The sequence below is a fragment of the Limanda limanda genome, chromosome 13 (assembly GCF_963576545.1).
Source record: "Limanda limanda chromosome 13, fLimLim1.1, whole genome shotgun sequence".
Lineage (NCBI taxonomy): Eukaryota > Metazoa > Chordata > Actinopteri > Pleuronectiformes > Pleuronectidae > Limanda > Limanda limanda.
The window spans coordinates 5,346,291-5,465,903 of record NC_083648.1 but is presented as its reverse complement, the minus strand read 5'-3'; the positions used below and the strand labels follow the sequence as shown (position 1 = coordinate 5,465,903).

The following is a 119,613-nucleotide window of genomic DNA, read 5'->3' as shown; positions in this document are numbered from 1 at the left end:
CAGGTCAGAACTCACCGTTTCAGTTGGAGTGAGTGAATTGGCGGTGTTGTTTTTCTTCATCGTGCGGAAGAAGAACGTGGACGAGGAGTTCTGAGCACAGATGAAGAGCATGGTGTTTCCCTGAGGAGAGAGGAGGAGGAGGAGGAGGAGGAAGAGAACACAGTTTATTCCTCTTGGTGAAGACAAAAGTAAATTCCAGTGTCACAAAGCGTCTTCGTTAAGGTTGGAAATGAGTCAATGGTTCAAGTTTCTAACTCTGCTGGTTGGAAACCTGTCTGACAAAGCTCTAAGGCAACAACATAACAATTTAAATAATTAATTAATTTGTAAAAAAAACTGCTTAAAGTTACAAAGTTCAACATGAAAACATTTCAAATGAAATTAATACTTTCCATTAAAAGTTTAGATGAAGTTTTTTTAAAGTAGTCTTTTTGAAAGGGATTTAAAAGTGGCATTTAAAAATGTCTTTCTTCTCGTTGGACAGTAAAGACCTGAACTGAATTGCTGGGTTGTGGACTCACATTCTCATTAAGTACATGTTGTGTTAGTAAATGTCCCAGGGTCATATTTCACTTGTGTGTGTTTTGAATGTTGATCTCCCTATGGGAACACGGATGTGGAACAAGGAAATAACTTGACTCTCTATCATTTACCATCAGGTGTGATAAAACTTAGGGTATTTAATCACAGCCTGGGTGTTGTCTCTATTTGATTTGTGTAAATCTAAAGTGTTGGATTTGAGGAAGAGGATATTTTACAGGATACTGCAAGTGACCTGGCTCCATAAACTGTTTATATGTGAAATGCTGTATGTTAAAAACAAGAATATTATGTAGATCTTCCTCCTAAAGGTAACTTGCTAAATATCTTGTTTGCTTTTTTATAAATGACACTTGGAAGGATGCAGTTTGGGTCTGGAAAGAGCCCATTACAGTTTTGGTGCAGATCCAGATCAGTCGACCTTTTACAATCTGCTGCAGCTTGATTGAATAGGAATGTGCTCTGTTCCGTGCTCTGTGTGTTTTTACCTGAGTTTCATCAGCAGTGAGTCCCAGTGCAATGTAACCCGATGAGTTTCCACTGAGCTGGACGGTGACCTCGGCTCCGTTGGGAGCGACTGGGGCGGCGGCGACCGCAGACCCAAACAGACAGGTGGTGTTTCCTGCAGGATCACAGCCGGCTGGTGTCTCCACACAAAGTTTAGTGGATCCACAGCCGGTACGAGTGATGTTCACCTGGCAGACACACAAACACACACTCACTTTCAGTACAAGTCACTACAATAAGACAGCTTCAGTCGGAGTTAAAGAAGTTTCACTGCTGGGAAATCGTGTGAAAAACTATTTAAAAACATTTGAAGAAATTATAGTAAATACTTTTTGAGAATGTAGTTATTTGCATTTGAGAGTAAAACCTGTTATTTTCCTCACTGCAGAGCAGCAGAGGACAGTGAGGTGAGTCAGGGATTCTAGCTGACGCCACATTTTCATGTTTTGTGATGTGTTATGCAGACATGAGTAAAAATACCATGAATTTCAGTTTACACATAACAAGGACGACATTTGTAAAGTTCAAAAAATAAACATGATACTAAAGCTGGTGAGTATTTTCTTTTACTCTACATGTCCAATCGAATATCCAACTGTAGAACTTGTTGGTCAAACCGTCAATATGGTTGTTAAACAAATATTCTTATAGTGTAAACAGTACAAAGGTCAATACGACATTGATATTGAGTGGAATGAAAACCAACCTGTGTGTTGTTGGCAAATGATAAGTGTGCTGTTCTTAAGTATGCTATTCCTCCTTGGATGCCCGGGGCCATAAAAAGCATCACGGCCGCAAAGCACAGGATGAAACCTCCTTCCATTTCTAACAGGGAGAGAAAAAAGATTTTTTTAAACTTCCAACACAAAAATATCAACATTTCTGAAACACATTTCTTCAGTAGCAGCTTTGAGCCCATTTCCAACTACATAACTTTATCTAATATTGAATAACTTCACATGTAAACGTCACAAAATCATGGTTAATGGCTTGCGACATTTAATATAGAACCACATGTTAGTAAGTATTATTTATATCATAAATAAATAATACTATTGTGGAGAGATAAGAATAAATAGGAATCAAATTGTATCTATCATGCCCTGCAATAATGATAATTAAATTAAGCTTAATCAAAACAACTATTTCAGTTTTTAATCAGCTGGACACAAATATATATTTCAGGATTTGCCCTTCCAAGGAAATGTAAATGTCTCTAATCTGCATCTCTAATACAAAAGTGAAAAACGTCTTCCTTCTTTCTTTAAAATATTCACCATATTAATCCTTAGAATTAACCTACTAAAAAATAATTCTCACAAAAATCAAAGAATTGGGGATATTCCAGAAATAAAGAATAAAATAAAAAGCTTTGGTGGGACTTACCTATGAGCTGTGAAAGTGACCTGTAGAGTGAAAGAGAAGTTTTGAGTTCAGGTGTGTCTGCTGCTCTGCTGGTGGTGATCCTGTGGGAAAGATGTAAATCGGCAGAAGTCAGCGCTGGTGCTGGAGCTGTGGGTGGTGTGGGTGGTGTGGGTGATGTGGTTGCTCATGGGGCAGGAGGCTGGGTATATGCAGCATCCTGGAGAAGGTGCGGCTCTATGAGAATTCACCTGACAACCTGTCCTTCAGGTTTGCGCCCTTGTCGGAAGCTGGCAGCATCATTGTTACTGGAAATTCTTTTTTGTTGATGTCACAAAGAACTTCTGTTGTGAAATCAACGGTGAAACTCAACTTTAAATTCCTCTGTGTATTTATGCTTATTAAAGTCACATTATAAATCAAATCAGACGGGCTTTACAAAAAAAAAAAAAAAAAAAAGAATTGACATACCATGTAACATATAACATATAACGTATAACATATTAAAATGAAGCAGAAAAATATTAAAATGAAGCAGATGTTTACCGGGTGGAGTGGGGAATATTACATTAAAACAAAAAAAAATATGAATATATATGTAGTAAGTACGTAGTAAGTGGGACCTGTGATCTTTTGACCTGGTAGGCAAGGGCTTTACAAAATAAAAATAACATAACATATAACATATAACATATAACATATAACATATAACATATAACATAGACATATAACATATAACATATAACATACAACATATAACATATAACATAGCAAACCAAAAAGAAGCAGCAGTTTACCAATACTAGTTAGAAGAACATATTGTAGATGTTTTTTGCATCCTGTCACCTGATCACGACACTGTGAGCTAAGTATAGGTCAACTGTGTTTCCACATTACTGTCATGGTTGGATTGATTTCTTCCAGTAAAGAAGATTCCATTTGTTTCCTGAAGTTGCAGTTTGAGAATATTTGATTTATCAGTGTTGGAAATCTCTCTGTGTTAAAAAAAAACTAAGACAACAAACTATACAAAAAGTCCTTTGTGAGCTTCGACATTTCCTGAGACGGATCACATTTCCGTTCGGGGTCACGAGAGCTGTTGAACAATCTGTTACCAGGTCAACACCTGAAGAAACTGAAGGATGAATTCACCAGAAGTTCGTCCGTCTCTACACAGAGCTCAGAAGCTACATTTGTGACACTGGGAGAAAATCTCTATTTGAAAACATTTTAGATTTCTACTTGTTTTAATTAATAAATATAGTTTAGGACACTTTTAAACCGAAAAAACTTTGCTAAGCGATCATAAAATATTGTTTTACGATATGAAATTCAATACAAAAAACGTGACACTTTATTGGAGTAACCAAGTTGCAGATTACTAGATGCTGGCTTTTAGACTGAAAATACACAATCAATTTATTCACTATATGATTTTAATGGATAATTTCACTCAATCCAATAAGTATAATGTTGGTTATTATTACATATTAATGTTAAATATCGGCCGGCTCTTGCCTAAAGGCTCAACGGCTCTTGCTTGGCAACTGGGCCGGCAGGTAGGGCAACTTGATTTCCTGATTCCACAGAGGTTTGAACCATCACATCATGGAACCAGGTTTACTCAACCTGTGGTTTCCATCAGATTAGCTCATTTCATGTGGTCTACTGAGGTTTTAAAAGGGGAATTTCCAGCAGTCATTTTTCCCCACACTGGTCACACCTCCTTTCTCCCAGGTGACTTTGTGTTTTCGAACGTCACCTCCTACAAAAGTAATAACTACACACTAGTAATTCATTGAGAGTGATCGTTTCTCAGGTGACAGGAATGGTTCTGGGTTAAAAACTTATTTTAAATGGTTTCTCTGAGCTGAAGCGTTCCATGAGCTCCCGTCACAATAAGGGTCATTTCTTTAAGAACAGGTTTCGGTGATTCCCTAAACAAACAAACTGCAGTGTTGTGCACTTTGGATCGTCTCCACATCCTAGTTGTCGTTGTGTTTGCTCTTCAGGTTTGGACTGTTTGATTAAAATACACAGTTTGAAAAGAGCCGCGCCCCGAGAGGAGTGTGGTCGTGCCAGGAGAGAAAGGCCGAGTCAGCAGGTCTAAGAAGGAGAGACTAAATATACATTACACAATCAATTAGTTAAAGATTTGAAACGTAGAGAGTTGGAACCCTTTCACTATTAAAGAGCAAACAAACAGTTCTCGCAGTTAGCAAGCACTCGGCGCCGAGGGAGAGATAAACGTCGGGAACAGTTGTGTAACGAGTCCGTGACTAATGAACTTCACTAGGATATCGTGTTCCTCAGAGGTTTAATCCCAGTTATTTGAGTGAATTTTTTAAATTTAAATTATCTCCATGAAACTGAACATTTCATGGTTTTGGAGTGAAACGCCTCCACAGCACCTCATCGTGATTTAAGGTTCAAACATTCATGGTCTCACCGGATAGATTGTGATACATCCTGGTAGAAGTTGCCACAGCTGATGAACATCAATAGGTTACTATGCTAACATGCTAAACTAAGATGGTAATCATTAACACGTTAACAGGCCAACATATCACAATAAGATGCTGATCATTATAACTGATAAACATCGACTCGTTAGCATGAACATAAAAAAATTAACAAAAACATGTTAGAATGCTGATATTAGCATGTTTCTTGGGGATCTTAGTAAGTATTAAGTATACAAATGTAAATGTTGTGTAACAAATGTTCAAATATTACATTAAACCCAATAAAAGTTACAGAATAAAGGAATATACTCTTTTTGACTCTTTGTCAATCTGCAGTCGTCAGAACTGATTTCAACACATTATCGCTCAGTGGAAAACTATTTCAGTCGCTCATTTCCTTCTATTCATCTTCTGGGACAAAGGCTGACGTCACAGCTCAGGGTCCATTGACGGAGCAAAAATGCAAAACATCACAAAACCGGTTCAAAGCAAAACAAATAGGATGGAAAATAGATTCAGAATTGACCTAAATAAACTGAAATGACCCAAAAATGACACAGGATAAACAAAAAATTGTTTAAAAGACAAGTTAAGTGATCACAAAGAGACATACATGACCAAAAAAAGACAAATCAAGAGGAGAAATGGACGCAATATGAGCCTTAAGAGACAAATATGAGTTATATAAATGTGTGGATGCCAGAATATAAATTCAGTCTCTTTGGTATTTGATTTGTCTTGTTGTTCTGGAAAGTGTCCTGGTGGTTGTATCCATTTCCTGATCTGAGTTAAGTTAATCAGTGACTGTAATAACCTTTAGTTGCAGCTTAATGAGTCCCATAACAGTCATCAGCTGGTTGAGCTCTCTGCTGCCACCCAGTGGGGATCATGTATCATAACCCATAGCACAAAATAAAAGTCAGTTAGTTTTATGTTCACGTTTGGAACAAAAATAATTTCTTAGAATTATCTGTATTATAATAAAAGGGTTTATAATCAGGAGCAGGTGAATTATTAGTATTAGTTAAAAAATTCAAAGACGAAATAGCATCACGTTTCAATGACTAATAATTTATTTATTCAATAAGAAACCAGCACCGTAATGTTCAGTACCCATATAAAAATACACACAGTGAAAATATTAAAACCTCAGTAGTGTAAACGGACAAAGTGCGACACGGCACCTGGATCCAGACTCGTTGTCCAGATGTTTGAGCTCCTTCCTGCATGAAGCAGCTGGAGTGAAACACTGTCACAGCAGATATGAAATCATAATAACTGTTTTAGGCAAATAAAAAAACACTGGTCCCCAAGACGACACAATACAAATACATTACGAGTGTGGAAAACAGGCAAAAGATGGGCGTTAACAATCAAGTTTGACCCTGAAACACCAGAAACATAGAGAAACATGATGTTTTGTGTATCGGAGACACACGTCAGGTTAGTGTTATTATTGCACAACATCAGAAAATCATATTTATGAGCAGTAAACAGAATACTAGGAGCCTCCACAATGTAAATTTACACCATTTCAAGTCAGATAGTTTTGAAGAAACCTGATTTCTTTAGAGATGTTTTGGCAAAAAGTGTTTTATACAAAGCAACTCGAGGATCAGCAGTAAAAAACAAAAAGAGGAAGACGAAGTTGAACTATTTAAAAAGATTTTTGAAAATGTCTGACTTTAGAATATTTACTAACTATCTAAATATAAACTAAATTCTAAGAGCAGCAGCTTTACAAGGCCACATAGTGATTCCTCCGCAGCTACAGGAGCAAAGTATTAGTGTAAACAGCAGCTTCTCTTTCCACATCAACAACATTCAATAAGAGTTTTTGTGTAGTAGAAAGAAAGTTCCTCCTGTTAAATCTGTTATCAAGGAGGTTGAGTTTTCAATCCAGTTGTTTGGTCTGAACAGATTCACACAAAACTGAACTCATTAACATTTGATCCTGAATTTGTTTTGTCACTTTCTTCAGAATTGGATTTGTTAAAAACCCGGTTTTCTCGTTCAGTGGCTGAGAAGTTAAGTTGAGTTTTTTGTCGTCTTTGTCGTTTAAGTTGTTCACAATAAATAAAGTGTAGATTTTTGTCCTCGTCCATTAAAACTAAATATAGAGTCCGTCGTCCAGCAGAGCTCCGGATCCAGGTCTGGACGCTCGCTCGTCCTCTCTCTGTCTCTCACTTCCCCTCTTCTCTCTCTCCCTCCTCCGACTCCCTCCATCCTCTCTCCTCTTCCTCCCCTCCTCCCCCTCCTGCTGCTGCTCCCCCCCCTCGCCTCCCGCTCTCTCAAACTGCCTCCTGGCGCTCTCCACCCGGCTCCCTCTCTTCTCCTCCTGCTCTCTCCGGTGGTGACTCCTCTGGTGGTCGGACTCGTGGCTTCGCTGCGACTCTCTCTTTCCCGGATCCTCTTGTTTCGTCCCTCTCTCCCTCTTCTCCTCTCGGCTCATCTCGGCCCTCCAGTCTTTCACCCCTCGCTCCTCCTCCGGCCTCCTCGATCTCTCCGTCCGGTCACTTTCCCGTCGGGCCAGTCTCTCCACCTCCTTGCTGCTGCTGCTGCTTCCTCTCTCTTTATCAGTTTCTCTCGTTCTATATTCACTCTGTCTCTCTCCATCTTGCTTGCTTCTGCTGCTGTGCCTCCTCGTGCTCCCACTCTCCTCCTCCTTCGCTCTGCTCGCTGGTTTCCCCTCTTGCCTCATCCCTCTTTCCTCCTCTTTGCTGCTCTTACTTCTCTGACTCTCTCTCTCCGCTCGGACTCTTTCTGAACTCGTCTTCCCGCTCCGGTCGTCTCGTTTTGAATCGTCCGATCTCTTCTCAGCTTCCTCTCGTTCTTTGACATCCACCTTTTTCAGTTTTTCGTCTGTCTTTTTGTTGGCAGCCGTTTCTTCTTTTTTCTTCTCTCGCTTGGTCTCAAAAATCCCTTTCACAGCCGTTATCCGGTTTTCCATTTCTTTGTCTTTCTTTCTTCCTTTCTGAGATTCTTCTTTTAAGACTTCCTCTTTAGCTGCTTTGGCAATTTTCTCATTTTTCTTCTCTTTCTCCTTCTCAGGTTGCTTCACCGCTTTGGACTCGGATTGTTTTTCTCCTTCTTCTTCATCCTTTGCCATCTCACTTTCCTTCTTTCCCTCCTCCTTGGAGTCATCTTCCCCTGTTTCCTCCTCCTTCTCCTTTTGGTCTTTTTTCTCTGGATCCTCTTTTCCCTTCACGCTCTTCTCCTCCTTCTTGCTCTGCAGAGTTTCCTTCTCCAGCTCTTTGCTCTTCTGCACCTCCTCGACCTTCTTGTCCAGTTTCTCCTCCATGAGGTCCAGCTCCTGCTCCAGCTCGGCCAGCTTCTTCGGATCCGACTCATAATCGTCGTCCACCTCCACCTCCACCTCCTCGATCTCCTCGTACTCCTCCAGCTCGATGCCGTCCATGGTCTTCTGCAGCTGCGTCTTGACCTTGTTCAGCTCCAGGAGGCCGCCCTGGAGGTCTTTACAAACATCACGGATCTTGCTGGCGAATTTGGTTTTGGCGCCTTTGTGGAGCTCGCGGGAGTCTTTGGCGAGGAAGAACACATCCAGAGCGAGGAAGAGCGCCGACATGACGCCCGTGGTGACGCTGATGGCCTGGGCGGCTTTGGCGGCGCCGCCTGCCGCGCCCAGGATCTGCACGGTGCTGATGAGTTTGTCGGTGTTGATCATCAAGGCTTTGCCAGCGCGGCCGCCCTCCTTCATCACGTGCTTGATGTTGTGGTTCATGGCCTTTTTGGCAGCACTCTGGGAATATTTCTCAAAGTCCCACTCCTCAAGGGTGTTCATACCTTCCTACGAGGGGCAGAGACGAGAGAGAGGAGGGTCAACAATCACTTCACAACTGTCACATCAATTCTTCCACAGATTTCTCACCACAAAGTGCATGAATTCAAGGATGTTCAGTCACATTTATCAATCAATCAATCAATCAAGTTTTATTTGTATAGCCCACATTCACAAATAACAATTCGTCTCACAGGGCTTTAACATGGTGAGACATCCTCTGTCCTTAACCCTCAACAAGAGTAAGGAAAAACTACTACAAACCCTTTTAACAGGTAAAAATATGTGGAAACCTCAGAGAGACACATGTGAGGATCCGTCTCCCAGGACAGACAGAAGTGCAACAGATGTGTAGAGGAAAACGTCATCAGGATTAAAGATTTTTAGCAGCATCGATGAGGGTAAACACTTTTGAAGGATAACTTCAATACTATATGTCAAGTAGTCCTGCTGCATCATAGTCTCTGGTCAGCAGCAAGATCATGATCCAGCATCAAGATGGGATCCACTATAGTCCACAGTCACTAGAACTTCCTCTCTGACGTGTAACCGATGACACCAGCTGAGAAACAAGTCTGAGTGAGATTCATCTAAATGTCTAAAGCACAAATTCGAGGTTTCTCTCACCTGCACGAACTCCATGCACTCCCTGATGTCCGTGATCTCCTCCTGGTAATCCTTGATCATCTTCTCCAGCTTCTTCCTGTCCGTGTTGGAGTGAACCGCGTCCGTGATGTTGGCCGTGGCCGAGGTGATGCTCCCGGCCGTGGCCACGCCGATCCCCACCGCCGTGACGATGATGGAGGCGCCGAATGTGAAAGGAGCCAGAATGAGCCCCGTGATCGTGGCTATGCTGCCGCAGACGCTGGCCACGCCCCCTCCCACCGCCGCCGACACCGTCTTCCTGTGGAACTCGTCGTTGGCGTCGGCCAGGCTCAGCAGCTCCAGGATGCGCTGCTGCAAGGACGCCCCGCGCTTGTTGAAGAGACGCACGAAGAGACGAGCGGCCATGTAGACACGATCGGCCGCCTGCTCCAGAGCCCTGAGGAGAAGGAGAGAGAGAGAGAGAGAGAGAGAGAGAGAGAGACAGAGAGATAGAGGGAGAGAGAGAGGGAGAGAGGGAGAGAGAGAGAGAGACATGGGAGTCAGAGCTTGAAACTCATGAGATAAAAGGTCTCAAACTAAACAAATAGCAGGTTTTATATTTTACTTTATATTTGAATAGAGGAGTTTTATATTTACTGTGTTTACATGTTTCATTTCAACCTTTTATTGGCCCTTGTGTTTTTGCATCTTTAGAATCAACTCAAAGACCAATTTGAAACAAGCAAATGGTCAAAAGAAAAATGATATGTTTAATAATTGTTTTGGTCATTTTGGATGAAACAGAAGATTTCACATGTTTATCAGCTATTTGTCAGATTTGATAATAAACAGTATTTGATTTAAAGCTGTTTGGCAGATTTAAAAAAAAAAAACAAGACGTTATATTCGGCTCAGACAAGTTTCGGTTGATATTATTTCACTATTTAAAAAAAACCAATTCACAGATGAATGAAGGGTTTAAAAAAAGAAATGACATTTAAAAAAGATGCTCACATTTCTCCGTCTTCCGGCTGGAAGTTAGCGATCTCGCTCCACTCGGCCCAACCTGGAAACCAGCGGAGGAGATTATAGAATTAATATAAAAAATATATATGAAACAGACATAACTAGTTTCAGGTCATTGATGGAAACATGTTGACGGTGAATTCCACTCTGACCTTTCACGGTGTTCCACCACTCTGTCAGTTCATCGACCTCCTGAAAACAAACACACACACACAGACCGTGAAGACACACAACTGAGATCTTGTATTTATTAAACACTGGAACACACACGAGAAACGCACCGGCTCGGGCTGAGGGGCGTCGCCCTCCGTCGGGTACGCTGCCATCACCGCAGGCTGGACCTCCACTGTGCTCTCCTGGGAAAAAACACACAACAGGTACACAACTTTTAACACACAAGTTCAACATTTTCTGATTATGTATATTCTATTTATCTCTGGTTTAATATTCTCATGCAAACCTGCTCCTGGTTCAGATCCTGCATCTCCACGATCTCCCCGATGAGAGGCATCTTCTCTGACGACTGAGCAGGAGAAGAGAGGAAGATATTATTATATTGTTTTAATTAAAAAACAAGAGAGGACAAAGTATTAATGTAGAAACAGCAGGTGTTTATCTGACTCATATAGAATCACTCTTGTTTAACATGTTTTTGCAACTTAGTCTATAGAAACCGTGCAATATAAGGTATTATATGTTAATTTTAAACGTTTTATGAGCCTTTCAATCATTAAGAGAATGTTTATATCCATATCAGTAAACTTAAGTTTCAGATCTCTGACGCAGCAACAGGAGAATCTCCACAAACCTGTGAAATCTTTGGCATTTTAGGAAGAGTTTTCTTGATTCTAAAAGACACAACCTGAGGAAATCAAAAATGAAAAACAAATATTAGAGTTTGAATCTCAAACTAAGCAGAAATTCACGTGGTTAAATACGTCTGTTTAGAGTTTTAGTGACAAGCAACTCACTCGTCTTTTCTTCTTGATCGTCCTCCTGCGTTTCAGCCCCCCCCCCTGAGGAGCCTCCATGTCCAAGCTCTCCTGCAAAACAGGGAACAAACACATCTGTGTAACAGGAACAGTCAGGTGATCCAGGAGTTCATGATGTCTTATGACCTCTGATTTATTATTGTATTTGAATCTTTTTTATGTTCTTTTTGCCCATTCTTGACCGTGTGTGCATCCCAGATGATTCTCCATCACATTAAGAATAACAATAAATAGAGAATCTCAAATGCTCCGTGCTGAGACGATCGTACCTGTGGCTCCAGAATTTTCGGCGTCCTCCTGAACATCCCAGAAAATCCTCCTTTACTCTCCTGTAATGAGATGAAACATGAAGCAGGAGGAACTCACAGAGTCAAACCCGTTCACTCACTGGACCAGACTCACCTTCGTGTTGCCTGAAGCTTCAGTCAGGTTCTCGGTACTGGCAGACGTCTCACGCTGATCCTCCTTTAAAGGAATTCAAGAAAAATATATATAAGGCAATAATAATGTAATGGGAATAATAACACAAAAAAAATAAAAGATCTTAGAAGGAATCTTAGAAAAAGGAAGAATCTGGACATTTAGATCGAATCCTCAGAGATTCACCCTCCTCAAACATCTGTCATGAAACTGTAGAGACAGAAAACTCGGATCCACAATGAAAAAAACATCCTCTTTGGACTTTTGTCTGTTTGTTTTCCTTCCTGCTCCCTAGATTTGTGTAATTATTGTGGTAAACCAGTGAAAAGTATTCACATATACACAGGAAACCAAATATTCTTGTGAAGGATCAGTATTTGAAGAGAAGTTCTCACCAAATCTGTGAGACTGTCCCTGCTGGAGGACAGGCCCTTCGAGTCCCGGAGCGGATCCTGGAACAGTTACAAAGTGTAAATGTGAGATTTCACCGGCGTAAAAACAAACATTCACATCAAGACATGAGAAACCGAAGCTGTTCACCTTCACGGCCACAGAGCGATGAGCCGGTTTGGGGGATTTTTTGAAGATCCCTGCAAGTCCTCCACTTTTCTCCTGACACACGTGAAACATCGACAAATCAATAATCAATGAATAATCAATAAAAGGAGAGAAACAGAATCAGATATTCGTCAGAAAACATTTGTACCTTCGCTGTGTTTGCTTCTAACAGGTTTTCAGTGCTGGCTGATAAATTCTTATCTTCGCCTGAGTTTGAGTCCTGAAGAAGAAGAAATAAGAAACAAGAAACACGTTAATACACAAGTCCGGCGTCACATGATGTCGACTTCACATACAGAGTTGTTACTGCACCTCGTCTGTGGCGCCCTCTGCTGCTTTCGGAGTTTTCTTAAACATCCCACTGAAAATACTTTTCTCCTGAAAACAGACGCATCAGGTTGAAATGATTTTAAAAAACATCAGAACAAACATTCAATGGAGATAAAATATACACAAGTTGTGTTGCAGGCTTCATTGCATTCAGATAACAATACACTTACTTCACATCATATGTGATATGTGTTAATATAAACCATATTGATATTATATATCATTTTATACAATAATATTGTCTTTTGCACACTCTGTCTACATATTCCTACACTCATAGTATATTATATTACTTATTGTATAGTCAAATACTATTTTTATAACTCTACTATATATGTCATATATTATATCATACTCTCTGTATATTCTTTGTATATATAAGTCTATATACACATATTTATACATGTGTACATGTTATAATTATAATTATTATTATTATATTATTACTACTATTATTATTATATATACTGTTGCTGCCATTATTACTATATACTGCTATTATATTGGTATAATTACTATCATATATAAATATATATTATGTTATATTATATACTTTTATATACTGTCTAACAATAACATTACCATCATATCATCAGTACTATTACCATCATCTTGCCACTGCACCTTATCTACCTATTTATCTTTTGTTTCTGTTTTTTATTCTTTCTACCTCAATATTTTTTATTTTATTGTATTGTATTGTATTTTATTGTATTCAAATATACCTGCTGCTATGACAACTTAATTTCCCTACGGGGATGAATAAAGTACTCTAATCTATCTATCTATCTATCTATCTATCTATCTATCTATCTATCTATCTATCTATCTATCTATCTATCTATCTATCTATCTATCTATCTATCTATCTATCTATCTATCTATCTATCTATCTATCTATCTATCTATCTATCTATCTATCTAAACTTGTAGTGTGGTTTCTTTGTGGTGAGCGTTCCTCACCTTGGTGTTTGTGTTTTCGGACAAACTGTCGTTACTCGCCGTCAGCTCCTTCCGCTCGTCTCTGTCCTGCGTGAAGGAAACAACGAGGATCAGTTAACGAGCATCAGTCTTCACAGCAGACGACCACGATGCTCAGGGCGTCACCCCCCCGACTCACCTCCGCTTCCTCTCCAGTCGCTTTGGGTGTCTTCTTGAGGAGGCCGCTGAACAGTCCACCTTTCTCCTGACCGGCACAACATGAAGACACAGGGATTGGATCGGTGAGGAGGTCAGAGGACACGAGAAGAGGCAGAAGTGACGAAAGAGACTCAGAATCTGTGGCTCTTGCGCTTTGCTCGTATTGAGTATTGTCGTATTTTGTAAATCATTGGACAGACGAGTCATTATTGGCTGTGACAGAGGTCGTCTTTATAGGACACACTGATACTGACCTCATCGAACAGGTTGTCGATGCTCGAGGATCTTTTGAATATTCCACCGAGGCCTCCTTTCTTCTCCTGAAACACAAACTCAACTTCTTAGTAAAATAAATTCACAAACATAACGTATCAGTGAAGATGGAGAAGAAAAACAAAGAGGAGGAACTTCATTTCAGTGTGAATCAGACGTAAACAACACAATTGAATTTCTCCTTATTGTTGTGATCAAGATAAAAAGTGGAGAAGTGGATTTGACTTTTGATTATTTTAGAGAGACTCACCTTCTGGACGCTCGTGTCCGTCAGATTCTCACAGCTTCCAGAAAACTGTTCTCCACCTTTTCCCTCCTGCTCCTGAATTCAAAACAATAAAAACAGTCAGAACAGAATCAGCTTTATCCTCCAGAAAAGTTTGAATCATTTTTGATCGGTCCCAGTACCTTCTCTGCTGCAGCGCCCTCTGCTGGTTTCTGCGGCTTCTTAAACATGTTGCTGAAGATATGTTTCTCCTGAAAAGAATTTGGTGAATCAGTGATTTGATCAGAAAAACGATTTTTAGGTAAAAGGTTTCAGCCTCAGTCCCCGCTCACCTTGGTGGAACTCTTCTCCGTCAGGTCCTCGCTGCTGCTCGACAGCTCCTTCTCCTCTCTTTCCTGAAAAACAGAGGAAATCAAATCTGAGTGAAACACGTGGTTTATTGTGACGGTTTGAAATCTCTGAGCAGACTTTTGTATTCACCGGTGACTCGGACTTCTCTCCCGAGGCTTTGGGAGTCTTCTTGAGGAGATGGCTGAACAGACCGGGACCTTTCTCCTGAGGGAAGCAGATAAGAAACAAGCTTTAGGATGAGATAAGCGTCTAAATATGTTTAAATGTTTAGAAACTGAACTGTTTCATTAACCTGCTTGTTCTCAGATAGATTGTCACTGCTGCCTGAGAGCTCTCTGTCAGGAGGTCGGTCCTGTAACAGATTACAAGATGACAACATTAGAAATAAGGAGATGATATTTGATGAAGCTGCAGTTTCCTGGTTATTGTTCCAAGTTTCTTCAAGAATTTATTACTTTGATGGTGAAAAAAGGTTTTGAAACTCAAATGCAGAGTCAATCTTCATCAGATCGGATTTAGTAATAAGATAAAGATCAATATTCTAAGAAATAAAACTGTTACCTCCTCAGACTGAGCAGCTTCTGCAGCTTTGGTCGGCTTTTTGAATATTCCACTAAATAGTCCCATTTTGTCCTGAAACACAAACACATTCACATGTCCGAGGTCCTTAGAAGAATATTAGTTTGAAAAGCTGCTGTTTCAACCCAAGCCTCTCACCTTGGTGTTGTTCTCAGACGGAGCTTCACTGCTGCCGCTCGCCTCAGTTTCCTGCTTCAAAGGAAAAGATGGAATTAAAAAAACCTGCTACAGATTAGAGATGAATTTACTTTCTTCACAAGAAGTGCAAAGTCAGCAGTTAAGTCAAAACTCTGCTTTGACTCGTGCACCTTTCAAAACACCTTTAATAAACTGATGTTAATGAACATTCTTACTTTCTCGGACGCTCCATCTGCAGGTTTGGACGGCTTCTTGAATATTCCTCCGAACGCACCCCCCTTCTCCTGAAATACAGGGTTTAATATTTGTTTTTTTTAATCCAAACAATAATCAATAAATCAATATAGAACATGTGACCGATTTCCCGTCATTTCAGTATTAGACACACGTTTCCAAACCCACCTTTGTGCCGGACGCCTCCGACAGGCTGTCGCTGCTCGCTGACAGATGTTTCTGTGCCGACAGATTCTCCTGAGACAAGAATCACATGCTCACATCAGATCATGTGATCAGTGACGTCATACAGTGTCTGCAAGGTAAACTTCATCCCTCTGACGCTTTTAATTACTATTTATTAAGAACAAATACAAAGAACAAGGCTTGTGTATCACCGTGATCGCCATGACAACAGACCACATACAGTGTTTTCAGATCACTTGTAGTTTGGCATCAAGAGCAACTGGGACTTCTGGGGCAGTTCATTGTTTTGCGTATGTATTTAATGTTTGTTTTGTATAAGGTGTCAATGGTTTTTGATCAGAGGATAGATCTACTGTTTCGTATATAAAGACACAACCATGATGAAGTGTAATGAGACGTATTTTAAATCTGATAATAAATAAAACGAGGTCATATGAGTCAGATGACGAGTGTCTAGTCTCCTGTGAGGAAAGACTTTCACCGGGCGGCTTCTTCAAACCAGCCGAGGACGGTGGATTAACTGTCTCTTTCAGAATAAAGAACCTTTTCAGCCGTGACCATAGGAAACATAATAATGTGCTGGTTGTCATGGGATGAACCGGATTATAATGGAGAGCAAACCACACCCAGACGGCTCAAACCGGCCCGGAGCCAGTTCAGGTTTACAGAGCTCACCCAGTGTCCCCCAGTGTCCCCCAGTGTCCCCCAGTGTCCCCCAGTGTCCCCCAGTGTCCCACAACAGAATGAAACAGCTGCTTCTTTAGATGTAGATTTATATTTGAAGTGTTTATGGTCTGTTCAGAGCATCTCCATGGAAACTACGGGTGTTTGTACCTCTCCGGTTGCTTTGGGAGTTTTCCTGAGGAGTCCACCGAACAAACCACCTTTCTCCTGCACACAGAAAGCAAACACATTGAAATCAAAAGGACGATTTAATCTAAAATCCATCTCAGGAAACTTCATCTTCCAGCTCAGACTTCCTGTGTGTGTGTGTGTGTGACTCATGCAGCAGCGTCACTTCTCTCACCTTGTTCTCCGAGAGGCTGTCGCTGCTGGCGGAGAGTTCACCGTGCAGCGGCTCCGCAGCCTAAAGGAAAGAATGTTACTCGACCTGTGTGAACACGAACGCTCACTACACCTCCACACAGACCTGGAACCAGCTCCACAGAGAGCAGGGACACGGGCGTGCTTGCAGAATGTTGCAATGAACTCGTTACTGCAGAGCCGGAGCAGGTGACTGGTAATTCAGGAATCAGGTGCGTGCATCAGATTGTTACATAAGAGAATTGTAAGAGTACGTTCATAAATCACCTCCTTCAGTCGAGGCCCTTCTGACAGTTTGGGAGATTTCTTGAACATTCCACTGAAAACGTTTCCTTTCTCCTGGTAGACGGAGAAGAAAGAGAACAGTGAGATACAGAAGAACTTGATCAAAACGTCCTTTTCAGTTTGTAGAATACAATCATACCTTAGTGCTGCTGTTCTCAGACAGATTCTCGCTGCTGCCGGTCAGCTCAGGGCGAAGCAACTCTTTCTCCTGAAACACAACAAGTTCAATGTTAGGTTAAAAATAATAAAACAGGTGACAACGATGTAAAAGGATGAGCACAGACATTTCAGTGATTATTTCAAATAAGCAAATCCGCAAAACACGCTAAATACTCAAATCTTCCCCCTGTGATGTTAGGAAACGATAGAATAACAGATAAGAAACGAGCTTTAGGATGAGATGAGCGTTTAAATATATTTAAATGTTTAGAAACTGAACTGTTTCAGTAACCTGCTTGTTCTCAGATAGATTCTCACTGCTGCCTGAGAGCTCTCTGTCAGGAGAGATAACAAGTTGAGAAACATTAGAAATAAGGAGATGATAATTGATGAAGCTGCAGTTTATTTTTCATAGTTTCCACAAGGATTTATTACTTTAATGGTGGAAAATGTTTTGCACCTCAAACGCAGAGTAAATCTTCACCAGATCTGATTTAGTCACATTCAAAAGGTCAGTGCAGCTTTCATCCAGTGATTAATTCCTTTAATAAAGTGATGTAACATTTCTTACTTTCTCTGTGGGAGCTTCTGCAGGTTTGTGCGGCTTCTTGAATAATCCACTGAACGCACCCCCCTTCTCCTGAAACACAGGGTTTTCTTTATTTACATTATTTAATCGTAACAATAATAAATAAATCAATATAGAACATGTGACTGATTTCCCTTCATTTTAGTATTGGACACACGTTTCCAAACCCACCTTTGTGCCGGACGCCTCCGACAGGCTGTCGCTGCTCGCTGACAGATGTTTCTGTGCCGACAGATTCTCCTGAGACAAGAATCACATGAAAAATGTTGGAAATATAGTTTAAAGTTCTTGTGTATGAACGTATCTGCTCTTTAATACAAGCCCAAGTTTGTTTACATCCCCATATATTTGAACAGATTCTTCCACATCGTGTCTGGAGCTCCATGTGATCTCAGACTGACCTGCCCAGATGTTCCCTCGGCAGGAACCTTGTGAGGCTTCCGGAGAATCCCGCTGAAGAACCCTCCTTTATCCTGCTGACGTCAAACCAGAGAGTTCATCAGAGAGTGTTCATCATGATAAATAATGATAAGGTTGCATCTTAGTCACTTCACCTCTGAGCTCACCTTGGAAGCTTCGGACAGATCATCGCTGCTGCCCGACGTGTCCTCACGTTGCTCCTGGAAACACAAAACATAATCAGGATAAACTGATTTAAATCTGTGAAATTATGCAACTGGACATAAACTGACATGTTTTATTTTACATTACCTCGTCGGTCTGAGCTGCTTCTGCTGGTTTCGGACTTTTCTTGAACATCCCGCTGAATATTCGTCCTTTTTCCTGAAGCAGACACAAGTTATCACATCAGTCAAAGTAGATTAATTCTGATGAAGGTCGGGTCATCGCCACACGTTACTGTACGTCTGTGTGTCTGTCTGTAAACTAAAGATAAACTCACCTTGTGGTTTTCAGACAGACTGTCGCTGCTCGCCGACAGCTCGCTGTGAGCGAGAAGATTCTCCTGAAACAGAAACATTCACAAAAACTTTATCAGACGATGATAAAATAAATCCAAAGTCCATATTCTGTCCAAACTCAGCTTCCGACAGAATCAGACAAAATCACACTCAGCTAACTTTACGTCTTCTGGATGCATCTGCACATTTGAAACAAATAAAACTAACTCCCAAAATCTAAAAAACTCACCTGTGACAGAGTCTCATCTGCATTTTTGTCTGTTTTTTTAAAGATCCCAGAGAAGAGGCCTCCCTTCTCCTGTGGTGAAACACATGGAACAACATGATGAAGGAAACATGTGTAAACATCTGTTTCTATCACTGGGTTTCCATTGAAATGAACTTTTTAAACATGTTTGTGGATCTTTTCTCATATTTGTTGCACACAAAAAAGTTGATTACTCACAGAATTTAAACTTTTCAACACTTTTTATCAGCTATTTGACTTTAGACTGATATAAACCTTGTGAATCTCTTTTCTTCTTCATGTAAATCACTCTCGTTTCTGTTTTGTAATATGCAGTTTGTTGAGGCCAGTAAGTCGTGACTGACCTGAGGCTGTTCAGATGATTTCTCCTCCCCTTCCTCCTCTTCACGATCACTGTCTGTTTTTCTGACCTGCTGTTGAACACAACAGAAAGTGAACCGGTTGCAAAACCTCTTAAAACTCTGGGAATTCTGTCTTAAATTAACTTAAACTCACCGACAGGGAAGGATATAATTTCTCTTTGGGTTTTTTGTGGAACATCCCACCGAGCAGACTTCCTTTGTCCTGAGGAACAGAGGAGAAAACAAATGTACAGTTTACCCAAATTATTATATATCATATAAAACCCCTGTACAGCAGAACAGAGATTAATTTATGATTTTCTTTGTTTGGACAGAAACACATTGTTGATCTCTCACCTGTTTGGATTCTGTGTTTTTCTCTTTTTCTGCAGTTTGTTCTTTTCCGTCCTCTGAGCCGGGTCCTGGACTCTGATCTCTGCTCACCTGAGACCAGAATCAACGAGATCCTCAGTGACACTTGACAAGAGGTTATAGGCTCATACATTCACAAGATTCACATCTAAACCCTCTCCAGGATTAATAAAGGATCCTTCTCTAATATTTCACCTGTTCATATTTACAGCTGCTCTGCAAATATAACAGTGTCCATTTGAAAAGATGTGAACATTCAGGGGGGGACAGAAGATAAGATTTAAATTAGAAAATCTTAAAAGTTTAACTTTTTCGATAATCCAGAACTATTTCAAATCATTCTTTATTTTTCTTTGACAATACATTCAAACTAGCAAGATGCAAGAAAAGTGACTGAACCAATAAATAACTTCAATTTGGAAAAATCAAACAGGATATGGGGGAGGATTTCCAGGTTTCACACACTTCTTGAGGAAAATAGTAAGCAGTGTCCCCGGTTGGTTGAGAACCAGAGACGTTAAAAGTCAAAACTCTAAACTTGTTTCCCTCAGACACCAGAAAGTAAACACCCGAAGCAAAGACCAACATTGTAAGACGTGCAAAACAGTAATAACAATAATAAGTTGTATTTTTGAGATATCCCAGAGCAGAATAATGAAGGTTAGCAGATGACTGTTCTTCACAAGCAGCTGTTACCAAACCACAGACACAACATTTCAACATCTTTAAAACCAAATTAAATACAAACAGAAAACTCAGCGACCACTAACACCATGACAACCAGTGTGGAGAGAGAGAGAGAGAGAGAGAGAGAGAGAGAGAGAGAGAGAGAGAGAGAGAGAGAGAGAGAGAGAGAGAGAGAGAGAGAGAGAGAGAGAGAGAGAGAGAGAGAGAGAGAGAGAGAGAGAGAGAGAGAGAGAGAGAGAGAGAGAGAGAGAGAGAGAGAGAGAGAGAGAGAGAGAGAGAGAGAGAAACCCTGGAACCTGCAGCCGCCACCAGCAGACAACACTGAAACACAGCTCGGTTCTTTGTACCTTAGGTGACGACTTGAATTGCAAACCTTTCATTACTCCCTTCAGAACGCTCTGTCAACAATAGTCACATGTCACTGCCCGGCCGACAACAACAACAACAACACACGTACACATGTACACAAAGAGAGACACACACCGGTTTGCTGCCGGGAGCCTGATTGGACGAGATGTTGCCGCTTCTTTCCTCCTCGTCACAGTCGTCCAGCACATAACTCTGAGGAAGAGGAGGAGGAGGAAGAGGAGGAAGAAGAACAAACGCTGACTTGACAAATTCCCATTAGAAAAAAAACTTCTTTATAAATTTACTACTTCAAAAATACTATTTATTACACGGTTTTAATTTAATGTTATTCTTCGGTTTGATTGTTATGAGAATCATGTGATGCCGACAAATTTACATCAGCAGTGAATCATGAACCCACACACACACACACACGCAAACACACACACACACACAACCACACACACATGCACACACACACACAAACACGCAAACACACAACCACAGACACACACATGAAACCTGTTCAGCTTCTTTAACAAACTGACACATGACTTCATTCTTTATAAATGAATTAATACCTTTGTTTGTTTGTCTAACTACCAAGGAAATGTTCTGAGCAGCCAATAGGGATTCAGGATTTGACTCAGCTGTGGAACCGACATCCGTGTGTTGTCAGAATAGATGATGTATTAATACATGTTTAACAATTTATTATGATTTACAGGTAGAAATTAAACATTTTTATCTTAGTTTGAGGAGTTTTTCCACAGAAAGACAATTGTTAACTGGAAACAGTTTCAGAAAGAGTCAAGCTTTGTGTTCTTCTATTTTTCTGCTATTTAAAAATCCACTAATACTGAATGTTGTGCTCTTCATTTATTTATAGTTTAAGAATGGATATTATCAAATGGCAGTTATAATAAGGTGAGTAATGTGAAGCCGAGTGTGCAGAGGAGAGTTTCCGGTGCATTTCTTACAGTGAAATTGGACGTTTTCTCCTTCTGGCTCCGTCGGAACATTCCCGTGAGAACCGGAGGATTGTTCTACAAACAAAGCACAGGTAAAGAAAGAGGAAGACATTGTGTAGAAGCGTCATCAATGTGGTCAGAGGTGGAAACCAGCTCCTCTACCTGTGCTACCTGTTTGAAATCGGCTTCATCTTTAGCAGCAGCTGCTGGTTTGTTATTGTCTCTCTGAGGGGAAGAGGAAGCATGTTTCACGCTGACATTTATTCAAAAAGACACAAAGTAATGTGATGTTTTATTGTTTGTGTACCTGCGCGTCCTCAGTGTGTGTCCTCCTGCCGTGGCTGCTGCTTGTTGTGTCCAGTTCCTGCACAAAAACAAACACAACACGCCCAGAAGGCACAATACCATCAGAACATGATACTGGGAACAGGAAAGAAACAGGAAACCTTCAGGTGCTCAGGGGGATTTTATCTGTAAACTCTTCTCACACTCCAGCGACGCTGACGCACTTTAATCACATTTAAAAAGTTATTATCAGCACAACACAAACATTAATGAGGGAGTGGTGTTAACAGGTCAATTTAAAATGCATCGCTGGTTTCGGGAGCTGAACCTTTTCTCTGCGTCGAGGTGCAGCCACAGGAGATTCAGACGACTTCTCTATTCTGTCTCTTGTTCCATCATCCTGACACAGACGGAAAAAAGACTCAATAATCCTCTCAGGGTATTAAAGTAAACGTATACATAGTATTCATTAAAATCTATATAAAAAAAACACATGTTAAATACTTCATGTTAATGTTTAATCCAAGATGTTAGAGATGTACATTTTGGGCATATGACCTGCAATACACCCGCTAATTAAATCTTCTAAAATAAATAAATAAATATCTGTCATATGTAATATTAAAAGAAAAATGAATACAGTATATAACACGTGCAGTAAATACCTCATTGTTTGTCACCGCTGTCCCTTTTATTCTGAATTGTGTCTGAGACAGTTCCTGGACAGAAAAAAATCTAAATCAAATTATTTTACCCAGTTACCAATTCTCCATATTTCCTTCTCTATAGTTAGTGACTCTTATCAAACTTATTAAAAGTAAACACGTAGGAACAGCCTCTCCACTACAACCCAGACATAAGAGAATCTAATGAAATGGTGCCAGATGTTTAAAGTACGTCAGAAGCACATCTGCTCCGTGGAGACTGAACCCACAAAGAAAAATACTTCAAACCAAAAATAGCTTCATCTCACGACCTCCATCTTCTAAAAGGTTAACAGGCCGACAAACAAACACAAAGACCGAACGTCTTCAAGGTCGTCCGCCGAGCAAATAAACCAGAGACGAACAGTTTGTTCACGTTGGACTCACAGCGTCTGAAGGTCGAGGAGGAACCACAGGAGTCGGTTTCTCTGGGTCACCTCTCTTAACCTGGAAAGGGAATTTCTGATTTCATTATTTACACAAGCGAGTGTGACCTCACTGCCAGAAGTCCCACACCGAATAAAACTACGACAACAAATACAAGTTAGCAAACACACGAGTCAGGGAGCTCGTGGCAGGTTTGATTCCCGTACCTCACTGGGCTTCGGAGGAGGTTTAGGCTGCAAACACAGAGGACAACACTGTGTATTAGTACATATTCTGTGACATCATATCAAGACATAGTATATTTAATATGATACAGAATCAGTGGAAGTGTTTTCTGTTCGGGATGCAAAGGTTCTCACCGGCTTTGGTTTCTTTTTGACCTCTGGCTTCATCATGCACGGCTCCATCGTCCTGTGGAAACAACACAGACAGGAACTGATGAATACGAACAACTACAAGTTAAAGGTCGGCTCACACAGACGTGAAATTTTCATCTCTACAGAACATGTCTGCTTCCTGTATCGTCCCTTTAAATGTCTCTTTATGTGTCCACTCGACCAACAACCAAAAAGTCCAAATTATTCAAACATAAGACAACAAAAAACAACTAAATCTTAAATTTGAGAACCTGGAACCTTCAAATTATTTGGTATTTTTTGTTTTAAAAAGCAGGAAACAGAGACAAATGTCCATTTCATTGACCTGGAGCACAAGTTGATGTATTTACATGTTTTAGCTGCACAACAGCACATAACTCCCATAAATATCCAATTTCACATCACGTGAGACTCAGAGAAAGAATTAAATTTAACCATTAAGAACCTGGAACTTTCAAATATCTGCTAACTTTGCTGAGATAAATTCACAAACCTATGGAACAAGATGTCTCAACATGTCTTGTTTTTTACGAAGCAACAAATCAAATCTCCAACTTCGTTAATTTTACACAACATGGGCATTAAAAAAACTACAAATTCTGACTGGAACCATCAAATATTTGGTATTTTTGCTCGGGACACAGAGCACAAGATGACTTCATCACACAACACCAAACCAAACTCAATAATATTAAATTTATAATAATGACTGAGAGAAATAGCAAAATCTCACATTCGCGAAGCTGGAAACTTCAAATATTTGATAATTTGGCTTTTTAAAAATGACTTTAATGAGTCATCACTCATCACAACAGAAAATAACTTTCTTTCAAGGAGTAAATCAGCAGTTAAAAGTACAACACTCCAGAATCATCAGGAGAACAGAGGTAACGAGACAGTACTTTAATCATATTCAGGAGTAGAATATGTTCAGCTTGTACTTCATCTGGTTTAGAAACTAGACGAATACTTTAATGATCCCGATCCTCCAGTATCTCACACAACAGCCAAACACAAGAGCATCACGACAACAAAAGGTGAAAATGAATTAAGGATAAGTTCACTGCAGTGAGATGAAAGTCACCAGAACTACTGCAAACTGTCCCCGTGAAGAAGTATCTGCTAACAGAGATACTGACAGGACAGATATTCAAAGTAGAAGTGGGGAAGTATAAATACAGATTTAAAGATAAATAACTTGTGCTTTTAAACAACCGGTAAAAATATAGGGCAGCAGATGTGAGAGTCTTTTAAAAAGAACAAGTGAAAACAGTGCAAGGTTAAAACTTAAAATATAAAAGATAAACACAGGCAGCATATTAGCATTATGATGTAACACAATGAGAGGAATGCAGTACAGTGATACACAAAAGTAACTTGGAAAGTGTAGACGTGTTGTACTTTGTGTACTTGAGTATCTTTAAGTTTTCCCACCAGCTGATCCTGAGTCAGTGCAGCAGCAAAACATCAGGAATCAAAACACAATGAGAAAACTTAGAGAAAACCCAACAACCCTCTGGTTTCCTCCATGTGGAGCCTGGACTCACAACCTGCTGAGATCCTCGGAGCTGACGATGGATTTTAACTTTCAAACTAAAAGTTCATACTGTCAGAAACTGAGGCGGCGTGACGTCACACGGACCAGTATCCTCACCCCCCCACTGGACATCAGAGAAAAATCACCAAAAAAACTCACTTTTCTTAATGGATTCGAGGTCAAGCGTTGTGAAGCGGAGGCTGCTTCACTGACATCACATTCCAAGGAGGTTCAACAACTTCTCCACACCCACAACATCTGCACAGCGGGGGCGTTCAAGAGCCGCACAAGAACCCAGGAAATCAGAGCACTCCACTCACACCTCTCTGCTGTGGTTCTGCTAAAGTGCAATAAAGGTTTTATCTCAGTGATATTAAAGTGATAGCTCTACTGACACATGTGTGTTTTTAATTTACTACACATATTTTAGTTAAGCAGCAAAAAAATACTTGATTGCTCTTTTTAAACTTCTAACTTTCAAATATTGAGATTTTTGTTCAATGCGATCTTGACATATTGTTTCTTGTTAGTATTTTTTGGTTTTAACGTTTGAAGTAAATTAACACTGACGATACGGATAGTAAATAAAAGTTTAATTCTGGCTTAAGTACAAAATAAAATAATTTAGGATCAAATCTAATACCAGTATCCATTAATTTAAAAAAACAAACCTGACCCCAGACCAGCTGTGTTATTTTTGTTTTGTTCTGTTCTTCTTGTTTCCTCATTTATATATTTAGTTTCAACATTTGAAGGTAATAAATAATGAGAATGGGGCTGGAAAAAGAAAAGTTTCATTCTGGTTTTAGTACCAAAGGGAAAACATGAAGATTAAATTAACACCAGTTTCGATAAATGGTAAAAAAAAAAATGGATCCACCCTCATGTCAACATCCTCCTTCATTAAAAAATATGTCAAACTACACACAAGTATTTTTTCAAAAATAATTATTTATCACAGATGCTTATATTATCCATTAGCTTTTAGTAATAGAAACATGCAATAATATATATTTAGACACCTTAAATGCAAAACAACAACATGCAGCTTCTACTCTCACATCTCATGTCGCCATGTTTTGTGTGTTTACCTCCATGTCGAGTACTTAAAAAATATTTCCTCACTGCAGCTTTGACAACATCACACAGGTCAAACAAAGCAGCTCAAAACAAACCCACACACGCCCTGAGAGCCTCTGAACCACGAGAAGCTCCCAGAGAAACACCCGAACCCGTCTGTGACGAGACACCGGGACATTCTGAGGACCAGGATCAGGAGAGGAATGTCTCACCTGGGTGTCTTCAGTCTGAGAGGATGCAGGAGCTGGGAGCTTTGTCTCCTTCCTGGTTCCTGTGGTGGCGGTGGACTCACCTGGGAGCATGGGCGGGGCCAGTCTGAGGCCTACCTGTGTCTGTGGGCGTGGACCAGAGACTCTGACTCATGGGTTTGACTCCCGGGTTTCACCACAGGCGTCAACAACAGGCGAAGAGTATACACAACACGAGGGGAGCAGGTTTACAAATAGACAAGAAATAACTCAGTCGTCTAGAGTCGATGTGGAAATTCAACGGAATCGTTTATCAGGTTTATGATTTCACAGCAGAAATGCAGCCTGCATATCAAGATATATTTATTATACATTTTCTATTTTTAATTGTAGCTGCTAAATGAATTATTTTAAAATTTTCAGAGAATTTATTTTGATTTCTAACTATGTTGATTTAGCTGCTTCGGTTACATTTTCTAAAATCAGTATATCTCCACATTTTCCTCACAGTATTGTTGACATCTTCACAGTCCAGAGGAAAAGCACAATTTAATGTTATGTTTTATTGTAATTTAAATGTAGTTTTAGAAAAATATTGATCTGTTTTCATCAGATAAGCGTTAGATGTCAAATTTGATATAAACTATATCTAACATATACCCATAGAACTGTGGGTATATGTCTGAAGGCTAAAGAGCAATTCAACTTTTATTATTGTAAACTTTTCAACTGTGGATTTGACTAAATGTCACTTGTTCTCACTGTTTTCACAACATTTGCTCCTTTTCACATTTGTTATCATCATGAATGTATCAGTTAGATAGAGACGGTCTTCTCACGCTGCTTCAGTGATGGTAACGTTTACTCGTGGGTGTGGTCAGTACACAGTGACATCACAGCTGGGTGTGGTTGAAAGAACAATCGCGTGTTCTCCAAACCTCGACCAGCAGCTTTGTGTCAGTTTGATTCTGCTTCATTTGTTCTGCTCAAGTCAACATGAAGCTATGAATCTAGATTTTCAACAGGGAAATCCTCCTGCGTCCTTTTATCTCAAGTCAGTCTTCATATACAAATAAAAACAACAATTTGTGATTTCCTTCCATCTATAGAGACTGAAACCTTATTAACTTCATAAATACAAACTCGAGAAGTGTCTGTCGGGAGAAGGAAATTGTTCACTTTCATTTCAAGACTATCACAAACTGCACAGATTGTGTTTCTGACTTTTTATTAACAATTTACATCTATGACACATGAAAATCTACAGTTTATTGCACTTAAAAAGGCTTCACCAAACAACCAGATCAACCCAGAGACCGAAGAGAAATAAATATGAAGTTCAAACAGTACAGATGACACAACTCTTAGATTGGTGCATTTCATAAATTGACATTTTAGTTGTACTATGACAATAAGACCAAGTTTGGAGTGAAAAGGTAAATTAGTTGTTGAATTTGACACTGGTTCAAAATAATATAACACAAATCCAAAAACGAGGTTAATAACATTCGACGAAATGAGCAAATAACATGTGCAAGTTCAGTTATTCCCCTAAAATGCCCCTAAAACCTAATGAGATGAAATATCTTTCTCCATGTGCGTAGAAATAAAGTCACAGCTACATTTACAAAGGATTGGCACTGTTGTAAAAATAAATCCCTTTTGCCCAGCAGATTTAAACAAAGCTTAGTATTATTATTATTATATTAAATCAATAATGTTTAAAATGAGTCATTATCATTAAGTCAAACAAACCGTGAACATCCCACATCAGATCTAAAACCTGCAGCACATGATGTAGTGAAGTGGTTTCATTCACCACAACTACACAACTTCATGAAACACACTGATGCTCCACTGCATCACACTGTGTTTCTGATTATTAATAAGACAAGGCACAGCTCCCATTGAGTTTACACGATCTCCTCCACTGGTCGGTGGAAGCTCCAGTGCTACGACATGAACCGACAAACTTTGACTCTTGCGAATCAGAAATATAAAGTCTAGAAAATATTCTGCATTTGTTTCTTTGATCAATCTAAAACAGTTTTATCACAATACACGATTGAATTAACATTTTTAATCCCATTTTCTGAAAAGGCAACGCAGCCGTTTGAGACGTTGGCACAGATATGAGACTTTATCTACTTTAATGACTACAAATTTCACTTCCTCCTTCTAGAGAAAATGCTGATCAGCTGTCGGGCAGCCAGTTCCAGAAGATTAATTTTAGAAAACAGTTTTTCATCAAGAGTGACGTCTCCTCTTTGGACACTTGTAGTTTTGAGCCAGTCCTTGTTCAAACATATTCCCGGTTCTCATAATCCTTTTTGATGGCTTTTTTAATGCGGTCGATTTCATCTTCTTCCTCATCTGAACTATATTTATGTTCTTTTTTCTCGTTGCTTTCCAGATCGGCCTTTTCCTCTTCGGCGACGCCCTCTGGAGTTGTGGCCTGTAGCTCCTCCCGTATGGAGTTGAGCTCCACCAGACCGTCGTGCAGCTGCGTGGCCACTTCCCGGATTTTGGCGGCGAACTCCGACTTGGCCCCTTTCTTGAGTTCTTTGGAGTCTTTGGCCACGAAGTAGATGTCCATACCCACGAAGAGTCCGGTGAGAACGCCGGTGGCCATGCTGGCGATCTGCACCGCCCTGGCTGCCGTGCTGCCCGCCACGTTGGCGATCTGAACCACACGCATGATCTCGTTGGCGTTGATGAGGATGGCCTTTCCTGCCATGGCGCCGTCCTCGTAGAAACTGCTGCTGAGCACGGGGAAGTCCCGGTTGTACGCGTGTTTCTTCATCTTGATCAGGTCGAACTTGCGCAGTTCTTCGATTCCCTGCTTGATGAACTTCAGGCACTTGTTCAGGTCCAACATCTTCTCCTGGTAGTCCTGCACGATCTTCTCCACCTTCTTGCGGTCCATGGAGTTGTTGACCTGGTTGGAGATGCCGGCGCCCGCTGACGTCAGACCGCCGGCCGTGGCCACGCCCAATCCCACCGCCGTCACGATCAGGGAGGTTCCGAAGGTCACCGGGGCCAGGGCGAGGCCGGCGATGGTGGCGATGCCCCCGATGGCGCTGGTGGAGCCGCCGGTGATCTGAGCGATCTTGGTTCTCTTGTTGAATTTGTCCAAGCCGTCGGCGAGCGTGTTGAGGCTGATCACGTGCATCCAGAGACTCTCGGCGCGCTCCGAGAACAGTTTGTTGAACACACGGATTCCTTTCTGCACCTTATCGGCCGTCAAAGCAAACGCCCTGAAAAGAGAAGGTTGACAGGGATCACAGAGAAGTCACTGTATCTAAAAACGACTTTGCTTTCCAGTCGTTGATCCAGCCAGGTGGAGACTGGTGGATTTACTGGGTCCATGAAACACAGTTAAGACGTGGATACCTTGAAACTTTGGCACATAAAACCAAAGGCATCTGGTTAATAACACATATACATGGTGAAGTGAAGAGATGCAGTGACATGCATGTGTGAGCTTTCACTTACTTGGCCTCTTCCTTCTCTGTCATGTCTTCAACCTGAGGCGCGTCCTCCCATTCTGAGGAAGTAATATAAGACAATCATTAGCTTTCCAATCATGTTGGAAACATCACAAGGCCAATATCTGTTCACCAGAATATGACGCCCATTAAATACTGAAATACACTTTTCTACCAGACGGGATATTCTTCCATTAGAGCCCGACACCGATCTAACAGATCTTAGCTTTGTTATACTGATGCGTGAAAGTTTCCTCAAACTCTAAACTTCTGTCTGAACTGTTATGCTGTAAGAATAAAATATTATATTGGCTCAAACCTTTGCTGTCCACATACTTTTGGTCATGTATTATGTTTACAGACGGAAAAAAAAGCCTCCGAACAAATCCAAATAAAAGTAAACGAAAGTTAAAAACATTGAATTCTCTTATTTATGACTTACGCTCCACCGTGTTCCACCACTCCATGAGATCCACATCCTGGAAGAGAACATTAGGGTTTGTATGGGGGTTGCAATTGTATGTTTATTAACATGCATCAGACTTTGTTCACATATACATTTGGTGATTTGTTTATATGTATTTTTGGTTTTAGATATTAACCTGATGGTCTTCAGGCTCTGACGGGTCGACACGGAGATCCTCCAGCCGGTCGAACAGGGACCGGCCTGCACCATCGTTCTGAGACAACAGAAACCATACAGCTTAAACATGCATCTGTAAATTAATATAATACAAATGTAAAAAAATATACAGTCTCTAAAACCCTAAGCTGGCTCTGCAGAGAATAACACATCCTAAGTATCATGTATGTTGTTTCTCTTGCGTGTTTGGATTCAGAGGAACAGACGGTGAAAGCGATTCTGAAAACAATGACTTGTTCCTTCTGTTTTTTTGCAGAAGTAAAAAGAACGAAAACCCTCAATGGACGCGTTGAAAAGGGAAGCGGAGAAACCAGTCTGGCCACATAGCGAACTAATCTCATCTCATCTTCCGTGCACAGACTGTGAGGGAAGGTGTGTGAAGGGGGGGGGGGGGTGGGGGTGGGTTTCATGTCAGCAGGGGAAGAACAACAACTACACAAAGCAGCAGGTCGGCTGTAATCATCTCTGCTGGGAGCTGAGACCGAAGCCCCGGGGACAAACCGGTGAACAACTGCAAGACAGACGTTGTTTTCAGAGGGGGGGGGGGGGGGAGAGTCAGCTGACTGAAACAGAGCTTTTGTAATCCTGAACCACGATGAGTAAGACTCCAACACGTCAGGCAGACACAGAGATAATGAGCTTCTAGAGAAATGCCTCAGTGTGAGAGAGAGAGAGAGAGAGAGACGACTACACAAATACAAGTAAAAGGAGGAGAAGGAAAAGATCAAATACACTATTTGGACTTAATTTTCTTTACCTCTTCAGCATCCGCCTGCCCGGGCCGCTGAATAACCGCGGACTGAAACAGATGAAGACACACACACACACAAACACACACACACAAACACACAAACACACACAAACACACACACACAGTTAAAACACTTCAATATACATTTTTGCTTTTGGGCTGATATTTGCTCAAAAACAACAAGTTACAAAACCCCTTGCAAAATATTTGTTGTGTTTCCACTTTCCGCCATGTTACTGTGACTGTAACCATGACAACATTACAACAGGAGGAATCAGGAAGTCATCAGGAAGAGAGATACAGACGATACTGAACACTGACTAAATGAGCGGAGACAGAAACAGACTCATCTTAACAGCGTTTCGCTTTCTTCTGTCAATCTTTTAGAAACAAATTTAAAGTTATAAAGAGTTTTAACATTTTATTATTTCATCCATTAGATCTCTTCTGCTGCTCTGAGAGAACATTCCTCTCCAGTGATTTGAGCTGCTTCTCTGAAAGCGTTAACACAAACAGGGACTGTTGTCAAGGGAGGAGACAAGTTAGGACAAGTCACATGTTGGAGGTTTACCTTGACCCGTGGCATGAAGGGATTGTGACGCTTAGGCTTCTTGACTTTGGTCTAAAAGAAAAACAAAGCAGCGTTAACTCAAACTCTAGAATGTTCTTTAAAGCTGCAATAACAGTAAAATGATTCCAATGAATATCAAAACTAAACATTCCAGGGAGAAATGAAACAGAAGGAATTCAGCTGACCGCCTCCTTGTTCTCGTTGGGCTCCTCGTCTTTCTTCTCCTCCTCTTTGGATGAAGACTCATCTTCTTCTTTCAGTCCTTCATCATCAGACGCAGCCTAAACAAACCATCAAAGAATAAAACTTCATTTGTACTCAATAAAGTTCACTATAAGCTTTTGTTAAAAACTGTTGAATGAATGAATTAAACATAAAACTTTAAGCCTTTTAGATAAACACTGTCTTGTACCTTTGTTGCAGCACGAGACATAAACGGGTTATGGTGCTTGGGTTTTTTCACTTTGGTCTGTAAAGAAATGGAGTGATTAGAGCACATGAGGAGAAACAACTGGAAGAACTACATTTCATTTCATCAGTCAATTATATTTGACTGAAGACAACTGCATCTGGGCTCAAATCATTGCTATCAGCTCTAATCACTGAAAGATAAACACAATCCACTCGTGGATTCAAACCATAAGAAGATAAAGGACAAACACTTCTTTGACTTGTATTGGATTGTTCAACGTCACAAAACAATACGAAAACAAAACTCTGTCCCACAGTGAAGAGTAAAGAGAGCAACTCACTGTTTTACTCTCTGGAGGATTCACCTCGTCTCCGTCTTTGGCTTCAGCAGATTCATCTGGTTTCAGTCCTTCATCGTCTGAGTGGCTCTGCAGCAAAGTAAACAACTCATTTAATAAATGATTCATATTTTAGCAAAGTCTGTTTGCCTTGAAATGTGTGTGGGCAATATTGTCCTTGTGTGATTAACAGCTCATATTTTACAGATATTTAAACAACAAATTAAACTATTTTAAAACGGCTAGTAACTTTAGCGGGAAACTCCGACTACATTTCTAAAAAGCAAGAAAGTGAGTTTATGTAACTATTACAGCAAAACACGTCATTAAACTGCAGCCGACATGGAACAGATTTATTTTAATACGATCTATAAATGGTTCATAAAGACAGAAAAGTTTGGAACTGTGATCAGAGAATAATCTCCTGTTTATCAGCTATATATTCAGTCTAACTCTTTCACTGTGTGAACACATCCGTACCTGACGGTTGCTGCTCAGCTTTGTTTTCCCTGTTCTCTTCATCTCCTGTAATCAAACCAGAACAGTTTTGTGAAACTTCGATACACACGGAAACAGCTCCGAGCAGACACACACAGCTCCGAGCAGACACACAACAGCTCCGAACAGACACACACAAACAGCCACTCAAGCTTTACTCCACCTCCTCTGACGGTCGCACAGGGACGACAGGAGTCTCTGCAGCCTTGTCCTTCTTCTGCCGGGAGGTCATTTCCTTTTTGTCCTTCGGAGGAGAAAACAATATATTTAACCACTTATGACAGTTTAAAAAAATAGCCTAATGTTTAAATGTTTAAATGTAACAGACAGCCTGCATATCTGCATGTTTTTGTAAATATGGGAAGTGCAAACTGAACCTGATTATCCTCGGCCCCTCCTGGATTCACTTTATCGTGTGTGGATGTCCTTTTCATTTCCTGCAACACACAGAGTCAGAGACAGACAGAGGAGGAGTCAGAGCCGAAGCTTAACATGAAACACATGTGGCTGAGCTGCAGCTGCTGCGTGACGCTGAGTTCAAACCTCTGCAGTTGGTTTGGATCGGACCGCTGGGGATTCACTCTTTTCCTTTGTTTCTCTCTGGATCGCGTTGCTTTTGACCTGACAAGGACACAAACACACACAAACAAAAACACACAAACACAGGCAAAGTAACACAAAGTCACACAGTGTGTTGTGCAAGAGGACGGGGGGGACACAAAGTAAGCATTTAGTTTGGATGGTTTAGGTTAGGGCAAGGGGCTAGAGAATGTAGTGTCCCCACTAAGATAGAAGTACAAACAAGAGTGTGTGTGTGTGTTTGTGTGCGTGTGTGTTTGTGTGTGTGTGTGTGTGTGTTTGTGTGTGTGTGGTCACGATGACTCATTGGTGACACAGTTAGTCGACTGACCGGTTTCGACTTCTCTTCCTCTAGTTTCTCGTTCTCTTTGAGCGTCTCTGTGTCTTCAGCGTCTTTCTGCACAAAAGACATTAGATATGAAAGATGAAAGTATATCAACATAAAGTTAATGAATCACATCCATTTACAAAAGGTAGAAATGTTTTTTAGTTTTTGAGCTCTTAAAAAACATCACAATCCAAACCAGCCTTACTTTGGCTGCAGGTCGAAACGGGTTCAGCTTGGTCATCGCCTCGGAAAATTTATTCTGAATGAGAGAAGAGAATAAAAAAGTCAAAATCAAGATCAAATGCATGAATGATAACAAAGAACCTTGAGTAAATTAAAGCATTTAAAAACCCGTCTGACATGTTTGTGACCGTGCTGGCTCTCCTCGTTCTCCGACGTCTCCTCATCATCAGAGTCAGAGTCCTTCTCCTGTGGATGGAGATAATGATTGAATCAAACTATCACCAGCTTCCTATCTTCTGTGGATTATTACATCACGTGATGAAAGGACATCTCACCCGTTTGTCGGGGTAGAACGTGCTCTTCATCATCGCAGACAAACCGTTCTGATACAGGACAAAGACACTGTTACTCTCCACTTAATGAAATCATATCTCTGATCCTGACTTACTAAAGAACTTATACATTAAGCTTTGGGTAAAAAACTTCTTTACTATCGTTTACAGCTTCAAGTCTCTGACCAAACTGTTGAAGCAGCAGAGAAGATATTCAGTGACTCTGGTACACAACCCACCTGTTTGCCTTTGGGCTTCTCTGTGGAGGAGATATCCTCATTCGAGCCTCCTGAGGGTTCGGTCTTTTCTTTTTCCTGATAGGAAGCAAAACATTTCTTATCAGCATTTCACTAATCAGAAGCATGAACCACTTCCTGGTTGGGAAACGGACCTGAAACGAGGAGGTGAAAGGATTCTTCAGGTTCTTCAGATTCTTGGCTCCGCCCTGACGGAGAAGACAAAGCTCTTTAGGTTTCAAAACCGACGTCTTCAGCTGTTGCTTTAGTGTTAATGTTGAATGTTAATGTTACAACTGAGCCTCATCTGTTACCTTGGAAGACTTCTCTGAGAGACTGTCGCTGCTGCCAGAGAGTTCCCCCTCCAGAGACAAGTTATCCTGCAAACAGTGAAATACTATAACTCTCATAATGGCAAAAAGAAAAAGGAAACACTCATGTTTCTTTTCAAAATTATATAATCAGACCTTAGAATGTATTTGTTTAAAAAATCAGTAGATTGAAATCATAACATTTCTGGGAAAAGATTTTGTTTTAAGTAAATGAAAGCCAATGAGATGAAATACGAGCAGGAAGAACATGAGTAAGTAAGTAATAAGTTTGAAAATGCTGCAGTTTTTAACAAGAAAACAATCAAACTACTTCCAAAAACCGAACACAACAACCAATAAATAAGACTGGAGTGTTTGCAGACCCCTGCATTTTACAAAAGATTATACAAATCAAACTTTTAAATCAGGCCCTGTGCGATGTGTGGATTTTATCAAGACCTTTTTCAATCTTGAGAACACAAAGCAAAGTGCAAACCAGTGTAGCCTTTGACGCCATTAATACTTGTTAACCTATTAAAACCTTCAAACTTCCATCTCACCTGAAACTGAGACTTGGCAACTTTCTTTTTGAACACGCCACTCAGAATTCCTCCTTTCTCCTGAGAAAACAAAACAATCAAACATCAACGATCACGTGATTTACAGTTATGGTTGGAGTCATCAGGTGAGGATGTAGGAAACGACTTTAACAAACCTTGGTGCTGTTCTCAGACAGATTGTCGTTGCTGCCTGAGAGCTCGTCGGGTGCGTCCAGGTCGTCCTGAAGGTGACAAAGAAATGTCAACAAATTAATTTACCATCTCCAAATAATGTCGCACAAGTAAATGTTGCACAAGTGAGACGCACAACTCTCACCTGAGACCCTCTCCTCACTCTCAAAAGCTTTGGAGATTTTTTAAATATTCCACCGAACATCCCAGCAGACTCCTAGAAAAATAAAGATCACATTTAAACAGTTTGACAACATTTTCTCCTGGGTCCTGATGTTAAAGGGACAAGTTAGTTTAGGAACTACCTCTTGAAGTTTGTTCAGATAAAAAACAAGTTCATGGAGTTTACAGGCTTGAAGAATCCTCACCTTAGTGTTTCCAGTCGCTGACAGATTGTCGTTGCTGCCTGAGAGCTCGTCGGGTGCGTCCAAGTCGTCCTGAAGGTGACAAAGAAATGTCAACAAATTAATTTACCATCTTCAAATAATGTCGCACAAGTAAATGTTAGACAAGTGAGACGCACAACTCTCACCTGAGACCCTCTCCTCGCTCTCAAGGCCTTTGGGGATTTTTTAAATATTCCACCGAACATCCCACCGGACTCCTGGAAAAATAAAGATCACATTTAAACAGTTTGACAACATTTTCTCATGGGTCCTGATGTTAAAGGGACATCTTAGTTTATTAAGTTAAAATGGATGTTTTGTTCAGATAAAAAACAAGTTGATGGAGTTTCCAGGCTTGAAGAATCTTCACCTTAGTGTTTCCAGTTGCTGACAGATTGTCGTTACTGCCTGAGATCTCACTCGGTGCAGTCAAATCCTCCTGAAGGACAAAAAGAAGCATCTACTATTATTATCATCGACTATATAATGTAAAAAAAAAAATTTATAAGACGAGTTATACGCTCAAATCTCACCTGAGACTGTGTCCTCGCTCCGAAAGGCTTTGGAGATTTTTTAAATATTCCACCGAACACTCCACCGGACTCCTGGAAAAAAAAAAAAATTAAATTTAAACTACAGTTTAAGACTATTTTCTTCTCGTGGAGGATTTTAGTGAGAAATTCCTTATTTTTTCTGAGGAAATTCACACAGCAGCTGAAGCCTTAAGGTTTATCTTAACCTCCCCAATTTACAAAAAACAAACACAAGAACACAAACTTTAATTTCAACGAGTTCACCTCAGGAAAGTTGTGTTAAACAACAAAAGGAAGCCATAATCCAGTGTTTGAGCAGCAGTGGAATTAAGACCTTCCTTCCAGAATGTCTCAACACTCAGGTTAGAAAATGGATGTTATGCTACAGTTCAGATGTTCCAGATTATAACCTGGTTGTGTTACACTGTACAAGACTAATTCATGGAGTTTACAGACTTGAAGAATCCTCACCTTAGTGTTTCCAGTTGCTGACAGATTGTCGTTGCTCCCTGAGAGATCGCTGGGCGCAGTCAGATCCTCCTGAAGGACAAAAACAACCGTCAACAATCATTATTCTCAACTAATAAAGTAACAAAGAGTTAAAGTGAGACGAGTGAGATAAACAACTCTCACCTGAGATTGTGTCTTTGCCTTTGGGGCTTTTTTAAACATTCCAGTGAACTTCCCACCAGACTCCTGGAAACAAAGAATAGAAATAATATTAAAACTACAGTTGAAGAAGTTTTTCCCTCGGAGCAGAATTCCTCTGGTTTTCATGCAGGTTTCACTCTCTCTACCTGACACAGAAAGACACCCATTGACTAACTTGAGTGTTTGAGCTGCATTAGAATCTCTCGAAATTGTACCAGACAAGTTGATGGAGTTTACAGGCTTGAAGAAACCTCACCTTAGTGTTTCCAGTTACAGACACATTGTCGCTGTCGCCTGCTGCAGTCAAATCCTCCTGACGGACAGAAACAAGCATCCAAGATTATTTCCATCTACTAACGACGTAACCCGTGTTTTAAGACGAGTCAGATCCTCGACTCTCACCTGAGATTGTGTCTTCTTTTTCTTGAACATCCCACTCAACATCCCACCCGACTCCTGAGGAGAGAAAAACGTCACATCATGAGTTACTTTAATATCAGACCTCACATAAACATCTGAATTATAGAGCGGCTGCAGCGATCAGAGGGACGGGGGGGATCTACCCCTGAGCCAGAGCTGTGGGTCAAAGTGCTGATGGATGCAGGTTCAACCTAGCTCACAAAAACAACAACAACACACATCGCACACGTTCCATTCAACATGATGAGCTCTGCACATCAGAGCGACTAACCTGTGTCACTGAGGAATCACACAAGGCTCTTTGGGAGAAATAGATTATATAAATAAATGTTTTTACTCAGGATGTGATGCAAATATAATAAAGTCAAGTTTTCTAAATGGTTTTGGGGACAATTCATGTGATTGTTGTTACAGCGTAGACATTGTTGCCTAATTTGCTTAATTTTAGGCCACATACTACATATGTAAACTGTAAATTTGTATTATTTTATAAGTTTAAATGATTTAATTTCAAAGATTCAGTAAAATCAGGAACTTGAAAAACAAAAAAGAGTCAAGATAGTCAGAAAAATGGAAAATATACAGCCAAATATCTCATTAAGTCTACGTGTCATTACTTTGTTTTTTTGTATTTTTTTAATTTATCCTTGTAACATGTTAATAATCACTATGTTATATCATTTTTTGTTATATTTTGGTATCTGGTGAGACTCACCTTAGTGTTCTCAGACTGGCTGCCATCGCTGAGTTCACTCTCCAAAAGATCCTGAAACACAGAAATGATCCGTCAGCCTCATAACACCACACCAGGGTGAGAGTCATGTGATAACTGTATTTCCCCGGTGAGGATCGAGTTTCACCTGTGACGGCCTCCGGACATGCCCCGGTCTGTGAGTCAGCTTCAGGATCCCACCCAGGACACCGGGTTTGTCCTGGAGAATAAAAACAGGCCAGAGGAAAGTTTAGTTTCAGAGAATAACATGAAGAATATCACAGAGTAGAAACTGAAGCTCACCTTCGATGACTTGTTTTTTTCTTTTAAACTCTCACTACTGGCAGAGAGATCAGGATTGTGTGAAGAGAGGGTGGCCTGGCAACACACAACTAAAGTTTAACTACAGGTCAAAACACATTGCACATACTCAGGTTACAAGTTAATTACAGTATACTATGGGAAAGTTGAATATTATACTATTAAGTATAGAAAACAAGATGAATTAAAGAAAAACACGACAAACCTGTGGTTGAGCCTCTTTGGCAGATTTGGTCGTTTTCGTGAACATTCCTTTCAACCCGCCTCCTTTCTCCTGAACATGAAAAATTAACGTTCAATGATTTATAATTATAATAAGGGTTGAATAGAAAAATTAAACACAAACATTCCCCCACCTTGTTGCTGTTCAGACTCTCGCTGCTGTTTGAAAGTTCACTGTGGGTTGATAAGTTGTCCTGTGATGTCAAAACAGAACATGACATTATGATGACATACATTTAAATCAAAAAACGTTAATTTTTGATAAACCTGCTGAATATTTTATTCATTAACTTTCTTCTTTTTATCAACTCTACAGTGAAGTGGCTCCTTTCTGACTTTAAATCTAATAAAGTAAATATTCAAAGTACAAAGTCACCTGGTCTTGGACAAGTGGAGCTGCAGATTTGGACGATCTCTTGAACATCCCACCGAATAACGCTGCTTTCTCCTGAAGATTATTATTATATTATTATTATTATTATATTTAAACTAATATTCATCTGAACACAGCATGAGGTCAAGTATACAAAATCACGTTATTAAATTATTTGTGGTGATAAAAAAACTACAAACCCTTTTACAACACAAGCAGTAAAGTATTAATACTCATGACATAAACAGAAGTTAAAAGTATGAATATTTAGGACAATAGAGTATTAAAAACTACAAACCCCATCACAACATAAGCAGTAAAGTATTAATATTCATGACATTGGAGTATTAAAGTATTAATATTCATGACATTACAGTATTAAAAACTACAAACCCCATCACAACATTAACAATAGTTTAAGTATTAATATTCATGACCTCACAGTATTCAAAACTACAAACATCACCACAACATCAACAGTAAAGTATTAATATTCATGACATCGGAGTATTCTAAACAACAAACCCCACCACAACACAAGCAGTAAAGTATTAATACTCATGACATTGGAGTATTAAAGTATTAATATTCATGACATTACAGTATTAAAAACTACAAACCCCATCACAACATTAACAATAGTTAAAGTATTAATATTCATGACCTCACAGTATTCAAAACTACAAACATCACCACAACATCAACAGTAAAGTATTAATATTCATGACATCGGAGTATTCTAAACAACAAACCCCACCACAACACAAGCAGTAAAGTATTAATACTCATGACATTGGAGTATTAAAGTATTAATATTCACATGACATTACAGTATTTAAAACTACAAACCCCATCACAACATTAACAATAGTTAAAGTATTAATATTCATGACCTCACAGTATTCAAAACTACAAACATCACCACAACATCAACAGTAAAGTATTAATATTTAGGACAATAGAGTATTAAAAACTACAAACCCCATCACAACATAAGCAGTAAAGTATTAATATTCATGACATTGGAGTATTAAAGTATTAATATTCATGACATTACAGTATTAAAAACTACAAACCCCATCACAACATTAACAATAGTTAAAGTATTAATATTCATGACCTCACAGTATTCAAAACTACAAACATCACCACAACATCAACAGTAAAGTATTAATATTCATGACATCGGAGTATTCTAAACAACAAACCCCACAACAACACAAGCAGTAAAGTATTAATACTCATGACATTGGAGTATTAAAGTATTAATATTCACATGACATTACAGTATTTAAAACTACAAACCCCATCACAACATTAACAATAGTTAAAGTATTAATATTCATGACCTCACAGTATTCAAAACTACAAACATCACCACAACATAAACAGTAAAGTATTAATATTCATGACTTTGGAGTATTCAAAACAACAAACACCACCACAACACAAGCAGTAAAATATTAATACTCATGACATAAACAGAAGTTAAAAGTATTAATATTTAGGACATTAAGAGTATTTAAAACAACAAACCCCATCACAACATAAACAGTAGTTTAAGTTCATGACATTGGAGTATTAAAGTATTAATACTCATGACTTGACGGTATTAAAAACTATAAAACTTATCACAACATAAACAGTAAAGTATTAATATTGACTTGACAGTATTACAGAGTACTCAGTACTCACTGCGACCCCTCCTCCATCGCAGTCCAGATCCAGGTCGTCGTATCGATCCTGTCAGAGAGTAAAGAGGTTTTTAAGAATCACTTGCAGCTCGTTCCGGAGCAGGAGGAGAAGTTTGTCAGTTCACTCACCATCGTTTCCTCTTCTTCCTCCTCTTTTTATTCTTCTTCTTCTTCCTGCAGGTGAAGCGGCGCTAGAGGAGAAGGAACCAGGAGCTTTGTTTCCTCCACATCGTTCACGACTCGACACCGAGACTCGCTTCCAGTCGCTGGGATGAAAAGTTTAAGATCCGCCCCCTCGGTGAGAAATGTAAAAATGGCGGATCTGAGACTTCCCCTTGATCCTGTATAACTGTGTGTGTGTGTTCACCTCAGTGTGTGTTACCTTGGTGTGTGTATACCTGAGTGTTGTCCCCGGTGTGTGTGTGTGTGTATGTTACCTGTGTGTGATAGAATGTGTTTGAATGTGTGTGTCACCTGAGTGTGTGTTTGAACTATAGACTGTATATTTAAGGTTTGAACGTGTGTTACAGGTGTGTGTTGGTATGTGTGTTACCTGTGTGTGTGTGTTTGAATATGTGTTCCCCTGTGTGTGTTTGAATATGTGTTCCCCTGTGTGTGTTTGTGAATGTGTGTTACCTGTGTGTGTGTGTTTGAATATGTGTTCCCCTGTGTGTGTTTGTGAATGTGTGTTACCTGCGTGTTTAAATGTGTGGGTGTTACCTGAGAGTGTGTTCCCTGTGTGTGTTTGTGAATGTGTGTGTTACGTGTTTTCATGAAGAAGTCTCCTCTGTTAACACCATAGGTTAACACCCTTTAGTCTATGGTTAACACCTGTGTGTTGTCCGCCATGACAGTGGGCGTGTCCGTCTCACCTGAGCTGCAGGCCCAGGGAGGAGGCTGATGCTGCGTTCAGGGATAACCAGGAAATAAAAGATGTGTTGGCCAGAGGTGCAATAAGTAAATTACTTAAATATCATTTTGATATTCTAAATGGATGTGAACCTTTTGAGACGAGACAAAATAAATTAAAATAAGATAAAACTAAAATATTTAAGATGAGACAAAATAAAAAAGAGTAAGATACGACTAAGTAAGATAAATAGGTCAAATTAGAAAAACAAAAGCAATAGAATAAATCGTTTCATTGATCCTAGTGACCTGCGTGTGGTTTCATGAGGTCAACTTTATTTTAATGGTTCTAATAAGGTTTGCATCTCTAATACTTTTATGGTTTAATCACAGACATTCAAAGTGAGAAGCCTTATTGTATTCATTTGATCTTTTCACATTATGACCTGTATTGTTTACTTTAGTGTTTTATGATGGTTCATAATCTGACAGATACCAGAGCTGTAAAAGCATTTGATGATAAGCTGTGTTTACACGTTCCCCTCAGTGATTGTTTGGGCATCGTTCTCTCATTCATACGGAATTTGACAAAAATACCACAACTTTAATTTAACTCCAGGTAAAAGACAGATTGGACAATGTATTTTTATGTTTTTAATTCTTAGACCAAAGCAAACAACACAGTGCAAATACTTTATTGTCAAAGAAAATATCGTTCATGGTCGGTAAACCCATTGAACCTTGAATGGTTGATATCCCACATTCTTATATTCCTTCAATTACATTTTCCAAAATAAGCATGCATATATTTAGCTCCCATAAAACAAAAGATAATATTTTTAGAGCTTGATATATTTTAAACTTGTATCTTATATTTTCTTATATCTGAAGTTTTCTTCATATAAATCAAAGGCACATGTAAACATAATATAATTAGAGCTTTACAACTGAAACATAGATGTTCCCTTTCATTGCACGTTACCACCATTGAAACAAACAAAACAAAAAAAGCTGTGTATATGTATTTTCTATAATCTTTGGTTAGTTTAGCGATTAAGTGTTTTTCGTGCATTATTCCTTCCAGGAGAGAAAGTAGAGCTTTCCTTGTCCGTCGGCACAAACCAGCTCAGTGGGTTTGTCTGGATTCACCTCCAAAGCCAGGACAGGACCACCGCACACAAACATGCCCACCTGGAGGAGGAGAGAGACAGAGAGGAGGAGAGAGACGGAGAGGAGGAGAGAGACAGAGAGGAGGAGGGAGACAGAGAGGAGGAGGGAGAGAGAGAGGAGGAGAGAGACAGAGGAGGATGGAGACAGAGAAGAGCACAAAGAGCAGAGGAACAAATGCATTGAAACATATTCTGGATAAACAAATATTCGTCCACTGACTGTTTACAGCAGTGTGTGTGTGGTTTTGGTCTTTTTATTTGGGTCACTGACAAAACTAAAAAACCACAGAACATCACCAGACTGTGTCGTACCTGTTTCTCAGTGGTTCTGTCCCACAGCTTCACCGTCTTGTCGTAGGAGGCAGAGATGATGGTGCTGTCAGTGAGTCTCAGCACACTGATCCTGTCATCGTGAGCCTGACAATTAAACATCATTAAAATCATTAAGAAAACAAAAGATTAAGACAAAAAGTACAGTTTAAAGGGACGCACAATAATTTCAGATTTTGCCTTCATTTCCTTGCAGAGTCAAAATCACTGAGCTTGTCATTTAAATGTTTTAAATGCTGAAATCATTGGTTAATGTACTTGGTGATTTCCCACCACATATGAAAACAAGCACTTCTGAGTGCTGAGTCTCTTACAGGTTTCCTGCTGGTCCATATTGAAACATCTGAAGTCATGTTGAACCACATGTTTCCCGTCATGTCTCCACATACAATGAACTCTGGAAAAAAAAAAAAAAAATCAACATATATAAACGTATGAATACAATGCTGCCACATACAGAGGTGGAATTGTATAATAATAGTTATAATCAGTTGAATATAGTGGTCATATTTGTACCTCTGTCCATTGTTACAGCTGTTACTGGGCTTGCCCTCTTCTTCCTCTCCTCCTCCTCATCCTCCTCCTGCTCAACCCTTAACATCATCGAGTTGAAAGCAGAGCTGAGTTCAATTTTGGGGCCCATGGTAAACTGAGGACAGAGAGGACATAATCACCCATCAACAAAGGAAAGGAAAAGTAAACTGGTCTTTTGGTTTTTATATGGGAAGAAAAGAAAATCTATTTAGCACAATGTCTTTGTTTTCAAAGCTAGTATGATCCTGAAAACCAGAGCAAACTTCTTAATATTGATACTAAGATATGTTTGTATTAAGATTACATATTGTGCGGTCCAATCAATTTAATATGATATTTAATATGATATAATACTTATGATACGTAATATTTTTAGTCTTCTTAAATGATTTATCTTAATTGTTGCTCTTAAGCTCTAGAAAGAGTGAAGACAGTGACAAGTATGCTTCATGTAAAACAATGATATTGAGGATATGAGACTCAGATTCGGTGAAACTCACGATGAAGCCGATGCGAACTTCTCCTTTTTCTTCGCCCACCAGCCACACGCTCATCTCGCTGTTACGGTTTACACCCAGGAACCGGACACGTTTGAACCAGCTGCACGGACACAAACACAAAAGGAGCTTTTAAATGTTATTTTGTCATTTTTAAAACCTTGGAGGTTAAAAAGAAAAGCGTGCGGTGTATAAGTAAGAAATAGAACCTGTGTAAATTAAACCGAACTATGAAATGAATCATAAAACTGTTCACTTAATCTACAGTATTTGTCAGGTTCAGCTAATTTACAATTAGTACATTAACTTTAATATTCTGTCAATTCAACAAGGAAAACGTCATCATCAGCTTCAAGCAACTTGGACAAAGACTCAGTAGAAGCCTGGATGCAGATTTTGGTTGGTGCTGTACAACATGCAGGTCGTTACCTCCATATTCCCTCCCTATCGTTAGTGATGTCAAATATTAAGCCGCTGCTGGACACACCGATCAGGGACGAGCAGAAGAAGAGGCTGACCAGAGGATACTCCACTGTGTACGTGGTCGTCTTCACCAGACTGACATAACAACAGAAAACACAGAATAGAGTTAGTTAGTGTGTAGAATGCATTTATTACACTTATTCACTAGAAGTACACGATTAAGTTAAGTTAGAATTGTTGTCAACTGCACTGCTGATGTTCTGAGGCTCCCCTGGATTTACATTACACTGAAATCAAGCTATTTCTTAAAAAATCTCAAAGACTATAAACTTGTATTATTTACTTTTTTAAGATTTAATAGATAATCCAATAAAAAACACAAATTATCAAATTAATAAAAGCATAGATCATCTGGATAAAAAAAGATATACAACAGAATTGTATGTAGAGTCAGAAACTGGTCTGAATTCCCCAGAAAAAGGAAGAGCAGCATTTTGGTGGTTACATTCTGTAATGTTATATATGTCAGTAAAGGTATTACTATTAATCCATATTAATCCAAAAGCTTGCTGCTACTTTCAAGTATCAAGTATAAATTCAAGGAATGAAAATGTAAATAAATCAATTTTTTCTTACTTTAAGACTCCAGAATTACATTTGCTGGAATCAATACAAGGGAATTTATTGTTTTACTCTATATTTTGCTTTCTTGTGCAGTTTCCCCAGACGTAATTGAGAATTACATATATATTACATATATACATAACGTCTGGTTATTTATAGGTTGAAAATAACGAAATGGAGGATGTCAGGTCCTGTATGGCAGCTTGTAGTGTAACTGTTTTGTCGTCGTTTACCTTCCACTGTTGTGCTGTTGATTCCACACCAGCTTCCACACATCCACATCATTCTTTGAGTTGCCCACAGCAAACTGTCCGTCAGGCAAGGAGCAGATTGCTGTGACGCTGCTGTCTGAAGCCTGACACAAACAGACACACTCCGTCATTACACAAACACAAAGACACATGTACGCGTGATGTACAACTCCCTTTTCCTGTGCTTTTCCTTACTTGCTTGCGGCAAACCACAGCGTTGTGCTGCCACATCTCCAGCAAACCGGATGTATAACCAGCGAGACACAAATCGGCGTTCTGAGAGAAGCACAGAGCTGTGATGGGGTCCGAGTGTCGGAGAAGACTCTCTGAGCAGGAAACAAACAACACACAGGTGAGGACAGTTTCAACAAGCTTCAGGCTCCAAAAAGAAATCAGCAGCAAATAAACTGCACTGTAATAATCCTTCTTGATACAGGCGACCAGGCGTTTCAACCATACTTCAGCTTATAACAGCACAACAGTCTCCTATCTTGATCTCATTATGTAATGTCTTTCTAAATTAGACAGAGGCAGAATACACGGTATTACTTGTCGTCCATGTCCAGCTTCGCAACGAGCAGTCTTCAGACACAGTGAGGAACTCTGGGACTCCTCGCTTGCGGACGACTCCATGAATCGTGCCGCTGTGACCCAGGAAGCTGTTGAAGTGTTGCATCTGTACGTAGAGGAAGAAGAGGAGGAATAGGAGGAAGAGAAGAGGAGAGGAGAGGGAGAAGAAGAGGAGGGAAGAAGAGGACAGGAAAAACGGTAAGATAAATGACAATGTCCTGTGCACTTAGACTAGAACGAAAAATGAGAAAAAATTGATCGTAAACTAGTCTTGCACCAACAATAATGGGAGATTTGAACTTCCAAACAGAGGAGAAAACATGAATGGTTCAAATCGGACATGAAATAAAATGACAGAATTATGATATAAACTTCAGAGCCTTGTATTTTGACTGACAGACCTGTAGTGGTTTCCAGAGCTGCACTGTGCCGTCATCAGATGCAGTGAGAACAGTCATTTCCTCTGGGTTGACTTCTTTGGTCTTGTCTTAAATCAAAGGCAAGAGTTTGGAAAAAGAGTAAGTTTCAATATAAGAAGCAGAAAACACAGAAGAACGTGCACAGATCGACTCACCTGTGTCTGTGAGGAGAGAGCAGTGGTGTATTCGCTGCTTGTGAGCAGAGATGTGGCCGATTTCTATGTTGGTTTCCCAGCTCCACACATGCAGAGCTCCCTCTGCACAGCCGGCGATCACGTACGGTCCCTGCAGACGGAAGGAACACAGACAGTCAACACGGAGAAAGAAAATACGACATTTCTTCACTGTACATTATCAACTTTATTACTATTGTGCAGGGGCGTTTCTAGGATTGAAAGAAAGGGGGGGCTTAGCCCCTAAGGATGCTGAATGTTTGCGCTAATTTTTTTTGGGCTCATTTGGGGCTGCGGATATCCATTGTTTCAGACAGTTCGTAGATTGGTTCAATCAGAAAGAGTGTGATTTTTCTCTGTATCTTTGCTTGCATTCATTCAGTATAAGATAACAGAAGTTATCTGTCACCTCTGCTAAAGAATCTTCTTATATCCATCTGGTCAATGAATTGGATGATATACCGGTACAATAGCGTTATGAGGGACACTATGACATTTATTTTTCACTAGCATTAACTGATTATAAACAACAACATTCTATAGGCACTGATATTATTGTTTTAAAATACTAGAGATAGATACTAATGCAAAGAATAGAGAGCTGTCGATAGTTATTTCTTACATTTCAAATTTGCTCGTTCACACTCTTGCTCACTGGAGACATTTTCTAACAAAATAGCTAGCTAGCTAGCTTAGTGTTAACATAGCTCATTACAATATTCCCTTTCATTTGCCTCAAGTAAACCTAAATTTAAGCAGGTAACAATCGTTAACAACTACAGATAGCCATATTCTGTAACTACCTGTACTTATATTTTTCACCCTGTGCATCATTTACTATGAGCTAAACTCCTTGGCTGTAATCCTGCTGTCTTGATGATAGACGTTACTTGGCAGAGTGAGAAAGCCAGCGAAGCAGCGATACAGACTCCCCAAGGTCCTAGTGCCCTTCTTTTATTGTAAAGTATGATGAGAGGCTGTTGGATTGTAATTTGAAGTGGGAGAAAACATACAAAGCAGAAACGCACTCACATATGTAGCATGTTAGAGTTATAAATAACTTGTCCACGTGTAAAGCAAAAGTTTAATTACAAATTTTTTTTTTTACATTTTTTAAAAAATAAATCCCAAAAATTATTTGGGGGGGCTGAAGAACATTTTAGGGGGGCTTCAGCCCCCCTAAAACAGGCCTAACGACGCCCCTGCTATTTTGATTATTCTTAGGGTAAAAAAGAGAAGATGTGCTTATTTTCTTTGGTAGCCAGTTGTGTGATTTTCTCACCAGACAGCAGACAGAGGTCAGAGCACTCCTCCAGGAGATCTCTCTGAGTTGTTTGCCCGTCTGCAGATCCCACAAACAAAGTCTGCCATCGTTTGACGTGCTGATCTGGAAAGAGACAGGATGAGGACAAGTTTCAGACGCCACTCGTACGAGGTGGAGGACACAGGTTTCGTTTAGTGTCTTCAGGATACGTGCACTCACCACACAGTCTGGAGTCCAAACGCAGCCTGTGATCCAGTCTCTGTGAGAGTGAGGGAGGGACTTAGAGAGAACAGGAGGTGACGGGTTCATGTCCCACACCATCAGAGCCTGAAACAACAGTTACAACACAGCAGGTCAGATGTTTAATTTGGGTTCATATCCAGCATCATTGTCTCATAACAGTATCTTCTCTTTTGATATTTATATTTCAAGCAAATGAAATCAAGACTGAACCCGAGGGATCACGAAGGATCTGTATCATATAACCAGCTTGACATCCTTGCATACAAACAGTTAAAAATACAATCTGGTAAATTTTGTACCGTATCTTTTCCGCCGGAGAGTAGCTGTCCACCGTCGGGACTGAAGGCCAAACAGGTGACTCCTCCTCTGTGGCCCCTCAGCAACACATGAGGCTCCACACAGGAGCCAACGGACAAATCGCTCAACAGCCACAAAGCAATGGTGAAGTTATCTGGTTAAAAGGGAAACAGAGAAGAGTAAACAATGGAACAAATCGGTTGAAAGCACCGTCTACCTGACATACACACATTCATAGCCCTCAGGGATTCTTACCTGAAGCTGTCGCCAGGTAAGTAGAGTTCTGAGCTAGTGCCAGGATGTCACCTGGTTGCACACCCAACGTTCCCACCATTCCCAGGCCCCCGAACGTCCCCTCCTCTCCCTCTTCTCTCCTCCAGACTCTCAGATGTTTGTCGCTCCCTCCGGACACCAGCAGCTCGGGTTTGGTCTGCTCTGCGTCCAGAGCGACCCACAGCAGGCACAGGATGGACACATCGAGGTCCCTGGACGACCAAATCGTCTTACCTACGGTGACATGAAATCCTTTATGGTTTGTGTACGTGTAAAAATACCTCGAAGCCGTCATCCACAGATCTCTACTTGTTCAGGCAGCAATGTGTCTTGCAGGGAGGAGATTTTACAAATATAATTTTCCTGCTGGCGTGACACACACCTGAGTCCAGACTGAAGAGTTTGATGCCTTCACCATGGTAACCCACAGCAGCGTAGTCTCCATTCACAGCCACACACAGCGCTGCTGAATGTGGGTTCACGGTCTTGAGCTTCTTCTGAGGAGGCTCCAGGTCACACTGTGGAATAATTTGAGGGATATGAAGAGAAAGTTCACTATTCAGTATAAAAATACACAGTTTCAGGTTGTGGATATTAGATTATTGTTTATTTACACTATGACATGATAAAATAAACTGAGATTAACTGTGTGACATAAATTTGGAAAGGTTATGCTTTATTATAAAAGAGAAATAGGAGCTTACATTGTCACTTTTTAGTGCAGTGACAGAACGTCCGAGTCCTCCTGACCAGAGCTGCAGCTGCAAAAGACCCAAAGAAAATAGATTCCTCAGGAGATGACCCAGAAAACTTTAAAGAGCAAATCTACCACAGTTTCCTGAAGTCGTAATATTAATCTAATGGAACCAGAAACTATGTGATCACAGAAAGACACAGATAGCGACAGTATAGATCCTTGTATCTCCAGGGATTCAAAATGAGTGAGAATAAAAAAGCAGCACTCGACTGACATTGATTCTCTATTTGATGCAAATTCAGAAAAGAAAACATTTTCAAGTATTTTTTTTACACAGATTTTTCAGGGAGTAATTGATGGATGAAAAAGAAATCGGGCATAATGATCCAGGTTCAGTGTGCAGAGGCAGCGATGTCTCACCATGTGATCGGAGCCGCCGGTGAGCAGCATGGCTCCTTCATCCAGGAAGGTGAGGACCTCTGTGGCCCCGTGGTGAGCCTGGAAACATCCCACACAGGTGGAGGTGGGCACCGACCACACCCTGACCTCTCCGGATATCGAGCCAGAGCAGAGCATGGAGGAGGAGGAGGAGAAGGAGACGCTGCGCACAGAGCGCTGGTGACCACACAGGGACTAGGAACACAAACGGACAGAGAGAGAGAAATAGCAATTACAAAAGGTCCACATAAATCTATATGGGTTTTAATTTTGTTGTATGGTGGAGTGAGCATCAAGATTACTTTAGCTCCTTAAACAGGTAACGTGTGTTTGAGATTTCTCCTCAAGGTGACTCACAGTTTGAGTATCATTCTGAAGCCAGTTCCACACGATCACTTTTCCATCCCAGCAACCAGCAGCCAGCAGGCGATCCTCAGGGTCAAAGGTCACACAGTTCATGGGGCTGGGGCTGGTCAGCACTGCCACCTCATGACATTGAGTGGCGGACCACACCTGATGAGCAGAAAACATGTGGGACAAATGATAAAGCAAAGACAACAATGACTGTTTCAGTGACAAATTAACAAAAAAACTACACAATGAAATGAAAAATGACAACAACAAAGTGGAAGGTGATTTGTTTGAGACCAACTTTCAGCATGAAGTCCAGAGACACAGTTGCCAGGTGCCTATGGTCTGCAGAGATATCACTCGCTGTTATCACATTCGCGTGGCCCTTAATAAGAGCAGTCCTGCAAGAAGAGGAAGCACAAATCAGTTTAAGTCTCATTGACCTGACTGTAGATTCCTAATTCTCCCTCCTCTCACCTGCAGCCGGTCTGGATTTCCCAGATCTCTATTCGTCCGTCAAAGGAGGTTGTAGCAAGATGTCCGTCCTTCAGAAAGACGCAGCTGGAGATGCCGTCACAGCTGCTCACCAGCGACTTCACCTTCTGTTCACAGCCAGGAGAGAAAGTAATCAGTTATTTAGCTCAGACGTTAAAATCCTGACACACTGATTCCCAGAGAATTGGATTGTAAAGCATGTAAACACACTGAATGTCAGAGTTTATGTTTGTTTGGTACCAACGAGCCACTAAACAAGAATCTGACAGGATGAAGAGCATCAGGTGGGAGGCAAACAAGATTAGGATTCTTTGAAAGTTGTGTTCATACCTGTCCCGTCTGTGCGTTGATAAAATGCAGCGTTCCCTGACCGGTACCGACCACCATCAGCTCTCCATCCGGACTCACATCCAAACAGGTGGGATCAGAGGAGAAGCTCGACACCAGCTCACTGCGGTGAAACACACAAGACCACCGGCAACTTTCTGTTAATGTTCATCACAATCTAATCAAACAAAGTTCAACAGATAAGAGACTGACAGGGGATTCGGGGGAACATCTCTCGCACAATGTGTTTACCTGGTGTCTTGATCAATCTGATCTTTGTTGTTCAGACACTCGACTACCCTGATGCCTCCTTTTCCCACCATGCCTTGGGCCCAGATGTGAGCAGAGGTCTGAGGGGGCTCGTTGAAGGCCTGCTGGATGAACAGAGGCGGGCAGGACGAGAGCAGGGAGGCGTGACGCCGCAGGAAACTCCAGCAGTCCTCTAAATGGTCCTGGACGCCGACTGCGAGGATAAAGAGAAACTTGTATGAGGACTAAAACACGTCTGGCAGGAATCTGTCCATTTGCAGGCACTTACAGGAGCAGGCAGACTTCTCCTTCTTATCTGCAGGAAAAGAAAAATTTTACAGGATACAATCATTGGGATTTTTTTGTTAAATTATCATTTAACCTGCCCTGCCAAAGATTTTAAATGCATCTAGTTGCACACAAGAGAACGTGTGAAGGACTTAAAGGAAATGTACACATTTATCATGTGGAATCTACGCACCGTATAAGCTGTAGGTTTCCAGGAGGTGGTGCAGGAGGCCGTGGCGCACACAAGCATACAGGAAGTAGTAGCTGGAGAGCAGGGAACCGAGCGCCTCCAGTTGGCCACTTTGCATCTGACCAGAGACAAATAGAAGAACTACAGAGTTCTAATCTACAGTAAAACATTCTAATCATTTGTACTTTTATTTTTATGAATACTATGATGTGTACAATTTCTCTTAACAGTTTTCCTTAATTTGCTTCACGCACAAGCTTGACTCTGACTTCTCTATGATGTCCAGTGACAAGAGGGGACTCACCAGGTTGGAAGGCAGGTGCATGAGGGAGTTGGCCTCACAGTGGAGGAAGGAGTTGGTTTCCTGGGGGTCGGCCAGTGTCCACAGATGAGCTGGGAACAGGAAACAGAAAATATCAAACCGGCCACAGTGACTTTACACTTAACAAGCAACTTGTGCTTTACTCTACCTGCCAGCACCAGGTGAGCTCTGGTCCTGTCACTTTCTGCTGGGAGGAGAAAGTCCTCAAAGCTCTGCCGCACCTCCGGGTTCGTTAGAGACAGCAAGTCGTCCGTGTTGGGCCAATGAGACGAACCAATCAGACTGTAGGAAGCCAATCCAATAGATTAATCTCCATTTGTCTCCAAATAGACCCAAATGTGCATCATGCCTCTAACACGCCTCTAGAATCTGAAGCACATCACATAACTATTAAACCCTTCGTTCATTATTGAGATATCTTGTTTACAAAAACAGGACGGCAGGAAAAACATACTTCCGTCCACTGGCTGTTTGTTTTTTTCACAAGCAACTTAAATTCCAACACTAATATTCCTTAGTCTGGAAATTACTTTGCTTTGAAACCATATGGGATTCATACCTTCGTAAACTCTGCACTAAACTGGTGAAAGTTGCCATGGGAACGCGTCCTTTGGGCGTCCTGGACAGTTGAAGCACGTCCTGCCACGACACCTGCCTGTCCTGCGAGGACAGGTGATTGCATGTGTTCAGCACAGAGTACAAGTCTCTCTCCCTCAGGCCTGTGGATCAAGACGAGAAAATATTGAGTCAATAATCATGAGGAGACAATAGACGAGAAGCAAAGTTATAAAATAATGCTGAAGATTACGTTAAAAAAGCTCCTGGACTGATCTTACCGGTCGGGCTGACGGTGAGGACGGCCAGGGTCCAACGCAGTCCCAGCATGCCTCTGTGCTGCGAGCAGAGTCTGTCCAGGTTGTGCTGCACCAACTGACTCAGCGACTCAGGCAGGTCCTGCAGGGTCTCCTTCAACTGAGACAAAAGAACACTAACGTCATTATCATCCAGACAATCGGTTGAGCTGCCATGTGCATGAAGCCATATAACTAGCAGTGTGTGTATGTGTGTAGTACATATACAACATATCAGACATTCAGTTAACTGTCATATAAGACAAAAGAAAACTGAAAGGCTGAAAAAAGCATTTTAATTTGAAGGTGCTTAAGGTAATTGATCAGTTTTTCAAATGACTAAAGATTTTACAATCAAGTCTATTGTATATCTATTGAACAGACTCATTGAATAACCAACTTATTCAATCAGACCTGATCGAAGGAGGCAAAGTTCCTCAGGTCTTCACAGGCCAGATGCAGGAACAGAGGACTCATCGCTCCTTTCTTCATTATCAGGTTCTGGAGCTGGACAGACACACAGAGCAGTTTTAGGGAAGAATCTAAATAATCAAAACTGATTAAACAATGTAGGGGGAAATTACAACTATAAAAAGAACCTGGTTGTTGAACGCAGTGTCACTGAGCTTCTTCCCAAAAGCTTCCAGTCCTCTCTGAATGATTTCCCTCCTGTCCAGCATGGTGAGCTGTCCCAGGGTGAACAGGACAGTGCTCCTCCTCTTGACCAGCGTTTTTAAGAGATCCGCTTTAGGTGTGATGCTTACGATCAAACACACACCCTGACAAGAAAGAGGGAATACGTGTTAGACTACAGCAGATTTAAACATACACATATAAAGCAATCTGTGTGGATAGGAGGCTGAAGTCTGAAGCAGTTTACCAGGAGACAAAAGACAAGAGAATGGGTATAGAAACTTTTTATTTAAAGACACCTCCTCTATTTATCCTGTGGGGTTGCCTTAGGTCTTATTTGACTGACCTGTGGAAGCTGCTGTGGTATCCAGTCAGAGTTGAGCTGACCTCCGCCATCTTGGACGCCATCCATCCCATCAACCATCAGCACCAGAGGTTTGTTCCGCTTCACGTCGCTCAACGCGGAGTGAAACTCTGACAGCAAATCTCTGGGAACGGAATAAAGATAGAATCAAACATTTTTAATGCGTTTGCAACATGAGGAACTACGTTAACTAAGTGGAAGACAATTCAAAATCGAATCACTTGTATGAGTGAGGAAGAGGAGATTTCTTCTCGGTGTTTTTCAATTTTCTAAACCACTGAACGAGGCAGCGGAGAAGGTTCTGGACAGAGCGTGCTGATTGGCTGGCAGATGTGGAGTAGGAGACGACATCACAGACCAGGTTGGACTTGGACTTGTCTCTGGTCCTGAGGGCGTCAGCGAGAGCAGCCTGAGAGGAAACAGAGAAACACAGGAGTAACCGTCTATAGAATCTGTGCCGAGATCATTTAAAAACATCTCTCTGAAGCGAATGATCCTCAACATGTTGTCATCAACACACGAATGTCTTCAGGAATTTTACCATGAAGACAGTTTTGCCCTCTCCAGGTCCTCCGTCCACCACCATCACCCCTCCTTTGGTCTGGACCTGCTCCACCTCCTCCACAGCTCTGGACAGCAGCTTCGCTCTGCCGAAGAACTGCCTCTGCAGCGCCCCCTGGTGCACCTCCTGCTCGGTCACGTCTGATGCAGCCTCGGCCTCATCGTCCTCCTGAAAGCATTAGTGATTTATTGACAAATTACTCTGGATAAACTTGTATAGATTGTAATTTTACCAGTAAATCATAGTTTCATCAGTAGTTTTGTCATTTCAATGGTTTCAGGAGTGAAATTTGACTCTAGCTACTGAAGGCAAATAGACCCAAATGTGCATTATGCCTCCAACATGCCCTAGAGAATCTAAAGCAAATCACATCACTATAAACATCACCCTTCGTTCATTATTTAAATATCTTGCTGATATCGAATTACTCTGGATAAACTTCTATAGTTTGTAATTTTACCAGTAAATCATAGTTTCATCAGTAGTTTTGTCGTTTCAATGGTTTCATGAGGGAACGTTTGATTTATTAAGGGTGTGGTGATGAAAGAGACATTATTTAGAGTAACTAACTTCCACAAACTGCTTCACCACAGCCATCCAAAGGTCGTCGAGCACAGCTTTACCAAAGTCCTCCAGGTTTTTCAGATACGGTTTCCCCTCCACAACACCTCCCCACTCACACAGGTAACTAGGAGACACAGACGGACACACAGGCTCAGCTACTGCACCTGAAGTGATATTATTATTAGTATTATGAGTATTTTAATCATTTCATTATCATATAAGTCTGATTTTCAAAAATATATCACTTCACAAAACCCATGTAAGCAAGTCTAAATTAGGCTTCAAAATAAGAGGCTTTTTTAACACTTTCCAACAACACTGTACTTTCTGTCTGCCTTGCAAAGCTTAATAAAAAGACATGAAGGAAAAATAAAAACTGCTCTGCTGTAATGATTCGACTCACTTTTCAGTGACCTTGACGTCGCTGGCTCGGATGCTGCTTTTCAAAGAGGCCATTTTGGACTCAGCGTCTTTCGATTCGGGAGCAAAGTCGGATCTCCAGGCCACCGGAACCGATCTGAGAAACAATGGAGAAAAGTGAGACTATCAAATAATGTGTGAAAGAAGTGGTGATTTTGTGTGAATTTCTTGACTCGTTGACTTCATACTTGGTAATGTTGGGATCTCTGAAGTAGCAGAACATTCTCTGGTTAGCTGAATCAGGGAAAAGAGCCTGAAACTGACGTATCTCCATCTCTGTGATGGACAGACCGGCCGGGGCCGTCGCCAGCTGCACACAGACGGAAAACAAAATAAAAACACAATAATGCTTTTGACTGATACAACTTTTTTTTTCTTGATATAATATTTCATCTGGTCACATCAGGTCTTACCCAGCTGTGCTGTGGCAGGTCGGGGAGGACGGGTTTGGGGGGCACCAGGCCGTACCGCTCCCCCAGGACTCCCACCATCATCTGGCTGCGACACACCTCCGACAGGCACAGCTCGGTGGCTCGGCACGACTCCTCCTCCGTCACGCCCCAGCGCAGCTCCACCTCCTGCAGGTAGAGGCAGTGAGACGCAGCACGGCGCCGGAGCTCCGGGAACACGCTCCGCACCAAGATGTCGCGCTCGGCGTGCATGTCCCTGAAGGTGGAGGAGATGAACACGCGTACTCCTCGCCACCTGACGACAGAGGAAGGAGCTGGTGTTAAGGAAGTGAGGAAAAGGCGTCTTTATTTAAAGTGAGATGTCTTTTAAAATGTTTAAGAGGAAACACCAGATTCAGATGCTGGAAACAAAAACAAACAAAGTACTGGAAAAGCTTGTTTTTTAATTTAATTTAATACTACAGTTCTAAAGACAAGTTTTTAAATTATTAATTTTTACCTTAACTTGGGGCTGACAGGAATTGAGACGACACTGTTTGCACTCTGAGGGTCTTTTGCTCCCTCTGGTGGTGGGACGTTGTACAGTTTGTCCAAATGTTCCACATGGTCCATCAGCCTGGTAGATCCTCGTTCGGCCACAAACCTGGAACCCAAAGACAGAAAGCGTCCATGAAATGCTTATTTACTCTCTTTAGGGTTGTATGACTCTTGAGTGAAGGACATATGGTCACAATCTCTCCTTTTGTTCCTGAGCTACTTTGTTAAAGGAAGTTTACCTGTGACCTCATGGATATAAAAGTGTTTTCCCCAACACATCATGGCTTCCTGACATACCATGTTTCAGAGTTATCCGTCCACCCCTCCCAAGAGGCCTTCAGGGAATTCTACTTTACATCTAAACTAATGTTCTAAATAGGCTCTGGGATGTAAATAAGACCTTTTACCTCAGTATTTGCTCACTGAAGCCCTGCAACACAACATGGTTCCTGTGGGTGGAGGGTCTTGCGTATCTGTAACAAATCAACCCAACAGGACATTAGAAACAGGGAAGGAAACAAAAACCTTACCTTACTTAACTGTGCATTAAAAACAAACGTGTATGCTCATTAATACAAAGGATCACCTGGGCTATATTAAATTCCATATACTGTGAGATGTAGGCACATATACCAGAAGAATGACACATTACCCCGATAAGGCGATTTCCACCACGAGGGGTTTGTTGGTCACGTCCTTCACGTAGTTGTTGATTATGAAATTACACTCGATATTCGAGTGTTCACCCAGTACGATGATGTTGTCAATCTAAGACATAAAAGCATATGAGCACTGTGTTCAACTTTAAGGCCACATGAACTGTTGTCTGCAGAAGCAGTTCTCAAATAACATGTTTCAGGCTTTTCCTCAGAAAAACATAATTTAGCTACAGAGCAGGTCAGGCGAGTTCTTTTGGACGTGCAGTTCCAGACCAAACTGCTAAACTTTAAATCCTAGGTGTGTTGTTGGAACATAGGCTGAGAAGTTGCATTTTGCAGTGGATGTATTTATGGAACCATATTCTGGATCTTGATGAATAAAGTGTGACATATTTAGGGAACTGTGAGTATATTTACGAGTGTGTGCAATTTTATTTGGCCTGATTGAATTCAAGGACTCAAAGGATTCAAAGACTATTGGGCTCTGGCATAGGTATTAATAGCCATTCTGTTCTTTTTTACATCATTTAAAATCAAAGTAATCAACAAATCATCAGTTATGATCAATATTATTGATCCCTGATACTTTGTAATAGAAGAAATTGTAGTTCCATCCTCCACCTGAAGACCCTGTTCTACTTTCATATATATCTGTTGTTCAATAAGTCTATTGAAGAAAATATTGATTATAAATAAAGAGAAATTAAAAATCAACCTGAAACCATAAAAGTTAAGACCTTTACAGAGTGAGTGGACCCTCGTCCCCGGTGGAAATTATGCAGAACCAAAATAAAATACGTTTGTACAAATCCACTAACCTTGTTTGTCTTGGTAAATACTTTGTGGAGGTGGAGGTAGCCTTTGGCCCTTTCCTGGTATGAATCCTTTTGCAATGACTGGAGAAGAGAAGCATTCATTAACACAGACAACAGTGAATGAGCAGGAATCTTATTAAACTTTCTCAAAGCTGGACACTGTAGAAGAAGAAAATCCAAACCTTCACTTGATCCATGCCACTTCTGACATTTTCCAAAAGGACGTCAGACTTGAGCTTTGCTTCTTCGCCGTGATAATAATCCACTAAGTGGAGCTGGCCGTCCTCTGCGCTGCTGCAGATCATCAGCGAGAGCAACATCGCCACCTCCATCATCTTTAAAACCCGGGAGAGGTTAGTTATTAGTTAACTCAATTATTTTAGGATCCGAGTCAAACACTTCCTTCCCTACGTCCTATGTGTTAATGCTAATCTTAAATAAAACATTACGTACAGAAGGACTGAGCTTGTCTTCATTCTCCTCCTTCTTCTTCTTCCTCCTCCTCCTGAGGCTTGAGGAATCTTCTTCTTCCTCCTCCTCCTCCACCTCCTCCTTCACCTCCTCCTCCTCATCCTCCTTGCCGTCCTCGCTGTCCTCACCGTCCTTATCGTCCTCGTCGTCCTTGTCGTCCTTGTCGTCCTCGCTGTCCTCCTCCTCTGCATCCTCCCACTCATCGTCATCGTCGTCCTCCTCCTTGCCTTTTTCCTCAGATGCTGGTGGGAGGCAGAAGTCCTGCTTCTGGTCCCAGTTCCGTCTAGTTGGCAGGTCAGTGAAGAGGAGGACAGCGGTCCGACCTGGGAGCGGTGGCACATTGTAACGGCAGGCGATCTGAACCGCCGTCTCCAGAGCTTCGCGGTAACGCTGCAGCAGATCGACACTGAACTGCCTCTGACTGGATACAGAAGACACAGAAGAAGGTGCATTATATCACTGAGTACACTTCCTTTTATTTCATGCAGTTGTCCTTTTGTGCATTCTGAAACAACTTCAGACTATTTTAACTGCTACCATGAGGCTCAGTCATATAAAACGGAAGATATTTTCATACTTGGCCTTGAGAAGCTGTTCTTTCTTCAGTTTGTACTTCTGATAGACAAACGGCACGCGGAGCGTCATCTTCACCCTTTTCTTCTCAGTCGTCTCCCAGTCCAGAGCCCTGGTACGCTTGCACTTGGGAAACTTCTTCAGGACTCCCTTCAGGATCTCCTGTGCTGAGGGAACCGCTTGCTGTGCCGTGGAGGCTAAAGGACAAAGAGGTAAAGAGGTAAAGAGGAGGTAGAGTGTACAGGATGTTCTTCGATGTATATTTACACGTCTACGCAGGATTAAGCCCCTTTTCCACTGGACAAAAAAAACAACTTATACCCACTAAAGTCTGGCGTTTGTCTTCAATGGGAATGGATCCCATCGGCATTAACACCACCGATCGGATCCTTTAAAACCCTGTTTCTTCTTCAATGATGGATATGTGACACCCAGGTGAACGCGTTAATTTAAAACGAAAAAAAAACTGCGTATGCTCACTAATTTCTGAGTTTTCAGAAGTGTGGCCAGTTATCTAACCTGAGTAAAGGAACCGAGTACTTCACCCACCGCTGCCTTTATTCCTTTTTGTTTCTTTTAAAGCTACCCAGAGAGTTTTAGAGCCACTTGTTGATGTATCTCACCCAAAGCGTGAAGCTCCATGATGACTTTGTAGGCAGCGAGGAATCTGAAAGGAAACTGTCGACTCTGGATGACGGCTTTCTGCAAGTACATGAAAAACACAAAATTACAGAGAACTGAATGAACTCTCAGCCGATAACAGCTGTACTGTTATTTTCTAGCGTAAAGATTTCCTGCAGTCTTTCACTATGGAGCGTCTGTCTCACCTTGTTTGTCAGTCTGCTGAGGATCTTCTGGTGATGAGCCTCGCTGATGCTCTGAGTGATCATGTTCCTCAGGTTCCTCAACATGGCCATGAACGGAAGAGAATTGTTATCTGTACGGGAAAGGACGTCATTCATCATCACGTTGTGTGCATGTGTGTGATTTCTAATACATAAAACACATCTTTGGATCAGTATTTATTGGCTCTGGAGAACTTTGTGCGATGCAGTAATCGTGATGCCAAGCTGGAAGTGAATGTTTTGCGAACCTATGAGTTTCTCCCAGGTGGCGGCCTTGTTGCCCTCTGCACTGACCAGTCGCTCCCAAGTCTCCGGCTCTTTGAGCTTCATGCGCTGCCCGGCCCGCTCCCTCTCCCACACCCCTTCCATTCCACTGCGGTTGAAGGCCTTCAGGTCAGCAGGATACCTGACACACACAGGAGAGCGTCACATTTTGAAATGGCAGGAGATGACCCAAGTAATGAACATAGCTCCTGCTCTGAGATCCAAACCAGACCCTTTTCTCCTGCATTTTCATCTTTAATAATGAATGAGTATAAATAATGAATGAAAAAAATGCTGAATGACACAACTTTCTCAGTTCCCGTAAAGATGTTGCTACATATAGATCATAAATTGGGAGCTTAAATTAAAATGTGTTGAAAAAGTAAAAATCGACACTTTTTCCTTTTATTTGCAGACAGCTTTATTTATTGAAGACTACCAGGAAGTGAAGAGGATTTCAACAAATGAGATAAAAAGTGTTTCAGAAACATTTACCATGTCACAGTATCTCTGGAGGTCATCAGTGTGAAGTGTGTTTGTATGTGTGTGTGTGTGTGTGTGGGGGTGTGTGCGTGTGTCTTACTTTTTTCCCAGAATGGCCATGATGTGTTTGGCCGGTCCTTTGATGTGAAGCCTCTTTATCATCTTCTTCATCGTGAACTCACTCTGCTTTTTATCCACCACCTTCTTGTCCGTCATCAGCTGCACACGCACACAAACACAAACCAGTTCAAACACATTACCGCCTCGGCAGCAGTACACTACCACAATGTGAAGAGTGCATTGACTCACAAACTTCTTCAGAATAGATGGCTCCGATCTGAGCGTGTCTGCCCACATTTTCAGCTGCGCCTCAGTTGGTTTCTGGAAAATCAACAGAACAAACGATGGAGGGATGAAGAGATGATAGTTGGATGTTATTTATGAGAAAAGACGGTTTTACCCAAATAGAAATCACACAATGTTTCGCTCCATTTTCAGGGAGAAAGAACAGATTTCAGTGTTTTTCACTCTTTTAACCACAGTGAAAACTGATTAACTATTTTCTGTCTGTCAATAGCAAGGATGCGATATTAGTTGTATTTTGTTTCAAGTGTCTCCCTTTGAAAACACATGAAAAGTTGAAGGGCTTTCCAGATATGTGACCCACCTAAAGACACATAACTGGAATTATTAGATGGATTATTATATAGAAAGATGGTATCTATGGCGACGTATTGATTATATGACAAATCAATGTATAATATATAAAGAAACAGCCTCCACCACCATGATGAAGGCGAGACAGAGGAAACCATCTGGTGAACTAAGCCTGGTGACATATGTAGACGAATGGAGAACACAGTGAATGTTCCCGTACCTTTCCTTTCCGACTCTTGGGGCTGTGCTTGCAGCGGTGCTTGCGTGTGTTGTACTTTGCCAGTTGATACTCGCTGAACTGCTTGAACTTGTCAGCCATGGCTTTCTTCAGACACATCGGCAGGGAGTGGCTGAAGCACTGGAGACACAGTCGTAGTGTTTAGACAGAACTGTGTGCATCAGGTTTCCACTGAGCTGCGGAGGCTGACTAATACTCACTGTGCTGTAGATCCGGACGATTTCCAGCCAATCAGAGGGCAGCTGCACAGCGGCACAGAAGTACCTGCGGACATGAGGCTTGGTGGACGGCTGATTGGCCGCCAGAGCCAATAGGAAGTTTGCTGTGATGCGAATGTTCAGCTCCTGTCGAGCATAAACTGCCACCTGGAGGAGAGAAGGGAAAATAAGTATAAAGTGGATTTCCACGAAACTTGGTGGAAGGATGGGACATGGGCTACTTTCTTTCTGCGAAATAGGGTGAAATAGGTTAGATATTTTCAAGGAATAATTCATGGATCTTGACTTAATAGACCTGATTTATCTTAGAGGACTGATATCTATCAGGGTTTAGAAAAAATAGAAGTTCAGGAGCTACAGTGCACAAACAAAAAATGCCTTAATATACAGACTCAAACAAACAGACATGTAAAGTGTACACACCTTCAGAAGAAACTCTGGGTCGTGGGCACAAATGTCCTTTGCCAGGTTTGTGATGTTGGTCCAAACACTGTCCTCTGCGTCCCAGGTGTCCTGACCTGGAGGTGTATTCTTAATGACCAGGGAGCAGCACACCGCATTCAGCAGGAGATACTGAGCAACAGACAGAACGACAAAGAAGCGTGTAACTACAGAATAAAAATAAGCACAGATTAATGTGGTTTGATGGCACTGGTGCAGGGAACCGATGAAGAAAAGGAGAATATGTCAAACTGGAATCATAAATAGTTTCTTCTACCTTTTTGTCCTTCAGGTCCTCCTCAAATTTTTCATTTCCTCTATCAAACACAGGAAACTCCTCCTGTGTGATGGCAGCAGGTTGGATTTCCTGGCTGACTGGGTCTGTTTCCAGGGAAGGTAATTCCACAGTGGAGCAAACAAAATCCTCCTCCTCCTCTTCAAAACTACTCTCATATTCTTCAGACTCCTGCTGAAGCAGAAGAATCCCCATTAGAACAGCAATACTAAGAAATTTGATGTATCATGAATGGTGTTTAGCAAGTATTTCAAATAAGATTGTATTAACAGCCAAGGTAAGATGACACAAATCAAAAAACATGAAGAAGATTTCATGTACCGCAATGTTCCAGTCAGAACTGGTCTGCATCTCCTCAGATATTTCCTCTCCGCCAACGTCTCCTCCGACATCGCTCTTCTGTTGCTCCCCCAGACCGGGATGCTGGAATGATGGAGGCTGAGCCAAGCGGGTGAGCAGAGCGCCGCTGGGCAGGGACGTGGGCAGCAGAGAGTCAGCAGGGATGGAGGAGGTCAGGGAAAAGGAGAAACGAGGTGAATCACTAGTGAGGAGCCTGTTCTGGGTGCTGAGGAGGGAAGAGGTGATGGAGGGCAAGAGGGAAGTGCAGGAGAGGAGGGAGGATGACGTGGAGGAGAGACTGGAGGGCTGGAGAGAGGCGCAGGAGGAGGGCTGGGACATCTGCAGGGAGGTCTGAGCTAAGATCTTATTCTCCAGACTCAGAGGAGCATAGTTGGAGCACAAACTCCTCCCACATGTGGCCGGCTGCTCCGCTGGAGCCACGTTCACCGGCTGCAAAGTCAGGGCCCTCATCTCTGCAGAGAAACACACGGAACAGAAGTGATATTATTATATCACTATTACTATTATATATACTGTTGCTGCCATTATTACTATATACTGCTTTTATATTGGCATAATTACTATCATATATAAATATATATTATGTTATATTCTATACTATATACTGTACTATTCTTATATACTGTCTTACAATAACATTACCATCATATCATCAGTACTATTACCATCATCTTGCCACTGCACCTTCTCTACCTATTTTATTTTATCTTGTGCTTCTGTTTTTTTTTATTCTTTCTACCTCAATATTTTTTATTTTATTCTATTGTATTGTATTTTCGTATTTTATTGTATTCAAATGTACCAGCTGCTATGACAACATATAATTTCCCTTCGGGGATGAATAAAGTACCATCCATCCATCCATCCATCCATCCATCCATCCATCCATCCATCCATCCATCCATCCATCCATCCATCCATCCATCCATCCATCCATCCATCCATCCATCCATCCATCCATCCATCCATCCATCCATCCATCCATCCATCCATCAAAGGCCGCAGAGAGATTGAGCCTCTCCTCTCGATCACAGAACCCTCACAATCCCAGACGGGACGAGGTGCTGAGATAAGCAGCTCAGCGGCATTCCTTCCACTGTTTGACTAAGCATTGTCCTACTGTAGCTGAGGGAGTGCTGCTCCGCTGATAGACTCCATAATAAAGAGAGAGCAAAGTCTGGAATCAGTCAGAGCACAAGGCCCGACACTGTTTCATTAGACACCAGCAGAAACATAATGCATGAAGTGTATGGAAAAATGTGTAACACACTATGAAAATCTGTAGAACAGTAGAAAAACAAATCAGCAAAGAATTAAACAACAAGAAAGGACTTGTTTCACACAATAAACTCATCTCGGTGCCAACTCTTTGACTGAGAGAGAATTGATTGTTTTAAATCCTTTTACATGCAAAGTTCAGCTTCACAAATATTAAAGCATTATAAGTTCTTAAGTGCATATGATGATCAGAGGAATAAACCATTTGAAGAGATATTTTTGGAGCTGCTGGAAATTATTCTTTCATTACTCACTTTTCTGTGACATTTTGTAGACAAAATATTTAATCGCATATTTGCTCAAACAAATAGAAGATTATAACAAATAATAAGAATAAATACAGCACTTATAAAAATTAACAGACCGCTCCACATATGTCTTAAATCTGTATCTCTACATGTGATGCAGCTATTTCTGAATTAATTTGCAGCACTTGGAATTTTGGATAAATGTTGTTGGTAGTTTAAAGAAAGGAGAAAAAAAATTATAAAAACTTCTAACTTTGTTTGTTTTATCGCTTTATTTGATTGTTTTTATTATTATATTACTTGTAACCAGGCGTTTGTTCGTTTATTTGCTTCATTTTACACATTGTCTTACAATAATTTCTTCATTCTGTTTGTATGTCTGTGAAGCCCTTTAAAAACTAATTTTAAAAGTGCTTTATAGATAAAGTTTATTATTATTATTGCTAATAAGTTAAATAAAAAATGTTTTTGTATCTATATGTATGTAATAAAGTTTTAAGTTGGTCTGGAGATTAGTTTCCTTCATGTTAGGTCATATTTTCTTATGTAATTAAAGTTTTAAACTGCTCTGGAAAAGATTAGTTTCCTTTATGTTCTTATTATTTTGATCCAAAGTTGGCAATTTGATCTGTAACAAGCATTAAAAACCATATGACACAAGCATAACTCTATAGAATACACAGTAAAAACACATATTAACATTTACAAACATATAATAAAGCCCAGGAAACAGGGAATGACGATGTGAGTCAGAGTGAAGACGCAACATCAGACTGTGAATTAACCTGAGACATTAGTCAGCACTTGTTTGTGTTTTCTGTGTTTCCATGACTTAGGACTTTTGACAGGTGACGCGGGCAAAACCACATCACGCAAAAAGAAAACTTACCGCAAAATGCGTGCGAAGGAAACTCCACAGGCCGCGAACACTCGTCTGTTTCCCGCAGGATTCAGGGCGGTGTTAGCATCGGTCTGGAGCTGATGAAGCTAATGAGGCTAACAATGCTAACGGTGCTTCCGCATTCAGCTGCCCGGCCCCTACGCAGGATGGACGGCGCTGATTGGTCCGTTTGTTGTATACTTTTTTACCGTAGTAACCCGAGAACAGGCAGCAGCCCCTCAACGAGGCTGGCGTTGTTCTTTATTTCACTTATTCAGTTAATATATGCGATAAAAAAAGAGGAAATATCACAATCTCTTCATTTATTTTCAACTTCACTGGTTCCTGGTAAATGTTTGATTCTATGAAACATTCACATTTTCAAAGACAGATTTCCTGAAATGAAATTTGAATCAGGTTATAAATTCAGGAATAAATAGTGTAATTCCTGAGTTGATCTTCTGTCAAACATTTCATTATTTCTATATAGTAAACCAATGGCGAGGCAGCAGTGCAGTGTATGAAATATGAAGATACAAAAGGTTTAGTTACTGTTATCAACATCTCAATCAATCAATCAGTTTATTTGGATTTCATTTCTTACATAAACAATATGACACAAAGTGCCTCGCAGACTGAAAGCAATAAGAACTAGTCAAAATCAAAAGTCAAAATGGTGGGCTTCCATTTTGGGGTAGCATATCTATTTAAGAGACTTATTTGTTTGTCATGAAAAGACACATGTCCCTATAGATTTTTGTAGATGTCTGCCAATCGTAGTGCCGGGGCTGCCCTTCAGGGGGCGCTACTCAGTTATTTTGCCAAGCCCATTCCTTAAAACCATCTGAATGTCTGTAGGGGGGGGGGGGGCTATTGATACACACATGTAGTTTGAGGGAGGTTGAACCTCGAACACCGAAGTTACAGCAATTTCGCCCTGAAAAAGCCCCAAAATGGAAATGCAAATCCTTCGAAGTACCATAGGGCCTCCCACCGCTCTGTGCTTGGGTTCTTTCAAACACATTCATGTCAGTGTAATTATAGATTTCTTTCTTTACAAAGTGAGAAGTAAATATGTGTGATAAAGGAAGGTCACTGTTTGATTGACAGCCGCTCTCTGTGCATAGCAGAAACGTCACTTCGACGAACTTTGATCAACAAACATGGAGACAAAAGAAGTTAAAGATTTAAACACAGAATCTAAATCACTGCTTTTAATGAATCAAGTCTATTTGAGTTTACAGAACTCAGCTGTGTATCCAGAAAAATAAACCCTAACTCCAGCATAGAGAGGCTGAGTGAATGTGGTCTGGACTCTGTGGAGGAGAGTCATGGTGTCAGAGACGCTGTAGAAGGACAGAACACCTGCACTGTGATCCAGGTACACTCCTACTCTGGAGGACACAGGACCTGACACTGGAGTCTTGTTGCTGTTGTAAAAAAAGTTATAATTGTTTCCATAAAAATGTAACATCCAAGATTTATCATTGAATCCAAATCTACATTCATTTGAGTTTCCTGCTCTGCTGATATTCTTGTATGTGACTGCTACAAAAACTCCTCCTCCCACCTCCAACTCCCAGTAACAACGTCCAGTCAGACTCTCTCTACTCAGGACCTGAGAACACCAGTCAGTGAATCTGTCTGGGTGATCAGAATAAGACTGTTCTTTGCTCATACATGTTACTTTTCTGTTTCCCTCAGATAATAACAGACATTTGTTTGCTGTGTTTGGATCCAGTGTGATTTCCTGTGAATATCTTAAGAAGTCAGCTCTGGTCTCTGGCTCTGGTTGTGGCAGTAAATCATCCACTTCAGACACAATCTGTAAACTCTTTGTCTCTGTCTCACTCAGAATGTCCTCTAGTCGCCCTCTGACCTGTGACACAGCTGCTGTCACTTCCTCAAAGTTCCTCAGAGGATGGATCTTGATGCTGGATGAGTGTGTAGATTCACTGAGTGGTGACAGTGAGGGGTAGTTGTGTAGAAGCTGGTTGTGATCCTCTGTGTTTGAAAGCTGCTTCAGTTCATGGTCTTTCCTCTTCAGCTCAGTGATCTCCTGCTCCAGTCTCTCCTGAAGCTCTCTGACTCGACTCACTTCAGTTTCCTGCTGGGATCTGATCTGCTTCCTCACATCAGAGCTTCTTTTCTCCAGCAGACGGATCAGCTCAGTGAAGATCTCCTCACTGTCCTCCACTGCTTTATCAGCAGAGCCATTGACGGCCTCCTCCTCCTGTTGAAGCAGCTTCACGTCTTTCTCTGTGTCCTGGACTCTCTGCTGGATTGTTTGTCTCCTCAGCCCGAGCTCTCTCTGCCTCTCTGTCCTTTCTGCTGCAGCTGACACTGTGTCGTGGTCTTTATGTTCCTCCACAGAGCAGAGATAACAGATACACTGCTGATCAGTGCGGCAGAACATCTTCATCACCTCGTCGTGACGAGAGCAGATGTTCTCCTGGAGCTTCTCCGAGGGCTCCACCAGCGTGTGCTTCTTCAATGCAGCTGACTGAAGATGACGCTGGAGGTGTTTTTCACAATAAGAGGCCAAACAATTCAAACAGGACTTGAGAGCCTTCAGTTTTCTCCCAGTGCAGACATCACAAGCCACATCTTCAGGTCCGGCATAGCAGTGATCAGCAGGAGCAGCTTGGAGTCCAGTCTTCTTCAGTTCCTCCAGTAGATCAGCTAACATGGTGCTTTTCCCCAGGACAGGCCTCGGTGTGAAGGTCTGTCTACACTGAAGGCAGCTGTAGCTTCCTCTCTCCCCACCTTCGTCCCAGTGGGTGTTAATACAGCTCTTACAGTAGCTGTGTCCACAGACAGTAGTCACCGGATCCTTCAGCAGATCCAGACAGATGGAACAGGAGAGTATTTGTTTGGCAAGGTGATTTTCCTGCTGCTCCATTTCAGCTGCTGCCATTGACTGTAGAACAGATTCACTTCCTCCGAACAGAAACAGATCTCTGCTCCTCCCTCTCTCGTTCACTTCCTCTTTTTCCCACGTTTTAACACACTATTGAAAAGAACAACAGTATGGTCTTACCTCAGCAGTGTTGTCAAACTGTTTTAAGGCAGCTGCTGCCTTTTATGTCAGACTGTTTAAAGGCAGCTACCTTTAAACATGTGATATACTGTTATATTTTTAGACTTTGATGCGGGCCAATTAAAAGTGGATGGAGGGCCGCAGTTTGGACGCCCCTGGTCTAGGCCATGAAAAAGCCCAAAATGACAAATAATAAAAATAATAGGAAATCCTTACAATTTCAATAGGGCCTCCCACCCTGTTTGTCTGGTCATGATACACCTGTGTATCGATTTTTGTGAAGATCGGTCACCTTGTACACGTTCCCTGGGTCCAGGGGGTCTCGGGGGGCACCGTTGAGCCATTTTGCGACACCCCTTGAAAATTCCTCCAGAATATGTACATTTTCACCACTTTGTAACTTTCTGCAAATTTAGGCAAGAATTTGATCATGTTAAAGCCCTCAAAAAGACAATTCATTTGCCTGAAAATTTTTTTTTAATAATAATCCTTACAATTGTTAATAGGGCCTCGCTGTCTGTCAGTTCCTGTCCTAATAATACGCTCATATCATGAATCTCATAAATTTGAGATGAGGAAACACCCAAGGCAGGTAAACAAAGAAGGATAACATGATGAAGATAAAATAATAAAATAATAACATGCAAAAATCTAAAAAAAAACTGAGAAAGTTGATAATAGTTTCATGTTTAGAGTAGTTATAGGTAAATTAGATTTGTTAACAGTTTCATGTTCGGATTTGTTTTATATAGTTAAACACATTTTAATGTTCGGATTTTCATGTTTTATATTTTCATGATAAGACATTTCATGAATTTTAAGATGTTAAATACTTAAATGTTTAGATTTGTTTATTGTTTAATATTTCGTTCTGGTTTAGATTTTTCAATGTTTAACGTTAAGACATACAATTGTTTCACGTTTAGATTTCTTTGTTGTTTCGTTATTGGAATTTTTCCTTCTTTGATCGTTGATCTTTGATCTTTATTAAAATGTTACGTCTAGATTTGAAATATTTGTATTGAGCAGCTGGTGGGTCGGTTGATGACGCTACCGTAACTATAGGCACGTCACGCACAGGAGGAAGCTGAGCTCAGTGTTTCCGCTGCAGCAGCGACATCGGTCACGTCAAAAAAAAAGGGGAGAAAATGTGGAGAATCCAGACGAACTGAGGCCGGAGCTTCTCCGTCGAACCCACGATCATCTCCCCCGAGCAGCTCGCTGTCCGGACGGGTCTTTGTCCCCCACGGGTCGCGTCCGAGCACCGGGGAGTTCCGGGGACGTTTGGAGGTGAACTCGCCCGCCTGAGGAAGCAGCCGCTCGGCTAGCCGCGGAACTAGCTCCCGCTCCCCGCCGGAGAGATGGGCACCAGGGCCAGTCGCCTCCAGGAGGACCCGGCGCCCTCCGCCTTCGGGAAAGATGGTGGCCCCAAGCGGGACTCGTACCGGCGACCCCGCCTCGCCAGACCCACCAGCCTCATGGTGGACTTCTCCGGAAGCTTCGAGGACACGGAGGCCAACCGGAGCCGATCGGAGGAGGGCAGCGACTCGGACCCGGGGCAGCACGGAGCGAGCGGCGACGGAAGCCCCGCGGACCACCACAGCATCCCGGGCATCAGCCAGGCGTCCCCCGCGGAGGACCACCACCACGGCGAGGGGACACCCGGGGAGGACGGCACCACCAGCCCGGAGACTCCCGGCGCCGCGGAGCTCCAGCCCGGGGAGGACACAGGCCGCACGCCCCACCGCACCTTCTCCGAGCGGCTGCCCGGGAATCGGCACTCCTCGGCCCGCAGCGTCGGGGCGAGATCCGCCCGGGTCCGGGGCTCGCACCAGCGGCCGGTGTCAGAGGCTTGGATCGGCCTGTACCGGGTGAACAACCGGCATGGCAGTAAGTGACCCCAGTAACACACTGGTTCTGTTTATACGGGACATTTTAAACACTTTCCATGATAACCCTAACCCTGGGCTCCATCAGCCGCTGAAAGCAGCTCGTACCCGGGGCCACGTTCAGCCGCGGCTGCTCGGAAAGTCCTGGATGTGTCACATCTTGGCAACATGAGCAAAAAGGAAATAACTCGTTGCATCATCAGCATCAAAATGTGCGATGGCATTCAGGGGTTATGACAGATGATGCTTAAATCGGACCGATGATAAACCAGCAGCAGGAAATAGGAAGGAGTGACGTGGGTTCAGAGAAAATGGAGTTTAAAGTTAGAGAGAATATATTTGTTTATTTGTTTATTTAGAAGCATCCCCATTAGCTCAACCCTAACACAGAGCTACTTTTAGTGGGGTCCACATTGAAGACATACATACAGATATCAAACATTTAAAACATACATTACAATACCAATATCAAACATTTAAAACATACGTTGAATTACAAATATCAAAAGTTAAGATACATTGAATAATGATCATGCAATTATATGTTACAGATATCAAAAATAAGTTAGTGGTTATGCAGTTTTACCTTTGTCATGGTATAAAATACTGATAGGTAATTCCATAATAGTGAAAACGTCAAACCATTTAATAGAATCCTACACATGTATGTACAGTACAACACCATCTAGTAGTGTCACAGGTATGTTGTACCCAAGTGTTTCATTATTTGCTTTTTGAACATACATTTACATGTCACGTTTATAATTTCTGTTGGTAGTAGGTTCCATGACTTCATGGCTCTGTATCCCACAGTGCGTTTAAGAAATATAGTTCTGGGTATTTAATCTGATTCTGCATCTAAACATCTCCCCGGGTGTAACAACCCCTCAGTTCACCCAGTATGAAATTAAAATGGATTACATGTGGAATTTACATTCCTGAGGAGATTATCTCTTTTCTCGTGCTTGCTCGCTCACTAGAAACCATCAAGAGGCTCTTTTGTGCAGAAGCTGTGAGGTCAAACCATATATACAGTCTATGGGTCAAACCTGGAAGTGATTACACGCTGGCTCTCTCAGGTCTCACAGCCTGGGGACAGTGTCTCTGCAGCCTGGGGACAGTGTCTCTGCAGCCTGGGGACAGTGTCTCTGCAGCCTGGGGACAGTGTCTCTGCAGCCTGGGGACAGTGTCTCTGCAGCCTGGGGACAGTGTCTCTGCAGCCTGCAGCAGGTTGACAACACGAGCCACTGGTCGCTGCTTCCGTGAAATGCATCTAAAATTGGAACAAGAGTTTGCAGAGGAAGTGAAAGTGGGTGCTTGGTGTTTGTGTCAGACGCACACACACACACACACACACACACACACACAGAGTCACAGAGCAGAAGAGGGCTTCCCCAAACAGTCTTGTGCACAACTACCCCCCCCCCCCCGTATAGACCAATAAATATGTATGTTTAAATATGTTTGTTTTTTTTTTAAAATCGATTTTGGAGGCAGCATGGCGATTTAAAATAGTCATTCACAAGAATCGCGATTTGTAACTAAATCGATTTTCCCCACATCCCTTCCCTCCATCCAGTCTTTCTGGAGAGAAGTGGCAAAACATTGTTTCAAAGGTCCTATGCTTTAATATGAATGTATTATTCACAACTCTCTATCTTGGGAATATGCCAGATGGGTTGAGTAAAGCTGATACCTACTTAGGGTCTTGCTGGCTGCAAGTAAAAAGGCCATCACAAAATGTTGGCTCCAGAAAACAGTGCCACTACAGACTCTTTTGTTAATATTGTAAAACAACTATAAAAATGTACTAGAGCAAATGACTTATTCAGTCAGACTCCAAAAAGATTTAGGTGAAAAACGATGGCAGAAATGGGAAGCCTACTTGGCCAATGAGTGAGACTGTATGCACGCACTGGGTTTGATACTATATGATATTTATTGATCACCCCTGGACCTTGAATTTGGGTAATTGTTCAATGTTTTGTATTTGTCTTTTGTTTAACCCCGTGTGCTAAAAGATGAAAACGATCTATAAATAAAGAGTTTAAAAAAAAAAAGAAGAGGGCTTCCCGGGCCAGCCCTCCAGCAAGTGTAGGGGAAATGGGTCACACAACTTCAAACTGCTGGCAGCGGTTCAGAGATGGAGGAGAATGTAGGGCAGCGAGGGGACGGTCCTGCCTGTCTGTCCCGTCCAGGGGGCGGCTCGGGACACAGACACTGATTTACATGCAGTCAAATAAAGCTTCTAACTATCCTGGGTCAGCTCCACTCAAAGTTAGACACCCATTCACATCATCTGCAGGACGAGAGAGTGTCCTTCTACACGTCCTGCTTGTGTGTCTGTCTGCTCCTGGCTTTGTGTCATCTAGTGGTTCTCAAATATCAATCAATCAATCAAATTTTATTTGTATAGCCCATATTCACAAATCACAATTCGTCTCATAGGGCTTTAGCATGACATCCTCTGACCTAAACCACACAAGAGTCAGGAAAAACTACAAAAAAAAACTTTAAACAGGGTAAAAATATGTAGAAACCTCAGAGAGCGTCATGTGAGGATCTGTCTCCCAGGACAGACACAAGTGCAATAGATGTAGGAATAAGTGTAGTAAAACATCAAGATAAAAGTTTATTAGCAGCATTGATAGGGTAAACATTTTGAAGGATAACTTCAATACGGTATGTCAAGCAGTCCTGCTGCATCATAGGGGTACGTGAGATTTTTTTGTGCAAGTCTAAGTTCATAAACTGAATTTTATATAGTTGGCTTTTCAATTTCATTATCCTAAAAACCCAGAGTCTCCCCCATACCAAGATGGTTTAACCTACCCGTCATCTTTTTATTTCCAAACACTACTAAGAGAGACCACGACAAATGAGCAATGTTATGCATAGTGATGGAGTTTTTTTGAAATTCTCTTTTTATTTAGAAAGGCACATTTCCATCACATACATTAAATACAGTTTTAGTCTGTCAAGGACATAAGAAAGGATGGATGTAGTAAGTTTGGGTGATTTTGTTCATACTGCCTTTCTGGGGTTTTGTTTTATGGACCTAAATTACTCCGTGTAGGAACAATAACAGAGGTAAAGAGAACACAACCGGGGAGCGCACATCACATCAAAAAAAGGAGGATCACACAAAACACAAGTTTATTCAAATAAAATCAGATCTAACTGGTTTTACATACTCAGTCCATTTGGTCCAGGTCTTATAAAAAATGTCTTTCTCGGCCTTGAGGGAAAAAGAGATCTTTTCCATAACATAAATCTCATAAACAATTTCAATCCATTCATCAATGGTGGGAGGGTCCACTTTTAACCATTTCCTCGTGACACATTTCTTACTAGCTGCCAACAGTATAACGAGCAGTTTTTTGTCTTTTATGTTCCACATTTCAAACAATATATTGCCCAAAAACAAAGTTTCACATTTTAATGGGATGTTCACATTAAATACATTGTTAATATGTTTGTGGATCTCTTCCCAATAAGACCTCATTGCTTGGCAGTCCCAGAAAATATGGAAGTGGTTGGCTCCAATAGATCCACAGAGCCTCCAACAAGTGATGGAGTTTTAAAATGTTTTGTTGATGTTTTTCAAATGTTTGAAATTTAAAAGTGTAATGTTACAAAGGTTTAATATATCAGACACTGATGGCACAGCACTGTGTATTACATCTTTTTTTCAACCAAAAATGCTTTGTGCTGGTTAGGCAGGGTTCGTACGGTCATGGAAAACCTGGAAAAGTCATGGAATTTTAAAATGTGTTTTTCCAGGCCTGGAAAAGTCATGGAAAAAAAGTACTCTCCCAAAAGTTTTGGAAAAGTCAGAGAAATTTGTTAAATTCATATTTTCATGTCGTCCATTTACGCTTTAAATGTTTTAAATAATTCATATGCTTTTAAAGAAATACGCTCAAAATATAAGCAGGCATACGTGGGTTTGTGTCATTTAAGGTATACTGTATGCCTTGGAATTCTCATTGTTAGTTTGAATACTACATTTTGTCACTTTTTCGTGTATACACCGAGATTTCTCAAAATGTTTGGTTATGGAAATTTGGTTTAAAAGTTATTTAAAAGTCAAGGAAATCCATTGGTCAAAATGTGTATGAACCCTGGTTAGGGGGTATTTGGCAGAATAAATATCTCACAGGGGGTACATCACTGAAAAAAGGTTGAGAGACTGATTAAGGTTTCTTTAGGAAGCTGGATCCGGGATGTGGGTGGTTTGTGTTTGGGGTAGTTTTATTTTATTTTATTCATTTATGTTATTTTATTTTATTTTATTTCCCTGTGATTTTATTACATACATATGTTATTGTTTTTGTATTAATGACCTATTGTATATTTGTGTTTGTTTATTTAATATTTTCATATATATATTTTTTTTCTATTTTATTATTTGACTTATTCCTAGTTATTATTTTTCCTTTATTGTTTACCTTTGTGTGTCTATATACATTGACAGGTATGAGTACATGTGAATATATATTTTGTTATTGATTACTGTAACATTGATCTGTACCTTGCTACATTTCTCAGTAAAATAAAAAGTTGATCACAAAAAAAAAAGGTTGAGAGACACTGATCTAGACGTCCAAACACAACGTGACACAACGCATTAAACCTGTCCTGTGTCTCTACTTCATCACAGATATCCGTTGTCCTTTCTGCTCGAAGCCTTTCCCCGGGGGTCGGATCGAGGACCACCTGCTGAGCTGCCTCACGTCTCCCCCCCTACCTTACAATAGTAAGTATCGCACGACAGACACGCACCAGTTGCCGTGTGATTCATTTATGTATTTCTAAAAAGCTGGAAACACTAATGGTGGCTTTGTGTGTTTGTTTGTGTTTACAGCGGATGTGCTAAGTAAAGACAGTGGAGAGTGCTCCATCTGTTTGGAGGATCTGGTCCAGGGAGAGACCATCGCCCGGCTGGCTTGCCTCTGCGTCTACCATAAGAGGTAACAGCTCCGTTCACATTACCATGAACCAGACAGAGAAGAGAAGAGGAGGGTAAAACACACAGCAGGTGTTCTTTAAACGTGTTCTTTTAGTCATGCAAAGAAGAACATGGACACGTGTTCTTTGCTCTGCACACGGTGGGAAAAACGTGTTCAGCTCAGATAAAGATTTCTTGATCTGAGAAAGTGTGGTGACCAGTTTAAGGTAGAAAAACAAGGAAGCAGAAGTTGTTTTTTTGCCGTTTCACATACGGGAAAAGAGACTTGTTATTTTCTGTGATCAAATGGTCTCGATAGGTTTCATGATAACCACTTGGGAGGCGGGGCCATCGAGGATCATTCCGATAAACATGAGATGAAACAGATAAGTTTGGCAATAGAAGAAAACTGTGTTCGCTTTATGTAGCGGAAGAAAACACACTTTGCTTGTGTTTCCTTCCTTGTGCCAGTTTATTTTTACAAGTAAATTATTTGAATATTTGCAAACAGAGATTTCACAACTGTGAAGTCTTGTTTCGGCCGCTCTGTTCTTTCACAACCGTGAAAACAGACGCATCATTTGTGAAGGCGCGTCAAAGAGAGTTGTGCAATGTCAGAATGAAAGAAAAGAAATTACCATCGAGTTGTTAAAGGACCAAAGGTGTTTATACATGTTTCAGCCCATTTATTACACATGCAAGTCATTCTCATTTTGTTTTCCCAACTTCTGAGCAGTCTTTTCGTTTCCCGTAATTCACAGTTCAGTCCCTGCTGAGGCCTGAAAGTTACCAGGATGAGTTCATCTTTCATTTTAAAGATCCTGTCTCTTATTTATCCTGTCAGAGTTGGAAGTGCAGATTAATTATAAAATCACTTAACAACTTCCCCCTGACTGTGATGAATAACAAGCGGAGAGAAAGTAGAAACTTAAGCAAATCCAACTGCAGCTGAAGTCGATTTTTTGCGTGAACCAGCCCTGACAACACGTTAATCTTTTTCCTTTTCACAGAGATGCACGGTGTCGGTTTTTGAGCTTTGTCCTTTTCACTCTGACATTCTGATCCATCCAGTTGAACAACACAGATTTGGAGAAGCCGAGGAATTTCAGAGACAAAACAGTGACGGTTTAAAATAATTACAAACTGTGACACATCGTCCCCACACTAGAAGCTGCAACTTGTAAATTACTAGTTTGTTTGGACAGTTATTTTTTAATTGACCTGCGGTTTCATTTCTATAAAAGTATATAAACTTGTTCACAGCTAATTTTTATGATCAAGTTTAGTGTTACTTAGGGTTGCAAAATTCGGGGAATATTCAAAGTTGGAAACTTTCCATGGGGATATACGGGAATTAACGGGAATATACGGGAATTAATGGGAATAAACTGAAAATGTTGTGGGTAATTTATACTAACTGTATTTACATTGTCATATACAGACATAAATATAAACATTTTGTGTGTCATAGGCTGATTTGAGCCCTGAGGAAACTTTGGGCACTTGACTATATGCTTCTGCATCGTTGTGTCATTCTTAACATAGATCTTTGCACAGTATTTGCAAATGTACACAGCCTTTCCTTCTACATTGGATGGGGTGAAATGTCTCCACACATGAGATAGTGCACGTGGCATTGTTCTGTAGAATAAGATGAGAAAAAATAAACTTTCCGCCCCATTGCAACCCTAGTGTTACTTCATATCGTCAGTAAGTGGTTACAATCCTTGTGGGAGCTCAAATCCTCTGCTGAGGTTTTCACATATTAATTAACAAGACTTAATCAAAAAGGAAATCATCTCCGTGTCCTCATCTGGGATCTCTCTCTCCCTGCAGCTGCATTGATTCCTGGTCCAAAGTGAAGCCGTGCTGCCCCGAGCATCCCTTCGATTGACTCCCAGGTCACATGATCCCTCACAGTGACCAACCCGACTCAGGTACGACCTCGTCAGACTCGCTGGACGAACGCTGCTGTAGACGGAGCTCAGTGGGACACATGGGCCGTGGTTGTGAATACAAAAAAAAAGTTGCGGTTACATAATCTAGAATCTAAACAAAAGGTCATTGGGGTCGATCGAGTGCTTTTTCCCAGCAAACACAGATGAGTCATCAATCAAACCACAAGCGTTATAATCAATTTTAAATATTTTTGTATTTTATGTTTGCACCAAAACATCACAGCAAATCTTTTTCAGGTGTAAACCTACTTACCAATGGCTTTTTTTAATTTTTAACTATGACAAAAATCTGAAGAATAAAAGGAAATAGTCTAAAATGTTGATTTAAATTAAGTAACTTAAATAAAGAGAAATAACTTTAAGAGCTTTGACCGTACATTTCAGTCCAGATTTCATTCCGTCAGTCCATAATGTGTAAAGTACCGAGTCTCATAAGCCTGTCCATTTGATTGTACATCACCTTGTACATTACACTGTAAACACATCATTCCGCTGTGAGCTGCATTATTAGTGCATCAATGTCAAGTGGTTCAGTATCCATAGCAACAGGTTTTATGTATAACCAGAGGAAGGTTTACGGTGAACACCAAAGTGTTATGACCAGTTTATTCTATTTCAAGTCAGCGCAGCACATGTTTCCCACAATTCAAGGTGACGTCCTCTGATATGATTATAAAACATGAATGTTCCTTTTCAGACTGTTTAAACTACATTCTTTACAATATGCAGCACTTTGTCTAATCGTCTCTCTCTTCCCTTTTCCCACTTCTACAGGAGACTACACTGAATCCTAATAGAATCCCAATAAAGATGTGTAATTGAATAATCAAAAAGACCCCAGTCCCTCTCAGACGCCAGCCCATATTTGAGTGGAAAGCAGAAGATCCCAGCAGGGGGGGCTACTGGGCGGGACAGCCCATGCTCTTCATTCGGATCAGTCCATTTTGAACTTGGTCTAGACCATTTCAAGCCAAACTCCAACAACAACAACAAAAAAAGAAAACGGCTGCTCGGTCTAATCTGCGGACGCTTGTGGAAACAGAAGTGGAGGAGTTCCTTTTTCTATTTCACGGACTTGGCTCGGAAAAAAAAAAAGAACATGGAGACTCAGACTCTGGATGCTCCCGTGTTATTTTCCTCCCCTCCGAATGGGATCAGTCATTTTATCAAGTATTTTGCAAAAAAAAAAAACGAGTATTGTTCAGCGTCGTGCATCCGATGAATGTGTTTCTTTTCCTCGGCTCAAACCCGAATGAACCGACCCCCCACTGAGAGCGTGAACTCTTCAAACCACAGACACTTTGCTTTATTCTCAACCGGCTGCAGGTCGAGGTGTGTGTTTTGGCGATTGGGGGGGGGGTGCTACCGTTGACTTGGTGTTACCTGTTTTCTATTACCTGTAAACATTTCAGGGGAACTTTCGGGGGGCTAAACGTTTCTTTAATTTTGTTTTTCCCTCAGTAGGTCAGTGTCTCGTAGGTGGTTAGTTAGCGCTGAGTTTAACGTGCTGCTGCTCGGTGAGAGTTCGGGAAGGTGGTCGGTGATCCATGGGGTCGGGGGGGCGCTGGTGTCGGCACCAATTTGAGCACTTTTGTCCCTAAAAAGGTTGATTTTTTTTTGATTTCCCGCAAATAAGGTCTGGGTTGTGAGTGTGCGAGTACGTCTGTGTGTTCAAATGATGACCAGGGACAGGAAATGTCCTGAGAATGTTTGTGCATTCACAAGTGTGTGTTTGTGTGTTTACGTGTGTGTGTGTGTGTGTGTTTACTGTAAACTGCCCAGACGTCTGCTTGGGGAAGCGGGTTAACCTTTTGACATTTTAAAGCTTCTTTTTTTTTTGGAACATCCTGTTTCATGTGGCATTGGTACGAAGTGAGGGAGACTCTCGTGGTACTGGTCTACTTTCTGAAAGCTGTTTGAGCGTTTCCTCCCCCCCCCCCCCCTTGTTCTCTCCGGGGGGGCCGTCCGGATGGTTTTTTGGACCGGACCCCAAGTGACAGTTCTGCCATCTGGCTCCATCAAAGCCAGATTGAGGGATGAGCGGGTATGAAAGTGACGGGTTGAGGGATGTATATTTTTGGGGGGCATGTTTTCACCATGTGGTATCTGCCTCCCCCCCCCCCCCCCCGACACTGCAGGCTATGGACAGCTGATGGTTAATTATTACAAAACCCCCCACCCCTGCCTATTTTTATAAAGTTTTTTAAATATGATATCACATTATGATCATGATTACTGCTTAGCGTGTTGGATGGCTTTCCTTTGCCTTGTGTTGTGCTGATTGCCTTTTGCCCGGTGACGGACCTTCTGGTGCCAGCAGGTGTTTGTGGTGTTTCCGGGGCCGAGCTGAGGCGGCGCCCGGCTGCAGGTCGAGCCCGGGCCGAGGGAAACTGGGAAAGAACAAAAGATTGATTGCTGTTGCTGCCTGCTCACAGGGCGAGTCTGTGCCGTGTGTCCTGGTCGTTCCCACGGCGTGTATAGATCGGTGGCGAGGTCAGACCGGTGCACAGGTTCTCCCCCCGGCTGCTCGGCTCACCCAGGTTCTCTCTCTCCTCTCTGACCCCCGGTGACCTGCAGGCCGAGGTGCTACGACTCGTCCCGCCACTAGAGGGCAGACCCGTGCACGTTTGCTCTCTTTCATTTCGTTTTTGTATCGGAGACTAGAAAAAAAATGATGCCAAAAGTGTGTGAGCGAGTGCGGAGGATGAGGTGTGTTGATCATTAGGTGTTACATTTTGTTGTGGTGATAAGTTATGATGTTGTATACTTTGGCTGGGAGGGGAGGGGGTGGTTGGGGGGGGGGTTGTGTGTGTGTGTGTTTTTGGGGGGGGCTGGGGATTGGTGGTGGTTTGGTTGTCGTTTTATATAAAAAGAAACAAAGAAAAACAGACATCTAAAACCCCACGTTACTCTCATTTACTTTCTTTACCCCCTTGAAGCTGTGTGGTGCAATACCTCAATTTTTACCGATGCTAACTAAACGCTCTGTGTGTAATAAACCAGCTCCTCGCCAACAACAGTGGTGTTTTTGTGTAGATGTCGCTAAACTCCTCGGTTTTAAATCACAGGCCCCCCCCTGTCTGCCCTGTGCTTTGAGACCAACGCTTTAGACGACGAGAATGTTTTTTTTTTTTTTTAAGAGTCACCACAGCAGTATCTGCAATCCCCCCTCCCTCCCTCCCTAGATATGGACAATCTGCCTTTTACTCTGGTAATAAAAAAAAACAAATTGAATTTTATTTATTAAATTGTAAATATGTAATGCAATTCAAGAAAAATGGCTTGGTCTTTGTCTGTTCAATATCCTGTTTCTAAGCTCCAAATCTTTTGTATGTCTCAGAAATGGTTTTTATATGTATTTTTTACAATAAATATGTGTGAGAGATGTTTCGTCAACGTCTGTTTTGTGTCTGTGACGCGTTCGTGTTCAGACCCTAAAGCAAGACACCATGGAGAATTTAAATTACAAATTATTAAAAATAATCTTGGATCTGACCCCTGATGTGGATCCACACCAAATTTTAATGGCTTCTTTCCTTCCACCAAATTTCACGTTAATCCTTTAAGTAGTTTTTTTGCGTAATCCTGCCGATTAAACAAGATGACAATCACAATATATATAGTTATGTAACATACACTTTACTTTTTATTGTCCAACAATTAGATTGTGTTTGTGAATTCCTGTAAATCTCAAGACTTCATCATCCTCTAACCAGGTCTAAGGTAACGGTGGAGTTTCCAGTTTCAAAACTTTTGTTTTTCACACAATAAGGAAGTGAAATGCAGATAGAATAAATAAAAAAAACACACACACACACACACACACACACACACACACACACACACACACACACACACACACACACACACACACACACACACACACACACACACACACACACACACACACACACACACACACACACACACACACACACACACACACACACACACACACACACACACACACACACACACACACACGTTCTTATTGCCAAGACCCTTCACAAAACACTGACCTGTGACCTGCAGAAAAGGTAAGATCCTTCTCTTTATTCTCTATCATGGAACTAAAGCAGATAAACAAATATCCTAGTTTTAGTTCCTTGTATAATTCAACACAGCAGCACAGATTCATTTCTTAACAATCATTCACTTTTATCTGCTCATCCAGTTACTGTAGTTTTAAAGTTTAGAGTCTAATGCAGATCTGAGTATATTAGAAACCACTGAGGGTGAAAAGAGAAATTGTGACTTCTTGAGTTTAGTATTTGAGGCTCTCTTCCTTGTATCTAATCAAACTGAATAACACATCAGATATTTGTGTGTTGGAAAAGGAACAAGGTGCACAGAGAATAATTTTAAGTCACAATGGAATTTTAAAGACTCATTTAAATTCAGGAGGGTTTGCTTGAAAAATCTAGACGAGGAAACACTTCTCTATTCGCTGTGTCGCTACCGGCTGAGACAAATCTGAGTGGGTCGACATAACATCACTGAAATGTCTTTTAAAGCAAAATTCAAAACAAAATGTTTGAATTCAACATATTTTATAAACATTCTACGGGGCAGAGGGAAGTTAGAAAACGTTGAGTTCATCCCACCTGGTTTATCTGCAGTAAAGATTCTATAAAACTGAATTACTGCTGAGTAGATGCACCTTGTGTGTGAAGTCATGTCAAAGTGGTTCACATCAAATGTTTGCTGAGGGAAGGAGACGGGTTCTCACTTCCCACGACCCAGTTTTACTTCCTAATGTTAATTCTGCTCTTGAGCAACAAGTCGGCAGCAAGACTGGTTGAAACATCTCAGCTGATGTAACCAGCCATGAACAGGACGGAGTTTCTGAAGCTACAAAATTCCCCATCCTGACAATCAACCACAGTCTCGACCAACCTTGTGTTGGGTCAGGCTGGAAACGGACCTGACCTTTAGATTATTAGACGAATAATCAAAATTTATCAGCAACTACCAGGATAATAAATCGTTCAGGTGAGTTTCTAAATGTTCTCGGAGACTTTTCTTTGTATTACATCACAACAAAATATATTCTTTTGGGGGTTTTCATGTGAATTTGTTTGATTTTGTTGAGGAAAGTTTCCAATTCAGTCGTTCATTAGAGCTGCAGGTATTAGATGATTTATTCATCGACAGAAAATGTATCAGTTCCCTGAGACTTGTTATATTTTTCTCATTATTTAAGTACCTGGTTTTGAATTTGTTTCATCTTCACCCTTGTTTTTCGACTTTCTGAGTTTATTGTAATGAACCAAAACTGCAAAGCAAACCCTATTGTGTGAAAACCTTGATTCTGAAATGACTGAACTTTGTCTTTGGACCTCAGGGCTCCTCCACAATGTCGGACGCATCAGACCCAGAAAAGTCCTCACCACCACCACCACCTTCGTACTCCTACCAGCAGCAGCCTCCTCCAGCCTACTTCCCAGTCCCAGCAGTGTACTGTCCAACCATGACTGAGAAGACCTGCATCAGTGAGCCGGCCCCTGTGTACGAGTCGTTTCAGGACACTCTCCCAGGAACCCAGTCAGACCCGAGCGCCCCCATAGAGCCGTCTGCTTTTGAAGACAAGCTGGTCAGGAGAGGGTTTGTTAGAAAGGTGAGTTTTATTCTTACTGATCACTGCTAAACTGAGTGAGATATGTTTTTACAGAATGTTTTGGGTTCAAACCCTCCTCAGAGGTTGAAGGAGAAATTCCAGGGATTTAAAGATGATTGACAGATGCTTCCAAGATACTAGTTGCTGTGTGAAAACGAACAAACTCAACTCCTCTGGTCTGTAAAAGATATACAACTAAATGAATCTAAGCGAAAACAATCAATCGTAGACACATAGGACCTGAGAAATAGACGAGAGTTAGTGATGTTGAAATGGTGCAGCGAGAGGAAATAGTCCAATCGATGCCTCTTTAAAGTCCAGGAAGGTTTCACCTGAGCTAACAAAACTCTTTCTGGATAAGTTTTTTGATCCGTTTAGCAAGTGCTTGGAAATTAAAAGTGTTTTCCTTTTCCTGAATGGTCAAAAATCATTCTTTCCTTTTGAAAACCTTTAATAAATCATTTTATTAATGTCATTAATACACTAACATACCGTGTATACGTGTTTTTCTCCATCATGGTACAGTACCATGACTCATCCAATGCCTACATCAATAATTCATACAATTTTGGTTGAACTTCTTTTAACTACCCTTCACTGCAGCTGATTTATTAATAAAGCTCCTCTGGTTTCTCAGGTGTTCTGCATCCTGACTCTGCAGCTGGTCTTCACCTTCAGTGTGGTGTGTGTGTTCACCTTCTCCAGCGTGGCGAAAAAGGTGGTGCAGAAAAACCTGTGGGTCTTCCTCAGCTCCGTCATCATCTTCGGCGTGGTCGCCATCACCCTCGCCATCTGCAAATCCTTCAGACGTCGGCACCCATGGAACATCGTGGGCCTGGTGAGTCGGAAACACCGTTGTTGTTAAATTTGATTGTGATATTTCCGTCGTTATTAAAGTGTAATTTGCCTTTGTTGTCCTAAAACTCAAGATCAGGTTTCCTCTGTTGTTTCCTTCAAGCTCTGGACTAGTTTCCATCCCATTATCTCATCTTTAAAGTCCTAAATTCATTCTTGTTTAAATTCTGTCGAAATATTCTGTTCATTATTTTATCTTATTTACTTTTAACTTATATTTGGTGTCTCTCACTACACTTTCTTTTGGATTTTAATTATACTTTCTATTTATCCATACATGGGTAGATTCTTTCCCTCCCCAGGATTATAAAGCACATTGACTCAACTCCTGCTGTGTTTAATGTGCTATGTAAATAAAATAAATCGGTAATATCTAACAAGCAGTAGACCCATATTTCATGATAATAATTGAAACAGTAAATATTCTGATGAGAAACAAAGCCACATCCTGGAAAGAGAAGTGAAATATGGTGTAACGTCCACAGATAAATGTCTCAATAAACATCTTGACTGGAAAACCACCCAAATCAGAGTCAACATATTGAATTATCCCTTTATGTAAGTCTACATTGAACATAATTCAGTAGAGTCCAGTACAGTCAGGACACAAGTGGTGTGACACATCTGATCAATCATCACGGATGTGGGATACACACACACCACCAGGGACATTTCAACCAATTTCTCTATCACCAGATAATTAATTATAACCGAACTTAAGTGATAAGAACTACTCAAAATGACAGGAACCATCTTTCATAAATAAAAATCAAGATCAAGATGCTCTGGCTTCACTTTTAGGGAGCCATCACGTCGTCCATCTTTATTTACAGACTACAGAAACCTCTCACACAAAGTACATTACTTTTTCTTGTTCGGTTTCCATCTGAGTTGTCACTGAGGCGATGAGGTTTTGTTGGGACGTTAAAGTGGAACAGTCTCTTCCTGTTTGGTTTCTCTGCAGAGCTTCAGAGAACAAACCCACAATTACAATTACTTAAAACAAAACTAAAACTGTGTGTGTGTGTTGAATCTGGTGCCGACAGGCTGTGGTCACCCTGAGCTTCTCGTACATGGTGGGAACCATGGCCTCCTTCTACGACACCGAGGTTGTGGTCATCATGATGGGAGTGACGCTGGTGATCACTGTGGCCATCATCGCTTTCTCAGCACAGGTGAGTCAGGCCGGTTCGGCTGAGGAGCCCTTTCAAAATAAACCTGTGGTGTTCAAGACTTTCAATAAGATCAATTAAATCATTTAATGGAGTAAATGAAATTGTGTTTTGTTTTCAGACCCGTTATGATTTCAGTACTTGTTACGGTCTTCTGCTGATCCTGTGTGTCGAACTCATCATGTTTGGATTCTTCACCATCTTCTTCTCCAACATCGGAGCTATCGCCTACGGATGTCTGGGAGCTCTGGTGTATTCACTGGTAATAATACAATATGTGATGATAACTGTCTAAAGGGATGACGCACAAACAAGACTCACACAGGAGGAAGAAATTCATAAAAAATACCTTTTTACTGGCTTATTTAGTTCTGGTTTTAATAAAGTCCAGACAACATTCACTGCTGTAAACAGCCTGTAAGGTGAAACTTGTGTTAACTTTTCAGAGCACAAAGCAATCACTGAAGGTAACTTTCCCTAAATTCCCTTCAGGCAAAACACATTCAAGAGGCTAAAAACATGTTTGGTTATTACATACTTATTACACAACAGGATCTGAATACTTAGATATACAAACATAAATCTATACCTCTGTGAGGCAGCAAGCACAGAGCCAGGATCCTGAACCTGAAGCAGCTAAAGGAAATTCAGCCGTCGTGGATTGTTCTCCTTCTGTGACGTGTTAAAAATGTCTCTCACCCTGCGTCTCCTCCTCTTCCTCCCTCTCTTCCTCCTCCTCTTCATCCTCAGTTTCTTATGATTGACTGTCAGCTGATGATGGGGCTGATGAGCTACCGCCTGGATCCCGAAGAATACATCAGCGCTGCCCTCACCATCTACCTCGACGTCGTCATCATCTTCCTCTGCCTACTGGGGAGGAGGTGAACACGCAACACCAAACACAAACACACACAAACAGACACACACACACACAAAGACCCACACTCCAAATAACATGAAAATGTCCTTTATTTGTATTATTTGTCATGTTAAAAGCGTAACCACATCCAGTTTGAATGATGATCTGTGTTTTTTACAGACTGTTTTACATGAATAAAAAAATGACAGAAGACACTTTTGGACTGAATTCATCGTTTACATATTTTATAACATTTAAAGGAAATATTCATAAAAACTGTGGTAATTATTCACTATAAACGCTTGTGTCAAACCGGCCTGAAGGAGCTTTGTGTTAAGTACCAGCATTAGAAAACAGAAAACTAAAATGTTACCAACATGCAATTCAACTTCTATTGATACGAGGATGTTCATAAAGATAAAGCAACATAAAGATTTAGTGCTAAATATTATTATATTCTCCTTTTCTCATGGATCCATCCTCACCTTTAAGAAGAAAGCAATTTTTCAAAAAACATGAAAAATGTGAGTGGTATATTCTTTTAGAACAAAGTGAAGTGTTGGAATTGTGACAAACAGCTTTAACAGATTCAGTTTAACATCAGATAGGAGAAAGAAAAAACATTTGAGAAGCCGCAAACAATTTTTTTTTACTTGAAGAGAGACAAAAAAGGTCAAAACTAATGAATTAGAGAATAAGTGACAGCTCTCCATCACTGAGAGAGTTAACATTCATGTTTTCCATCCAGCACCAGCTGCATGTTCAGGTTTAACATCCTATCATCAAAAACCAGAGCTTAACTCTTAGCTGCTTTCAGACATGAACTCTAGAAAATGTCCAGAAAGTGGGTCCGAATTTAAGTTTGTCTTTTTACATATGAAGGACGCAGTTGATGTTTTCGTCTGCGTCTCCCACGTCTATGGGTCCTATTTTTCCTTCCTGTATATTTGTATTCGTTTTGTGTTTTTCGTGTCCTTTGCCTGTTTGAAACCTCGGCAACTCGAGGGGACTAGCAGGACAAGTTCTAGGAAAACATCAGGAGCGATTGCGTTCTCCTCCGGGAAAGAAGTCTGGAGTTCAGTGCATGTCTGAAAGCAGCGTAAGTGACACACAAGCTTTCACAGCCTCACCACAGTGAGGAGTAGTTGAACTTGATCCGCAGCAGGTACCTCATGCGAGTCTGAGCCGGGTTGTACACGATGAACTCGTTGTAGAGGAGGGAGTAAACGCTGTTCTTACCCACCCCCGTCTTCACCCCGGGCCCCATGGGCACCGTGACACCGTCCCTGGGAGGGAGACAGGTGGACATGGTCTCACTCACAAGGTTCGATCACATCAACAACACATCGAACAAACTCAAACTGCAACAGAACTTCTAACTTTCAAAACGTAGAACGAGTTTTTAAACTTTTCAGTCGTTCCTTTGAGCACAATTTAGAAAGAAAAACCTGCAGGGACTCGAGTTGAGATTAACTTTAATGAAATAGCTAATTTTATTGATTATTGAAGGTAACAACAACAAACAACTATTTATAATGTTGACTACTCTGGGGGTTTTTTCAAAATAAAACTGACATAAACGTGAACTTGTGTCTCATCACAAATAAAAACATTGTAAAAATGATAAAACTTTCCTCTTTAGTCTTTTATTTGTTAGTGTAATTAACAACCCCTCCCCCCCTCTCAGATAAATGTAAAGATTTTTGTTGTGTAACACAGTAAATCAATCATCAGTGTGATGAGAGAGACTCACAGGGTGACTGAGTTCTTGGGGTCGGGTCCGGTCTGTCCCAGGCCCTTGGTGCTGTGTTTTCCAGCAGGCAGGTTACCGGCCTCGTAGTCGGCATCGAGCAGCTCGTGACTGTCTCCGAGGGCGACCTGCGACCACACAACACACACACACACACACACACACACACAAAACAAAACAACACAACACAGTGAAACAGTGCTGCAACACATCTGGACCCAGTGATGTGATGTTAAAACCATGTTGGTTTTTATTGGAAAACAAGCGATGAAATGGAGCAGATGTGAGACCAGAAATAGGAGTTATACAAAAATATAATATACAATCTTTAAATAGACAAAACAAACACACACACATAAAAAGATTCCTGTTTCCAGACAACACACTCTACTGCTCCTGGTCTAAACGTGTGACAGGATGGGCGAGGGTGGGATGTGCAGCCAGTATAACACATTAACAGCCACTGACAGGCGAGAGGAGGGATTTAAACTGAAACTCACCTCACACAGCAGCAACAGGCCAATGTGATTGTTCTGATTGGTGAAGCAGTAGTTGGCGCTCTTTGACGACATGTCAGCAAAGTAGATCCCTTTACCAAACTATACAAGAGACACAAGGAGGTTAAATCATTACACTAGTACTGAAATTACATGTTATTTCCAGAATTAATTTAATATTGGGTATTTATTTCTGACGTTTTTAAGCAGAGGACTTGATTTTGAGACGAATATAAATGAAGAATCAAGTGGAAAAACAGTTCATGTATTTATAGGCGTCTATCCTACCATGTATCCCGTGGCCGGGGCTTCGGGGGGGGCCACTCTGAGCCCCTGACTGAGGATCCCGACCCAGTTAGACAGACGGGATCCGTGCCACAGCAGAGTCCTGGTAGACCAATGAGGATTTTAGAAGAAGGACAGAGCTGATTTGTATTTCTACCAAACGTCTGAGGGAACAGAAACCTGTGCTGGTCTCTAACCCGTCTCACCTGTTGTGAATCTGTGAGATGAAGCTGTTGCTCTCTCCGTCTCTGTCCACGGAGAACATGTCCAGGACGCTCATGGTGTAGTCCTGGTGGGTGGAGGCGTGAGTGGACAGCAGGTATTTCTCTATAACCTTCAAAGCATAGAGGGGAGGACAGTTTGTTGCTTGATGCTTACAGGGATATAGAGTTTGACTGTACCTGTAACTTGTATAATGACTTTATTTCCAACACAGACCTTGAACTCATCACTGCTGGAGTCCAGAGGCTGTAGCTTGCACTGGAGGGAGCTGTACTGTCTGTCCAGAGGATGTTCATCCCCCCCCTCACTGGACTGGACCATTTTCACGGCTATCTGGATGTCACTCAGAGCCTGAAGAGAAAATCAGAAACAACATATTATATCTCATGGAACTTTTAGTCACAGGAGTTTTTTCAAGGAGCTTTAAGGTTCCAGCAGAAAGTTAAAAAGATCCTGAAGTGTTTTGGGTTCAGATCTTTTAATTAATGGAGAATCCCTTTACCTCCAGCAGTGCAATCTTTTCCTTCAGCTCCTCCTCCGTGTTGATGAGCGGGGGGGTTTTCAAGCTGCAGAATAACATGTTTTTGTTTTTGTTTTTAGAACTTTATTGAAGAGAAACACAAACATTCCTTGACAACATCACAAATTATATATGACAGACTGATTAGTGAAAAATAATAAATAAATAAATGGACAGTTAAGACATTCCATCGCACCACAGGATTCCCCTCAGTTAGAGAGGTATCCTGCAATAGGTAGCCACCTCCTCACAAAAACATCAGACCTCAATTGTAATTGAGCAGTTAAAGCCTCCATTCCATACTCCTCCCTCAGCTTCTGTTTCCACTGTGCCACTGTAGGTGGCTGTGGATTCAACCATTTTATTGTCACCATTTTCCTAGCAGTCATCAAGAATATATGTAACAAGTGCTCTTGGTCTGGTGTGTACACGCCTTCAGGAGTTAGATCGAAAAGAAACTGACTTGGGGTGAACAGTATATTCATTCCCAAAACTGTATCTATCTCGCTCTTTATCCCCTTCCAGAAAGGAAGCATCATTGGGCAATCCCAAAATATGTGTAGAATAACATGTTTTAATGAGTGATTGATGGAGACAACTCTGAAACGCTGTGAAAGCCTTTGAATCTTTGAATCATTCGCGCTCCACGTATTCCTCACCCAAAGTCGTGAGGGATGCGGGTGTAGAACTGGTTGCAGGCCTCCAGCAGCAGGCGCTGGTTTCCCTTCTTCTTCAGACACGCCTCGATTCTCTGAAGCGCACTGTAGCCTGCACGGATCTGCTCCGAGGTCAGTTTGCCTGCGGGTGTGGGAAGAAAACAAACACTGAATTAGAAGAAGGAAGGAAAGGGACGAAAGGTTTGAAAATCACATCATCAGCAGCTGAATCTGCTCATGTTGTCAGATGGCACAACTTCTGCATAGAATCAAATTAGATGTGTGAATGTTATGTAATCGTACATCTCCGCCTCGGCCTGACTCACCGAGAGGAGCTTTCCGAGTGTCGAACTTCATCTCCAGCACACACTCCTCCATGGTCTTAAGGTCACAGATCAGCTCCAGGAGAGACTGGATCTTCACGTCCAGCGTGGAGCTCTTCTTCTCTTTGGGAACGATGCTCACTGTGGACTCCTCCTGCTACAGAGAAATACATCCGTGAACATGAAACAGACCCGTCTTGGATTCAGTGGAGACATCTGTCAGACTCCTAATTATAAAGATAGCGAGGAGAGAATACAGGTTTTGGGCTCAGTGTCTTTCAAACGTACCTTTTCATTTGTGCTGTAGTCCATGAACACCATGTCGTATTTTCCAGCCACTTTCTCAAAAGTGGCCCGATGTTCCCACTCATTCTTGGTCTTATCCAAGAACCTGTGACCAAACAAACACGAGTCAGACCTGTACTGAGCCTCCTTCACACGTGAGACCTTTCAAAAGACACAAACTCACTTCTTCTTGAAGAAATCTTTGGCTTTCAGCAGATCTCCACCACAGGGTGTGAGGCTGTTTTGACCCACTTTGCCCACTGATGATACAAGAGAGACAAACACAGTCACCACACGCGTTTCATTCCTCGATTAAAGGAAGGGTTCAGTGCAGAGTGAACTCACCTCGGCCCCAACGCAGCCACACGCTGTACAGCTTGGAGCTGTCGTCCTTCAGCAGCTGGATCAGGTAATACTTGTTGTTGTTAAACTGGAGATTTGTCTGCGAAACAAGACAAAAAAGGAAAAATCTGTTCACTTTCCCACAAAACTAAATCCAAAACTAAAATATCATACATGAGATAATTGTACATCCTGCAGCTTTATTAGCTATTAATTAATCAATGAGAGTTATAAGTCAGAATATGACAAGAGGCATTACTGTTTTTATCAATTAACACTATTCACTACACTAGAGTGTAAGAAAACTTTCAGGTTATCTTTATGAATCCATTTGATTTTCAAACTCATTCCAGCATTGTGAATATTTTACCTGGTTTAACATCACGTCGTAAACATCGTTTCCTTCAGAGTAAACGTGAGCCTGAAATAGAAAGGGAAGAATTTGTTATATTCAAGGATCCATCCATCCATCCATCAATATCATCTCTCACTTTGAATTTATGTCGATTGAATAATGTCGTCCAAATACTTTGCAAAAACTCTCACAATATAATTATGGACTTTACCTTTCCAAGTTTGGCTTTGCATTCAGGGTCCACCGGAGCTTTGCCCTTCATCACCAACGTCCTCGTGACCTCTGAACAACATCCACAGATCAGAAAGTTAAAGTTTGTACTTAATGTTTTACACATACAGCATAAATTACTTGGAATTTACAGGTACTTTACCTTCAGTTTTTATCTCTTCTTTCGGTGGTTTCTTGGCTTTTGTCTGACTCTTGCTTTGCGCCTTCCTCCTCTTAGCTGCAGGTTTCTCCTCCTCTTCCTCCTCCTCCTCCTTCTCTTCCTCCTCCTCTTTAACTTGAACTATCATCCCATTGAGAGCAGTAGAGTCACTGGCTTCAGTAACAGTCTCTGGAAAAAGGGAAGACACAAGAAAAACGTAAAACACATCATGTTTATATGCATTTCATGATAATCTTATTATGGCTGCTACTGCCACTATCATAAGTTCCAAGTTGAGAAAAACTGACAAACTAATTCGACATAAATGTATTTGTTGACTAATTAAGACAACAACAGACACACACCTGACTTGACTGTTTGAGAGCGAATCTTCCTCTTGTATTTCGTGACGGGATTAATCTGCAGCATCTTCTTCAGGTCGACTTGGTAGGGCGTCCCCGGTCCCAGAGCGAGCGAGACGGAGGTTTCTCCCGAAGAGACGGCGGCGTCCAACAAGGCGCTGGCGTCCGGCGAGTAGAGCTCCCACTGACCTCCGTCCCCCTGCCACTGCCACACTGAGCACAGAGGGACACGGAGTCAGACTCACACAGTGTCGCCTCGGATCGTTATCATCAACAGGCATTTTACTAAAAAAGTGCACAATTGACGTCTCTCTTGTGTGGAAACTTTAAAATGTTAGACAAGTTTGACTATTTATTTCTCCTCCTAAGACAAATCTCTCTATATAAAAAAGCTTATATCATATGATGCCTAATTCTTTTATTATTTTAGATTTATTATTATTTCTTTACTCTGTCCGTGAAGTTACGGTTATTATTTGTATTTTTAAATGGGGAAGAAGACAAAAAACACATATTAGGCATTTATTTACTTCTATAAACTCTTAATCTGAACGTTCTTACCCTTATTTTACTACTTTATTGATTGTTTGACAGATTGGCCTCTAATTCTGAATCTTTATAACTCATTTTTATTCATTTTAATATCCTATATCTTAGTAGATCACGTGTAAAGCCCTTACATTTGTATTTGAACTGCACTTTCAGACGCAGGAGAAAAAATAAACTGTCACAGAAACGTTTGAGAATCACTGGTTGATCCAGAAATGAAAACTTGTTGAACTGGTCCAACAAATAATTCCCTGATATACTGAATAGAAACTACAGTAAAAGATACAACAATAGAGGAGTAGATGTGTCCAGTAGCATGAACACAGATCTATAGAGCAGCTGAGTCTATTATGAGTTAGATTTGATGTTGGCGGTCATAAACTAGTAAACAGAAGCACATGTTAGCATGTGTTGCTAACACTACCAGCTAGCAACACATCTGGATCACATGTGTGTGAGGACCCGGGTGGAGACAGAGATGATGGCGCAGCTGAAGGAATCGAACCAACAACCAACCTGTCACCGAGCGGGTTTCTCCTCCTCCTCCTTCTCCTCCTTCTCCTCCTCCTCCCTCCGCCGCGGCCGGAGTCTGACTCCTCGACGACCTGGTTCTCCTCATGGCAGCAGGAGGACACAACCTGGAGCTGGGGACAGGGACAAAGGAGCCAGAAGGAGGACAACACAACAGGGACACTTCAAACTTTACCCGCCGACACTTCCTGGTCTGCGCCGCTGGAGATCGTTTAGCGCGCCGATGCGTCACTCCGCGGTTAAAAAGATAAAACTCACAATTAGGGATTTAGCGTGATGTTTTAAACTTTTTTATTAAAAAATCAAGTTTGAACGGATGTGTTAATACTTTTTATTTGATCTTCACTTTAATCAATAAAATCCTCGTGTGAAAACCAAGTGAGATGTGAGTTTGAATGAAAGACGTAAATAAACGTGGAGTGACCGCCCCTACATGCGGAACAGAAGTGTGGTGTTTAAGGTTCCGCTTCAGCCGAGGGTCGGAGTTATTTTGTTGAGGGACCCAGTCGAGCCTGGTGCTCCCTGCTCGTCCTCGTGTGGAATGAAAATTAACCAGTTTAAATATAAAACTATTTAAAAAGGATCAGACGCAGAAAACATGGCGCCGCTGAGCTGCAGAGTCCTGGTGCTGTGCCGGGGCCTGGGGGCGTTCAGGGTGAGTGTGGCCGGGTGTCATTGAACGCATCATCTTCACCAGAGAGAGGTCAGACTGAGGAGCTGGTCAAAAAAGCAGGACAGAGATAAATAAACTGATTGAGTTCACAGGGTTAAAGTTTAACTTATTGTTCCTACGTTAATTTATTCATCTGTGAAATGATCTGTGTCTCTCATGGATCTGACTCCTCATCTGAAATGTAAAAGACAAAACTCTTTCTGCTTTAATCATTATTTTCTGCATCAAAACAAATTCTGACCTCCTGACTCTAAATCATATCAGATAGAACTTCTACCCTATGCAATTTCATTTGTATTGTATCATAAAAATTGTATATGAATATTAATAATGTTTTAATTCTAGTTATTTTCTACAGCTTCCATGTCCTGTGACCCTTTGACTCCAAATCATATCAGATATAGTTGCCACCCTAGATTAATAAGATACACAATTTTTTATCTGATAAGTTATTATATTTTATGTATTTGTATTTTATGTGTATATTTAAAATTAGCTAAAATAGCTTCTATGTCATGTGACCCACTGACTACAAATAAATGTGGCAATGTAAAATTACCGTAGAAGAACAGGAAACATATCTCCTTTTATTGTAATTTCTGATATATTTAAAAAAGTTTTTCAAGAGCTACCATATCATATAATGTTTTTCTTATTGGATTTTAGTGCTGCAGATATTTCCTTTGAGTGATTCTGAAAGTTGGGTACTAAAGAGTTTTATGTTTGTTTGTTTTTTGGATCCTCAGAGAATGAGCACAGCTGCCCAGTCCCAGTCGGAGGTAGATTTCCTAAAAGGAGAACTGCACAGGAAGCACCCGGGTGTGACCAACCTGAAAACCCTGAGCCTCCCTGAGGAACTCCAGATGGCTGCAAGGTCCATTATTCACAGTAGGTCCCGTTATTATTTTTCCCTACAACTCAATATGACAAATATTTATGTAGCTTCACTTCTGAATGAAACTTTTCCAAATTGCTGTGTGACACCTGGATCTCTCCACCTGCTCCAGGGACGCCGGTGAATCGACTGGCCGAGCGCACTCACAGCTTCGCTAACTTCCTGTGGAGCAGGAAACGAGCCGTGGAGGACGTGACCCTGAGACGCACAGCGGTGAGCCTGGAGAGAGAGCTGTGGAAGAAAGCAATGGAGAAGGGAGGAGGTGAGTCACACACACACGTCCATGAACGAAGGAGGATGTAGAGGTAAAGTAACTGTAAAGAGATAATGTGATGAGAAGCTGGTAAAAGAAGGAAGATTCCTTTATTTTACAGATATAGACGAGGACGCACTGGGAGATCGCATCAGGAGGAAAGTGTTCTCAGAGCTCAAGAGGACAACATATCACTGGACTGCCTTAAAGTAACTTATTTATCTACAAGTCAACTTATGAAGTCTTTCATCTTTTCATTTATAGTTTTCTTTTTCAATGATGAGTGTGTTCAGAAAATGGTCTCCATTAAATCCACTATTTTCCCAGGAGTAAAATGTCATTCTTATATGATATATATAGATATTCTTATATATTAATATAGGTCTGATATGTGCAAGTTGTGATAAATATAACTTTAAACCTTTTATAGCTTTAAGGTGTAATGGAAAGTGATGTTTTAGTTTAATGTAATGTCAGTAAATCAAATCCAAAAAAAGGAGCGACAGGTTTTTAACCATCAGGCCATATTTGCCAGCTTGTGATTTACCCTGTTTGAGTTTGAGATGAAGAGGAGTTCCTCATCAGCTCACTCTCTGTGTTTCAGGTATGATGAAGAGTTGTGTGTGGTGTACATGGCGGCCCGGCTGGCCGGCGGCTACGCTGCGGTGAGAAGAGCTCTTAACGAGGTATGATCACGTGGTGGGAATCTTAAGTTCACTCACATCACGATGTAAAAGCTTCAATTAACGAGTTAGTTCTCCTAAAATTTCAAAATAAAAGTCTTTCTGTCATTCCAGATCAAGAAGAGGGATCCCTCCTTTGCTCCTCAGTCTCTTCTGGATTTTGGTTCCGGTCTGGGAACAGTCGTCTGGTTCGTGTGCTTCACTGCTGCAACTCAAAGAGAGTTTTCACGTCACTTACATATAAAATGAAAGACTCTAACTCCAGTGTTTCTCCTGCAGGGCGTCCCACTCGCACTGGGCCGGCTCTTTGAAGGAGATGGTGTGTGTGGACAGCTCCGGGCCGATGAACATTCTGGCAGAACGACTTCTCAAAGGTTCACAAACGCACAGATTGTGTGATTTGTCTCAGGGTTGTTTGTGCTTTTGTGTAATCATTAAAAGCATATTTGTGTTTTTCTGAGCAGGCGACGATGAACAGGCTCCAGCTCACATCCAGCAGGTTTATTTCAGACAGTTCCTCCCGGTCTCTCCTAAGGTGAGACACTCCTTCCTTCTTCATGTGATGTATGAGTGTTCTGTGTTGAACGAGGTTAAACATTTTCTTAATCTATATTTTTCTGTCATTGCTCTTTACTACTACTTCAACTAAGAAATTCACAATCGGGTGTTACCACCTCCATCCATTTGTGTTTATTGGATTTTAAAATAAAATATAAAAGATGAACCGTGTTGCTGTTGTGAGCGCTGATTGATTTATTTTTTCTAACCTCCTGATTCTGCTTTGTTTCTGCTTCCAGGTGCAGTTTGATTTGACGGTTGCAGCTTTTACTCTGTCGGAGATTCCTGGTGCGAAGGAGCGAGAAGAGGCCGTGTTCACCCTGTGGAGGAAGACCGGCTCGTACCTGGTTGGTGGAAATAATGATGAAACTTAAATTAAAGCCAATGAGGGGCTGCATAGATGAGCTTAGTAATTAACGTGCTCATAAAATAACGATAGTCCAAACTCTGCATCTAACTGTAAACTGGACATTTGTTGCTCACATTTCTTATTTTCTTCTACTTCAATATTCTGGGACTTTTCTTATTTAATGATATACAATTTTTATTTTGCATTTGTTCTTCTAGGTGCTGGTGGAAAATGGGACCAAAGAGGGACATCAGATTCTTATGGAAGCCAGAGACGCGTTATTAAAGGTTCACATTCTGAAATCCTCGCCAGGGATTTTGTTTAGTCGCTGATGATTCTTGAAGCTGATGATTTTCTCTTCTCCATCTTCAGAAACAAGAGAAGACGGTCCATGACTCCAGACCGGTGTCCGTGTTCGCTCCCGTAGGTTTGAATCCCAGCCTGTTCTAAAACATGTCTAACACTCTCTGTGTCACGGCCTTTACCGGATCGTCTTCTCCATTGTTTGTTTTCTCCAGTGTCCGCACGAGCTGACGTGTCCTAAACTGTCCCGAGAGCACGTCGTCCCCTGCAACTTCCAGCAGATGTACCAACCCCTGCCTCTGCCCGGGGTGAGACATACCTGTGGATTTCATGTCTGGATGCAGTCGTATTTTAACTTGTCTGAACAAAAACTACAGTTAGTCGAGTAGGAACGTTTATTCGCGACCTAAGAAAATAAGTTTGTCAAATTTAATGAAACTCAAGGTCTCTTTTATACAGAACTTTAAGCTGAGCATCTGAAAAATAGTTAAGAAATATGTGATTCTGGACTTACTTTAACATGTCTGTCCATTACTATACTTTTGTACTTTTGGTAAAACTGTAAAATAATCATATCACCACTGCTCAATATTAACTGAGCATAGGAGCATTTTTAGACTAATTAGAGGTTTAACCACAATGATCTTGTATCTGTTACTGACTTAAGGTAAAAAATATAAAATGATTCTTTATGGAATGAAATCAATTTTCTAACATATTCTACGTCCACCTCATTTTCCAGCACAATGAGCGTCAGACAGAGAAGTTCAGTTACCTGATTCTGACTCGCGGTGGCCCCCTGGAGGCGGAGACAGAAGGTGTGAACTGGGCCCGGCTGGTCGCACCGGTGCTGCGGCGGTCGAGACACGTGCACTGTCGGACGTGTTCGCCCGACGGAAACCTGCAACACATGGTGGTGACGGCTCGAAAACACAGCAGGTAAAAAGATATACAGCATCACACGTTCTTTCAAACTCATCAGCTGCAGCTTCGGTTTGCTCAGTTTTACTTGGTATTCGAAGCTTGGGTTTATTTTTTTAATTATCGGAATATTTGACATGATGAGGGTGTTTTAAAATATTATTTCAGTTCTTTAAGAGTATTGTGGGAGTATGTGTGTCATCCACAGATAGCTTGAGGATTCAATGTCTCTTCTACATGTGTTTAAAATAAAAACATGAATCTGTGAATTACTTGAATAGCTCACTGTTGTATGCAAGATGTATGTTTATAAATGGGAGTGACATGGCCACCCTGTACCTTGCACATGTTTAAATTAAAAACATGAATATATGAACCTGTGTAATATTTTAATAGCTTAGTATTGAATGCACAATAACTGGGTAGCTATGTTTATACATGGCACTAGGCCCAGTTTAATATAAAACACAATTTTATACAATATATATAGTAGGGGGTCCCTGCTCCATCTCTCCAGCAGTTTGGGGGTCCTTGGCCTGAAAAACGTTGAAGACCTCATATATACGGCATTACACGTACTTTCAAACTCATCAGCTGCAGCTTCGGTTTGCTCCTTTTGACTTGGGAATCAAAGCTTGGGTTTATTTTTATATTTTTCACAGAGTATTTTCAAATGTTTTTTTCAGTTCATTGAGAGTATTGCTCAGTGTACAAGTCTACAGAAAGTACAACACCTATAGTGAGGGCCTCTTTTTAAAAATATTAAATATTAGATCTGGCCTCTTTACAAACCCAGAGTTTGCTTTCTGTCTGTGAATTACGCTTTTAAGTTCTGTGATCATGTTGTTTCTTGATCTTCCTGAATATTGTTTATTCCTCTTCCATCAGAGACGTGTATCGTTGTGCTCGGAACAGCGACTGGGGAGATCAACTGCCGCTCATTGAAAGAGACGAGGAAGACGTCCAGAGTGATTCAGAGTCATGAGTCAGCCGGAGGACTTTCTTTTTAAATAATGGAACAAACCCTCAGACTGAGATGAGACTGTCGTCCAGAGGCTCATCAGCCTTTATACAAACAATCTGCTTTTCTATGGGGAAAAAACAGACTCACTGAACATTTGTGTCATTATCAAGACGTCATCAATAAAAAGTCAAAGCTCTGTACTTTAGCCAGCTTATTGTTTATTGATGTTAAGAGGTTGTTGTTGATTTTTGACCTGTAGGAATTCCCTGAATGGAGAAACATATTCATTGTCCTGTATGTTTCTATTCTTCAATATAAATCAGAGATAAGAAAGAAGAAAATCCAAAAGAATATTAACTTTCTCTTACTTAAATTAAGGAATAGAATTGTGAATGAATAATTACAGTTTGGTACTTGAAGTGATCAAGGAAAGTGTGTTTCTGTGGTTTGTTGTTTTGTGGAAAAGTTGTTTTCCTGCTCTGTCGGGAAAAAATGTAACTGGATGAATCGGATCCCAGGACACAATCACACCATAGAATCACACCTGTCTCTTTAAAGATGTCCACTGTGTCTCGTGTGTATATGTTTTTTATTACAAAATCTCAGAGGGCAAATCTGCAAGTTGTAAAACTCGATTCAAACACATCTTGGAAGCTGTTTGTTACTTTAGATGTGAAGAAAACGATTTTACAGAAACGTGTCCAACACATTCAACCCATTTTCTTTATCTTCTCTCCGTGTACGATTCATTAACCTTGAAGGCATCTTTACAGACATAATTTAAGCCGCTGCACATTCTTCCAGAATCCCTTAACTCCCAACGATCTCCTTCAGGGCTGAGGTCAGGTCTGGGTACTGGTACTGGAACCCGGCCTCGAGCGTCCTCTGAGGGACGACCTTCTGTCCCTGCGTGAGGACGATGGCTCGCTCCGAGCCCATCAGGCCGTTAATGACGAAGCCCGGCACGGGGAAGACGGTCGGTCGCCTCAGCAGCCGGCCCAGCTCTTTGGTGAACTCGTAGTTGGTGTTCAACGCAGGTGCGACTCCGTTTAACACCTGTGTGGCAGGCGGGGGGGAGTCGGCGAGGGGCTCCAGGGAGTGGGCGATGATTCCAGCCAGGTCGGAGACGTGGATCCAAGGGAACGGCTGCCCCCCCGACCCCAGGGTTCCCCCGAGGCCGAGCCAGAAGGGCAGCAGCATCTGCTTCATGGCGCCGCCATCGCGACCCAGCACGGCCCCTGGTGAAGAGAGGGGGGGGTTATAGTAGATACAAGTCAATACTGTGCTCTTCCTTTATTTAGTTACCCTGCTTTTTAATCTAAACATATTTTGACTGAAATATCACCATTAATAATGATACTATTAAGTACTTTTGTGTACTTCTTTGTATCTATTTGGTGTAAAATATAAAAAACACAACATATAAACATATGTCTTTAATCACCAGGTCTGATGACGACTTGTCTGGTGCTCTTTGCCACCGGCTCAGGAAGCAGCGCAGCCGCCTCCCACTCTTTGACGAGTTTGGAGAGGAAGTCAAACGGCGTCCAGTCGCTGTCTTCTGTATACTGGTCTGTCAGACTGGGTTTGTAACAAGCTGCGGACAAAACACAGAAATTAAAACACAACAACTTATGTGTCTGAGTCAGTTCATCTTATCTGTTGTGAGCAGCATAGCTTGGTCATGTGACTTACCCACACCGGACACCAGCACCCAGGAGTGGGGGGGCGTGGGCGAAGCAGCGATGGCTTCAGCCAGAGCTTTGGTCGTATCGATGCGACTGGAGAATAAATCTTTTTTATAGCTTTCATTCCACCTGCAACCACAAATACAAACAGATCAACAGGTGGAGAATGAGATCCTGGGTGATTGATTGATTGATTGATAGATAGATAGATAGATAGATAGATAGATAGATAGATAGATAGATAGATAGATAGATAGATAGATAGATAGATAGATAGATAGATAGATAGATAGATAGATAGATAGATAGATAGATTACTTTATTAATCCCCGAAGGGAAATTAAGTCGTCATAGCAGCCGGTATATTTGAATACATTAAAATACAATACAATAGAATAAAATAAAAAACATTGATGTAGAAAGAATAAAAAACAGAAACACAAGATAAATAGGTAGATAAGGTGCAGTGGCAAGATGATGGTAATAGTACTGATGATATGATGGTAATGTTATTGTTAGACAGTATATAAAAATAGTACAGTATATAAAGTTTATAATATAACATAATATATATTTATATATTATAGTAATTATACCAATATAATAGCAGTATATAGTAATAATTGCAGCAACAGTATATATAATAATAATAGTAAATATAATAATAATATGTACACATGTATAAATATGTGTATATAGACTTATATATAAAGAATATACAAAGTTCTAGCCTTTTAAAAGTCAGCAATATGTGCTTTTCTTCATCCTATACAGTGTAATCGTAATAATTTTTAATAGTAACTCTTACTTGAATATAACAGCCACTCTAAATATGTCATTGTAGGATTTGAAAACTATAATTAATTGAGATGGACAGATTGTCAGTTGTAGCCTCTGTTTCTTTGCCGCTCACCATCTCAGTGGGTTCATGAGATTCTCTCCAGCCAAGTTGACGGCGCCCTCACATGGTGGGAGGCCATGAGACTTCAGCTCACCCTGCAGGAGCACAGATGAGGAAACTCACACTAAATATCTACAATAAGCAGGTGGAAATAATTAGGATCCAACTATCAGTAAAAATCGATTTCAGCATTGTGGTAACCATTACAGCTGCAGGTGTAGAGGAGGAATCACTGGAACAGACGTATACATATATGCAGATATGGTATAGACAGATATCGTATACATCAATATGAATAGGAGGATTCAAATGGTGTAAATGATATGATACAAGAGCTTTTGAACCAAATCTCTTTTACTGTTATTCTAAATCATCCTACCCAAGTTATTTTCCCTGGACCCGGCTGGCGAGATATCAGTGTGACCTCGTGACCTTTGTCTCTGAGCAGACGGCACAGCTCCCGGCCCACGAAGCCCGATCCTCCTCCTACGAGACGAGGAAGAGGAAGAGGAACACACAAGGACACGGGCTCATCAGAAAGATTATTATCTAAATGAATCCTCAGGTGTGTTAGGTTTGAATATTCAGTCAGGTGATGCTCTGTAGTACAATTCTAAGTTTCTTTACAGTTTTTTTTGCACTTGCTGTCACATATGATACAATAAAAATAAGATAATCTTTTATTAGACCCACAACAGGATCAATAAAGTATCTACCTACCTATCTATCTGTCTCTCTATCTTTATCGTGTACAGCAGCAGAGAGGACAGTCAAAAATAGACATCAGCGAGTAATACATGCAATGCTTATAAAGAAGTATACTGTATATGGAATTAAGCTAATATATAAAAGTGTAAACAGAATTATACAGTATGAGAGGACGTCATACTTTAATGGTTTCAAAGGTCAAATTTAAAATGGTTTAATTAAAATTTGGACATTGAACATTATAGAGAGAAGTGTTTCTGTTATTTAGCTGAACTTCATTCATTTAAATGACAAACTAACGGGATATAAATACATAGAGATTCACTGTGTATTATATTGAAAGTGCGCATGCGTAGTAGACATGCTTACAAAACAGGAGTCCTGTGTGACTTTAGAGAACTTTCCTTTGTGTTAATATGAATCTGGACAGTGACAGATCAAGTGTTTATCACCATCACGTTCGTTTCACTGCAGCAGGACGAACAAACGCGAATGTGCACAAAAGACGTGAATGGAAAACGCATCTTTACGCCTGCTATGCTAACAGCAGCTAGCAGCTAGCTGGTGCTGTTCTGTCACGTTGACCTTTGATAACAGGAAATACAATCTACATATATATTAATTAAAAATCAGCACGTACCTATCAAGACTCTCATGGTTCAGAGTGAAGGACACGACAGGTCGGACCGACCTGTGCTGCCTGGGAGACGCGTTCAGGAGCTTTTTGGACCAACGCGAGTATCGTACTTCAACCGGCAGTGACGTCATTTTGTAGTTTACAGGGAGTTCTGGGTTTTAAAAGAACAGCTGATGTTTATTTAAACACAGCAGCTGGTTCTCTTTGCACGTATCTATATATACATTTAAAATATAAACATTAAATCAAACAATAATTACAATTATTTTCTGTTTCGTGTCCCGATTTGTTGTTTTGTGTCTTTTGTGTTAATCTTGGATCCATTTGATTCTTTTTGTGTCTCTTTGTGATTGTTGATTGCTCTATTGAGTTGTTTAGTAATTTTGTGTCAATTCATACTCATTGTATTGTATACAGAGTAAAAAGAGTAAAAGAGTAAAAGAGTAAAAGAGTAAAAAAAAGATATTTGTATATTAAGATATGTCGTACATTAGAATGAGTATTATTATTATTAGTAGTATTATGTATACATTTTATAAGATTAGATTAAGGTTGGATTGATATTTTATATGATGTTTTTATATTCAATACCACCACAGTCACTAGTACATTAAAATGCAATGAGAACCAGAGGCAGTGTCTCTGTGTGATTGTTCTCAATTCATACTTATTTTATTGTACAGAGGACAATTAGTACTAGTAGCAGTAGTACACATAATACTGATTCCATTAATTATTTTTATTTTTTTTGAACTTCTTTTTATTTCCTTTTGTCACATACAGTCATACAGTACATCGTTTTTAACATGAAATTAGGTATCACGGGTTCAAGTTCTAGGTTACTGGGGTTAACTATCCATGTATGTCTCGGGTCCAGGCCATCATTATCCAAATATATCGAAATCAAGTTACTGATTAAAAATGTCCACAGACACAATACATTTCACATAACATTTCATCAAGACATTATTCTGAAATAGTATGACCTGCATATGTCCATTGGTTAAAAGGGGAAACAAAGGGAACACAAAAGCAATACATATATATATATTTTTTTTTTTTCTCATATCAGATGGAAATGTAGAGCAATCGGGACCAGTTGTTTTTAAAAACATCTGTTTTCAGTTGTAATAGTGCAGTCAAGTATTCCATCCTGTACATATCTTGAATTCTACCCTTCCATTGGGTTATTGTGGGGGGCTCTGGCTTCAGCCAGGAGGCTGTTTGATTCCATTAATTATAACTGTTCTTATTGTTTACGATTTTTTTATGAACAGTATCACTGAATCTGTTGATATTTAAAGTTTTGTAAACTTTTATAAAGTGTTCAATATCTCCATATTTAAAAGTAAATTAAAATCCACTGAGAGACAGATTTTATTAATAATAATAGTTTTTATTGTATAGCAATTTTTGTAAGAACAACAGAATCACTGAATTTGTAGATATTTTTTGTGTAATTTCTTTAAACATTCAAAGCTCCACAGTCCAAAGTGCAGTAGCTTTATTGCGCAGCAGACCCGGAAGTGTCGGGTTGTGACGCAGCACCGCAGCAGACACGTGGTGTTGATCAGCAGATAAATTGCGGCTCCGCTTCATTAACACTCTCTCTCTCTCTCTTCCTCGTTGCGGTGGTGGAGGAAGCTTGTGTTCCTGCGGAAGAATCACAAGCAAACACGTGTTCTGCTTCACCCTCGATGCACCACCCTCAGGTTTGTAATCACATGTTATTAGTGTGTGTGTCTGTTTAAGTGTGTGCTTGTTGTGGTTATTTCCCTATTTCCCTCCATTGTTCGCTTCAGACCTCGTGGTTGTTTCACTCACACAAGTCAAACTGCGTCAGAGTGAAGGGAACTTTTTATTCTCTAATAATCAGATCATCTTTATTATTATTTCAACCAATCCTCAGGTGGGTTTGGTTATTTCATTGTTTTGTAATGTTGCAAAATGAAGGAGCTCGCAACTCTGACCGGAAATTCAGGCTCTGATCATTTCTTTCAACCACGAGGTCTCAAACAATACAAATTTCAAACAACTAGTTTAATATTAATCTGTCTCATTTAGACAATAACTAGCTGTGATGTTAACTTAGTGGATGGAAAGTAAAAAGTTTTCCTGTGAAAATGAAGGAGTCATTCTGCGATTCAACGATTAATTATTTTTATAATAAACAGGAAACTTCTGATTTTAAGTGATTCTTCATTTAAGTCTGACTAGACAACATGTAGAAATCTGCTATAGTCCTATTTAGTTATTGATTGGTTAAGAGGTATTTTCTAAATTCCCCCTTATGGATTAATAGTCTAATTTGGATATAAGGATACAGATGCTAAAATGAATAGAAACTACAATACTTGCCTCTGAATTGTACTTAACTGAAATTTAGTACATTCAAATTGTAATTGAGTACAGCACCTGACTAAATGTACTTTCTACTTTTGCAGCCCAGCAGGAATTGAATATTATAATTCAATATTGAATGAGTAGGTCACACAGGCCTTGGTTTTCATGAGTTTCAGGATGATTTAGATTTATTCAGTTTATCAGGAGCATCTCTCACTCTGCTTTAGTTTCAGGGAGGTTAAACTTTTTATCTGTGTCTCAACTTTTTGAACGATGCCACTTTTCCTCAGTCAAACCTTTTAATGATGATTTTGCAGTCCGTGTTTCACATGAAACTCATGATTATAATCCTTACTGCTCTGATGGGGTTTGACGGAACAGATGCTGCTCTGGTTTTATTTTGTTTGCACGTTGAGACTAACAAACACATTTTTGTTTTATCATTTCAGAGCCCGACCTTCTATTCTTCTACAGGTAATGGGAACGATGCAGAAACGGATCAATGCTGGATCGCCTCAGTTTTCGGGATTTTGTAATTTATTGGTGAAACTAAGCTAAATATTATTTCTACTCGTATCAATTTAGTCTCAGTTGTAGTTCAACTGATCCTTGTGCCTTTTGTATAAACTGTGGATTGCTTTCAAATAAAGAAAAGTGTGATAAACTGCAGTGTTGCTTTTATTTGCAGATCAGAGACAGTTTATCAGTAGTTGGATGTGTTTTGAAGTTGCTGACTAATGTATTTCAGCAGGAAACAATCATTGTCACATGCAAAGATGGATAATTTGGGGGGAATTTATCACATTATAAACCCTAAGAATGGGGGCTTAAAAAACAGGGATATAAAAATGTCACAAATCAGTGCTTTTAAAAAATTACATTAACAATACATGTGCATTACTCAAAGCAGAGATTTACAAAAGCAGACCAACAAACTCAAGTGCAAGAAGTAATATGAAACCCGAGTGTTGCATTATAAAAATGTACAGAACTCACTTGTAGGAAACTTGTTTAAATCCAGCTCCAGACATTTCTAAAGTTTTCCATTATGAAACTCGTTATTTACCAGATTTCTTAAATACTGATTTTGTTCAGTGAGCTGTTGATGAAAGTTATTCAATGACATCTGGTGTAAAACAGGAACTTGCAAGACTGAGCTACAATAAGCTCTATGCCATTAATCTAAAGCCAAATAAGGATCTACAGGCAACACTAGTTATTCCTATGTTTAAAAACTATTTGAGCAGAACTACAATTTATAACAACGTTGGGAAGCTGTAAGCAAATATGTTTCGTCTTTGTTTACGACCAAACTTGTCCATTAGTGGAGGACGCTGTATAAACAAATGATCTAGAACCCAGTAAAATAAAATGTAATTGGAAAATTGTGGTAATATCTAGTTTCTGATAAACATTCACGAAAAATATATATATACTGCAAATGGTAAATGGAGCGAGTCAAAGAAAGGTTCTTAAAGAATTTCAGTTTGTGTTTTTCTCGCATTGTATTTTTTCATGTTCTAGCTATTATATAAAAAATTATGTTCTCTAACTGCCACAAAGTGTAAAACTAAACGATACAAATGTAAAAAAATAAACTATTTACAGGTCAGGTAAACATGATTGTTTCAGTCAAACTTTAAGTTTCAACACATTCTATCTACAAATCCGTAACACTGGTTCACTTGGAAGCTGGTTCATAACCAGCATCTTTGTCCCCGACCGTCGTTGTAGTCGTCTTGTTTCCCGACTGATCCGACGTCGCTCCCTCGAACAGCTTCGCCATGAAGGTGAAGCCGTTCTTCTTGATGTAGGACTTCCCAGCGAAGGTGTAGAGGATGGGGTTGGCACAGCTGCTGATGAAGGCCAGCGCCGAGGTGATGGCCCGACTCGTCTTAGTGATGTAGTCCAGTCTGCGGATACACAGATAAATACACACATTGATACTTAATACTGTAATGAGGGTTGCAAAATTCCGGGAATATTCAAAGTTGGAAACTTTCCATGGGAATTAACGGGAATATACAGGAATAAACGGGAATTAACGGAAATCAACTGGAAATGTTGTGGGTAATTTATACTAACTGTATTTACCTTGTCATTTACAGACATAAATATAAACATTTTGTTGTGTCATAGGCTGATTTGAGCCCTGAGGAAACTTTGGGCACTTGACTATATGCTTCTGCATCGTTGTGTCATTCTTAACATAGGTCTTTGCACAGTATTTGCAAATGTACACAGCCTTTCCTTCTACATTGGATGGGGTGAAATGTCTCCACACATGAGATAGTGCACGTAGCATTGTTCTGTAGAATAAGATGAGAAAAAATTTTGTAAAAAAACGCTAATGCAATGCCAGAGATATAAATAGTTAGCCAAACAATTGGAATCGTCTGTAAACATATTTTACAATTGATGGATAAATGAATGGAAATAGGCTAGATGAACAGATGAACAATCCTCAATCAGCATGCTAATATATTTCCCCCAGTAATATCATGGAAACTTACCTGACTAGTCCTGCACACTACAGCAGGCCTCAATAGCCCTGCTGTAGAGTGAAGGATGCTGGGAGTTATCTGTGCATGTGATGGAAGAATGCACAGTGGAGGGTTGAAACTCAACGTGCAGCGTGTGCTGCATTCCATACATCTTTAAAATAGAGTTTTGAATGATGTTTTTATTGCTCAGCGTTTAATTTGCGTATTTTTTTTTTTTCAAAATTCCCAAAATTCCCGAGCTAAACTTCCCATGGAAAGTTTCACTGCAAGTGAGGTTTGAACGTTTTTGAAATTTTCCGCCCCTTTGCAACCCTAACTGTAATAAGCCTTTTTAGGATTAGTTTTTAATTCTGTCATGAGGAGCAAATAAACAAATACTCACATTTCTCTCGTGCGTGAGTTCTCTGGGTACCACATAGCTGCAACCTGGAACCAAACCAAACAATGAGTTAATTCAACAGCTCGTAAACCGGCTTGAGAAGCAGATTTCCATGTGAAGTCACTCACCTGGATCATGTTGATGACGTGGTACGGCAGCCAGAAGGCGCCGAACATCACCACGATGGCCAGGATGAGCTTCTCGCTGCGGATCTTCCTCCGGAACGTGGTCTGCCTCAGGCGCCGCAGGATGAGCACATAGCAGGTTATGATGATTGCGTAAGGAAGAATGAATCCCGACACGGTCTCGAAGGCGTACTGGAAACGTACCTACACACAGGGGGGGGGGGTTAGAAGGAAACGTGATTGTTATCTGGGTTTGAGCCGACATGAAGGGATCTGTCAGAACAAGGCGGAACAGGACGAGCGGAGTTAAGTCATTGATCGTTTAAAAGTTTAAAAGTTTCCATCTCCTCAGGTCAGAGGTTTGTTCTGCGTCTGAAAAAACTCAAAATCTTTGGGCTTAAGACTTTTGATCAGACACAACAAATGGAAGATTTAATTTTTCTCTTAGTACATGTTCGGATCGGCCCAATTCAGGTGAGGAGACTATTTGAGCAGTGGTTGGAAAATACACACATATCGTGTATTTCCTGTTTTTAATTAACAACAACCAGTCATCAGATGTGTTACCTCCAAGTTGTCTGTACGTCCCATTCTTTTTAACACAATATCCTAAGAACGCCTCGAGGGAATTTCACCAAACTGAGCACAAATAATCATTGGACTGCAAAATGAACTGATTCAAGTTGGGCGGTCGAATGTCAAAGGTCAAGGTCACTGTGACTTTGTGAAACCTCTTTCTGCTTCATGAACATTTTATCTTCAGGAAGCGACAAGAGAATCCTTTCACATTCCACACAAACTTTCCCGCAGACTCACAGGTGAGCTGATTAAATTTAGGGGTGGTCAAAGGTCAAAGGTCACAGTGGCTTCACAGAGTCTGCCTTGAGGGATCCTCTTTAAGTTTTGACCAGGTGTCACTCAGATCTCGGTGGTCAAAGAACCTCATGTGTGGATTGAGACGGAGGAATACAACATGGAAGCAGAACAAGTTCTCTGCACCAGATTCAATTCCATCGTGTGAAAGGTTCTCTCAGCTTTTGAGGTTTTGTGTGTTTGACGGGAGAAAACAAATCATTTGAGAACATTGCTTTGGGAGTTTTTGAGCAAACGACTAGAATGATGCTCAGTAGCGTAAACATTCCTCCACAGGCCACTTCCTGTGATATTTAGGAAAGTGATAAAATACTTCCTGGATCCGCCCCTTTGTCTGGATCCCTGCCAAAATGTTTAACTGTATAGCGGCTGAAAAAAAGTCTTCCTCACTATGAAACCACACTTGAATCCACTCGATCTAGATTTCTATTTGGATCCAAACCAAAGTGAACACACTCAGAGATATCAGTCCCCTAAAGATGCCGGATTTTTCCAATCAATTAATTGAATTGGTGAAAATTAGCCATTTTAAGTAGTAGTAGTCTTTACTTACATGTGTAGGAAGGGTGTGATTGGGCGCACACACAATTCTGCTCTTATTCTGTTCGTTTTTGTCTATTCTCACGTCCCGAAACACCAGTGAGGGAATCGCGATGAGCAGCACCAGCGCCCACATGACCATGATCACCCTCCTCACAATCTTCTTGCTGGCTACGAAGGGAAGTTTCAAGGGAAACACCACCGCCACCATCCTGTGCACGCTCATCAGTGTGATCAGGAAGATGGACGCGTACATGTTGGAGTTGCACAGGTAGAACAGGACCTTGCACAAGCCGTTCCCGAAGACCCAGGTCTGCTTGGCCAGGTAGGCGATGAAGAAGATGGTGAGGATCATGAGGAAGCCGTCGGCACACGCCAGGTTGAGGATGAGGATGGTGGTGACCGAGCGTCGACGGACGCGAGCCAGGATGCTCCAGACGATGAAGAAGTTGCCGGGGACGCCCAGGAGGCAGACCAGGCCGAGGATGAGGGCGCCGAAGGACGTGGAGAAGTCGTTGCTCACGACGCTGTCGCTCTCTGGGTTTCCATCGCCCTGAGTGGAAACTGAGGGAAAGTGACTGAGGTTCTTCATGATGGAGGGAGTTTGGATCCTGAGGACGAGAGACAACGTTAGAACCTGAATCAGCATGTTCATCTGTAGGTGCCGTAGGTTTTTTAGCAGTAGTGTTGTTTCAGATTACTTTAGCATTTATAAAAAGACGGCTTTGTCCTGGGCGACATTCTGCACCAGTAACTGTAGATGAAGAAAACATATGTTTGCTAATTGAACACGTGTGATTTACAGAAGTGGAGGGTGTCAGTTCTGACTCAGTCTCTGAACTATTCAGAGCCTGTAGCAGCTCGGTGCACGAGGCGGCGTGCGGGAACATGCCGAGCGTCGGCAGCACCGCGGCGAACAAGAGCCGGGTTTCAACACAGACTTTCTTTTCTCTGCAGGTTTCTGCTCATCGGAGGTTTCACAATTATTCGTGAAAGAAAAAATGAAAGTACACAGAGACAATCTGAAAAAGGGGGATGTCACAGAACAGTTCTAAAGGTGTCGACTTTATGTTTGGACAAAGTCTGGGATCAACCACCATGCATGGGTTTATGAAATAGTAGTAAAAAGTGTCAAACCTCCACCAAGGCCCAGCAGACTCTTTAGATTCAATCAAGCTGCACCACACTGCACATCCGAATAGATATTTTATTTATTTATTTGACCTTTATTTAACCAGGAAAGTCCCATTGAGATTAAAAACCTCTTTTTCGAGGGACTCCTGGCCAAAAGGCAGCAACAAATAACATATGTACACTCACAATATTACACTCACAACATATAAACAGAAATTAAAATGATAAAAAACAGTTACAAATAAATTAAAACACAAACATCTGCAAGTAAAAGAAGTGGTCTGAAATGATCTCATCGTAGATTTAAAAGCGTTCAAAGAAATATCAGTCCTGTAAATGGGCCTCATCCATGAATTAATCCCTCGGCAAATTGTGTAGATGTTAAAAAACACACTCAATACAACCAAACCTAGAAATCACACCCCCACTCCCTGATGCGGATCGGGGCCAAAATTGAAATGCTTTTTCCTGGACACGTGCCACATCCCACCTCTAGGTTTCGTGGTAAACTTTTCAGTTTGTTATTGTGTAACCTTCCTTGAATAGCAAATAAACAACAAAACAAACAAAAAAAAACATAAAGAAAACTATTTTTGTGGGGGGGTGATAAGAGTCAGAATGTGTTTATCTTATATGTTTTGTTACTGTAAGTGCTTCATCACATCTTCCAGTGAGGCTATGCAGCTGTGGAAGAGAAGGTCGTTCACTGACCAGAAGGTCGGTGGTTCGATCCCTTCCCAATTCCTCGTGTTGAAGTTTCCTTAGGCAAGATACTGAACTCAATACTACTGTGAAAGTGTGTTTGATGTATGACAGCGAAAGGGCTGCACATAGATGCACTGTATGAGCAAAAACTGTACTTTAAAGTTTACAATACAGAACATTAACACGTTAAGAGCGTCAGAAAACGTAGCCGATCATATTATGTTGATGGATTGACCGGCCCATCGTGAGAGAATCTGTTCTGAGTGTCTCTCGTTGTCTTTCCACTTGAAAACCAGTTCTACAGAAGTCAGGTCGCTGCGTGTGTCCCTGACTCGAGCGTGACCATACTATCAAAGATGAGCGATGCAGAGAGGAGGGCACGGGTTCCAAAACTGGTTTGCCTCACAACATGATCTGCACGGAACAACATCAAGTCCTTGTTTCCTGATTAAGTCATAATGTCCCTGCTCTGGTCCGACTGAAGCCGGCTGTTTATTTCCCCTGACGGTTCGTACGAGAGTGGACGAGTAAACAAAATCAACCAGAGACAGATTTACATCACAAGCAAGAAATGCAACGGAGAGCTCGGTCTAAGCAGCACGCTGAAGCTGTCAGAGGAAAACACTGTGCGTCAGAAAATATTTAAAGATTTAAATAAAGATTTAGTGTCTCAGACGTTTCCGATCAAGACACATCTACGCCATTTGTCAGGAGATAACAATCACTCCGTTTGTGACAGAATATTGCAAACCACATGTCGTATTGGAATGAAAAACATCTGTTATGTCAGTTTAGATGACAAGCTGAGGGAAAAGACAGTGGAAATAAACGCAACAGAAACTGATAATTACAAATACAGACACGGTATTTTTCACTGTAAACTGCTGCAGAGTTGTGTTTGACGATTTTGAGCAATTAGTCCGCAGCAAAACAAAACTGGACACTCGCTCCTGCCAGAGGAGTAATGGCTGTGGATTAGCTCACAGTCCACAGGTATTTAAAAAATGAGTCATGGGTTTGTAATAAATCTGCCATGTGTAAATAATCACGTCAAGAAAAAGTAAATAATCGTTCTGAGATGGAAAAAGAAAGAAGGGGAGAAGAGAAAAGGATGTGAGTGAAGGTCCTGCAGAGAAACTAAAGAGACAAATAAAGGTTTTTTAAAGAGTTTTTTAAAGTTTAAGAATAACCGACCTGTCCAGAGTGTGATGTGTCTCTTTGTGGTTTGAGTGAGTTTTTAATATCCAGATGTTGCTCTGTCCGTCTCCCACAGCATCTGTTATCTCAGTCCATAATAAACCGAATCCTGTCCAGCATGTTGCAGCCTGTGAGGGAGGGAGGGCCAGAGGTGTGTCCTCTCACTCACGTTGATTCCTCTCCATATATGAGCTTCCTGTAGAATCCGTGCCAAAACATATAAATATAATCCTTATGTTTTAAATATAATGAAAATGTGATGGTCTTTGTGGATAAACATGCGTCCTCTGGACACACAAATGTGCATCTTTATGTCCCACAATGTCACATAAAGATGCATATTTGTGTGTCCAGAGGCACTTTTCACTGTGTGAGTCCATCATTGTTACGTAAAGTGAAGCAAAAGAAAGTGATTCAGTTGTTTGCATGATTTGATTCATAAGTGTGTCATAGATTCAGGAAGCTCGAGAGCAAACACGTCAAAACTCCCATCTACTCGTTCGCACAGGCCTCTGACTCCGACAGGAATGTTTCCTCGAGGAAGTGGAGAAATTAGGAAAATCCCCGAGAGCTCACCTTCATCTGTCATTTCTCTATAAGAATAAAGTATAAAAACTTCCCTGATCCTCAAACTTTCATCTTACATCATTAGGTTTAATATTAAATGGTCCAACGCTTTGTTTTGTGACCTTTGGTCCATTTAACCTTTAACCATATTATTCTCTATTAGTTACAACACACGTAGAGAAATTGGCTCGTATTTTGTATTTGCTTTGCCAAATAAGTTTTGTGGAAAATTTGACATAGCTACATACTTTTTATTGCTGAAATACTTTGTATCGATGTATCAAATATTACTCCATTCATGTGTGTACCCTGTGTGTTATTAAAACAACTTATACTTTCTTGCCCATGTCTTCTGAATATACAATGTCTGAATATCAAGTGTACAACAGTGCATCCAGAAAGTATTCACAGAGCTTCACTTTTTCCATTTTGTTATGTTACAGCCATATTCCAAAATGGATTAATGGATTACCTAAATCTTTTGGATTATGATGCTACAAGCTTGGCACACCTATTTTTGGGCAGTTTTGCCCATCCTTGTTTGCAGGACCTCTCAAGCTCCATCAGGTTGGATGGGGTGTGTCGGTGCACTGCAAATTTTTTAGATCATTCCAGAGATGTTCAATCGGGTTCAAGTCTGGGCTCTGGCTCGGCCACTCGAGGACATTCACAGAGTTGTCCCCAAGCCAATAAGGTTTGTTGTCCTGTTGGAAGATGAACCTCTGCCCCAGTCTGAGGTCCAGAGCGCTCTGAAGCAGGTTTTCATCAAAGATGTCTCTGTACATTGCTGCATTCATCTTTCCCTCGATCCTGACTACTCTCCCAGTTCCTGCTGCTGAAAAACATCCCCACAGCATTATGCTGCCACCCCCATGCTTCACTGAAGGGATGGTATTGGCCAGGTGATGAGCAGGGCCTAGTTTCCTCCAGACACAACGCTTGGCATTCAGGCCAAAGAGTTAAATCTTTGTTTCATCAGCATCTCATCTTCACATTGACTGGTCTGAGGAAGCTGCCTTTTAACACTTTGTGAACTGTGGGACCTTATATAGACCGGTGTGTACTTTTCCAAATCATGTCCGATCTACTGAATCTACAAGAGGTGGACTCCAATCAAGTTGTAGAAACATCTCAAGGAGGATCATGGGATACCGGATACACCTGAGCTCAATTTTGAGTTTCACGGCGAAGGCTGTGAACACGTATGTACATGGAAATCGTTTTTTATTTTTACTAACTTGCAAAAACTTTCTAAAAAACTTTTTTTCAATTTGTCATTATGGGATATTCTTTGTAGAATTTTGTTGACAAAAATGAATTTGATTCATTTTGGAATAAGGCTGTAACATGACAAAATCTGGAAAAAGTGAAGCGCTGTGAATACTTTCCGGTTGCACTGTATACATTCATTAGGTAATATTTAACAGGGTAATAATATTACACATACAACACAAATGGTAAAACTATTCAATCAGTCAATAAAAAAGGTTTCGTTTATCTCTGATTCATCAAGTTATGAAACATTTCCTCCTCGTGTCCTCAGGCAAAGGAAAAACAGTCTCAGTGTTTTTTATTCTCACCACATGAGGGCAACACCTCCTCGAGGATCCACGTCCTCCTCCTTCTCTCCTCCTCCTTCTCTCCTCCTCCTTCTCTCCTCCTCTCATCAACCTGAACCTCAGCAGCTCTTCCTGTGTTGCACTCATCCATCACATCGGAGCAGATCCTTTAAACAGTTCACTGGACGTTCACCGCTGGAGCTCCACCACCTCCAAGGGAAACTTCTATTTCTAGAGCTGCTCTGAACCTGAACTACTGAGAATCTGCCTTAAAGAACCAGCATGCACTTTGTTTTCTCAGGTTCAACATCTGGTTCATCCAGTTACAGGAGGATTCACTTGAGCTGTCGCTGCTCAAATGCAAATAAAAACTTCAAAAACATCCCAAAAATACTTTTAGCATTTTGGCAAACCAAGCTGCTGAGGATTATTACAACAGTGAACTCAGCAGAGAGGTCATTGGGAGATCCCTGCCCCCCCTCAGGACTAGTTCTCCACAAGAACCAGGAAATCACACAACTGTTCTCCCACTCCTCTCCTCTAGTAGGTGCTACAGGGCCTGACAGGGGCTGACAGGAGCGTCTCAAGAGACTCCAGGGGCCCCGGGGCAACCCCTGCCTCCTCCATGTTAATGTGTGGGACATGGACCAACCTAAAAAGCCAAAGTACAGGTTGAATAACTTTTTTCTCAAAGATGATTTCTGACATGTTAGTTTTTGTCATACTGATGTTTGCTCAAGTTTTAATTTTTCCTGGAAGTTTGGCTTTACATTCTTTAAATCATTTCTACAGCTGAGACTGACTCGTGATTGGTCGAGTGCGTGTATCGACGGGACCTCTGCTCCGCCCCCTAATCGCCATGTGCAGAGTTTGTATAGGCGTCGTCCATCTTTGACTGTGGCGCCTACACATGAATAGAAGTAGAGTTTGAGTAAGTATCTGTCTATCTGTGTATATTGGATTGATATTGTATGTTTATCTGTAAATTGTGTGTTCTAGTAGAGCTTCACCATCATTTAGAACCAGATTCCTCACTTGGCCAAATAAACCTGATTCTGATATCGGATGGAGACGAAAGCATCTAGCCTACGTCTGGAAGTGAATCCTGTTCCTCTCGTTCCCTCCATTCTGCCAAAGCCAACACCATTCACACCCAAAGATGTTTTGAAAACAGAGCGTATGGATCCGACCCCACGTTCAAGTGTGGAAGAGGAAACTCGACTTTTCCAAAACAACCTCGTATATACGTCTGCACATACGCCAACTTTCTGTCACCTCCAACTTTCTTTGTTTTGGTTTGTTCCGACCTATCGCGTAATAGGCTGCAGATGTTGCGACCGACATGTGCTATTTGTCAGATGACTGTGATTTGAAATATGAAATATCAAAACAGGGCTTTAATCAAAGTCTCAAAGCGGCAGCGCAGGAATCGCTGTTCACCTGGTGAACGAAGAGTTTAGGAGAAGCAGGAGAGTCACGTTTTTATTCAGTTATCTCACAGAAATACACCAGGATGACTGTAAAATATGAGGTTAGCTGGAGGGGATGGTAAAGAAAAGATTTAGAAACAAAGCTGATATGTACATTTTAGATGCTATTTTCTAATTGTGGGTTTCAACTCATACTTACACTGACGATAATCTGCACACACACACACACACGTCCCCATAATGTGACAGATTTATGTCCTCACAACATGACTAATACCTGGACCACACACACATACACACACACAAACATAAACCCATACACCCATACACACACACACACACACACACACATGCACACACACACACACACACACACACACACACACACACACAGATAGATAAAGGCCCTCATTACAAAAAATACAACACACTCATACAGAAGTTTCCTCTCCTCTCACACCTCCTCTCTCTTGGACCCATTCACACACACACACACACACACAGACACAGACACAGACACAGACACACACACACACACACACACACACACACACACACACTCACACACACACACACACACACACACACACACACACAAAGACATGAAGAGACATTCAGATCCACAGTCAATTCAGAGTCTGGGATCAAGCAAACCTCAATATGCGTGACTTTGGACTGTGGAGGAACCCGGAGGAAACCCACGCAAACTGAAAGACCCCAGGAAGAAAGACCCCGGTCGGGACTTTGAGCCACAAATGTTCCTGCCTACCAGTGACAGTGGTTAACCGCCTCTCCACCGTGCCGCCCTCCTTTATATCTGATTTACTGAATTCATAGGACAGCTTGCATTGTGTTCCACATCCTGCTGACATCTGAAGTCTCTTCCTTCTGTTCACAATACATTTCATTTTATTCTGTACTGATTGAAATATTTAGTGCCTAAATACAGATGTTACAGATATAACAAGATATAAGATATACTGTGATCTGAACAAGGGGTTAAAAGTCAATCAAATAATCGTCCACAGGTTAATCTCCTTAGTGTTTTTTTGTATTGTGTTCAAACACAAGAGGAAGAAGTTGTTTGAAGGTCAAACCCTGCACACTCTCTCTCTCTCTCACCTGATTTCAGAAAATCCCTAAATCTGCTGGATCCACCATGAGGGAAACTCAATGATCCGACACTTTGTTGGAAGCAAACTGAAACCTTCACGGTCCTGGACGTAAATCTGCAGGATAATAATCATAAGCAACAGCAAAACTAAATGGCAACATTCCTGAATATAGGTTCTAATCTAATCATGTCATTTTGGGATTTAGTGACGATGGTGGTGACAGGTTCGTCAAGTCTTGTTTTGGGCTTTGAACCCTTGCGTCATCCCGGGCTGGTTGCACTTTTTCTTTTTCCCCTCCCCAACCCGACTGTAACATCTTGAGATCCGTCCAGGACCCAGGGCCTGCCCACCCGACCCCAGGAGGACGACAGGGAGAGTGAAACCGGCCCCCAGTACGACAGTGGTGAGAACCAGTGGAGGAAAGGGAAGATAGAGGGAGAGGGGGGGTAGAGACGTGAGAAGAGGAGGGGGTATAGGAGGAGGAATAAGGAGCTGGACTGAGGGCCGGAGAGAGAGAGAGAGCGAGAGAGAGAGAGAGAGAGAGAGAGAGAGTGTTTATTTAAGTTTTTCGTCTCCTGACTCAGACAGAGAGCAGACTGCCGAGGATAATGAGAAACAGATCTGCGGTGGAGGAGAGAAGGAGGGAGGGGAGAGTGAAGAAGAAGAAGAAGAAGAAGGAGGGACGAGAGGAAGGAGGAGTGGGGTAAAGGGAGAAAGAGAAAAAAAGGGAAAGAGGAGAAGAAGAGGGGGGGGGGAGGCGAGGAAACAGTGACAGCCAAAAAAAGAGGAGGAGGAGGAGGAGGAGGAGGAGGAGGGGGGGGGGTGATGTGTTCAATCGCCACAGGAAATAGACCCTCTTATGTGACAGTTAACATCACAGGCCCGGCGGCGGCCATGGAAGGGTCCAGGGGACAGGGGGGCCGCCGGCCATGAGACCTCCTGCTCATGAGTGGAATAATAATCACAAAGTTTTAAGGGGGGGGGTGAGAATGTCTGATAGTGAGAATGAAATGAGAACAAATGAGATTCACGCCGGGAAACAACAGGAACATGATGCAGAATAAAGTGAAATGTGTAATTTTAGTTTGCAGGAGTTCTGGAGCTTTAAGCAAATGTGAAGTTTACTCGAAGTGAAACCTCCAGAGTGAGTGAGTGAGGAGGGGGCAGAGGAGAGAGAGAGAGAGGGAGAGAGAGGGAGAGGGAGAGGAGGGGATGAAGAGGGTGGGTGGGGGGGCTTCCTGACTGACAGGCGTAAGATCCTATGGGAGATGAGTAACGGACCAACTGGAGCTGGGAAACCCACCCAAAGGCAATTAAGGGTAAAGGACGAGAAAAATATTTGATCAACTTTTTTTTTCTTCTTCCCCTGCTTTTGGAAGAGGAGGAGAAGGGAGAAGTTGTGTGGAGAGATGACGATGGAGAAAGAAGAGAAGAAGCAAGGGAACAGGATCTGCTCAGAGATGTGAACCTGGGAAAAGAGGAGCTGGGTTTTTTTTTTGGTGGAACTGCAAAGAAGGAATCAAGTCTGAGGAGAGAGAGAAAAGTTTGAAAGAGTGAAGGAGAAGTTCTCATCGTGTGGAAGAAGAAGCGTGGATCAGTTTCTTCCAAGGAGACGGATCTTTGCGCAATGACGCGCACATAGGGACCAGGTCTTTGGAGAGTTCGCTCCTTTACGCGCAGACGCTTTAAATAAAAGACAAAGTTTGATAAAAGACAGATAAGATCCAGTCCCTGTCCCCCGGGTCCTGGTGCTTCTGCTGCCGGGAGGCGATGGGGGCCGCGCCGGGCTCCGGATGGGAGGAAGGAGAGTTCGAGTTCAAGCTGGTGTTCGAGGAGGATCCTCCGCCGAGGCAGAGAGAGGGGCCGGCGGGTCCGGTGCGTCCAGCCGAGCCGGAGAGCTCCGGGCCCGGGGAGGAGGAGGAGGAGGGCCCGCTGCTGCGCCTGGAGCCCGGGAACAGCAGCCTGGGTTAGACTCAACTCCAGAGACTGTGTGTGTGTGTGTGTGTGTGTGTGTGTGTGTGTGTGTGTGTGTGTGTGTGTGTGCGTGTGCGTGTGCGTGTGCGTGTGCGTGTGCGTGTGCGTGTGCGTGTGTGTGTGTGTGTGTCTGTGTGTGTGCGTGTGAATGGGTCAAAGAGAGAGGAGGTGTGAGAGGAGAGGAAACTTCTGTATGAGTGTGTTGTATTTGGTGTAATAAGGGCCTTTATATCTGATTGTGTGTGTGTGTGTGTGTGTGTGTGTGTGTGTGTGTGTGTGTGTGTGTGTGTGTGTGTGTGTGTGAGAATGGGTCCAAGAGAGAGGATGTGTGAGAGGAGAGGAAACTTCTATGAGTGTCATGTATTTGTTGTAATGAGGGCCTTTATCTACCTGTGTGTGTGTGTGTGTGCATGTGTGTGTGTGTGTGTGTGTTTGTGTTTGTGTGTTTGTGTGTGTGCATGTTTGTGTGTGTGTGGTCCAGGTATTAGTCATGTTGTGAGGACATAAATCTGTCACATTATGGGGACTTGTCTTTCTCTATGGAGACAAAACCACATGCTCGTAACGTAAATCAATGTCCGTATCAATAATAAGGTGAAGACATGTTTCCAGGTTAGGTTAAGTTTAGATTTAGGCCAAGGTTAGTTTATGGAAAGGTTAAAGCTTAATAAGTTAAAGTTAAAATTAAAGTTAAAGTTAAAGTTAAAGTTAAAGTTAAGGTTAAGGTCAAGGTTAAGGTTAAGGTTTAGTTTAGGTTTAAGTGTAGGTTAAGGTGAGGTTAAGGTTAAGTTTCAGTTAATGCTGGAGTAAGTCTCTAGGAAATCAATGAAATGTGTGAGTGAGTGTGTGTGTGTGTGCGTGTGTGTGTGTGTGTGTGTGTGTGTGTGTTTGTGTGTGTCTTGGAACTTGCATGCAATGTGTCTGTGCCTCTTGATTCTGTAAGAATGCGAGCACAAGTATATTT

The 119,613-nt window shown here is 41.2% G+C and overlaps 10 protein-coding genes and 1 long non-coding RNA gene across 12 annotated transcripts in view; 4 read left to right on the top strand and 7 right to left on the bottom strand.

Moving 5' to 3' along the window:
- Positions 1-27,490: 27,490 nt before the first annotated feature.
- On the bottom strand, positions 27,491-34,633 carry apol1 (apolipoprotein L, 1). The gene is made up of 18 exons (XM_061084220.1): positions 34,594-34,633; positions 34,358-34,405; positions 34,200-34,268; positions 34,045-34,098; positions 33,843-33,908; positions 33,476-33,553; positions 33,310-33,369; positions 33,096-33,176; positions 32,915-32,959; positions 32,438-32,524; positions 32,098-32,154; positions 31,871-31,966; positions 31,686-31,736; positions 31,121-31,162; positions 30,323-30,400; positions 30,163-30,199; positions 29,728-29,779; positions 27,491-29,489 (listed from the first exon to the last, which is right to left on the bottom strand). Exons 2-18 carry the CDS (start codon positions 34,388-34,390, stop codon positions 28,532-28,534), a joined length of 1,944 nt encoding a protein of 647 aa, XP_060940203.1. The 5' UTR covers positions 34,391-34,405; positions 34,594-34,633; the 3' UTR covers positions 27,491-28,531.
- A 2,550-nt stretch (positions 34,634-37,183) lies between these two features.
- LOC133018021 (uncharacterized) lies at positions 37,184-37,663 on the bottom strand. The gene is made up of 3 exons (XR_009682799.1): positions 37,605-37,663; positions 37,459-37,515; positions 37,184-37,247 (listed from the first exon to the last, which is right to left on the bottom strand). It is a non-coding gene; the product is annotated as an uncharacterized LOC133018021 (long non-coding RNA).
- A 4,771-nt stretch (positions 37,664-42,434) lies between these two features.
- tep1 (telomerase-associated protein 1) lies at positions 42,435-65,378 on the bottom strand. Its single transcript, XM_061084187.1, has 56 exons — positions 65,293-65,378; positions 62,839-63,329; positions 62,500-62,688; positions 62,205-62,354; positions 61,764-61,928; positions 61,546-61,683; positions 60,978-61,049; positions 60,769-60,887; positions 60,170-60,327; positions 59,904-60,013; positions 59,700-59,778; positions 59,081-59,273; positions 58,486-58,924; positions 58,215-58,367; positions 58,036-58,113; positions 57,211-57,326; positions 56,966-57,031; positions 56,521-56,664; positions 56,025-56,316; positions 55,800-55,921; positions 55,595-55,708; positions 55,198-55,315; positions 54,607-54,795; positions 54,287-54,474; positions 54,048-54,189; positions 53,668-53,847; positions 53,483-53,575; positions 53,054-53,189; positions 52,777-52,936; positions 52,366-52,499; positions 52,200-52,288; positions 51,899-52,013; positions 51,707-51,733; positions 51,421-51,631; positions 51,172-51,292; positions 50,824-50,948; positions 50,648-50,747; positions 50,353-50,508; positions 49,978-50,190; positions 49,565-49,621; positions 49,243-49,378; positions 48,843-49,094; positions 48,590-48,741; positions 48,267-48,374; positions 48,066-48,170; positions 46,766-46,895; positions 46,593-46,678; positions 46,171-46,297; positions 45,817-45,947; positions 45,604-45,725; positions 44,753-44,881; positions 44,327-44,426; positions 43,809-43,941; positions 43,607-43,689; positions 43,275-43,379; positions 42,435-42,984 (listed from the first exon to the last, which is right to left on the bottom strand). Exons 2-56 carry the CDS (start codon positions 63,325-63,327, stop codon positions 42,865-42,867), a joined length of 7,959 nt encoding a protein of 2,652 aa, XP_060940170.1. The 5' UTR covers positions 63,328-63,329; positions 65,293-65,378; the 3' UTR covers positions 42,435-42,864.
- Positions 65,379-66,511: 1,133 nt separating this feature from the next.
- On the bottom strand, positions 66,512-68,185 carry ftr66 (finTRIM family, member 66). The gene has a single exon (XM_061084228.1). The coding sequence runs from the start codon at positions 68,183-68,185 to the stop codon at positions 66,512-66,514; it is 1,674 nt and encodes a 557-aa protein (XP_060940211.1).
- A 1,251-nt stretch (positions 68,186-69,436) lies between these two features.
- zgc:66427 (uncharacterized protein LOC406256 homolog) lies at positions 69,437-79,894 on the top strand. Its single transcript, XM_061084275.1, has 5 exons — positions 69,437-70,213; positions 74,876-74,971; positions 75,080-75,185; positions 77,000-77,100; positions 77,896-79,894. The coding sequence occupies exons 1-4, from the start codon at positions 69,685-69,687 to the stop codon at positions 77,055-77,057; spliced, it is 789 nt and encodes a 262-aa protein (XP_060940258.1). The 5' UTR covers positions 69,437-69,684; the 3' UTR covers positions 77,058-77,100; positions 77,896-79,894.
- Positions 79,895-81,108: 1,214 nt separating this feature from the next.
- Positions 81,109-85,835, top strand: si:ch211-284o19.8 (protein lifeguard 1). 2 transcript variants are annotated; one of them, XM_061084274.1, is made up of 6 exons: positions 81,109-81,158; positions 82,466-82,738; positions 83,376-83,576; positions 84,640-84,768; positions 84,887-85,027; positions 85,516-85,835. In XM_061084274.1, exons 2-6 carry the CDS (start codon positions 82,478-82,480, stop codon positions 85,648-85,650), a joined length of 867 nt encoding a protein of 288 aa, XP_060940257.1. In that variant the 5' UTR covers positions 81,109-81,158; positions 82,466-82,477; the 3' UTR covers positions 85,651-85,835. The 2 variants fall into 2 exon arrangements, with proteins under 2 accessions (XP_060940257.1, XP_060940256.1); XM_061084273.1 differs by lacking the exon at positions 81,109-81,158 and adding an exon at positions 81,933-82,113.
- Positions 85,717-92,835, bottom strand: parp2 (poly (ADP-ribose) polymerase 2). Its single transcript, XM_061084219.1, has 17 exons — positions 92,657-92,835; positions 91,595-91,804; positions 91,233-91,418; positions 91,071-91,141; positions 90,875-90,925; positions 90,508-90,604; positions 90,347-90,422; positions 90,166-90,268; positions 89,881-90,034; positions 89,558-89,696; positions 88,881-88,944; positions 88,595-88,729; positions 88,363-88,490; positions 88,160-88,259; positions 87,875-87,973; positions 87,378-87,502; positions 85,717-86,910 (listed from the first exon to the last, which is right to left on the bottom strand). The coding sequence occupies exons 1-17, from the start codon at positions 92,757-92,759 to the stop codon at positions 86,751-86,753; spliced, it is 2,001 nt and encodes a 666-aa protein (XP_060940202.1). The 5' UTR covers positions 92,760-92,835; the 3' UTR covers positions 85,717-86,750.
- Positions 92,836-93,181: 346 nt separating this feature from the next.
- Positions 93,182-98,609, top strand: mettl17 (methyltransferase like 17). The gene is made up of 14 exons (XM_061084239.1): positions 93,182-93,326; positions 94,091-94,232; positions 94,352-94,501; positions 94,614-94,701; positions 95,097-95,178; positions 95,290-95,363; positions 95,455-95,549; positions 95,640-95,710; positions 95,973-96,080; positions 96,301-96,369; positions 96,455-96,505; positions 96,601-96,693; positions 97,128-97,324; positions 98,195-98,609. The coding sequence occupies exons 1-14, from the start codon at positions 93,270-93,272 to the stop codon at positions 98,289-98,291; spliced, it is 1,374 nt and encodes a 457-aa protein (XP_060940222.1). The 5' UTR covers positions 93,182-93,269; the 3' UTR covers positions 98,292-98,609.
- A 231-nt stretch (positions 98,610-98,840) lies between these two features.
- Positions 98,841-102,288, bottom strand: sdr39u1 (short chain dehydrogenase/reductase family 39U, member 1). The gene is made up of 6 exons (XM_061084269.1): positions 102,208-102,288; positions 101,239-101,345; positions 100,872-100,954; positions 99,966-100,087; positions 99,715-99,867; positions 98,841-99,508 (listed from the first exon to the last, which is right to left on the bottom strand). Exons 1-6 carry the CDS (start codon positions 102,221-102,223, stop codon positions 99,081-99,083), a joined length of 909 nt encoding a protein of 302 aa, XP_060940252.1. The 5' UTR covers positions 102,224-102,288; the 3' UTR covers positions 98,841-99,080.
- Positions 102,289-106,228: 3,940 nt separating this feature from the next.
- On the bottom strand, positions 106,229-113,368 carry ltb4r2b (leukotriene B4 receptor 2b). Its single transcript, XM_061084565.1, has 6 exons — positions 113,221-113,368; positions 109,797-109,929; positions 108,982-109,579; positions 107,559-107,759; positions 107,434-107,477; positions 106,229-106,460 (listed from the first exon to the last, which is right to left on the bottom strand). The coding sequence occupies exons 1-6, from the start codon at positions 113,366-113,368 to the stop codon at positions 106,229-106,231; spliced, it is 1,356 nt and encodes a 451-aa protein (XP_060940548.1).
- Positions 113,369-118,445: 5,077 nt separating this feature from the next.
- nfatc4 (nuclear factor of activated T cells 4) overlaps positions 118,446-119,613 on the top strand; it is a 15,570-nt gene continuing 14,402 nt past the window's right edge. The window contains exon 1 of the mRNA XM_061084200.1: positions 118,446-118,641. Coding sequence (XP_060940183.1) covers positions 118,446-118,641 — 196 coding nt within the window. The remainder of the gene's footprint in view (positions 118,642-119,613) is intronic.

What these genes read in the sequence shown, in the direction of transcription:
- sdr39u1 (XM_061084269.1), bottom strand. An exon ending in CTCATGAACCCACTGAGATG is followed by an intron (nt 100,088 to 100,871) that starts GTGAGCGGCAAA and finishes TTGTGGTTGCAG; the next exon opens with GTGGAATGAAAGCTATAAAA. An exon ending in ACAAGTCGTCATCAGACCTG is followed by an intron (nt 99,509 to 99,714) that starts GTGATTAAAGAC and finishes TCTCTTCACCAG; the next exon opens with GGGCCGTGCTGGGTCGCGAT.
- apol1 (XM_061084220.1), bottom strand. Translation starts at nt 34,390, where the DNA reads ATGATGAAGAGCACGTTCTACCCCGACAAACGG. An exon ending in CCTTCATGCCACGGGTCAAG is followed by an intron (nt 31,163 to 31,685) that starts GTAAACCTCCAA and finishes CATCTGTTTCAG; the next exon opens with TCCGCGGTTATTCAGCGGCC. An exon ending in GGCAGGCGGATGCTGAAGAG is followed by an intron (nt 30,401 to 31,120) that starts GTAAAGAAAATT and finishes CTGTTGTCTCAG; the next exon opens with AACGATGGTGCAGGCCGGTC.
- tep1 (XM_061084187.1), bottom strand. Translation starts at nt 63,327, where the DNA reads ATGAGGGCCCTGACTTTGCAGCCGGTGAACGTGGCTCCAGCGGAGCAG. An exon ending in TACCACAGCAGCTTCCACAG is followed by an intron (nt 53,848 to 54,047) that starts GTCAGTCAAATA and finishes CTTTCTTGTCAG; the next exon opens with GGTGTGTGTTTGATCGTAAG. An exon ending in TATGGACCAGCAGGAAACCT is followed by an intron (nt 43,380 to 43,606) that starts GTAAGAGACTCA and finishes TTTAATTGTCAG; the next exon opens with GCTCACGATGACAGGATCAG.
- mettl17 (XM_061084239.1), top strand. Translation starts at nt 93,270, where the DNA reads ATGGCGCCGCTGAGCTGCAGAGTCCTGGTGCTGTGCCGGGGCCTGGGG. An exon ending in GGTCTGGGAACAGTCGTCTG is followed by an intron (nt 95,364 to 95,454) that starts GTTCGTGTGCTT and finishes TTTCTCCTGCAG; the next exon opens with GGCGTCCCACTCGCACTGGG. An exon ending in CGGTGTCCGTGTTCGCTCCC is followed by an intron (nt 96,506 to 96,600) that starts GTAGGTTTGAAT and finishes TGTTTTCTCCAG; the next exon opens with TGTCCGCACGAGCTGACGTG.
- parp2 (XM_061084219.1), bottom strand. Translation starts at nt 92,759, where the DNA reads ATGAGGAGAACCAGGTCGTCGAGGAGTCAGACTCCGGCCGCGGCGGAG. An exon ending in ACGACGTGATGTTAAACCAG is followed by an intron (nt 90,605 to 90,874) that starts GTAAAATATTCA and finishes CTTGTTTCGCAG; the next exon opens with ACAAATCTCCAGTTTAACAA. An exon ending in CGCATCCCTCACGACTTTGG is followed by an intron (nt 88,945 to 89,557) that starts GTGAGGAATACG and finishes GTTATTCTGCAG; the next exon opens with CTTGAAAACCCCCCCGCTCA.
- ftr66 (XM_061084228.1), bottom strand. Translation starts at nt 68,185, where the DNA reads ATGGAGCAGCAGGAAAATCACCTTGCCAAACAAATACTCTCCTGTTCC.
- si:ch211-284o19.8 (XM_061084274.1), top strand. Translation starts at nt 82,478, where the DNA reads ATGTCGGACGCATCAGACCCAGAAAAGTCCTCACCACCACCACCACCT. An exon ending in GGAGAGGGTTTGTTAGAAAG is followed by an intron (nt 82,739 to 83,375) that starts GTGAGTTTTATT and finishes CTGGTTTCTCAG; the next exon opens with GTGTTCTGCATCCTGACTCT. An exon ending in CATGGAACATCGTGGGCCTG is followed by an intron (nt 83,577 to 84,639) that starts GTGAGTCGGAAA and finishes TGGTGCCGACAG; the next exon opens with GCTGTGGTCACCCTGAGCTT.
- ltb4r2b (XM_061084565.1), bottom strand. Translation starts at nt 113,368, where the DNA reads ATGAATGCAGCAATGTACAGAGACATCTTTGATGAAAACCTGCTTCAG. An exon ending in CTGAATAGTTCAGAGACTGA is followed by an intron (nt 109,580 to 109,796) that starts GTCAGAACTGAC and finishes TCTCGTCCTCAG; the next exon opens with GATCCAAACTCCCTCCATCA. An exon ending in ATCACACCCTTCCTACACAT is followed by an intron (nt 107,760 to 108,981) that starts GTAAGTAAAGAC and finishes CCCTGTGTGTAG; the next exon opens with GTACGTTTCCAGTACGCCTT.
- zgc:66427 (XM_061084275.1), top strand. Translation starts at nt 69,685, where the DNA reads ATGGGCACCAGGGCCAGTCGCCTCCAGGAGGACCCGGCGCCCTCCGCC. An exon ending in TCCCCCCCTACCTTACAATA is followed by an intron (nt 74,972 to 75,079) that starts GTAAGTATCGCA and finishes TTGTGTTTACAG; the next exon opens with CGGATGTGCTAAGTAAAGAC. An exon ending in CTCTGCGTCTACCATAAGAG is followed by an intron (nt 75,186 to 76,999) that starts GTAACAGCTCCG and finishes CTCTCCCTGCAG; the next exon opens with CTGCATTGATTCCTGGTCCA.